The sequence below is a fragment of the Phyllobates terribilis genome, unplaced genomic scaffold (genome assembly GCF_046119375.1).
Source record: "Phyllobates terribilis strain yellow unplaced genomic scaffold, ASM4611937v1 Scaffold_2__4_contigs__length_985480577, whole genome shotgun sequence".
Lineage (NCBI taxonomy): Eukaryota > Metazoa > Chordata > Amphibia > Anura > Dendrobatidae > Phyllobates > Phyllobates terribilis.
The window spans coordinates 763,418,637-763,562,815 of NW_027362762.1; the positions used below are offsets into that span (position 1 = coordinate 763,418,637).

Here is a 144,179-nt window from a genome sequence, read left to right on the forward strand (position 1 = left end):
AATTCTAACAGTCTATTCAGTAGGACTATCAGCTGTGTATCCACCTGACTTCTGCACAACACAACTGATGGTCCCAACCCCATTTATAAGGCAAGAAATCCCAATTATTAAACCTGACAGGGCACACCTGTGAAGTGAAAACCATTTCCGGTGACTACCTCTTGAAGCTCATCAAGAGAATGCCAAGAGTGTGCAAAGCAGTCATCAAAGCAAAAGGTGGCTACTTTGAAGAGCCTAGAATATAAGACATATTTTCTGTTGTTTCACACTTTTTTGTTAAGTATATAATTCCACATGTGTTAATTCATAGTTTTGATGCCTTCAGTGTGAATGTACAATTTTCAAAGTCATGAAAATACAGAAAAATCTTTAAATGAGAAGGTGTGTCCAAACTTTTGGTCTGTACTGTATACAGTGGGGAAAAAATTTATTTAGTCTCCCACTTAAAAAGATGAGAGAGGCCTGTAATTGACATCATAGGTAGACCTCAACTATGAGAAACATAATGAGAAAACAAATCCTGAAAATCCCATTATCTGATTGGGAAAGAATTTTTTTTCAAATTTTGGTGGAAAATAAGTATTTGGTCAATTACAAACAAGCAAGATTTCTGCCTCTCACTGACCTGTAACTTCTTCTTTAAGAGGCTCCTCTGTCCTCCACTCATTACCTGTAGTACTGGCAACTGTTTGAACTTGTTCTCAGTATAAAAGAAAACTGTCTGCAACTTCAAACAGTCACACTTCAAACTCCATTATGGTGAAGACCAAAGAGCTGTCAAAGGACACCAGAAATAAAGTTGTAGCCCTGCAGCAGGCTGGGAAAACTGAATCTGCAATAGTCAAGCAGCTTGGTGTGAAGAAATCAAATGTAAGACATACAAGACCGCTGATAATCTACCTCGATCTGGGGCTCCACATAAGAACTCACCCTGTGGGGTCAAAATAATCTCAAGAATGGTGAGAAAAAATCACATAACTACATGAGGGGACCTAGTGAATGACCTGCAGAGAGCTGGGACCAACTTTACACAGGCTACCATCAGTAACATACTACACCGCCAGGGGCTCAGATCCTGCAGTGCCAGACGTGTACAACTACTTAAGCCTGTAGCGTCGGCGTCCCTGCCTCCTGCTAGGCAGGGACACTGTTCCCCTCACCTCTCCACTCCGTGCCCGGCGTCCTCCTCCCGCTCTGCTGGCAGCGCGCGCTGCTTCCCGGCCACTGTGCTTAGGGCGCGCGCGCGCTCCCCCTCTCTTAAAGGGGCCGCGCGCGCCGTCCTAAGGAGTCCCCGGCCAATGGCCGGAGGACCTCACCATATATAAGGCACCTCCTCCAAAATGGAGGTGCCCGAGCAATGTTGTTGCAAAGCCTTCACTCTGCTTCAGCCCTCAGGTCCCGTTACCAGTTACCTGCCAGTCACATGCCAGATTCCTGCCTGTTACCTGCCAGTCACCTGCCAGATTCCTGCTTGATACCAGCCTGATATCCGTTTACCTGCTTGCAAGCTTGCTGTCCGACGGTTTGCCTTCCGACACCTGTCAGTCTGTCTATGGACCAGCCTGCCCGCTCACCTGGGAGCGCTCATCTGCTACCTGCCTGCTAGCTAGTGTTGAGCCACCCCCGTAGTGTTCGAGTTCGGTTCGGTTCGTCGAACACCCGTGTGTTCGCCGAACTGTTCGTCGAACTGTTCGTCGAACACCTTCGAACACCGTTAAAACCAATGGCAGGCAAACAAAAACACATAGAAACACATAGAAAACACCTTCAAAGGTGTCCAAAAGCTGACAAACTGCTCAGAAGACATAACTAACACATGGAAAAGTGACAAGTACATATAGTCATGCGAAAATAAAAGGTGGAGGAGTAAAAGGAGGGGGAGACACAGATATAGGCATGTCATGCCCTTCTAAAATCCAAAAAGTGAGAAGCCGACACGGCCAGTCCGCTCCTGCCCGTGCCACCTCCGTGTCGCTGGGTTTGTGCCAGAGCCGCGGTGAACCCTGACGGCCAGCCCCCCTCTCCCAATACTGGTGCCTGTCCGCTGGTGGGTCGAGCGAGCCCCCCTGTGGTGGAGGCAGCTCTAAGCTTTTTAATTTAAATTGTCTCTCTAATTTGAATGAATACACTTTAAATCCATTTACAAGGATCTATTGGAGGGCAAGTCTCATGCCAGCAGCCGCGGTAATTCCAGCTCCAGTAGCGTCCACTAAAGCTGCTGCAGTTAAAAAGCTTTTATAAGGATCGAGCTCGGCTGTCCACCGCAAGGCATCCTACTGCCAGTCCCAGCCCCTATGCCTTAGGGTGCCTCCTGATGCTCTTCACTAAGTATCCCATGGTCCCGAAGCATTTCCTTTGAAAAAATTAAGTGTCTAAACTACAGGTGGTGTAGCTTGCTTAACAGCCGGGATAATCCGCTGACTAGCAGACACTGCTACTAGGCACAAAGTATTTCCTGGGCTAGATGCAGTTAAAAATTTGTAATTAGATACTCTCGTTGGATGCTGAGAAAGCATTCCATAGAGTCTCCTGGCACGCCATATATGATTCTCTTAAAGAGCTTGGGGTAGGGGTCTAGGGGACCCTTTTATAGCCAAAATCACGGCCCTGTATCGCAATACGTCACCTAGGCTGAAGATAAATGGAACTGTAGCACCCTGAGGGCTCGGTTGCTACAGACGTATTGCACCTCACCCAGAGGTGTGATATCTCACTCTCAGGTAAGGATGGAGTGTGGATCAGGACCCGACACCTGCATGCATTACACCACATTGCCGTGGGGCAGGGCGACCAATATGCCCCTGAGATGGGCACGACAGTCCCTGTCCATGGCTGGAGTGTTGGGAGGGAACACTGAGGAAGGGGAACCCTGTAGTGCAGGAGCAGGGAGGAAGCAGTTCCTGGGTGCATTGAGAAGGGAGTATAAAAGGTGGGCACCATCTTACTTCAGTGCAGAGAAGTCTGAGCAGAAGTGGCAGGGAGCAGGGGCTCTGCATGAGCTCTGCTCCGGAGGCGGGCCTAGTAACAGAGGCCCAGGCCTGCAAGAGGGAGAAGGAAGGAATAGGAGCGGAGAAGGCTCCAGGAACGAGGAATGAAGGGATCCCAGGGGTGCGGACGGGCGAGTCGCCACCGCACGCCCGAATCCACCTGCGTGGAGGGGTCAGGCCAAAGGGGGAGACCGGTCCCCGAACTAGTGGAGGCAGGAAACGACCCTCAGCTAGAAACCGGAGGCTCTGACATTTTATGTGGCGCAGCCCCTTGCTCCACCCGCTAGGAAGGCACCACATAGGGTCAGGGAAACTGGCGCCAAGTTTACCAAGAGGAGGCCCGAGGCAGCCGGACAGAAGTGTTGGTAAGAAAGGCCAGACAAAGGACACACAAAGGGGGTCCTGTGAAGCGCTCCAAAGTTATCTGGGAGTTGTCTGAGCCCCTCACCTGGTGAGCACAGTACGACGTGGGCAGCCGTTACCTGCAGACGTGGTCTGGATAATAAGAACTGTGAGTAAAGGCCCTGAACTGCATCACTGACTCCGTGTCGTTACTGCTGCTGCCCTGCACCATCACCCCCATCCTCCGCATACACTGCCCTGAGGCTATACTCCTCCCTTTGGGAGTTATGCTACGCTCTGCTGCACCCACAACACCAGCCTTAGCGGTCTGCCCTGTAGCGGCGGTTCACTCTGACCGCAATCCACGGGTGGCGTAGTCGGACATTTAAACATCAAAACCACATAAATAGTTCCGCCACTGGTTTGACCGCCCTGAGCCACGGAACCGGATCGCCGCCACGAAGACTACAACCACCAGCATCCACCAAAAAGGGTCCGGCTCCGGGTGTCCCAAGGCCCAGGGGGTGGGTCAGAACATTTTCATCACCTTTCACAATCACCAATGGGACAAGGCAGGGATGTCCTCTGTCCCCTCTCTTATACATCCTAGTGACGGAGCACCTGCTCTCATCAATTCGCCATAACCCCAATATTAGGTGAATTGAGGTGGGAGGCACCGAGTACAAGTGCTCTCTATTTGCTGATGATGTCCTAGTATATATCACTCAATCACATATATCCATCCCTGCTGTTATGGCTGAAATAGATCACTTTGTTACATGGTAAAATTTTAAAATCAATGCAGCGAAGTCTGAGGCCCTCGATGTCTCCCTCCCTAAATCCATATAGGATTCCATCCAGTCCAACTTTCCCTTTGCCTGGCCCTCACAGGGTATCAAATACTTAGGAATTCCTATTCATAGAGACCTCTCCCATCTATGTTATCTTAATTTTGGGCCCTTTATTGAACAATTCCATACAGACCACGGTTGGCAAGTTAGAACTGTAAGATTCACTACGTGAACCACTGGTGTTTTGTGGAAAAGCACATGTACACCGCGTTCCAAATTATTATGCAAAAAGTGTTTAGGAGTGATAAGGGAAGAATTTGTTTGTTTGTCAGTTAAACTCATTGATGGTGATGTGTGTCAGGGCTCTTTATATCACTGTAAGCAATTGCAGACACCTGTGCTAATTAGTTTGGCAGGTGTGTCCAATGAAAGGCAAGACTACTTAAGAAGGCTCTCTCACATTATTAAGCAGCCTACATTTTCTGCCAAAATGGGAAAGAAAAAGGATGTGTCGGCAGCTGAGAAGCAACAAATTGTGGAGTGTTTAGGTCAAGGCATGACTACAATCAACATTGTGCGATGATCAGGATGAAGTGTCTTAGCAATCAAGAAGTATGTAGCTGATTCACAGTACAAACGTGTGCGTGCTGATAAGGGCAAATTGAGGACTCTTTCCTACAGGCAATTACGTCAGGTTGAAAGAGCAGCGGCAAAAAAGCCTTGTCATAGCAGCAGACAAGTTTTTGAAGCTGCTTGTGCCTCCAACGTCCCCCGAACAACAAGATGCAGGGTCCTTCAGAGGTTTGCAGCTGTGCATATGCCATCCTGTCGACCTCCTCTATCCACTTCACACAAGCAGAAACGGCTCCAGTGGGCCAAACATTACATGAAGACTGATTTCAAAACTGTTTTGTTCACGGATGAGTGCCGTGCAGCGCTCGATGGTCCAGATGAATGGAGTGGAGGATGGCTGGTTGATGGACACCCCACGCAAACACGGCTACAGCGCCAACAAGGAGGAGGTGGAGTAATGTTTTGGGCTGGAATCATGGGGAGAGAGATTGTCGGCCCCTTTAGGATCCCTGAAGGCGCTAAAGATGAACTCCATAATGTATGTGGATTTTCTCAAACAGCACTTCCTGCCATGGTTCAAGAAGAAGAACCGTGTATTTCACAGCAAGATCATTTTTCTGCATGATAATGCACCATCTCATGCTGCACATAAAACATCTGCATCTCTGGCTGATATGGGCATAAAAGGGGACAAACTTATGGTGTGACCCCCATGCTCCCCTGACCTCTACCCCATTCAGAACCTTTGGAGCATCATTAAAAGGAGTGTCTATGATGGCGGGAGGCAGTTCACATCTAAGCAACAGCTCTGGGAGGGTATTCTGTCCTCATGCAAAACAATTGAAGCAGAAACCATCCAAAACCTGACAAATTCAATGGACGAGAGAGTTCAGAAGCTCCTTTCGAACAAGGGGTCCTATGTGAAAATGTAACATCACCTACAATAAAGTTTTGAGTTGAAAACTGTTTGATTTCAGTTTCTAACAACCTGCTAATGCTTATAATTTCAAAAATGACCATTTTTTTGGTCTTTATTAAAATGAAAAGGTTGATCGAAAAGTTTGGGGGATCTAAGAGTGTGGCAACCCAGTAGTCATGATTACTTCGAATTCTGACAATATGAGGGTCATGCTGCAGGTAGTGCAGCAAGAAGGCACTTATGTGTCTTGCGCATCTCGGAGCCCCAAAATTATTTTCCGGGCTAGATGCAGCTAAAAATTATTTTTAATTTTAAATCTGGTGAAGCTTATTATAGATGGCCTAATAGGATCAGTGCTGCACACTGCTACAAAGCCCAAATTATTTTCCAGTCAAGATACAGATAAACATGATTAGTAATTTGAAAGCTTAAAACGGTTGGTAGGGTGATTTTAACCAATCATCAAGCTTTTACTCTCCCCAGGATGACACAGGGGTAGAAAAGTCATTTCGGATCCATGATTTGTTCATCTTTATGAACGTGAGTCTGTCTACATTATCAGTGGAGAGCCGCGTGCGCTTATCTGTCAGCACACCACCAGCAGCGCTGAACACACGTTCAGACAGAACGCTGGCTGCGGGGCATGACAAGATCTCCAAGGCGTAAGTGGCTAGCTCCGGCCATTTATCCAGATTGGAAGCCCAAAAAGAGCAAGGGTCCAGTGACACAGTCGTGGCTTCAATGTTTACTTGGAGATACTCCTGTACCATCATCTCTAGGCGTTGACTATGTGTCAGACTTCTTGTCTCCTGTGGCCTTGCAAAGGATGGGCTAAAAAAGTGGTGAAATGATTCCGCAAAATTGATGTTACCAGCAGATACTGTGGTTCTGTTACGGTTTGAGTGCTGAACACTTGACGGTCCCACGGTTGGCAAGTTGGAACTGTGAGATTCACTACGTGCACCACTGGTATTTTGTGGAAAAGCACATGTAAGATTCTGCAACAGTCTCTGCTGATACTCCTGCATGCGTGCATCCCTTTCTATGGCAGGAATAATTTCTGCAAATTTACATTTGTACCGGGGATCTAACAGTGTGGCAACCCAGTAGTCAGGATTATTTCTAATTCTCACAATTCGAGGGTCATGTTGCAGGTAGTGCAGCAAGAAGGCACTCATGTGTGTTGCGCATCCAGGAGCACCAAGTCCCTGTTGTGTTGGTGGCGAGGTAACAATCATGCTTCCTTCCTCTGTCCTCTCCCCCCAACCTCGCACAACAGAAATGTGATCAAGGTCTCCCTCATCTGATGAGTCTTCCATCAGTTCGTCCTCCACTTCTTCCTGGGCTCCTGCACCTTCCTCACTAGTTTGGCTGCTACCATGCGCCCTGGTAAAATCATCTCCCCCACCCTCACATGCCTGCCGCCTTGGTGCTGCCGACCGTCTGGACCTTGCAGATGTTAGCCCTTCCGCATACAACTCCTCCTCCTCTACTTCCTCCACCTCCTCTTGTGCCACCACCTGACTCCGAATTCTGTTTAACATGTGCTCCAGCATGTAAATCACCGGAATAGTCATGCTGATAATGGCATCGTCAGCACTAAACATCTTCGTCGCCATTTCAAAACTGTGCAGAAGGGTGCATAGGTCCCTGATCTGAGACCACTCCTCCAGCGTGATTTGCCCCACCTCTGAATCTCATTGGCCCAGGCTATACGTCAGAACGTATTGCACCAGGGCTTGTCGGTGCTGCCACAGTCGCTGCAACATGTGCAGAGTTGAATTCCACCGGGTAGGCACATCGCATTTTAGCCGGTGAAGTGGCAGGCCCAACGACTTCTGAAGAGATGTAAGTCGCTGAGCTGCGGGATGCGAACGGCGGAAGTGAGCACACAGCGACCGTGCCCTCTGCAGAAGGCCATCTAGTCTGGGATAGTGGGCTAAAAATTGCTGGACAACCAGGTTCAACACGTGAGCCATACAAGGCACGTGTGTGACATTGCCCCGGCGAAGGGCCGCACCCAGGTTTGCAGCATTGTCGCACACGGCCTTCCCTGGTTTCAGGTCCAGTGGAGACAACCATTCATGAAATTGGTTCTCCAGAGCTGACCACAACTCCTCAGCTGTGTGACTCACATTTCCCAGACATTTCAATGTAAAAACCGCCTGATGACGTTGAGCCCTACTGCCAGCATAGTAAGGAGGTGTGCAGGATCCCTTCTGTGCAGTTAGAAAGCTTGTGGCATGACCAGACAGGCTTTGGGTGCAGGTGGAAGACCGAGAGGAGGTTGAGGAGGCAGAAGCAGTGGAGGAACTTTGACATAAAGAGGATTGACGCACAACTCGTGGGGACGGCAAGACTTGGACAGCAGCCCCTTGTCCTGCTGTCACCATAATTACCCAGTGCCCAGTCAGCGACATGTAACGCCCCTGTCCATGCCTACTCGTCCAAGTGTCTGTGGTGAAATGCACCCTGTCACACACAGAGTTTCTCAAAGAAGCGGTGATGTTGTGTGCGACATGCTGGTGGAGCGCAGGCACACCTTTCTTTGAGAAGTAGTGCCGACTGGGCATCTGGTACTGGGGCACTGCGACGGACATAAGGTCTCGAAAATCCTCTGTGTCCACCAGGCGGAAAGGCAGCATTTCTGTAGCCAAGAGCTTGCAGATGGTGAAATTCAACCTCTTAGCTTTCTCATGGCTAGGAGGAAATGGTCTTTTACTTGTCCACATCTGAGGGACCGAGGGCTGGCTATTGTGCTTAGACGGGGTTGATAAGGGTGTCCCCGGCAAACTGCCGGTCTGTGAGGAAGATGCAGGCGGACATGTTAGGTTGCCTTGATCCAAAGGTGGTGCTATCGATGTCGGACAGCGCTCAAGACCAGCTGGTGTTACCACCTCCAAAGAAAATGATGACCTGCCAATCACGCTGGCTGTTGCGGGTAAAGAGGTGGCAGGTCTGCGCCCCAAAACAGGTGTGACTGCTGTCCCCCCAGTCACAGAGGATGAAGAGGCCGCGGATGCACAAGATATGGCAGACGGTGGTTGGCCGGGCCGGCTAGGCCGCATTGTAGCACACTGAGCTTCCCACTGCAACTTATGCTTCATGTCCATGTGCCGGTTCATGCATGAAGTACTCAAACTATGTATTTTTTGGCCTCTACTTAGCTTTTCCTGACAAATGTTACAGATAACACGAGTTGGGTCATCTTTATCGATCTGAAAAAATTCCCAGGCTATGCAAGCCTTAGCACCCATGCGACCTGAAGAGCCACCACGACTTGTGGTGAGAGGCAGAGTTGTGTTTGAGGATGCAGTTGTTGACGTGCTTCCAGTACTACGTCTCTGTCCAGGAAGGCGCAACCTGACCTCGTCGTCACTAGCATCTTCCTCCACCTCCTCTGCTGACCTCATCTCTTGGCTGACTGTGGGTTGACAGTAAGTGGGATCTCCGACCTCATCATCATCACCCTGTGCGTTATCACACCCGTCGTCCTCAGAGCCAACCTGTTCCTGCCCTGACAAAAAACTAAAGTTGTCGCTCCAATCAGGTATTTGAGTCTTATCATCGTCTTCCTCATTGTCTCCACCAACAGGAGTTACAGTTTGGGAATGAGAGTCTACATTATGGTCAGAACCTTCTGCGTCTGGTCCTGGATCCGACTCATAAAGATTCTGGGCATCAGTGCAGATCATTTCCTCGTCTGGATTCACAGAAGCGCTGGAGTCGACCTCTGATTCCCAGGCTATAGTATGAGTAAACAGCTCTGCAGACTCAACCATCTGTTCTACCTCATACTCAGACGGGCAGCTGGAGATTTGGGAGCTGTGAGGAAGCAAGTGCGATTTGGGTGACACCTTTGAGGACTGGAGTATTTGTGATGTTGAAGTTGATGTGGAGGAGAGCCCACTTAAAGGAGCACTTGATATCCGTTGAAGCACCTGCTGTTTTTGTGCCTCATCTGGAATTTGTAGCGATTGGCGTGGCCGTAAGAAAGGGATCTTATCACATTGTCCGCTAAAAGAAGTAGACATTTTAGTTTGGCTGGAAGATGGTCTTTCTTCTGCACCTACCCCACGGACACAACCTTTTTTCCCCTTCCCAACACGCCTATTCCCCTTTCCACCAGCAGCAGGCCTTTTTCCACTCATTTTGGTGGTTAACTAATTCACAACTCTGGAGTTGTTTGCACAAAAAAACAATGGATGGTAACCGAGCAGAGCTGAGTGGCCAAACTGTGGTATTAGGCCAAAACTATTGGCTGGGTTAGATGCAGAAAAAAATTATTTTTAATTTGCAACCTGATGGAGGTCAGTATAGATGGACTAATACACCAAGTCCCACACACCGCTAGAAGCCCAAATATTTTTTCAGAGCTAGATGCAGAAATTTTTTTTATTCAATTTGCAACCTGATGGAGGTCAGTATACATGGACTAATAGACCAAGTCCCACACACTGCTAGAAGCCCAAATATTTTTTCAGAGCTAGATGCAGAAAAAAATTATTTTTAATTTGCAACCTGATGGAGGTCAGTATAGATGGACTAATAGACCAAGTCCCACACACCGCTAGAAGCCCAAATATTTTTTCAGAGCTAGATGCAGAAAAAAATTATATTCAATTTGCAACCTGCTGGAGGTCAGTATAGAAGGACTAATAGAACAAGTCCCACACACTGCTAGAAGCCCAAATATTTTTTCAGAGCTAAATGAAGAAAAAAATTATTTTTAATTTGCAACCTGATGGAGGTCAGTATAGATGGACTAATAGACCAAGTCCCACACACTGCTAGAAGCCCAAATATTTTTTCAGAGCTAGATGCAGAAAAAAATTATATTCAGTTTGCAACCTGATGGAGGTCAGTATAGATGGACTAATAGAATGATGCTATGCCCAAAAGATTTTACTTCACTAGGTGCAGTAAAAAAATTGGTATTCTATACACAGGTGGTATATCTTGCAACACAGATAGGCTACTCCACTGACTAACACACTCTGCAATAGGCCAAAAAGGATTAGCTTTGCTAGATTCAGCCAAATGCTGTGAAAAAAACTTGCACAGCACTGGCACAGACCTGCCTGGCAAAAACTGATAGGAACTGATGTAACCTAGTCCTGAAAAGGACTCCAATTACAATTAGTCTTTACTCCCACAATCTATCTATTTAAGAGCACAGACCTGCTTGATAAAAGTCGTAGGAAATGCTGTAACCTAGTCCTTAAAAGGACTGCAATCACAACTATTCCCTACTCCCAAGCTATCTGTATATTTGTGCGAAAATTGGCTTGAAATTAACAAGGTATAGCGCACACAGCAACAGCGGTGCCGTCTAACACGCAGCTGCAGCAGTGAGAAAATGGTGGCGACGGGGAAAATGGCTTGGTCTTATAGGGCAAGGACATGTGACATACACTGCCAATCACACATGCCCTTGCTTGTGTGAAAAAAAGCACTTCGCTCCGTGTGTGCGCTGCTGATAGGCTGACAGATTGCACCTCCCCACTGCAAATGCGGGAAAGAGAAAAAAAAATGGAGATCTTCATTGTTCCTGCAGAGATCCATCCCCTGCCCCTCCCCCCGCCCCGCTGTACACTCAAACTGCGTATTAACATTAATTTTTATCATTACTGAGAAAAAATCCAGTTATGATTTTGGTGCACGAACAGTTATCGAACATAACCTCGAACAGCCGAATTTTTCTCAAATTGTTCGTGTTCGCCGACCGGCTCGAACACCGCCCAAAACAGCTCGAATTTGAGATTGGCGAACAGTTCGAGTAGAACAACGCTCATCTCTACTGCTAGCCTACCTGGAGGCTCCGCCGTTACTTGCCGTGACCACCTGCCTGTCCAGAGACTCTTGCCTGCTCACCTGGGAGCGCTCATCTGCTACCTGTCTGCTAGCCTACCTGGAGGCTCTGCTGTCACTTGCCGTGACCACCTGCCTGTCCAGAGACTCTTGCCCGCTCACCTGGGAGCGCTCACCTGCTACCTGCCTGCTAGTCTACCTGGAGGCTCTGCTGTCACCTGCCGTGACCACCTGCCTGTCCAGAGACTCTTGCCTGCTCACCTGGGAGCGCTCACCTGCTACCTGTCTGCTAGCCTACCTGGAGGCTCTGCCGTCACTTGCCGTGACCACCTGCCCATTTAGAGACTCTTGCCCGCTCACCTGGGAGCGCTCACCTGCTACCTGCCTGCTAGCCTACTTGGAGGCTCTGCCGTCACTTGCTGTGACTACCTGCCTCTCCAAGGACTCTCGCCCGCTCACCTGGGAGCGCTCACCAGCCTCCTGCCTGCTGTCCTTCTACCCAGAGACTGTCCCTGTCACTTGACGTGAGTACCCGTCCTTCTAATCAGAGACTGTCCCTGTCACTTGCCGTGACTACCTGCCCTTCTACCCAGAGACTGTCCCTGTCACTTGCCGTGACTACCTGCCTTTCTACCCAGAGACTGTCCCTGTCACTTGCCGTGACTAACTGCCCATCTTCCCTGGGAGCCACCCGCTTCCTTACAAGGACCGCCCCCTTGTATAGTTGCTCAGAGGTTCCGCCTCCCAGACCCGTTACAGTTTGCTCGGGCCATGGAACCCGGTGGCACCCAAGCTCCCTCGCTCTCGGACCTATGTCATGAACTGTCCCGTCAGAGGTCCCAACAGGAGTCCATCCTGAGTCATCTGCGGAATGTCAACTCTCGCCTGGACACTCTGACTGCTCCACCAGCAACCACCGCTAGTGTCAAGACTCGCAGCCCGGCAGCGCCGCTGCCCACCAATACCATGGCTTCCTGCCCCGGACCCCGGCTTTCTGCACCTCCACGCTTCGGAGGCGACCCCGCTCAAGCTCGGGGCTTCATAAACCAGTGCACCCTGCACTTTGAACTCCTGTCCCACCAGTTTATCTCCGACCGGGCCAAAGTAGCCTTCATCATGTCCCATCTCACGGGGGAGGCACTGGCTTGGGAGAGAGGAGACCCCCTGGTGTCCAACCTGCCAGCCTTTCTCACGGCTTTCCGGAAAGTCTTCGACGAACCCGGACGGAAGACCTCATCCGCATCTTCTCTGCTACGCCTCCATCAAGGAAATCTCACCGTGGGCCAATATGCCATACGGTTCCGTACCCTTGCTTCGGAGCTGGCCTGGGATAACGACGCCCTGGTGTCTGTCTTTTGGGAGGGTCTGTCCGGCCGTATTAAAGATGAACTCACCGGTCGGGACATACCTACCACTCTCGACGACTTAATAACTCTTGCCACCCGGATTGACATCCGGTTCCAGGAACGCGCCAAAGAGGTCACCCATGAGAGGAGGTTTCCACGTCTAACCTCTACCTTTCAGAAACCTGTCACTTCTCCCGCTACTCCCCAGGCGCACTCACCCGAGCCTATGCAGGTCAACCAGACCAAGATGGTCAAAACCCGTCAAGAGCTACGCCGTGCCGAGGGGAGCTGCTTCTACTGTGGCAGTAAGGAGCACCGGATCCGTTCCTGCCCGGAGAGGTCGGGAAACGCCTGTGTCTAGGATCGCTCAGAGAGGTCGTCCTAGACAAGAGTAAACCCTCTCCATCTCTGTTGCTGTCGGTCTCTATCATCTGCTGGGAGAACCGTTATTTTAAACTAGCCCAACTTGACTCTGGAGCTGCCGGAAATTTCATTTCTCAGTCTCTGGTAGAGAAATACCGCATTCCCACCAAACCTCTAGCTGTACCCTTATCTGTCGCTGCCATGGATGGGGGCCTCTTATCACATCCCATCCAACTCATCACCGAATCCATAACCCTGCAGGTGGGAATGCTGCACTCTGAGAGCATCTTCTTTCATGCTCTGCCTGGACTCTCTCACGCTCTCTTACTAGGCCTACCTTGGCTTCAGAGACATGCACCCGTGCTTGATTGGCAGACCAGAGAAGTCTTTCGCTGGGGACAGGACTGCCATAAGATTTGTTTAGTTCCCGTACATCCTGTCCGTCCTTCACCTACTCCAGCCAATCTACCTGGTCTTCCGGCTCCTTATTGGTCGTATGCGGACGTCTTTAATAAAAAGGAGGCAGAGACATTACCCCCTCATAGACCAAACGACTGCCCAATCGACCTGATGCCCGGCGCTACTCCTCCCCGTGGGCGCATTTACCCTTTGTCCGCTGCTGAGACTCGATCCATGTCTGAATATATTGAGGAGAATCTGGCCCGGGGATTCATCCGGAAATCTACTTCCCCGGCGGGAGCAGGCTTCTTCTTCGTCAAAAAGAAGGATGGCTCACTCCGTCCCTGTATAGACTATAGAGGCCTTAACTTGATCACGGTGGAGAATAAATACCCCCTTCCACTCATTCTGGAATTATTTGACAGTCTGAGGGGGGCTAGAATCTTCACCAAGCTGGACCTCCGTGGGGCGTATAACCTGGACCGTATCCGTCAGGGGGATGAATGGAAGACGGCATTCAACACCCGGGACGGCCACTATGAATACCTGGTAATGCCCTTCGGTCTCTGTAATGCTCCCGCCGTCTTTCAAGAGTTGGTCAATGACATCTTCCGGGACCTTCTCTACCCCTGCGTAGTGGTGTACCTGGACAACATCTTGGTCTTCCCTCCGGATCTCCCCACACACCGGAGGGATGTTCGTCAGGCTCTGCTCAGGCTCAGGCAGAACCACCTCTACGCTAAATATGAGAAGTGCCTCTTTGAGCAGACCTCGCTTCTGTTTTTGGGCTACATAATTTCTCAGACCGGCCTACGAATGGATCCTGAGAAACTGTCTGCCATCGAGAAGTGGCCTCGACCAGAGGGGTTGAAGGCTATTCAGCGGTTCCTGGGCTTCGCCAACTACTACCACCTGTTCATACCACACTTCTCTTCCCTGACTGCCCCAATCTCTGCGCTCACCCGTAAGGGCACTAATCCCAGAGAATGGCCGCCCGAAGCTGAGGAAGCCTTTCTTTCCTTAAAACAGGCTTTCTCTTCTGCCCCGGTGCTGCATCGCCCGGACGGCAACAAGCAATTCTTCCTGGAAGTTGACGCCTCCTCCTCTGGAGCCGGAGTGGTACTTACCCAAAAATCGTCTTCCGGGAGAATGGTAACTTGCGGCTTCTTCTCCAAACTCTTCTCCTCTTCCAAGCACAACTATTCTATAGGAGACCGAGAGTTATTGGCCATTAAGCTGGCATTGGAGGAGTGGCGTTACCTGCTCGAGGGGGCTCTTCACCCGGTAATAATTTACACAGACCACTAGAACTTGGCTTACCTCCAGAGTGCCCAGAGACTTAACCCGCGCCAAGCCCGGTGGTCCTTGTTTTTTGCTCGCTTTTATTTTGTTCTTCATTTTCTCCCGGCTGACAAAAACATCAAAGCTGACGCCTTGTCCTGATCCTTCCTGGTGTCTGATCTCGAGGAGGAACCTAAACACATCATCGATCCCGCCAGAGTAATGCAGGTGGCCCCCGTGAGACTAAATCGTCTCCCTCCCGGTAAGATGTTCGAAACGGTACCTGATCGGGAGAAGATCCTACACTGGGGTCACTCGTCTAAGCTTGCTGGCCATGCCGGTCAGAAAAAGACCATCCAGCTTATCACCCGGCACTACTGGTGGCCTACCCTGCACAAGGACGTAATAGACTTTGTTTCTGCCTGTGTGTCCTGCACCCGCAACAAGGTTCCGAGACACCTGACAGCCGGTCGTCTCCTTCCTCTTCCAGTACCTGCTGCCCCCTGGCAGCATATAGCTATGGACTTCATAACAGATCTCCCTGTCTCTGCCGGTTGTACGGTCATTTGGGTGGTCGCTGACCGCTTTTCCAAAATGGCTCATTTCATTCCCCTGCCAGGCCACCCGAGCTGGCTAAAGACTTTATCCGCCACATCTTCCGTCTCCATGGCCTGCCCCTCCACATTGTGTCGGATCGTGGGGTTCAGTTCACCTCACGCTTCTGGAGAGCCACATGTAAGCTGCTAGACGTCACCCTGGACTTCTCCTCTGCATACCATCCACAGTCCAATGGTCAAGTGGAGCGGATCAATCAGATCCTGACCAGTTACCTCTGGCACTTCGTTAATGCCCACCATTCAGACTGGGTGGATCTCCTGCCATGGGCCGAATTCTCTTACAATAATCACGAGAGCGAATCTTCCTCCAAATCCCCGTTTTTTGTAGTCTTCGGTCAGCATCCTCGGATCCCATTTCCTGTCTCCACCTCGGTGGACAATCCGGCTGCGGAATCTCTCGTCAGCAAATTTTCCTCCATTTGGGAGAGTACCCGATCCGCACTCCTTCAGTCGTCCGAGCGGATGAAAAAACACGCTGACAAAAAACGCCTGGATCCTCCACAATTCCGTCCTGGAGATAAAGTCTGGCTCTCGTCCAAGTATGTCCGGCTCAAGATTCCTTCCTAAAAGTTAGGGCCTCGGTTCATCGGTCCACTAGAAGTTATCAAACAAATCAACCCAGTGGCCTATAAATTGAAGCTCCCGGCCAACTTGCGGATCCCTAACTCCTTCCATGTATCTCTCCTCAAACCCGTGGTACTTAACTCTTTTTCCAAGTCTACAGGTACGCCTCCTGCTCCGGTTTCCACTGAAAATGAGTTTGAGGTAGAGAACATTCTGGCCACCAAAAGGTTAAGAGGAAAAACCTTTTTTTTGGTAGATTGGAAGGGGTTTGGTCCTGAGGAGAGAACGTGGGAGCCCGGGAGAAAATCCATGCCCCTCTCATCCTTGATAAATTTCTGTCTGGCCTAAAAAAGGGGGGGCCTAAAGGGGGGGGTACTGTAGCGTCGGCGTCCCTGCCTCCTGCTAGGCAGGGACGCTGTTCCCCTCACCTCTCCACTCCGTGCCCGGCGTCCTCCTCCCGCTCTGCTGGCAGCGCGCGCTGCTTCCCGGCCACTGTGCTTAGGGCGCGCGCGCGCTCCCCCTCTCTTAAAGGGGCCGCGCGCGACGTCCTAAGGAGTCCCCGGCCAATGGCCGGAGGACCCCACCATATATAAGGCACCTCCTCCAAAATGGAGGTGCCCGAGCATTGTTGTTGCAAAGCCTTCACTCTGCTTCAGCCCTCAGGTCCCGTTACCAGTTACCTGCCAGTCACCTGCCAGATTCCTGCCTGTTACCTGCCAGTCACCTGCCAGATTCCTGCTTGATACCAGCCTGATATCCGTTTACCTGCTTGCAAGCCTGCGGTCCGACGGTCTGCCTTCCGACACCTGCTCATCTGCTACCTGCCTGCTAGCCTACCTGGAGGCTCCGCCGTCACTTGCCGTGACCACCTGCCTGTCCAGAGACTCTTGCCTGCTCACCTGGGAGCGCTCACCTGCTACCTGCCTGCTAGCCTACCTGGAGGCTCTGCCGTCACCTGCCGTGACCACCTGCCTGTCCAGAGACTCTTGCCTGCTCACCTGGGAGCGCTCACCTGCTACCTGTCTGCTAGCCTACCTGGAGGCTCTGCCGTCACTTGCCGTGACCACCTGCCCGTTCAGAGACTCTTGCCCGCTCACCTGGGAGTGCTCACCTGCTACCTGCCTGCTAGCCTACCTGGAGGCTCTGCCGTCACTTGCCGTGACCACCTGCCTGTCCAAGGACTCTCGCCCGCTCACCTGGGAGCGCTCACCAGCCTCCTGCCTGCTGTCCTTCTACCCAGAGACTGTCCCTGTCACTTGACGTGAGTACCCGTCCTTCTACTCAGAGACTGTCCCTGTCACTTGCCGTGACTGCCTGCCCTTCTACCCAGAGACTGTCCCTGTCACTTGCCGTGACTACCTGCCCGTCTTCCCTGGGAGCCACCCGCTTCCTTACAAGGACCGCCCCCTTGTATAGTTGCTCAGAGGTTCCGCCTCCCAGACCCGTTACAAAGCCATTACTTGTCGGGGCCCATCTGAAGTTTGCTAGAGAGAATTTGGATGATCCAGAAGAGCATTGGAAGAATGTCATATGGTCAGATGAAACCAAAGTAGAACTGTTTGGTAGAAATACAACTCCGTGTTTGGAGGAAAAAGAATTCTGAGTTGCATCGGAAGAACACCATACCTACTGTGAAGCATGGGGGTGGCAACATCATGCTTTAGGGCTGTTTCTCTACCAAGGAACCAGGATGACTGATCTGTGTGCATGAAAGAATAAATGGGGCCATGTATCATGAGATTTTGAGTGCAAACCTCCTTCCATCAGCAAGGGCAATGAAGATGAAACGTGGCTGGGTCTTTCAGCATGACAATGATCCCAAACATACCGCCAGGGCAATGAAAGAGTGGCTTCTTAAGAAGCATTTCAAGGTCCTGGAGTGGCCTAGCCAGTCTCCAGATATAAACACTATAGAAAACCTTTGGACGGAGTTGAAAGTCCTTGTTGCCCAGCGACAGCCCCACAACATTACTGCTCTAGAGGAGATCTGCATGGAGGAATAGGCCAACATACCAGCAACAGTGTGTGCTAACTAGAGATGAGCGGTGTTCGACTAGAACTGTTCGCCAATCTCAAATTCGAGCTGTTTTGGGCGGTGTTCGAGTTGTTCGACGAACCCGAACGATTTGCAAAAAATTCGGCTGTTCGAGGTTATGTTCGATAACTGTTCGTGCACCAAAAGCGTGTCCTGCATGTCTGGCGCTATTTAGAGCACCAATCATGCAGGGATTGTCTGCCACTCACTGTAATGCCACAGCCATGGTGGTTGTGGCATTACAGTGATTGCCCAAATCGATGGGAACAGTGCCAACAGTGAAACATGAAAAGCCGGCAATTCAGCAGCGGCATACACCGGTACCCGACAATTTAGAACCGAAAGAATAGAGCTTCACACATAGATTAGATAGATATAAACATGTCAGCCACATATATACGAAGTACAGTGAAAGTGCTGCTTACTGCACTTGTCATTTAGCGTAAAGGATTTATCAAAAAAAATAATAGTGTTTTCATGCACCGTCTCTTTAATAAAGCCGGCCGGCAATTCAGCAGCGGTACCCGACAATTTATAACAGACAGAATAGAGAGAAACATGTCAGTCACATATATATGAAGTACAGTGATAGTGTTGGTTACTGTACTTGTCATTTAGTATTAAAATAAAGGATTTATTATTAAAAAAATTGGCGTGGGGTTCCCCTTAATTTTAGGCTCTAGCGGAGGTTAAGCAGACGGCTGGGGCAGATGTTTGAAGCCTGGGAAGGGGGTAATACCCACGGAGCTTCCCAGGCTACTAATATCAGCCCCCAGCTGAATACATAGCCTTTACTAGCTATTAAAATGGGGGACCCCCCCAAAAAAAATGACGTGGGGTCCCCCCTAATTTAATAGCTAGCAAAGGCTAGGCAGACAGCTGGGGGCTGATATTAATAGCCCAGGAAGGGAGCCATGAATATTGGCCCCCTCCCAGGCTAGAAACACCAGCCGTCAGCCGCCCCAGAAATGGCGCATTCATAGGATGCGCCAATTCTGGCACTTAGCCTCGCTCTTCCACGCTGCCCTGGTGCGGTGGCAGGGGGTAATAGGGTTGGGGTTGATGTCAGCTTATAATGCCAGCTGACATCAAGCCCAGGTTAGTAATGGAGAGGCGTCTATAAGACACCCCCATTACTAACCCCATAGTCAAAGTTAAAAAAAACACAAACACCCAGAATAAAGTCCTTTAATTGAAATAAAGACACATTCCTTTATTGTTCTAAATTAAACCATACTTACCGTCACGCCCATTCCAGCTGAAGCCAACGATCTCCTGCAATAAAAGAAAAATAATAAAGCAACCTCATCCTTACCTTTCCATGGTTCCCACGACAGCTTCAGCTCTGCTACATCGAGATGACAGGCTGGACCGCAGCAGAACGCTGCCATCCAGCCTCTCATCCCGCAGACACTGAGAAGCGCAGGCTTGCTTGCGCTGCTCAGCGTCTCTCTGTGACGACATCCAGATGAGCCGAGTTCATGTCCAATGAACTCGGCTCACCTCATGCACGTCACTGACAGCGTGGGAAAATTCTCACGCTGAAGCGGTGAGTGCAGGAGAATTCTCCCACGCTGTCAGTGACGTGCATAAGGTGAGCTCATGTCCAATGAACTCAGCTCACCTCCTGCACGTCACTGACAGCGTGGGAGAATTCTCCTGCACTCAGCGCTTCAGCGTGAGAATTCTCCCACGCTGAAGCGCTGAGTGCAGGAGAATTTTCCCACGCTGTCAGTGACGTGCATAAGGTGAGCTCATGTCCAATGAACTCAGCTCACCTCCTGCACGTCACTGACAGCGTGGGAGAATTCTCCTGCACTCAGCGCTTCAGTGTGAGAATTCTCCCACGCTGAAGCGCTGAGTGCAGGAGAATTTTCCCACGCTGTCAGTGACGTGCATGAGGTGAGCCGAGTTCATTGGACAATAACTCGGCTCATCTGGATGCCCTCACAGAGAGACACTGTGGAGCGCAAGCAAGCCTGCGCTTCTCAGTGTCTGCGGGATGACAGGCTGGATGGCAGCGTTCTGCTGCGGTCCAGCCTGTCATCTCGATGTAGCAGAGCTGAAGCTGTCATGGGAACCATGGAAAGGTAAGGATGATGTTGCTTTATTATTTTTCTTTTATTTCAGGAGATCGTTGGCTTCAGCTGGAATGGGCGTGATGGTAAGTATGGTTTAATTTAGAACAGTAAAGAATTGTGTGTTTATTTCAATTAAAGGACTTTTTTCTGGGTGTTGTGTTTTTTTTAAATACTTTACTAGAAATTCATGGTGGTCATGTCTAATATTGGCGTGACCCCATGAATTTCGGGCTTAGGGCCAGCTGATAATGCCAAGCTGGCCCTAACCCCTTTATTACCCAGTGAGCCACCGCATCAGGGCCCTGGATGAGTTGGGTACAGCGCCACAAGATGGCGCTTCTATGAACGCGCCATTTTCCGGGGTGGCTGCGGACTGCAATTTGCAGCGGGGGTGGCCCAGAAAGCTTGGGCCTCCCTGCGCTGCGGATTACAGCCCCCAGCTGCCTAGTTGTACCTGGCTGGACACAAAAACAGGGCGAAGCCCCACGTCAATTTTCTTTAAATTATTTCATGAAATAATTAAGAAAAAAAGGGCTTCCCTATATTGTTGTGTCCGGCCAGGTACAAATAGGCAGCTGGTGGTTGGGGGCAGCCCGTTCCTGCCTGCTGTACCTGGCTGGACACAAATATAGTGCGAAGCCCCACGTCAATTTTTTTTAAATTATTTCATGAATTTCATGAAATAATTAAAAAAAATTGAAGTGGGGCTTCGCACTATATTTGTGTCCAGCCAGGTACAGCAGGCAGGAACGGGCTGCCCCCAACCACCAGCTGCCTATTTGTACCTGGCCGGACACAACAATATAGGGAAGGCCTTTTTTTCTTAATTATTTCATGAATTTCATGAAATAATTAAAAAAAAAGTACGTGGGGCTTCGCCCTATTTTTGTGTCCAGCCAGGTACAACTAGGCAGCTGGGGGCTGGAATCTGCAGCGCAGGGAGGCCCATGCTTTCTGGGCCCCCCCCGCTACAAATTGCAGTCCGCAGCCACCCCGGAAAATGGCGCGTTCATAGAAGCGCCATCTTCTGGCGCTGTACCCAACTCATCCAGGGCCCTGGTGCGGTGGCTCACTGGGTAATAAAGGGGTTAGGGCCAGCTTGGTATTATCAGCTGGCCCCAAGCCCAAAATTCATGGGGTCACGCCAGTATTAGACATGACCGCCATGAATTTCTAGTAAAGTATTTAAAAAAAACACAACGCCCAGAATAAAGTCCTTTAATTGAAATAAAGACACAATTCTTTATTGTTCTAAATTAAACCATACTTACCATCACACCCATTCCAGCTGAAGCCAACGATCTCCTGCAATAAAAGAAAAATAATAAACCAACCTCATCCTTACCTTTCCATGGTTCCCACGACAGCTTCAGCTCTGCTACATCGAGATGACTGGCTGGACCGCAGCAGAACGCTGCCATCCAGTCTGTCATCCCGCAGACACTGAGAAGCGCAGGCATGCTTGCGCTCCTCACTGTCTCGCTGTGACGGCATCCAGATGAGCCGAGGTCATGTCCAATGAACTCGGCTCACCTCATGCACGTCACTGACAGCGTGGGAAAATTCTCACGCTGAAGCGCTGAGTGCAGGAGAATTCTCCCACGCTGTCAGTGACGTGCAGGAGGTGAGCTGAGTTCATTGGACATGAGCTCACCTTATGCACGTCACTGACAGCGTGGGAGAATTCTCCTGCACTCACCGCTTCAGCGTGAGAATTTTCCCACGCTGTCAGTGACGTGCATGAGGTGAGCCGAGTTCATTGGACATGAACTCGGCTCATCTGGATGTCGTCACAGAGAGACGCTGAGCAGCGCAAGCAAGCCTGCGCTTCTCAGTGTCTGCGGGATGAGAGGCTGGATGGCAGCGTTCTGCTGCGGTCCAGCCTGTCATCTCGATGTAGCAGAGCTGAAGCTGTCGTGGGAACCATGGAAAGGTAAGGATGAGGTTGCTTTATTATTTTTCTTTTATTGCAGGAGATCGTTGGCTTCAGCCGGAATGGGCGTGATGGTAAGTATGGTTTAATTTAGAACAATAAAGGATTGTGTCTTTATTTCAATTAAAGGACTTTATTCTGGGTGTTTGTGTTTTTTTTAACTTTGACTATGGGGTTAGTAATGGGGGTGTCTTATAGACGCCTCTCCATTACTAACCTGGGCTTGATGTCAGCAGGCATTATAAGCTGACATCAACCCCAACCCTATTACCCCCTGCCACCGCACCAGGGCAGCGTGGAAGAGCGAGGCTAAGTGCCAGAATTGGCGCATCCTATGAATGCGCCATTTCTGGGGCGGCTGACGGCTGGTGTTTCTAGCCTGGGAGGGGGCCAATATTCATGGCTCCCTTCCTGGGCTATTAATATCAGCCCCCAGCTGTCTGCCTAGCCTTTGCTAGCTATTAAATTAGGGGGGACCCCACGTCATTTTTTTTGGGGGGTCCCCCATTTTAATAGCTAGTAAAGGCTATGTATTCAGCTGGGGGCTGATATTAGTAGCCTGGGAAGCTCCGTGGGTATTACCCCCTTCCCAGGCTTCAAACATCTGCCCCAGCCGTCTGCTTAACCTCCGCTAGAGCCTAAAATTAAGGGGAACCCCACGCCAATTTTTTTAATAATAAATCCTTTAGTTTAATACTAAATGACAAGTACAGTAACCAACACTATCACTGTACTTCACATATATGTGACTGACATGTTTCTATCTATCTAATCTATGTGAGATGCTCTATCTTTCTGTTCTAAATTGTCGGGTACCGCTGCTGAATTGCCGGCCGGCTTTTTTAAAGAGACAGTGCATGAAAACACTATTATTTTTTTAAATAAATCCTTTACACTAAATGACAAGTACAGTAAGCAACACTATCACTGTACTTATTATATATGTGACTGACATGTTTCTATCTATCTAATCTATGTGTGAAGCTCTATCTTTCTGTTCTAAATTGTCGGGTACAGATGCTGAATTGCCGGCCGGCTTTTTTAAAGAGACGGTGCATGAAAACACTAATATTTTTTTTAATAAATCCTTTACACTAAATGACAAGTGCAGTAACCAACACTGTCACTGTGCTTCTTATATGTGTGACTGACATGTTTCTATCTATCTAATCTATGTGTGATGCTCTATTCCTTCTTGTCTAAATTGTCGGGTACCGGTGTATGCCGCTGCTGAATTTGCCGGTCGGCTTTTTTAAAGAGAGTGTCTTCTGAGCAGTTTGTCAGCTTTTGGACACCTTTGCAGGTGTTTTCTATGTGTTTCTATGTGTTTTTGTTTGCCTGCCATTGGTTTTAACGGTGTTCGACGGTGTTCTAAGGTGTTCGACGAACAGTTCGACGAACAGTTCCTCGAACATCCCGGTGTTCGACGAACCGAACCGAACCCGAACACTACGGGGGTGACTCAACACTAGTGCTAACCTTGTGAAGACTTACAGAAAACGCTTGAGCTCTGTCATTGCCAACAAAGGATATATAACAAAGTATTGAGATGAACTTTTGTATTTGACCAAATACTTATTTTCCACCAAAATTTGAAAAAAAATTCTTTCCAAATCAGACAATGTGATTTTCAGGATTTGCTTTCTCATTTTGTCTCTCATAGTTGAGGTCTACCTATGATGTCAATTACAGGTCTCTCTCATCTTTTTAAGTCGGAGAACTTGCACAATTGGTGGCTGACTAACTACTTTTTTTCCCCACTGTACACTTTGGTTCGGTCACCACCACGTTCTGCAATAACAAAGAAAAAATCAGCTGCTACCACCAATCGATTATTACCGGCCGGTTGAACATTCTTTATTGGTAAGGTTGAGCCTCATGAAGCTTCAGGGGTTTTGTTTAAAGAGCAAGAGGAAATAAGTTATTAAATTTTGCATTTTCAATCCAACAATTAGGCAGTGCTTATATAAATATACATAAGATATTATAATGGAGGCAAAGCAAAACAGTAAATGCAGTCATATAAATATAAAAGGGATAAACAAAAGAAAGTTACTAGAACTGTTGTCATAATCATGGCACAGATTTTGCGAAGAGGAGCAGTCCATTTAGAAAATGGCATAGTCCTTACAGCATGATGTATCTACCAGCGCTGAATAATGGTTCTAGGTTAGAACCTGCTTTTACCAGGTACCATACTCTCCCACCTACAGTACCTCCCTTGGTGACCTCAGATGGGGGCCAGTAAATGAGATGTGGGCTCAGAAACTAAAAATTATGAGATTCTCACTCTTAAGGTTATCTGTCTCCTAGAGGTCCCAGGTGGGAGATATTAACCCTATATTTCCTATCACAATTTTAAATATGGCATATACAACTTTATCCATCTGGCCAATATTAATTCTGAATAATGTATAGGCCACCCTGCAATGAAAGTGAATGTTTTGCATTCGGCACTGAGCCAAAAAGCTGAAAATATGCATTCCATATCTATAGAACCTACACCTATCACAAAAAAATCCAATATTCATATCTTGTACATGGCTCTGTCACGTCTGAGCCATTACCCCTGACATGTCTGAGCCATTACCCCTATTTTGCTTTGATGTCAGGAAGTACCCAATTACACAGGAAAATAAAAATGTCACTACACACAGACCTGTTGTCTACAATTCATACTGACCACTTCACAGGAGTTGGCTGCATCACAGCTGGGTGCCGTAAAGCAAATAAGAGGAAGAGACTGTCAGCTCTTCTTTTCCATGGCCCTGATTTACAATTCATAGTGAAGCTATACTCCTATGGTTGATATGCGGGTAACAACTCTCTTGTGATAAAACTTGTTTGGAGGGCTCAATACCAGTACTAAAGTTGGCTACATTACAGATAATAGAGGAAATTTATCAATAGCATCTCAAAACTGCTAGATACATAGAGGTTCATGCTAATAATATGCCAGAGGTAGATTAGTTTTATTCCCCTGTTTGCTGTGATCACAGGTGTATGAGAGCCACAGAGTGGTGAAAGAAAAATGGATAGGAGTTCACTTCATGTAGGGTATCCTTGACTTACTGCTCTGAACTGAATCCAAGATCATCTACAGTTATCCCAAGTGTAATCAGTTATCCCAAGTCATAGCTTTATGATAGATTTCGCTCTAGGATGGACACTACAATTGCCACTCATGTGGATGGCGTAGAACACAGCATCCACATCAATCAAAGATGGAAGACAGCTTTTACTAGCAGTGAGGAGGAACTGATGCCGCACTAGCAGTGAGGAGGAACAGATGCCGCAAGGAGGACGCCCATTGGACCAGACCAGCTGCAATTAAATACAGCGTGAGACCAAATCAAATGGTATTTTTGAGGTGAAAAAGGGTAGTCAGGAGGCAATGTAATTATTTGTGAAATGCATAACAATAGCAGAAAAATATGATGGCATTTGTTGGGATACTAAAAATCTGGTGATAGGTTCCCTTTAAAATTTGATTTCTTTGGTCTGTTTAAAGTTCTTCAACCCTCGCTGAGCTAGCGATGACAGCAGTTTTGAGACATCAAGATTGCTGTCAGATTTAATTTATGGCTACACTTATACCTGCAGTTTTTCTTGAGTCAAAACCATAAGTGGATTTCTAAAGGAGGATAGGTATAGATTGAAACTTCTCTTTTGTGTATAACAAGGAATTTGTTTGACTTTGTATGCCACAAAACTGAGTTAAAAACTTCATGGGAGAATAAGGACAAAGATTCCTATCAAGAAATATTGGCCCAAAGCATGATACAAAATACTACACTAGTTTAACAAACCAAACACTATTTAAAACCATTAAAAATTTCATGTAAATAATTGAAACCCCTTTTTCCTCCTTTCCAACTCCCAAGAAAAAAAACATTGCCTTTACATATTTTAACTTTAGGTAAAAAATTTTGCAGAAAAGTGGATGGATGTGAGTAGCAAATTTACCAGAAATATAGGCATTAATGAGAAAATATCTTTAAGCAGTTATTGGAGCAATAGCAATTAATTAAAATAAGGACAATTACCATAAAACTGTTAAATACAGCATTTTCTGTTGCTTTTCAGCCATCATTTCTATAGTCATTACACAATCATAAAGATTAAATCATTCTTTTGGATATAATTAACATTTTTACTTTTCAGATGAATACACATCATTGAGTTTATTTTCTGACAAGTTCAGAAAATGATTCCAGTAATATTTGTCTCAAAAATATACTGCATGACATAAGAAAATAGTTAAAACACTCAAAATCTCATTAAAAAGGTCATGTAAAATGTAAGTGATCTGACTACAGAGCAGTTGCCTTTCACTTTTAATTTAATTGTATACCACACTGTTCTCGCTGTACTTATATTTTCAGCAATAGAGATACTTCTTCTGAGTTCCTCTCAGATAATTTATGGCTACAACCTACATTAAGGTTGAATGTGCAGGTAAACAAATAACCTGTAAAAGCCAAATAGCGCAAAATTTAAAATGATATAAGTGAAAAAAATTGTCCTCAAAGGAGGCCAACCCCTTTAAAAGGCCTTGGGTGATGATGTCAGAGAGGTATATAGACAACTGGTGAAACCACAGCAAAGGATAGCAACCATAGGGGACAGAATGGAGCCCAACCTTAAAGTCAAATGTGTAACAAACTACAGGAAGAAAATATAAAAGTTTAAAACTGCAATGTGTTGCTTTTTAACTTATAGAACTTGGCCACTACTGTTTTATTGATGGTGCATCCTTAAGTTAGGCCATCAATACTTGATTGGTGGGGATGTGACACCTAGCACTCTTGCTGATCAGCTGGTTCCAGAGCAAGAAGCATCTGGAAGTTGTTTGATGCTGCCAGCACACAGCAGCTCCATCATTTCTATATTGAACATGAGGTCGATCTCAAGTACCCGGTCATGGCCATTATAGGTTTTGAAGAATAGGCCATCAATAAAAAAATAGTGGCCAATGTGTTTAATAAGTTTGGGGCTAAGGGAGTCGGAAAGATAGGTCTTTCGTCTTCCTGTCTGATTTTATTTTTGTATGTGTGTGTTAATGTGTGTTAATATAAATAGTAGTAAAATTAAGAAACGTTCAGACTTTCAGGGTTCATAATCATTTATTTAACTATATTCCTGGAATGTTAACTCTGATAAAGCCAGGCTGATGAAGCATTTTTAATGCAACCAATATATGTTCATTCAAGTGAATTAACTTTTGTTTCCATATGGATATTATCTGTTAATGTCAATGATAGAAAATTGCAATGAAAACTTGGCAAGGGCCTTATGTATTTAATCTCAGTCAAATTATTTATTTTTTTACTGCAGAAGATCAAAGATAAAATATTGAGAAAATATGTCAAAATGAATCTTTGTAAAACTGGTGAGGTTTAAATAATTAGTAAAAGTAATTTTGTTTTTTATTTAATATCTAATTGAAAATGAAATCAAAAGCCAGTAAGTTTAAGTAAAATCAAATACAATATCATAACACAATCAAAAATAGCCTAATCTTGGGAGAAAAGTGAATAATTATATTTTATTTCAAACACTAAGGTTGTTATGATGATATTTCCTATTGACACTTAAAGTTATTAATATTACAGGTGCATCTCACTAAATTAGAATATCATTAAAATGTTAATTTAGTTCAGTTCTTCAATACAAAAAGTGAAACTCATATATTATATAGAGTCATTACAAAAAGAGTGATCTATTTCAAATGTTTATTTCTGTTAATGTTGATGATTATGGCTTACAGCTAATGAAAACACCAAAGTCATTATCTCAGTAAATAACAATACTTTATAACAGCAGCTTGAAAAATGTTTTTAAAATCCGAAATGTTGGCCTACTGAAATGTATGTTCAGTAAATGCACTCAATACTTGGTTGGGGCTCATTTTGCATCAATTACTGCATCAATTCAGCATGTCATGGAGGCGATCAGCCTGTGGCACTATAGACCAGAATGATAGAGGCGTAATGACTTGACACAGGCAAAAAAAGTCTTATACACAATAATGTCTTAACTTGCCCCATCTAGATCCTTAACTGGTACTGCCTGTCATGGGGGTTGGCACCCTGTCCCTCACTCTCCCTGTATAACCCTGATGAGGTGAGCTATATACAAGTAATGAGTGACTGCCTGGTTTAATACAATATTAATACTATGCTGATAAATATAGAAATAGATAGATACATCATGATAAAGAAACTTATCTCATAAATCTGAAAACTGCCTCAACGCTTTTCCCCATCCTGTTGGTTCATCAGGAGGCCAAATATACAGAGCTCCAGAGAGATGCCAGCATGGATAAGATGGCAGGCTATGCTAGATCGTCAGGTTGATGTACTTAAATACACCTGACAATCATTGCATAAAGTGTTCCATACGCCTACTTCACATAAAGTTCACCTTTACCGGCAAGAGTCTCTGGCCCCCAAGTTGGATCTGCGCATGTCCAACATTTCTAAGCACTAGAGGTTGTGTATTTGATAAAACCATATGCGCACGCGTCATTTCCAGTTCAACACTACCTAAAAACCAGGGCGGTGGAATGTCAAGACCACAACAGACTGGTGGAGGAGTTGCTGCATTTCATCCTTACTGATAACTATTTCCTCTTCGATGGCAAGTACTTCCACCTGCTCAGGGGCACGGCAATGGGGAGTCCTTTCGCGCCCACGTATGCCAATTTGCTCCTGGGCTGGTGGGAGGAAACAATCATCTTTGGAGAAGAGGAGAGGTAGTGGCATTTGCATATTGGCCTCTGGGCTAGATATATCGATGACATCTTGGTGTTCTGGTCTGGCTCAGAGGCTGAATTTAGGAAATTTATTGAGGTTATCAATATAAATGTGCTAGAACTTAGGTTTACACCCGAATGCCAGAGTAACAGCATTGCCTTCCTCGACGTAAAAATAAAGAAGGAGAAGGATGGCTCCATCAGTACATGTACAAATGAAAACCCATTGCAACAAATAGCTTCCTTGATTGGGATAGCCACCATCCCGAGGCTCTGAAGCGAGGTATCCTAAAAGGCCAATTCTTACGTGTGAGGAGTAATTGTACCAAAATGAGTGTTTTTTGGGAACAGGCCAACGAGCTGTACCACAGGTTTCGTGAGATGGGATATCCTTCCCAGGTCTTATATAAATCCTATTCAGAGGCTTTGGGCAGAGACAGATGGTCGCTTCGAGCTAACCCCAACAGCAACAAAAGATATGAGAAGGATAAGATGAGGATAGTGGGCACCTTAGATAATTCATCTGAGAGGGTGTCACATGTTCTGAAGAAGTATTGGGGGATTTTGTTGGCAGATCCAAATGTTAATAGCTAGGGTTGAGCGAGTATGTTCTGTCCGAGTATGCTCGGGCCAAACTCCGAGTATTTATAGCTGCTCAATGATAAGGTTAAATCACTCCCGTGTGCATGATTTGCAACTGTTTGACAGCTTTATTACATGGGAGGAATGTGTAAGAAATAGACAATTCTCGCATGTAATAAAACTGTCAAAAAGTTGCAAATCATGCACACGGGAGCGATTTAACCTTATCACTGAGCAGCTATAAATACTCGGAGCTCGGCCAGAGCATACTCGGCGAAAGGGTTAATTGAACATACTCGCTCAACACTATTAATAGCCTGATCCCCCCTGTCCCGAGTATCACATATAGAAGGGGCAAATCTATTGGTTACCATCTGGTGCACAGTCTCTACCAAAGACCTACTCAACCTGGAGCCTGGCTTGATAGGAAAACTTGTGGGTACTTTAGGTGTGGTAGTTGCAGTAGATGCGATTGGATGAAGGTATGCAAGACCTTCATCAGCTCAGCAACTGTAGACTCTTCTCACTTAGGGACTTTGGAAACTGCAGGTCATCGAGAGTTGAATATAAAGTCACATGAACATGTCTAATGGACTATGTGGGTAAAACCACAAGGGAGATAAGAGTTCATGTGGGTGAGCATTTAGGTGACAATAGGAATAAACGTGATACACCTATTGCACGTCTGTAATGCACACACCCGGGCTGAGTGGCGTGTGCGTGTATATGTAGTGATTCCACTGGACTGTGCCGGAGAGTGAATGCCTGGAGGGGCGTAACTAAGTATCCACCCAATCTGACCAGGGTCGCATAACGGCATACGACGCCAGTGCACCAAGGAGGAACCGAGCAGAGGGACAAGGTGCTACTCCAGGACAGACCCCGGACACGACTGTTGACCCACACAGGGGAATACAGGAACAGGCAGGTTAGGCTGGCACACAGACTGGTGGGTATAGGCTGGTATGCAGACTGGCGGATGCTGGTAAGCACGACTGGTATGCAGGCAGGGAGGTACTGGCAGGTACAACAGGTTGGAGCACCGAGTGGATAGGACCCAGCACAGACTGGGACTCAGGAACAGAACAGATGCGGTGGACAAACACAGCAGAGTGAGGCCGCCCAGAGCGGCGAGCAAGAGCAGAGCAAGATGAGACCGCCTGGAGCGGTGAGCGAGAGAAGAGCAGGACAAGGCCGCCTGGAGCGGTGAGCGAGAGAAGCAGGACGAGACTGCCGGAGCAGCGAGCAAAGGGTCAGAGCAGAGCGAGACTGCTGGAGCAGCGAGCAAAGGGTCAGAGCAGAGCGAGACTGCCGGAGCAGCGAGCAAAGGGTCAGAGCAGAGCGAGACTGCCGGAGCAGCGAGCAAAGGGTCAGAGCAGAGCGAGACTGCCAGAGCAGCGAGCAAAGGGTCAGAGCAGAGCGAGACTGCCGGAGCGGTGAGCAAGGCAGAGCAGAGGGGACAGGGCTCTGTTCACACGGAACAGACTGGAAGGGAGAAGCAGAACCAGGTACACACAAGATACTTGCAATGAAGTAGCTAGTGGACTCTAAACTCACAAACCGGAGTACAGGGACAACGAGTAGGAGTTAGGTACGGGATCAGATTCTGCAGGAAAAGGGAAAGTACGGACATAGAAAAAAACAGGTAACAGGCTAGGAGAGTATTCAGACAAGAACAGACACAGCAGCAAGATACAGGAGCGGTTCTAGGTATGCGGCCCCTATAAGGCGGAACGAACAGGCTAGGAGCGTGTTCAGACAGGAACAGGCAAGATACAGGAACGGGTCTAGGTATGCGGCCCCTAGAAGGTGGAAAGAACAGGCTAGGAGCGTGTTCACACTGGCCTGGAAATACAGCCTCCAGGATAGGCAGAAGACAACAGGCTAGAAGATAGTTCAGACAGGACACAGTTTAGACACGGGAACTGATACCACAAGGCAGGAAACATAGACAGGACCTGGCACATCAGTGACTAGAAGCCAATTGACAGAACACAATGCTCAGGCAAGGATTCCAGGAAAGAGCTGGGTTAAATACCAGGTGACAGACAGCAATAGGCTGAGGACGCACAAGTGGTGTGCCCGCAGCAGCTACAAGAAGCAGGAAGTGATCGGGCGCCGCCCTTAAGCAGAAGAAACAGAGGCAAGCAGACAGCATGGAGGAAAGCCAGAGTGATAGTCTCGACTGGAAATCAAGTGCGCGCTCTTGCACAGTGGGAGTTGGACCACTATGCAAGGATGCCGCCAGGTATGTTACAACGTCGCATGAATGAGGTACATGGAGGGCAACTCAGAGAAATATCATTCAATATGGTTGAATGTATAAGACCAAAACAAATGGAAGGAAAACTGAATAAGATAATCCTAAGGAAAGAAACTGAATGGATATTCAGATTACAATCAGTGTCACCAAAAGGGCTAAATGAGCAGCTCACCTATATGTGCTTTTTGTAAAGAAACTCCCCCCGTTACCTATTTTGGTACAAGTGCTCACATGACACAATAAAATGATTTTCCTGGTCCCACATCATCCTGAATGGTGCCCACCCCTTCCCTTGTTTACACTAGGGGTCTAAGGGTATGTGCGGACGTTCAGGATTTGAAGCAAAAATTTCCTGAGTGTTTCTGAATCTCCTTGGCAGGAAAAACGCTGGGTATCTTTGATGCGTTTTTGATGCATTTTTTATGTGGTTTTTAAAGCGTTTTTGTACATCAATGAAAGCTTTATGGAGCTAAATAAAGTTTTTTGGTGGGACATTGCATAACCCCCTAGTGACCAATAGATGTCTTTTTACTGACTTGAGATATAATTGACTAGCGTTCCCCGACAGGTGACAATCCTGTAGCTGTCAGCTGTACATTATAGCTGACAACTTGCTGCATCAGCCACGATTAGTGCTGGCACCGACCATGCACGTTTAACCCCTTAGATTCTGCTGTCAATAGTAACTACAGAATCTAAATAGTTAACAGCGTGTGGCGGCTCCCTCTATAACCTCATCGGCACTTTGAGATCTTGATTGTGTGGTCCTGATGTTTGCCATGGCAGTTCATGGCCAAATTCATGGCATTGCGAATGTTCCCAGGGTCAGGTGAGCATCAGCTGATCGCGGGCGTCACGACACTGCTCAGCTATTCGGTGATGTCAGCGCAGGTCCTGGAAGCACAGTATACTGTGGGGAGTGAACCCGGACAGGTGAGTATAGAGGTTTATTTTTAATTTTTTTATTCATTTTTTTACAGCGGGCACGCGGGCTGAGCAGAGAAGGCTACTGCGAGAGTGGCGGTCGGATGAGAGGAGATGTAGTCCTCCTCTCCCGACCCAGGTATCACCCGCAGTGCGTTTCTGGTGCGATTTTTCACCCATTGACTTTCATTGAAACGCACCATATCCGCAGGTATAGATATTATACCTGAGGGTTTGCTGCGTTTCAATGCAAGTCAATGGGTGCAAATTTGCATCGGAAATGCCCAAACAATGGTCATGCTGCGGTTTTTACTATAATGTGAATCCGGAATGGAGATTTCCGCATCATGTACACAGCACATTCGGATTCGCATTGCTATACCTGCAAGACCTATTAACAAGCACTTTCGCCGCATTTCCGCTGCGGGAGAACCACCACAAAAACGCATCAAAAACGCATCATGTGAACTTAACCGAACTCTGTGAGGATGCCGATCTGTTTGTACATATCAATTATTGTCACTAATTTCCTTATATAGCCTTAGGACTGTTTCATAATTCCCCTCACCGGCAATGTTTCTCCTAGAGCCTCTTCAGACTCCTCTTTTTTCATTTCCTAAAACAAGATTAATGCACATTCATTTATGTCTAATCTGTACATGAAGTATATCTAAATCATGAGATAATGTAGTGCATTGTTCACCATATGAGTACATATTGTCCAGCGACCAGCGCAAGCCACCAGTGCCAGGCCCGGCTTCCTGAAGGACCTTGCCTCCTGTGTAGTGTTGAGCCACCCCCGTAGTGTTCGAGTTCGGTTCGGTTCGTCGAACACCCGTGTGTTCGCCGAACTGTTCGTCGAACTGTTCGTCGAACACCTTCGAACACCGTTAAAACCAATGCCAGGCAAACAAAAACACATAGAAACACATAGAAAACACCTTCAAAGGTGTCCAAAAGCTGACAAACTGCTCAGAAGACACAACTAACACATGGAAAAGTGACAAGTACATATAGTCATGCGAAAAGAAAAGAGGTGGAGGAGTAAAAGGAGGGGGAGACACAGATATAGGCATGTCATGCCCTTCTAAAATCCAAAAAGTGAGAAGCCGACACGTTCAGTCCGCTCCTGCCCGTGCCACCTCCGTGTCGCCGGGTTTGTGCCAGAGCCGCGGTGAACCCTGACGGCCAGACCCCCTCTCCCAATACTGGTGCCTGTCCGCTGGTGGGTCGAGCGAGCCCCCCTGTGGTGGAGGCAGCTCTAAGCTTTTTAATTTAAATTGTCTCTCTAATTTGAATAAATACACTTTTAATCCATTTACAAGGATCTATTGGAGGACAAGTCTCATGCCAGCAGTCGCGTAATTCCAGCTCCAGTAGCATCCACTAAAGCTGCTGCAGTTGAAAAGCTTTTATAAGGATCGAGCTCGGCTGTCCACCGCAAGGCATCCTACTGCCAGTCCGAGCCCCTATGCCTTGGGGTGCCTCCTGATGCTCTTCACTGAGTATCCCGTGGTCCCGAAGCATTTCCTTTGAAAAAATGAAGTGTCCAAACTACAGGTGGTGTAGCTTGCTTAACAGCCGGGATAATCCGCTGACTAGCAGACCCTGCTACTAGGCACAAAGTATTTCCTGGGCTAGATGCAGTTAAAAATTTGTAATTAGATACTCTCGTTGGATGCTGAGAAAGCATTCCATAGAGTCTCCTGGCACGCCATATATGATTCTCTTAAAAAGCTTGGGGTAGGGGTCTAGGGGACCCTTTTATAGCCAAAATCACGGCCCTGTATCGCAATACGTCACCTAGGCTGAAGATAAATGGAACTGTAGCACCCTGAGGGCTCGATTGCTACAGAGGTATTGCACCTCACCCAGAGGTGTGATATCTCACTCTCAGGTAAGGATGGAGTGTGGATCAGGACCCGACACCTGCATGCATTACACCACATTGTCGTGGGGCAGGGCGACCAATATGCACCTGAGATGGGCACGACAGTCCCTGTCCCTGGCTGGAGGGAACACTGAGGAAGGGGAACCCTGTAGTGCAGGAGCAGGGAGGAAGCAGTTCCTGGGTGCATTGAGAAGGGAGTATAAAAGGTGGGCACCATCTTAGTTCAGTGCAGAGAAGTCTGAGCAGAAGTGGCAGGGAGCAGGGGCTCTGCATGAGCTCTGCTCCGGAGGCGGGCCTAGTAACAGAGGCCCAGGCCTGGAAGAGGGAGAAGGAAGGAAGAGGAGCGGAGAAGGCTCCAGGAACGAGGAACGAAGGGATCTCAGGGGTGCGGACGGGCGAGTCGCCACCGCACGCCCGAATCCACCTGCGTGGAGGGGTCAGGCCAAAGGGGTAGACCGGTCCCCGAAACTAGTGGAGGCAGGAAACGACCCTCAGCTAGAAGCAGGAGGCTGTGACATTTTTTGTGGCGCAGCCCCTCGCTACACCCGCTAGGAAGGCACCACATAGGGTCAGGGAAACTGGCGCCAAGTTTACCAAGAGGAGGCCCGAGGCAGCCGGACAGAAGTGTTGGTAAGAAAGGCCAGACAAAGGACAAACAAAGGGGGTCCTGAGAAGCACTCCAAAGTTATCTGGGAGTTGTCTGAGCCCCTCACCTGGTGAGCACAGTACGACGTGGGCAGCCGTTACCTGCAGACGTGGTCTGGATAATAAGAACTGTGAGTAAAGGCCCTGGACTGCATCACTGACTCCGTGTCATTACTGCTGCTGCCCTGCACCATCACCCCCATCCTCCGCATACACTGCCCTGAGGCTATACTCCTCCCGTGGGGACTTATGCTACGCTCTGCTGCACCCACAACACCAGCCTCAGCGGTCTGCCCTGGAGCGGCGGTTCACACTGACCGCAATCCACGGGTGGCATAGTCGGACATTTAAACATCAAAACCACATAAATAGTTCCGCCACTGGTTTGACCGCCCTGAGCCACGGAGACTACAACCACCAGCATCCACCAAAAAGGGTCCGGCTCCGGGTGTCCCAAGGCCCAGGGGGCACGTCAGAACATCAGAACATTTTCATCACCTTTCACAATCACCAATGGGACAAGGCAGGGATGTTCTCTGTCCCCTCTCTTATACATCCTAGTGACGGAGCACCTGCTCTCATCAATTCGCCATAACCCCAATATTAGGTGGATTGAGGTGGGAGGCACCGAGTACAAGTGCTCTCTATTTGCTGATGATGTCCTAGTATATATCACTCAATCACATATATCCATCCATGCTGTTATGGCTGAAATAGATCACTTTGTTACATGGTCAAATTTTAAAATCAATGCAGCGAAGTCTGAGGCCCTCGATGTCTCCCTCCCCAAATCCATATAGGATTCCATCCAGTCCAACTTTCCCTTTGCCTGGCCCTCACAGGGTATCAAATACTTAGGAATTCCTATTCATAGAGACCTCTCCCATCTATGTTATCTTAATTTTGGGCCCTTTATTGAACAACTCCATACAGACCACGGTTGGCAAGTTAGAACTGTAAGATTCACTACGTGAACCACTGGTGTTTTGTGGAAAAGCACATGTACACTGTGTTCCAAATTATTATGCAAAAAGTGTTTAGGAGTGATAAGGGAAGAATTTGTTTGTTTGTCAGTTAAACTCATTGATGGTGATGCGTGTCAGGGCTCTTTATATCACTGTAAGCAATTGCAGACTCCTGTGCTAATTAGTTTGGCAGGTGTGTCCAATGAAAGGCAAGACTACTTAAGAAGGCTGTCTCACATTATTAAGCAGCCTACATTTTCTGCCAAAATGGGAAAGAAAAAGGATGTGTCGGCTGCTGAGAAGCAACAAATTGTGGAGTGTTTAGGTCAAGGCATGACTACAATCAACATTGTGCGATGATCAGGATGAAGTGTCTTGGCAATCAAGAAGTATGTAGCTGATTCACAGTACACACGTGTGCGTGCTGATAAGGGCAAATTGAGGACTCTTTCCTACAGGCAATTACGTCAGGTTGAAAGAGCAGCGGCAAACAAGCCTTGTCATAGCAGCAGACAAGTTTTTGAAGCTGATAGTGCCTCTAACGTCCCCCCGAACAACAAGATGCAGGGTCCTTCAGAGGTTTGCAGCTGTGCATACGCCATCCTGTCGACCTCCTCTATCCACTTCACACAAGCAGAAACGGCTCCAGTGGGCCAAACATTACATGAAGACTGATTTCAAAACTGTTTTGTTCACGGATGAGTGCCGTGCAGCGCTCGATGGGCCAGATGGATGGAGTGGAGGATGGCTGGTTGATGGACACCCCACGCAAACACGGCTACAGCGCCAACAAGGAGGAGGTGGAGTAATGTTTTGGGCTGGAATCATGGGGAGAGAGATTGTCGGCCCCTTTAGGATCCCTGAAGGCGCTAAAGATGAACTCCATAATGTATGTGGATTTTCTCAAACAGCACTTCCTGCCATGGTTCAAGAAGAAGAACCGTGTATTTCACAGCAAGATCATTTTTCTGCATGATAATGCACCATCTCATGCTGCACATAAAACATCTGCATCTCTGGCTGATATGGGCATAAAAGGGGACAAACTTATGGTGTGACCCCCATGCTCCCCTGACCGCTACCCCATTCAGAACCTTTGGAGCATCATTAAAAGGAGTGTCTATGATGGCGGGAGGCAGTTCACATCTAAGCAACAGCTCTGGGAGGGTATTCTGTCCTCATGCAAAACAATTGAAGCAGAAACCATCCAAAACCTGACAAATTCAATGGACGAGAGAGTTCAGAAGCTCCTTTCGAACAAGGGGTCCTATGTGAAAATGTAACATCACCTAGAATAAAGTTTTGAGTTGAAAACTGTTTGATTTCAGTTTCTAACAACCTGCTAATGCTTATAATTTCAAAAATGACCATTTTTTTGGTCTTTATTAAAATGAAAAGGTTGATCGAAAAGTTTGGGGGATCTAAGAGTGTGGCAACCCAGTAGTCATGATTACTTCGACTTCTGACAATATGAGGGTCATGCTGCAGGTAGTGCAGCAAGAAGGCAATTATGTGTCTTGCGCATCTCGGAGCCCCAAAATTATTTTCCGGGCTAGATGCAGCTAAAAATTATTATTAATTTTAAATCTGGTGAAGCTTTAGTATAGATGGCCTAATAGGATCAGTGCTGCACACTGCTACAAAGCTCAAATTATTTTTCAGTCAAGATACAGATAAACATGATTAGTAATTTTAAATCTGGTGGAGCTTATTATAGATGGTCTAATAGAATCAGTGCTGCACACTGCTACAAAGCCCAAATTATTTTCCAGCCAAGATACAGATAAACATGATTAGTAATTTGAAAGCTTAAAACGGTTGGTAGGGTGATTTTAACCAATCATCAAGCTTTTACTCTCCCCAGGATGACACAGGGGTAGAAAAGTCGTTTCGGATCCATGATTTGTTCATCTTTATGAACGTGAGTCTGTCTACATTATCAGTGGAGAGCCGCGTGCGCTTATCTGTCAGCACACCAAAAGCAGCGCTGAACACACGTTCAGACAGAACGCTGGCTGCGGGGCATGACAAGATCTCCAAGGCGTAAGTGGCTAGCTCCGGCCATTTATCCAGATTGGAAGCCCAAAAAGAGCAAGGGTCCAGTGACACAGTCGAGGCTTCAATGTTTACTTGGAGATACTCCTGTACCATCGTCTCTAGGCGTTGACTATGTGTCAGACTTCTTGTCTCCTGTGGCCTTGCAAAGGATGGGCTAAAAAAGTGGTGAAATGATTCCGCAAAATTGATGTTACCAGCAGATACTGTGGTTCTGTTACGGTTTGAGTGCTGAACACTTGACGGTCCCACGGTTGGCAAGTTGGAACTGTGAGATTCACTACGTGCACCACTGGTATTTTGTGGAAAAGCACATGTAAGATTCTGCAACAGTCTCTGCTGATACTCCTGCATGCGTGCATCCCTTTCTATGGCAGGAATAATTTCTGCAAATTTACTTTTGTACCGGGGATCTAACAGTGTGGCAACCCAGTATTCAGGATTATTTCTAATTCTCACAATTCGAGGGTCATGTTGCAGGTAGTGCAGCAAGAAGGCACTCACGTGTGTTGCGCATCCAGAAGCACCAAGTCCCTGTTGTGTTGGTGGCGAGGTAACAATCATGCTTCCTTCCTCTGTCCTCTCCCCCCAACCTCGCACAACAGAAATGTGATCAAGGTCTCCCTCATCTGATGAGTCTTCCATCAGTTCGTCCTCCACTTCTTCCTGGGCTCCTGCACCTTCCTCACTAGTTTGGCTGCTACCATGCGCCCTGGTAAAACCATCTCCCCCACCCTCACATGCCTGCCGCCTTGGTGCTGCCGACCGTCTGGACCTTGCAGATGTTAGCCCTTCCGCATACAGCTCCTCCTCCTCTACTTCCTCCACCTCCTCTTGTGCCACCACCTGACTCCGAATTCTGTTTAACATGTGCTCCAGCATGTAAATCACCGGAATAGTCATGCTGATAATGGCATCGTCAGCACTAAACATCTTCGTCGCCATTTCAATACTGTGCAGAAGGGTGCATAGGTCCCTGATCTGAGACCACTCCTCCAGCGTGATTTGCCCCACCTCTGGATCTCGTTGGCCCAGGCTATATGTCAGAACGTATTGCACCAGGGCTTGTCGGTGCTGCCACAGTCGCTGCAACATGTGCAGAGTTGAATTCCACCGGGTAGGCACATCGCATTTTAGCCGGTGAAGTGGCAGGCCCAACGACTTCTGTAGAGATGTAAGTCGCTGAGCTGCGGGATGCGAACGGCGAAAGTGAGCACACAGCGACCGTGCCCTCTGCAGAAGGCCATCTAGTCTGGGATAGTGGGCTAAAATTTGCTGGACAACCAGGTTCAACACGTGAGCCATACAAGGCACGTGTGTGACATTGCCCCGGCGAAGGGCCGCACCCAGGTTTGCAGCATTGTCGCACACGGCCTTCCCTGGTGTCAGGTCCAGTGGAGACAACCATTCATGAAATTGGTTCTCCAGAGCTGACCACAACTCCTCAGCTGTGTGATTCACATTTCCCAGACATTTCAATGTAAAAACCGCCTGATGACGTTGAGCCCTACTGCCAGCATAGTAAGGAGGTGTGCAGGATCCCTTCTGCGCAGTTAGAAAGCTTGTGGCATGACCAGACAGGCTTTGGGTGCAGGTGGAAGACCGAGAGGAGGTTGAGGAGGCAGAAGCAGTGGAGGAACTTTGACATAAAGAGGATTGACGCACAACTCGTGGGGACGGCAAGACTTGGACAGCAGCCCCTTGTCCTGCTGTCACCATAGTTTCCCAGTGCCCAGTCAGCGACATGTAACGACCCTGTCCATGCCTACTCGTCCAAGTGTCTGTGGTGAAATGCACCCTGTCACACACAGAGTTTCTCAAAGAAGCGGTGATGTTGTGTGCGACATGCTGGTGGAGCGCAGGCACACCTTTCTTTGAGAAGTAGTGCCGACTGGGCATCTGGTACTGGGGCACTGCGACGGACATAAGGTCTCGAAAATCCTCTGTGTCCACCAGGCGGAAAGGCAGCATTTCTGTAGCCAAGAACTTGCAGATGGTGAAATTCAACCTCTTAGCTTTCTCATGGCTAGGAGGAAATGGTCTTTTACTTGTCCACATCTGAGGGACCGAGGGCTGGCTATTGTGCTTAGACGGGGTTGATAAGGGTGTCCCCGGCAAACTGCCGGTCTGTGAGGAAGATGCAGGCGGACATGTTAGGTTGCCTTGATCCAAAGGTGGTGCTATCGATGTCGGACAGCGCTCAACACCAGCTGGTGTTACCACCTCCAAAGAAAATGATGACCTGCCAATCACGCTGGCTGTTGCGGGTAAAGAGGTGGCAGGTCTGCGCCCCAAAACAGGTGTGACTGCTGTCCCCCCAGTCACAGAGGATGAAGAGGCCGCGGATGCACAAGATATGGCAGACGGTGGTTGGCCCGGCCGGCTAGGCCGCATTGTAGCACACTGAGCTTCCCACTGCAACTTATGCTTCATGTCCATGTGCCGGTTCATGCATGAAGTACTCAAACTATGTATTTTTTGGCCTCTACTTAGCTTTTGCTGACAAATGTTACAGATAACACGAGTTGGGTCATCTTTATCGATCTGAAAAAATGCCCAGGCTATGCAAGGCTTAGCACCCATGCGACCTGAAGAGCCACCACGACTTGTGGTGAGAGGCAGAGTTGTGTTTGAGGATGCAGTTGTTGACATGCTTCCAGTACTACGTCTCTGTCCAGGAAGGCGCAACCTGACCTCGTCGTCACTAGCATCTTCCTCCACCTCCTCTGCTGACCTCATCTCTTGGCTGACTGTGGGTTGACAGCAAGTGGGATCTCCAACCTCATCATCAACACCCTGTGCGTTATCACACCCGTCGTCCTCAGAGCCAACCTGTTCCTGCCCTGACAAAAAACTAAAGTTGTCGCTCCAATCAGGTATTTGAGTCTTATCATCGTCTTCCTCATTGTCTCCACCAACAGGAGTTACAGTTTGGGAATGAGGGTCTACATTATGGTCAGAACCTTCTGCGTCTGGTCCTGGATCCGACTCATAAAGATTCTGGGCATCAGTGCAGATCATTTCCTCGTCTGGATTCACAGAAGCGCTGGAGTCGACCTCTGATTCCCAGTCTATAGTATGAGTAAAAAGCTCTGCAGACTCAACCATCTGTTCTACCTTATACTCAGACGGGCAGCTGGAGATTTGGGAGCTGTGAGGAAGCAAGTGCGATTGGGTTGACACCTTTGAGGACTGGAGTATTTGTGATGTTGAAGTTGATGTGGAGGAGAGCCCACTTAAAGGAGCACTTGATATCCATTGAAGCACCTGCTGTTTTTGTGCCTCATCTGGAATTTGTAGCGATTGGCGTGGCCGTAAGAAAGGGATCTTATCACATTGTCCGCTAAAAGAAGTAGACATTTTAGTTTGGCTGAAGATGGTCTTTCTTCTGCAGATGTTACTGTTGCTTTAACACCTACCCCACGGACACAACCTTTTTTCCCCTTCCCAACACGCCTATTCCCCTTTCCACCAGCAGCAGGCCTTTTTCCACTCATTTTGGTGGTTAACTAATTAACAACTCTGGAGTTGTTTGCACAAAAAAACAATGGATGGGAACCGAGCAGAGCTGAGTGGCCAAACTGTGGTATTAGGCCAAAACTATTGGCTGGGTTAGATGCAGAAAAAAATTATATTCAATTTGCAACCTGATGGAGGTCAGTATAGATGGACTAATAGAGAAAGTCCCACACACTGCTAGAAGGCCAAATATTTTTTGAGAGCTAGATGCAGATAAAAATTATTTTTAATTTGCAACCTGATGGAGGTCAGTATAGATGGACTAATAGAGAAAGTCCCACACACTGCTAGAAGGCCAAATATTTTTTCAGAGCTAGATGCAGATAAAAATTATTTCTAATTTGCAACCTGATGGAGGTCAGTATAGATGGACTAATAGAGAAAGTCCCACACACTGCTAGAAGGCCAAATATTTTTTCAGAGGTAGATGCAGAAAAAAATATATTCAGTTTGCAACCTGATGGAGGTCTGTATAGATGGATTAATAGAACAAGTCCCACACACAGCTAGAAGCCCAATATTTTTTCAGAGGTAGATGCAGAAAAAAATATTTTCAGTTTGCAACCTGATGGAGGTCAGTATAGATGGACTAATACAACAAGTCCCACACACAGCTAGAAGCCCAATATTTTTCCAGAGGTAGTTGCAGAAAAAAATATATTCAGTTTGCAACCTGATGGAGGTCAGTATAGATGGACTGATACAACAAGTCCCACACACAGCTAGAAGCCCAATTTTTTTTCAGAGGTAGATGCAGAAAAAAATATATTCAGTTTGCAACCTGATGGAGGTCTGTATAGATGGGTTAATAGAACAAGTCCCACACACAGCTAGAAGCCCAATATTTTTTCAGAGGTAGATGCAGAAAAAAATATATTCAGTTTGCAACCTGATGGAGGTCAGTATAGATGGACTAATACAACAAGTCCCACACACAGCTAGAAGCCCAATATTTTTTCAGAGGTAGATGCAGAAAAAAATATATTCAGTTTGCAACCTGATGGAGGTCTGTATAGATGGACTAATACAACAAGTCCCACACACAGCTAGAAGCCCAATATTTTTTCAGAGGTAGATGCAGAAAAAAATATATTCAGTTTGCAACCTGATGGAGGTCTGTATAGATGGATTAATAGAACAAGTCCCACACACAGCTAGAAGCCCAATATTTTTTCAGAGGTAGATGAAGAAAAAAATATATGCAGTTTGCAACCTGATGGAGGTCAGTATAGATGGACTAATACAACAAGTCCCACACACAGCTAGAAGCCCAATATTTTTTCAGAGCTAGATGCAGAAAAAAATTATATTCAATTTGCAACCTGATGGAGGTCAGTATAGATGGACTAATAGAATGATGCTATGCCCAAAAGATTTTACTTCACTAGGTGCAGTAAAAAAATTGGTATTCTATACACAGGTGGTATATCTTGCAACACAGATAGGCTACTCCACTGACTAACACACTCTGCAATAGGCCAAAAAGGATTAGCTTTGCTAGATTCAGCCAAATGCTGTGAAAAAAACTTGCACAGCACTGGCACAGACCTGCCTGGCAAAAACTGATAGGAACTGATGTAACCTAGTCCTGAAAAGGACTCCAATTACAATTAGTCTTTACTCCCACAATCTATCTATTTAAGAGCACAGACCTGCCTGATAAAAGTCGTAGGAAATGCTGTAACCTAGTCCTTAAAAGGACTGCAATCACAACTATTCCCTACTCCCAAGCTATCTGTAGATTTGTGCGAAAATTGGCTTGAAATTAACTAGAGATGAGCGTTGTTCTACTCGAACTGTTCGCCAATCTCAAATTCGAGCTGTTTTGGGCGGTGTTCCAGCCGTTCGGCGAACACGAACAATTTGAGAAAAATTCGGCTGTTCGAGGTTATGTTCGATAACTGTTCGTGCACCAAAATCATAACTGGATTTTCTCTGTAATGATGAAAATTAATGTTAATACGCAGTTTGAGTGTACAGCGGGGTGGGGGGAGGGGCAGGGGATGGATCTCTGTAGGAACAATGAAGATCTCCATTTTTTTTTCTCTTTCCCGCATTTACAGTGGGGAGGTGCAATCTGTCAGCCTATCAGCAGCGCACACACGGAGCGAAGTTCTTTTTTTCACACAAGCAAGGGCATGTGTCATTGGCAGTGTATGTCACATGTCCTTGCCCTATAAGACCAAGCCATTTTCCCCGTCGCCACCATTTTCTCACTGCTGCAGCTGCGTGTTAGACGGCACCGCTGTTGCTGTGTGAGCTATACCTTGTTAATTTCAAGCCAATTTTCGCACAAATATACAGATAGCTTGGGAGTAGGGAATAGTTGTGATTGCAGTCCTTTTAAGGACTAGGTTACAGCATTTCCTACGACTTTTATCAGGCAGGTCTGTGCTCTTAAATAGATAGGTTGTGGGAGTAAAGACTAATTGTAATTGGAGTCCTTTTCAGGACTAGCTTACATCAGTTCCTATCAGTTTTTGCCAGGCAGGTCTGTGCCAGTGCTGTGCAAGTTTTTTTCACAGCATTTGGCTGAATCTAGCAAAGCTAATCCTTTTTGGCCTATTGCAGAGTGTGTTAGTCAGTGGAGTAGCCTATCTGTGTTGCAAGATATACCACCTGTGTATAGAATACCAATTTTTTTACTGCACCTAGTGAAGTAAAATCTTTTGGGCATAGCATCATTCTATTAGTCCATCTATACTGACCTCCATCAGGTTGCAAACTGAATCTAATTTTTTTTTGCATCTAGCTCTGAAAAAATATTTGGCCTTCTAGCAGTGTGTCGGACTTTCTCTATTAGTCCATCTATACTGACCTCCATCAGGTTGCAAATTCAAAATAATTTTTATCTGCATCTACAGTACCTCTGAAAAAATATTTGGGCTTCTAGCTGTGTGTGGGACTTGTTGTATTAGTCCATCTATACTGACCTCCATCAGGTTGCAAACTGAATATATTTTTTTCTGCATCTACCTCTGAAAAAATATTGGGCTTCTATCTGTGTGTGGGTCTTGTTCTATTAATCCATCTATACAGACCTCCATCAGGTTGCAAACTGAATATAATTTTTTTCTGCATCTAGCTCTGAAAAAATATTTGGCCTTCTAGCAGTGTGTCGGACTTTCTCTATTAGTCCATCTATACTGACCTTCATCAGGTTGCAAAATCAAAATAATTTTTATCTGCATCTACAGTACCTCTGAAAAAATATTTGGGCTTCTAGCTGTGTGTGGGACTTGTTGTATTAGTCCATCTATACTGACCTCCATCAGGTTGCAAACTGAATATATTTTTTTCTGCATCTACCTCTGAAAAAATATTGGGCTTCTAGCTGTGTGTGGGACTTGTTGTATTAGTCCATCTATACTGACCTCCATCAGGTTGCAAACTGAAAATATTTTTTTCTGCATCTACCTCTGAAAAAATATTGGGCTTCTAGCTGTGTGTGGGACTTGTTGTATTAGTCCATCTATACGGACCTCCATCAGGTTGCAAACGGAATATAATTTTTTTCTGCATCTAGCTCTGAAAAAATATTTGGCCTTCTAGTAGTGTGTCGGACTTTCTCTATTAGTCCATCTATACTGACCTCCATCAGGTTGCAAATTCAAAATAATTTTTATCTGCATCTACAGTACCTCTGAAAAAATATTTGGGCTTCTAGCTGTGTGTGGGACTTGTTGTATTAGTCCATCTATACTGACCTCCATCAGGTTGCAAACTGAATATATTTTTTTCTGCATCTACCTCTGAAAAAATATTGGGCTTCTAGCTGTGTGTGGGTCTTGTTCTATTAATCCATCTATACAGACCTCCATCAGGTTGCAAACTGAATATAATTTTTTTCTGCATCTAGCTCTGAAAAAATATTTGGCCTTCTAGCAGTGTGTCGGACTTTCTCTATTAGTCCATCTATACTGACCTCCATCAGGTTGCAAATTCAAAATAATTTTTATCTGCATCTACAGTACCTCTGAAAAAATATTTGGGCTTCTAGCTGTGTGTGGGACTTGTTGTATTAGTCCATCTATACTGACCTCCATCAGGTTGCAAACTGAATATATTTTTTTCTGCATCTACCTCTGAAAAAATATTGGGCTTCTAGCTGTGTGTGGGACTTGTTGTATTAGTCCATCTATACTGACCTCCATCAGGTTGCAAACTGAATATATTTTTTTCTGCATCTTCCTCTGAAAAAATATTGGGCTTCTAGCTGTGTGTGGGACTTGTTGTATTAGTCCATCTATACTGACCTCCATCAGGTTGCAAACTGAATATATTTTTTTCTGCATCTACCTCTGAAAAAATATTGGGCTTCTAGCTGTGTGTGGGACTTGTTGTATTAGTCCATCCATACTGACCTCCATCAGGTTGCAAATTGAATATAATTTTTTTCTGCATCTAACCCAGCCAATAGTTTTGGCCTAATACCACAGTTTGGCCACTCAGCTCTGCTCGGTTACCATCCATTGTTTTTTTGTGCAAACAACTCCAGAGTTGTGAATTAGTTAACCACCAAAATGAGTGGAAAAAGGCCTGCTGCTGGTGGAAAGGGGAATAGGCATGTTGGGAAGGGGAAAAAAGGTTGTGTCCGTGGGGTAGGTGTTAAAGCAACAGTAACATCTGCAGAAGAAAGACCATCTTCCAGCCAAACTGAAATGTCTACTTCTTTTAGCGGACAATGTGATAAGATCCCTTTCTTACGGCCACGCCAATCGCTACAAATTCCAGATGAGGCACAAAAACAGCAGGTGCTTCAACGGATATCAAGTGCTCCTTTAAGTGGGCTCTCCTCCACATCAACTTCAACATCACAAATACTCCAGTCCTCAAAGGTGTCACCCAAATCGCACTTGCTTCCTCACAGCTCCCAAATCTCCAGCTGCCCGTCTGAGTATGAGGTAGAACAGATGGTTGAGTCTGCAGAGCTGTTTACTCATACTATAGCCTGGGAATCAGAGGTCGACTCCAGCGCTTCTGTGAATCCAGACGAGGAAATGATCTGCACTGATGCCCAGAATCTTTATGAGTCGGATCCAGGACCAGACGCAGAAGGTTCTGACCATAATGTAGACCCTCATTCCCAAACTGTAACTCCTGTTGGTGGAGACAATGAGGAAGACGATGATAAGACTCAAATACCTGATTGGAGCGACAACTTTAGTTTTTTGTCAGGGCAGGAACAGGTTGGCTCTGAGGACGACGGGTGTGATAACACACAGGGTGATGATGATGAGGTTGGAGATCCCACTTACTGTCAACCCACAGTCAGCCAAGAGATGAGGTCAGCAGAGGAGGTGGAGGAAGATGCTAGTGACGACGAGGTCAGGTTGCGCCTTCCTGGACAGAGACGTAGTACTGGAAGCACGTCAACAACTGGATCCTCAAACACAACTCTGCCTCTCACCACAAGTCGTGGTGGCTCTTCAGGTCGCATGGGTGCTAAGCCTTGCATAGCCTGGGAATCTTTTCAGATCGATAAAGATGACCCAACTCGTGTTATCTGTAACATTTGTCAGCAAAAGCTAAGTAGAGGCCAAAAAATACATAGTTTGAGTATTTCATGCATGAACCGGCACATGGACATGAAGCATAAGTTGCAGTGGGAAGCTCAGTGTGCTACAATGTGGCCTAGCCGGCCGGGCCAACCGCCGTCTGCCATATCTTGTGCATCCGCGGCCTCTTCATCCTCTGTGACTGGGGGGACAGCAGTCACACCTGTTTTGGGGCGCAGACCTGCCACCTCTTTACCCGCAACAGCCAGCGTGATTGGCAGGTCATCATTTTCTTTGGAGGTGGTAACACCAGCTGGTGTTGAGCGCTGTCCGACATCGATAGCACCACCTTTGGATCAAGGCAACCTAACATGTCCGCCTGCATCTTCCTCACAGACCGGCAGTTTGCCGGGGACACCCTTATCAACCCCGTCTAAGCACAATAGCCAGCCCTCGGTCCCTCAGATGTGGACAAGTAAAAGACCATTTCCTCCTAGCCATGAGAAAGCTAAGAGGTTGAATTTCACCATCTGCAAGCTCTTGGCTACAGAAATGCTGCCTTTCCGCCTGGTGGACACAGAGGATTTTCGAGACCTTATGTCCGTCGCAGTGCCCCAGTACCAGATGCCCAGTCGGCACTACTTCTCAAAGAAAGGTGTGCCTGCGCTCCACCAGCATGTCGCACACAACATCACCGCTTCTTTGAGAAACTCTGTGTGTGACAGGGTGCATTTCACCACAGACACTTGGACGAGTAGGCATGGACAGGGGCGATACATGTCGCTGACTGGGCACTGGGTAACTATGGTGACAGCAGGACAAGGGGCTGCTGTCCAAGTCTTGCCGTCCCCACGAGTTGTGCGTCAATCCTCTTTATGTCAAAGTTCCTCCACTGCTTCTGCCTCCTCAACCTCCTCTCGGTCTTCCACCTGCACCCAAAGCCTGTCTGGTCATGCCACAAGCTTTCTAACTGCGCAGAAGGGATCCTGCACACCTCCTTACTATGCTGGCAGTAGGGCTCAACGTCATCAGGCGGTTTTTACTTTGAAATGTCTGGGAAATGTGAGTCACACAGCTGAGGAGTTGTGGTCAGCTCTGGAGAACCAATTTCATGAATGGTTGTCTCCACTGGACCTGAAATCAGGGAAGGCCGTGTGCGACAATGCTGCAAACCTGGGTGCGGCCCTTCGCCGGGGCAATGTCACACACGTGCCTTGTATGGCTCACTTGTTGAACCTGGTTGTCCAGCAATTTTTAGCCCACTATCCCAGACTAGATGGCCTTCTGCAGAGGGCACGGTCGCTGTGTGCTCACTTCCGCCGTTCGCATCCCGCAGCTCAGCGACTTACATCTCTACAGAAGTCGTTGGGCCTGCCACTTCACCGGCTAAAATGCGATGTGCCTACCCGGTGGAATTCAACTCTGCACATGTTGCAGCGACTGTGGCAGCACCGACAAGCCCTGGTGCAATACGTTCTGACGTATAGCCTGGGCCAACGAGATTCAGAGGTGGGGCAAATCACGCTGGAGGAGTGGTCTCAGATCCGGGACCTATGCACCCTTCTGCACAGTTTTGAAATGGCGACGAAGATGTTTAGTGCTGACGATGCCATTATCAGCATGACTATTCCGGTGATTTACATGCTGGAGCACATGTTAAACAGAATTCGGAGTCAGGTGGTGGCACAAGAGGAGGTGGAGGAAGTAGAGGAGGAGGAGTTGTATGCGGAAGGGCTAACATCTGCAAGGTCCAGACGGTCGGCAGCACCAAGGCGGCAGGCATGTGAGGGTGGGGGAGATGGTTTTACCAGGGCGCATGGTAGCAGCCAAACTAGTGAGGAAGGTGCAGGAGCCCAGGAAGAAGTGGAGGACGAACTGATGGAAGACTCATCAGATGAGGGAGACCTTGATCACATTTCTGTTGTGCGAGGTTGGGGGGAGAGGACAGAGGAAGGAAGCGTGATTGTTACCTCGCCACCAACACAACAGGGACTTGGTGCTCCTGGATGCGCAACCACATGAGTGCCTTCTTGCTGCACTACCTGCAACATGACCCTCGAATTGTGAGAATTAGAAATAATCCTGACTACTGGGTTGCCACACTGTTAGATCCCCGGTACAAAAGTAAATTTGCAGAAATTATTCCTGCCATAGAAAGGGATGCACGCATGCAGGAGTATCAGCAGAGACTGTTGCAGAATCTTACATGTGCTTTTCCACAAAATACCAGTGATGCACGTAGTGAATCTCACAGTTCCAACTTGCCAACCGTGGGACCGTCAAGTGTTCAGCACTCAAACCGTAACAGAACCACAGTATCTGCTGGTAACATCAATTTTGCGGGATCATTTCACCACTTTTTTAGCCCATCCTTTGCAAGGCCACAGGAGACAAGAAGTCTGACACATAGTCAACGCCTAGAGACGATGGTACAGGAGTATCTCCAAGTAAATATTGAAGCCACGACTGTGTCACTGGACCCTTGCTCTTTTTGGGCTTCCAATCTGGATAATTGGCCAGAGCTAGCCACTTACGCCTTGGAGATCTTGTCATGCCCCGCAGCCAGCGTTCTGTCTGAACGTGTGTTCAGCGCTGCTGGTGGTGTGCTGACAGATAAGCGCACGCGGCTCTCCACTGATAATGTAGACAGACTCACGTTCATAAAGATGAACAAATCATGGATCCGAAACGACTTTTCTACCCCTGTGTCATCCTGGGGAGAGTAAAAGCTTGATGATTGGTTAAAATCACCCTACCAACCGTTTTAAGCTTTCAAATTACTAATCATGTTTATCTGTATCTTGACTGGAAAATAATTTGGGCTTTGTAGCAGTGTGCAGCACTGATCCTATTAGGCCATCTATAATAAGCTCCACCAGATTTAAAATTAAAAATAATTTTTAGCTGCATCTAGCCCGGAAAATAATTTTGGGGCTCCGAGATGCGCAAGACACATAAGTGCCTTCTTGCTGCACTACCTGCAACATGACCCTCATATTGTCAGAATTCGAAGTAATCATGACTACTGGGTTGCCACACTCTTAGATCCCCCAAACTTTTCGATCAACCTTTTCATTTTAATAAAGACCAAAAAAATGGTCATTTTTGAAATTATAAGCATTAGCAGGTTGTTAGAAACTGAAATCAAACAGTTTTCAACTCAAAACTTTATTCTAGGTGATGTTACATTTTCACATAGGACCCCTTGTTCGAAAGGAGCTTCTGAACTCTCTCGTCCATTGAATTTGTCAGGTTTTGGATGGTTTCTGCTTCAATTGTTTTGCATGAGGACAGAATACCCTCCCAGAGCTGTTGCTTAGATGTGAACTGCCTCCCGCCATCATAGACACTCCTTTTAATGATGCTCCAAAGGTTCTGAATGAGGTAGAGGTCAGGGGAGCATGGGGGTCACACCATAAGTTTGTCCCCTTTTATGCCCATATCAGCCAGAGATGCAGATGTTTTATGTGCAGCATGAGATGGTGCATTATCATGCAGAAAAATGATCTTGCTGTGAAATACACGGTTCTTCTTCTTGAACCATGGCAGGAAGTGCTGTTTGAGAAAATCCACATACATTATGGAGTTCATCTTTAGCGCCTTCAGGGATCCTAAAGGGGCCGACAATCTCTCTCCCCATGATTCCAGCCCAAAACATTACTCCACCTCCTCCATGTTGGCGCTGTAGCCGTGTTTGCGTGGGGTGTCCATCAACCAGCCATCCTCCACTCCATCCATCTGGACCATCGAGCGCTGCACGGCACTCATCCGTGAACAAAACAGTTTTGAAATCAGTCTTCATGTAATGTTTGGCCCACTGGAGCCGTTTCTGCTTGTGTGAAGTGGATAGAGGAGGTCGACAGGATGGCGTATGCACAGCTGCAAACCTCTGAAGGACCCTGCATCTTGTTGTTCGGGGGACGTTGGAGGCACCAGCAGCTTCAAAAACTTGTCTGCTGCTATGACAAGGCTTTCTTGCCGCTGCTCTTTTAACCTGACGTAATTGCCTGTAGGAAAGAGTCCTCAATTTTCCCTTATCAGCACGCACACGTGTGTACTGTGAATCAGCTACATACTTCTTGATTGCCAAGACACTTCATCCTGATCATCGCACAATGTTGATTGTAGTCATGCCTTGACCTAAACACTCCACAATTTGTTGCTTCTCAGCAGCCGACACATCCTTTTTCTTTCCCATTTTGGCAGAAAATGTAGGCTGCTTAATAATGTGAGAGAGACTTCTTAAGTAGTCTTGCCTTTCATTGGACACACCTGACAAACTAATTAGCACAGGTGTCTGCAATTGCTTACCGTGATATAAAGAGCCCTGACACACATCACCATCAATGAGTTTAACTGACAAACAAACAAATTCTTCCCTTATCACTCCTAAACACTTTTTGCATAATAATTTGGAACGCAGTGTACATGTGCTTTTCCACAAAACACCAGTGGTTCACGTAGTGAATCTTACAGTTCTAACTTGCCAACCGTGGTCTGTATGGAATTGTTCAATAAAGGGCCCAAAATTAAGATAACATAGATGGGAGAGGTCTCTATGAATAGGAATTCCTAAGTATTTGATACCCTGTGAGGGCCAGGCAAAGGGAAAGTTGGACTGGATGGAATCCTATATGGATTTGGGGAGGGAGACATCGAAGGCCTCAGACTTCGCTGCATTGATTTTAAAATTTTACCATGTAACAAAGTGATCTATTTCAGCCATAACAGCAGGGATGGATATATGTGATTGAGTGATATATACTAGGACATCATCAGCAAATAGAGAGCACTTGTACTCGGTGCCTCCCACCTCAATCCACCTAATATTGGGGTTATGGCGAATTGATGAGAGCAGGTGCTCCGTCACTAGGATGTATAAGAGAGGGGACAGAGGACATCCCTGCCTTGTCCCATTGGTGACTGTGAAAGGTGATGAAAATGTTCTGACGCACCCCCTGGGCCTTGGGACACCCGGAGCCGGACCCTTTTTGGTGGATGCTGGTGGTTGTAGTCTTCGTGACGGCGACCCGGTTCCGTGGCTCAGGGCGGTCAAACCAGTGGCGGAACTATTTATGTGGTTTTGATGTTTAAATGTCCGACTACGCCACACGTGGATTGTGGTCAGAGTGAACCGCCGCTACAGGGCAGACCGCTGAGGCTGGTGTTGTGGGTGCAGCAGAGCGTAGCATAACTCCCCACGGAGGAGTATAGCCTCAGGGCAGTGTATGCGGAGGATGGGGGTGATGGTGCAGGGCAGCAGCTGTAACGAGACGGAGTCAGTGATGCAGTCCAGGGCCTTTACTCACAGTTCTTATTATCCAGACCACGTCTGCAGGTAACGGCTGCCCATGTCGTACTGTGCTCACCAGGTGAGGGGCTCAGACAACTCCCAGATAACTTTGGAGCACTTCACAGGACCCCCTTTGTGTGTCCTTTGTCTGGCCTTTCTTACCAACACTTCTGTCCGGCTGCCTCGGGCCTCCTCTTGGTAAACTTGGCGCCAGTTTCCCTGACCCTATGTGGTGCCTTCCTAGCGGGTGTAGCGAGGGGCTGCGCCACATAAAATTTCAGAGCCTCCGGTTTCTAGCTGAGGGTCGTTTCCTGCCTCCATTAGTTCGGGGACCGGTCTGCCCCTTTGGCCTGACCCCTCCACGCAGGTGGATTCGGGCGTGCTGTGGCGACTCGCCCGTCCGCACCCCTGGGATCCCTTCATTCCTCGTTCCTGGAGCCTTCTCCGCTCCTCTTCCTTCCTTCTCCCTCTTCCAGGCCTGGGCCTCTGTTACTAGGCCCGCCTCCGGAGCAGAGCTCATGCAGAGCCCCTGCTCCCTGCCACTTCTGCTCAGACTTCTCTGCACTGAACTAAGATGGTGCCCACCTTTTACACTCCCTTCTCAATGCACCCAGGAACTGTTTCCTCCCTGCTCCTGCACTACAGGGTTCCCCTTCCTCAGTGTTCCCTCCCCCCACTCCAGCCAGGGACAGGGACTGTCGTGCCCATCTCAGGGGCATATTGGTCGCCCTGCCCCACGGCAATGTGGTGTAATGCATGCAGGTGTCGGGTCCTGATCCACACTCCATCCTTACCTGAGAGTGAGATATCACACCTCTGGGTGAGGTGCAATACGTCTGTAGCAACCGAGCCCTCAGGGTGCTACAGTTCCATTTATCTTCAGCCTAGGTGACGTATTGCGATACAGGGCCGTGATTTTGGCTATAAAAGGGTCCCCTAGACCCCTACCCCAAGCTTTTTAAGAGAATCATATATGGCGTGCCAGGAGACTCTATGGAATGCTTTCTCAGCATCCAACGAGAGTATCTAATTACAAATTTTTAACTGCATCTAGCCCAGGAAATACTTTGTGCCTAGTAGCAGTGTCTGCTAGTCAGTGGATTATCCCGGCTGTTAAGCAAGCTACACCACCTGTAGTTTAGACACTTAATTTTTTCAAAGGAAATGCTTCGGGACCATGGGATACTTAGTGAAGAGCATCAGGAGGCACCCCAAGGCATAGGGGCTGGGACTGGCAGTAGGATGCCTTGCGGTGGACAGCCGAGCTCGATCCTTATAAAAACCTTTTAACTGCAGCAGCTTTAGTGGACGCTACTGGAGCTGGAATTACCGCGGCTGCTGGCATGAGACTTGCCCTCCAATAGATCCTTGTAAATGGATTTAAAGTGTATTCATTCAAATTAGAGAGACAATTTAAATTAAAAAGCTTAGAGCTGCCTCCACCACAGGGGGGCTCGCTCGACCCACCAGCGGACAGGCACCAGTATTGGGAGAGGGGGGCTGGCCGTCAGGGTTCACCGCGGCTCTGGCACAAACCCGGCGACACGGAGGTGGCACGGGCAGGAGCGGACTGGCCGTGTTGGCTTCTCACTTTTTGGATTTTAGAAGGGCATGACATGCCTATATCTGTGTCTCCCCCTCCTTTTACTCCTCCACCTCTTTTATTTTCGCATGACTATATGTACTTGTCACTTTTCCATGTGTTAGTTATGTCTTCTGAGCAGTTTGTCAGCTTTTGGACACCTTTGAAGGTGTTTTCTATGTGTTTCTATGTGTTTTTGTTTGCCTGCCATTGGTTTTAACGGTGTTCGAAGGTGTTCGACGAACAGTTCGACGAACAGTTCGGCGAACACACGGGTGTTCGACGAACCGAACCGAACTCGAACACTACGGGGGTGGCTCAACACTAAAATTAACAAGGTATAGCGCACACAGCAACAGCGGTGCCGTCTAACACGCAGCTGCAGCAGTGAGAAAATGGTGGCGACGGGGAAAATGGCTTGGTCTTATAGGGCAAGGACATGTGACATACACTGCCAATGACACATGCCCTTGCTTGTGTGAAAAAAAGCACTTCGCTCCGTGTGTGCGCTGCTGATAGGCTGACAGATTGCACCTCCCCACTGTAAATGCGGGAAAAAGAAAAAAAAATTGGAGATCTTCATTGTTCCTGCAGAGATCCATCCCCTGCCCCTCCCGCCACCCCGCTGTACACTCAAACTGCGTATTAACATTAATTTTCATCATTACTGAGAAAAAATCCAGTTATGATTTTGGTGCACGAACAGTTATCGAACATAACCTCGAACAGCCGAATTTTTCTCAAATTGTTCGTGTTCGCCTAACGGCTCGAACACCGCCCAAAACAGCTCGAATTTGAGATTGGCGAACAGTTCGAGTAGAACAACGCTCATCTCTACTCCTGTGCCCCAGCTACACGGCCCATCCAGTTAAGATACCTATTCAGACTATAAGATGGACCCCCATCTTATCAAAAAAAAAAAATCTCCTATTCTCCACCCCAAAATTTGGGGTGCGTCTTATGGTCTGGCGCATCTTATAGTCAGAAAAATACGGTATGTATTTTTATATATGAAACTCTATTGCTGGTGCGCCTTATTGTATTATAAGATATGGGCGCAATGTATGTCATATAAGGATACATTAGTACTATAACAACCAGATGTACGCATCGGCAAAGGCGCGATTATTTTCTCCACATGCGCTCCACTGTGAGATGCACACATCACTTTCAGTTCGGAAGTTATGCATTGCCGCATGCGCAAAGCGCCCATCCTTCCATATGCGGTCAATTGTGGAATGCATGCACCGGGGGTTCTGGAAATGACGAGTGCGCATATGGTTTTATCAAACACACAACCTCTAATGAATAGAAAGGTTGACTCTTGCCGATAAAGTTGAACTTTATGGGAAGTAGGCGTATGGGACACTTTATGCAATGATTGTCAGGTGTATTTAAGTACATCCACCTGACGATCTAGCATAGCCTGCCATCTTATCCATGCTGATATCTTTCTGTATCCATGCTGACATCTCTCTGGAGCTCTGCATATTTGGCCTCCTGATGAACCAACAGGATGGGGAAAAACGTTGAGGCAGTTTTCAGATTTATGACATGTTTCTTTATCATGATGTACCTATCTATTTCTATATTTATCACTCATTACTTGTATATAGCTCACCTCATCAGGGCTATACAGGGAGAGTGAGGGACAGCCGCTGATGAACGGGGTCACCAAATTTGTTTATAGGGTGCCAACCCCCATGACAGGCAGTACCAGTTTAGGATCTAGACAGGGCAAGTTAAGACATTATTGTGTATAGGACTTTTTTGCCTGTGTCAAGTCATTACTCCGCTAACATTCTGGTCTATAGTTTGTCCTTTACGGATATTGGTTTGCTTGTGTGACTTTGGTATGGTCACAACTTTTAAACTCTTTATCACATGGGTTTTTAGAGGATTTCTCTGTTTTCACATTGTGTCTTGGTTACCTCTACTTTGGATAAACAATTTTGGTACTTTGGACTACTAATGTACCATTTTCTTGTGAGTCAAGGCCATGACACAATAACGATGTAGCAGAAGACACTTGGAACTAGCTATAGAACTATATATCTATAGATTTAAAATCAACCTAATTGACCTTATTGATAGCTAGTCTATATGTCCAATGATAAATAAAAAGTTAAAGGAATTAGCAACTTTAATTTTTAACACAACTTATCCATTTAAGGGTTATGAAATGGGACTCTACATAATTGCTTAGGTCTGCACACAATAGTTTATTTACCAAAATTTGGCCAGAAAGTATACAACTTATTTAATTGCTATTGAGAGTTGAGCCTTAGCTTTGCAATCAGTCTGGCACCAACTAAGTCTAAGAGATATTGCCCTTGTTCACAAAAGTTCTAAGCAAAAAAGTCTGGTCTCAATTTCCCAGATACTGAAGTCATAGTCTGGAGAGTAGTCACTTTTTATGACAGTAAGTAGAGATGTGTGGATCTGGTCAAATTCGAATTTTCCCGCTAGTGCAGATTTTTCAGGAAATTCAATTCATAGCAACTTTATTTTTCGAGAATTAAATGTCACTTGGTCTATCCTGTCCACAGATTGTAATAAACATAATATGTAAAAAATAAATAATATTCATACTCATATTACAGCTCATCTCATATTCTTATTATCACCATGGCTGCTGAAAACCATTGGCTTCTTCATGCGAGGCTAGCCCTTCCGACTCTGTTGAGGTGAGGTCCAAAACCATTTTGCATATGCTTGCATAAGGTCATGGCACATGTTGTGACCTTAAACACCCATGCAGAGAACCGTCGTGGAGAGCAGAAAGTAATGCTTTAGCTTGAAGACGCCCAGGATGTCAACACTTTCAGCAGTGATAAGAAGATGCGATGAGGCCCAGTCGGGGAATGGTGAGTGGTAAGGTCAGTCTATGTACTTTTTTACAATTTTTAATCTTTTGATGGCTCTTGATAGCTTTGATGATCTTTTTTGGCATCTTTGAGTATTTTTTCCTCTCTTGTATGCCATAGAAACTTGATTCCATATCTATGTGTGCACTTTCAAAATGCGATGCAACAGACTGATGAGCTGACATATTTAGGTTGCCAATGAAGGGAAACATTTTGCTTCCTTTTTGCAAACCTAAATCTAGAGGTAATAATCCCCTTAACAGATATGACAAAAGAAATTGAGATACAGATAAAAGTAATTCCTCAAGTCCATTAAATAGTTGCTACTATTGGACAGATGATGTGATGGTGCCATTAAAATGTTGTAATGTATTATAGATGTATAAAGCCAAATTTAAAGTAATGTAATTACTTTACATGCTGTTATTGCCATCAGATTTAAGACACTAGACATGTCCTGTTCTTTGGATTAATAATGTTTAAGGGTGGCTATTAAATATATATTTTTTGGCTTATTCTTCTGTCATGTTGTTTCCTTGTTTCTTCTTATTTTATTTGTAGTGGATGCTGTGGGCAGTTATCTAATTGTTCCAATCCCTACCAAAAAGAAACCAGTACATTTGCCATTGAAAAAATTAATATCACACTCCGATGAGCTGAAAGCCTCATGATTTTATGTCTTCTTTCCACTTTTGTATGGTTAGACATACTAGATGTTTTTTCTCTCTCCTTACAAGTGTGTATAGTATGGGTATTGGGGTCAAGAAGACCATATGTAGCCATTTCAATTTTTATTTATTTGCTGTGTAATTAGTTACTCCATTTTAAGGAAACTTTCTTGTGTTTTCTGTTGAGATTAAAAAAATCAGTATGTGAACAGTGTTCTTTGATAAATTCTGTAAATTAGAACTAATTGCCTCAATATCTTTCAACTTATGTTTTAGTATGACATTAGGGGTCAGGCTATGAACACATTTGGAGGCAATTTCTTTTTACTGAAATACACTTGTTTGGTTTCGTGAAACCATGTGAGGCCAATCACAGACCTCACATCAGAAAGGAATGTAAGAAGATCCAAAGATCGATGTGGAGGAGCAGGGAGCTGCAGTGACTTTAAGGCAAACAACTATATGATGCTTATTTCTGCCCTGATTTAAAAAAAAAGACAGCAGACCAGCAACTTTCTGACAGCAATTTTGTTGGTTTCCTGAGAATTCAGTCTATTCCAGGGAATATGAATTTTTTAGTCAAAGTTTGTTGCAAGTTTGATTCATTGTGAATCAATTCGCTTACCAATAAATATTGTAATTTTCAGGTGAAATATATTTACAACAAAATGATTTGAAACAATGTGTTCAGAATTTTCATAAGCAGTCAAGTTTGGGCATTCAAGTAGACATTAAGGAATGTTGAACACATGGAATTAAGTTACTTATAATAAATTAAAAGAGTGTTTAAAAAATGTATTTCATGAGTTTGTAAAAGTAATTAAATCTTTACATTTTGAGCAAAAAGTTTTATTATTAGTGTTGAGCAAGCATGCTCGACACTGCTCGGTACTCGCCCGAGCATCAAGCTACTCGGGATGTTCGGAGTGCACCGAGCATTTCCTGGCTACTCGGGCGGGAGCTCGGGTCTCCGCCCTGCATGTTTGGTGCTCTTTACAGAGCCAATGAACATGCAGGGATTGCCAGCCAGTCACTGTAATGCCGCAGCCATGTTGTTTGTGGGCATTTAAGTGATTGGCTGGCCGCACAGCGTCAAGTCGAGTATTTAAAACCGGGCGCCGCCATCTTGGACACAGTCGCTCCGGATGAGACAGTGTAGGGACAGCGCTGCTGAGCTAGGGAGAGATTTATCCTGTGAAATAGTTAGTTAAGGCTGCCAGATCAAACAAACAGTCCTTCTCAGGACTAATATCCATCCCAGATATCAGGCAGGCAGGCTTTATATGAGATGCAGTGGTTATACCAGCAAACGCTGCATTACAGTCCTGTGTGCTCCTGTTTCTTAAATTGCTGGACTTAGCTCCAGGTCTCGGGGGCCAGGAAAAATCCTTTTTTTTCATCTAAATCCTCTTTTTTTTTCCTCCTTCACAATGTACAAATACCCGTCTTATTAACTTATTGGTGTCCACCCCCCAAAAAAAAATTGTGTCTCTGATTTTTCAGACACAAATATATCTGTTGAAAAGGTCTGGTATAGGCCACAGAAACAGAAGTGTGGTTTTGCAGTTCCACGAGTCAAATCTCTGTATTATCCAGTTTTGGGCCTTTTGTATCTAAAAAAACACAGTTTGAGTTTGTCGCTCACTGTTCAACCGCAAATATATATATATTTAAAAAAGTCTGGTATATACCAGTAAATTATAACTGTGGTTTTGCTATTCCACGGTAAAAAATCTCTATTATCCTGCTTTTCACATTTTTTGCCTTAAAAAATTCCAGTAGTGTCTCCTGACTGTTCTGACACAAAAATATATCTGTTGAAAATAGTCTGTTGTAGGCCCGACAAATCCAAGTGTGGTTTTGCAGTTCCACGGGTCAAATCTCTGTAGCATCCAGTTTTGGGCCTTTTGTATCTAAAAAAAACTGTTTTAGTGTGTCACTCACTGTTCAGCCGCAAATATATATATTTCAAATTTTATGGTATACCCCAGTAAACAATAACTGTTGTTTTGCCATTACACGGTAAAAAAATCTCTATTATTCAGGTTTTGGTATTTTTTCCGTAAAGAAAAACAGTAATAGTTTCTCCCTGATTGTTCTGATTGTTTAAAAGAGTCGGGTGTAGGCCAGAGAAATAGAACTGTGGTTTTCCTCTTCCACGGTTCTAATCTACTTTTTATTACCCTTTTTCCATTGATAGTGCGAGTGTAAGCTATTTTGCTTCCCTTACAATGGGCAAGGCGCGTGGCAAGGGACGTGGAAGTGGACGTTCTGGTGATGGTGCATGCAGAGGACGGGGCTGTGGCCAAGGCGAAAATGTGCCACAACCAACAGCCACATCTTCTCGCGCCCACTTCTTGACCGAATTACTAGGGAAGCATAGAACAACACCAGTATTGCGAACTGATCAGTGTGAACAGGTTATTAATTGGATAGCAGATAATACTTCCAGTTACCTGAGCACCACCACCTCCAGTCTGTCTTCCACCCAGTCAACTCTTTGTAGCCGTGAGTCTCGAATGCATACTCCTCCTCACCCTGATGCTCCTTCCTGCCACCATGCCGAGTGTCGTCAGACAGCAAGTGATCCCACACTTGGACACTCTGAAGACCTGTTCACTGGTTCATTTCCATATTTGGGCCCCTCGCCTGATACGCTTGAAGTGGTGGAAGAGGAGATCCCATGTTGCGATACCCAAATATTTCATCAGCCACGGCCACAGGAAGTCGACGCTGGCAATTTGTCCCAAGAGGTGGACGATGATGAGACACAATAGCCAGGAAGCGAGGAGGAGGATCGTGGTGCGCAAGTGGAAGAGGAGGAGGTGGTGGATGATCTAGTAACTGACCCAATGTGGCAGGAGGACATGCAGAGTGAGGCCAGCAGCACACAGGGGGAGGGAGGCAGATTATGCCAACAGGCAGGAAGAAGCAGTGTGGTAGCTGCAGACAGAAGACGGGCAACAGTTCCCCGTAACACGATCACGAGGGACGTTGCCAGTACAAGCAGTAGGTTATCCAGAGTCTGGAATTTTTTTAAAGACTCTGCTGATAACCCCAAAAAGGCCATTTGTACCACCTGCCACGCCAGCATCAGAAGGGGTGACAAAACTACCAGCCTGACCACCACCAGCATGATCAGGCACATGGCAGCAAAGCACCCGAATTTGTGGGGCAAACCCCAGGGTCCACGACCAGTGTCAGCGGGTGTCATCACTGCTTCTTCCGCTGTTGTGTGTGCAATAGAACCCCCTATTGTGAGTGAAAGGCAATCCCCTGTCCATACTGCATGTAAAGATGCCCCCTCCTCTCAGTCTTCACTTGTTATGGCAGTTTCTCAAGAAACCGCATCAACGTCCATGTTCACGTCCCACCACAGCGTTCAATTGTCCATATCCCAGACCTTTGAATGAAAGCGCAAATTCGCAGCTAATGCCCCACAGGCCACAGTCCTAAATTCACACATTTCACAACTGCTTGCATTGGAAATGCTGCCTTTTAGGCTGGTGGAAACGGAATCCTTCTGCAACCTTATGGCGGTGGCCGTCCCTCAGTACTCGGTCCCCAGCCGACACTATTTTGACCGGTGTGCCATCCCCTCACTAAACAAGCACGTGTCCCAAAACATCTGCCGTGCCCTCAACAACGGAGTTACTGGGAGAGTCCACCTGACAACGGACACGTGGACAAGTGCTTGTGGCCAGAGACGGTACATCTCCCTGACGGCATACTGGGTAAACATAGTGGAAGCCGGGACCCAGTTGGATCTTGGGACGGAACACATCCTCCCCACACCAAGGATTGTGGGCCCTATGTCAGTCAGAGTTGCCCCCACAACTTCTGCGCATCATCCTCCTCCTCCTCATGTTCAGCGTCCATCTCAGATATCACCACATCAGTTACAAACTGGAAGCACTGCAGTACTGCCTCAGCCAAGTGGCAACAGGCTGTACTGAAACTCATAAGCTTAGGTGATAAATTCACACTGCTTGTGAGTTGTAGACAGCTGTGAAAGAGCAGGCAGATCTGTGGGTGGCTGAGACCGCTGAACCTACATCCAGGCATGGTCATGTGTGACAATGGCCGTAACCCGGTGGCGGCTCTGAGGCGAGGCGAGATCACACATGTACCTTGCCTGGCTCATGTGCTTAACCTCGTGGTTCAGCAGTTTCTTAAATCGTACCCCGAGTTGCCAGATCTGCTCGTGAAAGTACGCCGCCTGTCAGCTCATTTTCGCAAGTTGGCTTCAGCTTCCGCCGCCCTTGCAGTGTTGCAGCAGCGTTTGCAGCTTCCGGCACACCGACTGGTGTGTGATGTCCCCACACGTTGGAACTCTGCCCTCCACATGTTGCTAAGGATTTGTGAGCAGAAGAGAGCAGTTGTGGAGTACCAGCTGCAACAAGGCAGTCGATATTCAGGTCACACTCCACACATAAGACCTCAAGAGTGGACCTGGATGTCTGACATATGTACCATCCTGACAAACTTTTTGGAGGCCACCAAGATGGTGAGTGGCGATGATGCCATCATTAGTGTCAGCATCCCACTTGTCTGACTTTTGCAACGCTTTCTGCAGAGAATTAAAGAGGAGGCATTGAAGTCAGAGTATGATAAGATGGAGCAAGAAGCCGTAGCGGGTGATTACACACAGCCCAGCTTCATCTCATCCCAACGTGCATTGGGGGACAATGAGGGAGAGGAGGAGGAGGAGGAGGAAGAGCAGAAGCTGGTATCATGAGCTGTAGATGGTAGTTCCTGTACAACTGTCATACCATTGGTTCAGCGTGGGTGGCCTGAGGACAGGAGGGAGGAGGAGGAGGAAGAGGAGAGCATGGTTAGTCGTCATCTTGGTGAGGAAATCTTACCCATTACCAGTCTGGCACGCATGGCTGACTTAATGTTACGCTGCCTTAACCGTGACCCTCGCATTGTCAAAATGTTGGGTGACAGTCATTACTGGTTGGTGACACTTGTAGACCCCCGTTACAAGTAGAACTTTCAAACTCTTATTCCTGAGGTGGAGAGGTCTACAAAAATAGGGCAGTACCAGAAGGCCCTTGCTGCAGAACTGTTAAAAAAATTCCCATCTGAACACGCTAGCGGCAGAGGTCACAGTTCGTTGCCCAACCAAGGCATACATGTGAGAGAGACGCAACTCCAATCCAGCAGAGGCAGGGGAACACTGTCAACGTTCTGGGATAGTTTTCTCAGACCATCCCTTCGGACAGACCCTGAGGCACGGGGTACTCTCACAAGGAGTGGAAAGTTGCAAAAGATGGTGAGGGAGTACCTTGCCAACCGTACCAGCGTACTCCGTGACTCCTCTGTACCTTTTAATTATTGGGTATCCAAGCTGGACACTAAGAACGAACTCGCTCTGTATGTCTTGGAGGTCCTGGCCTGCCCTGACGCTAGCGTATTATCTGAGCGTGTTTTTAGTGCCGCTGGGGGAATTATAACTGATGAGCGCACTCACCTGTCAACTGGCAATGCTGACAAGCTGACCCTTATCAAAATGAACAAGGGCTGGATGGGCCAAACTTCTCATCACCACCAAATGACAGCAGAGTAACATAAAGTCAAATCCACTGTGTTACTTCGGGAGGTGTATTGACATGCACCGCTTCACACCCAGACATGGGTATGCGCTTCCTCATTTTGGCTGTTTTATGTTCTTCTCCTTATCCTCAGCCTCCACCACCACTATACCGCCAGGGTGACCGTGGTCCGTGTTGCCATTATTGAAAGTTCCTCCATCCTGGTTTTTGTCAGCTTTTGCTTGGAAGGCATAAGCAAAGACTGTGGGAGACCCACTCACCAATAATGCCAATAATGGGAATAATATTTTTAAGATGCTGTACTGTATGGCTCTTCCAAGGGGCATTAAAACCGTCTTGTTATACCATTCTGACCTTCACGTCTCTTCTGAGGGGCATTAAAAGTGTCTTGTTATACCACTCTGACCTCCACGTCTCTTGTAAGGGGCATTAAAACCGTCTTGTTATACCACTCTGACCTCCACGTCTCTTCTGAGGGGCATTAAAAGCGTCTTGTAATACCGCTCTGACCTCCACGTCTCTTCCAAGTGGCATTAAACCGTCTTGTTAAACCACTCTCTCTGACCTGCACGTCTCTTCTGAGGGGCATTAAAAGCGTCTTGTTATACCACTCTGACCTCCACATCTCTTGTAAGGGGCATTAAAACCATCTTGTTATACCACTCTGACCTCCACGTCTATTCTGAGGGGCATTAAAAGTGTCTTGTTATACCACTCTGACCTCCACGTCTCTTCCAAGGCGCATTAAAACCGTCTTGTTATACCATTCTGACCTCCACATCTCTTCTGAGGGGCATTAAAAGCGTCTTGTTATAACACTCTGACCTCCACTTCTCTTGAAAGGGGCATTAAAACCGTCTTGTTATACCACTCTGACCTCCACGTCTCTTCTGAGGGGCATTAAAAGCGTCTTCTTATACCACTCTGACCTCCACGTCTATTCTGAGGGGCATTAAAAGAGTCATCTTATACCACTCTGACCTCCACGTCTCTTGTAAGGGGCATTAAAAGCGTCTTGTTATACCACTTTGACCTCCACGTCTCTTTCAAGGGGCATTAAAACCATCTTATTATACCAATCTGACCTCCACGTCTCTTCTGAGGGGCATTAAAACCGTTTTGTTATACCACTCTGACCTCCACATCTCTTGTAAGGGGCATTAAAACCGTCTTGTTATACCACTCTGACCTCCACGTCTCTTCTGAGGGGCATTAAAACCATCTTGTTATACCACTCTGACCTCCACGTCTCTTCTGAGGGGCATTAAAAGTGTCTTGTTATACCACTCTGACCTCCACGTCTCTTGCAAGGGGCATTAAAACCATCTTGATATACTACTCTTACGTCCACATCTCTTCTGAGGTGCAATAAAATCATCTGGTTATACCACTCTGACCGCTACCTCTCTTCTGAGGGGCATTAAAAGCGTCTTAAGCTACTGGGACCTCCACGACTCTTTGAACGGGCATTGCATTTCCTCATAATTTTTGGAAGCTTTTGCTTGGAAGGCTTAAGCAAATACTATGGGAGACCCACTCCACAATAATGGGACTAATGTTTGTAATATGCTGTACTGCATGGCTCTTGTAAGGGGCAATGCAAGTTGCTCCATCCTAATTTTTGGAAGCTTTTGCTTGGAAGGCATAAGCAAACACTATGGGAGACACACTCCCCAATAATGGGACTAATGTTTGTAATATGCTGTACTGCATGGCTCTTATAAGAGGAATTGCAAGTTGCTCCATTATAATTTTTGGAAGCTTTTGCTTGGAAGGCATAAGCAAATACTATGAGAGACCCACTCCCCAATAATGGGACTAATGTTTGTAATATGCTGTACTGCATGGCTCTTGTAAGAGGCATTTCAAGTTGCTCCATCCTAATTTTTGGAGCTTTTGCTTGGAAGGCATAAGCAAATACTATGGGAAACCCACTCCTCAATAATGGGAATAATGTTTTTAAGATGCTGTACTGTATGGCTCTTGTAAGGGGCATTAAAACCATCTTGTTAAGCTACTGTGACCTCCACGTCTCTTCCATGGGGCATTGATTTTGTCTTTTCATTCCTCTGCGACCTCCACCCCTCGTCCAAGGGGCATTAAAACTGTCTTGTTAAGCTACTATTACCTCCACGTCTCTTCCAAGGGGCATTGATATTGTCTTTTTATTCCACTGCGACCTCCTCCACTCTTCCAAGGGGCATTAAAACCGTCTTGTTAAACCACTCTGAACTCCACAGCTCTTCCAAGGGGCATTAAAACCATCTTGTTAAGCTACTGTGACCTCCATGTCTCCTCAAAGGGGCATTGAAAGCGTCTTCTTAAACCACTCTGAACTCCACAGCTCTTCCAAGGGGTATTGAAATGTTCTTTTTAATTACCTCTAATCACCACGACTCTTCCAACGGGCATTGCAGTTCCTCCTAATTTTAGTCAGCTTTTGCTTTTCAATGCAAAGGTGAAAGCTAAGGGAGACACACTCCCCAATAATAGGTAGAAGGTTTTTAGTACGCTGTAATCCACGTCTGTTTCAAGGGGTATTGCAGTTCCTCATAATTTTTGGAAAGCCTTCCATTCACTGCTTAGGCCAACAGTGTACAGGAGACCCAGTTGCTATAAATGGAAAAAAAGGTTTAGTTAAGGTCCTCTGACCCCCATGTCATTTCCAAGGGGCATTGGAGTGCCTTAAAATTTTTGGTAGGCATTGCACTCACTGTCTGCCCTATAACTGTGTAGCCGAACCACTCCTTTTGTTACAGAAACATATCCTACAAGACATATGTGGTTGACTGGCCTGATATTGATGTGAATGGTCCCTGTTCCTCCTGCTCTCCTTTGCCACTACCTCATCCATCATTTATCACCGGAAGCTTTGTTTTAACAGGAGTCATAGAACTTGGATAGCAGCGGGAAAACATCCAGCAATCCTCGGAGGAGGTAGGATATGCACCAAAACGCTGACCACCTCAGACCTAGCCGCTACTACATCCATACTCAAGCATTCCTTGAAAGAAAGCAGATGCTAACTTCTATCATCCTCATCATGCTCCTCACCTTGGCACTCTCAACTCCCCTGATGGAGAAGCCAGGGCCACCGGAGGAGTCTGGTTCTCTGGTGGGCTCGTCCAATGCTGCCCTAAAGCAGGCCGGGATAAGAAAAGTGTGTGGGGGGAAGTTGACAGGAGAAATAGGGGCGGCTAGGGACCACTTATGGACACCCGGCTGCCCCAGGCGGCTGGGGACCGTGTGTGGACACCCGGCCGCGGGGCGGCTGGGGACTGAGTATGGACACCCGGGCGCCCCCTGGCGGCTGGGGACCGAGTGCGGACACCCAGCCGCCACGCGGCTGGGGACTGAGTATGGATTCCAGGCTGCCAACGCAGCCATGATGTTGTGGCCAGATTCCGCTTCCACATACCTAAAAGGCCCAATTTCAAGTGCAAGCAAGCAGTATGGTATTGCAGCCTGGGGGTGGCAGGCTGCATACTTGCGCTTGCATTGCAAAGAATGGGAGAGGTACAATTGAACACTGCCCTGGGACAAGGACTTGAACGGGGATTGTTGCAATTCTGCAATGAAAGGTGCAGGGTCGGAGGCATCTTCGCATGTACCATGAACAGGGGTTTGGCATGCACACACTATAGCGGAATAGGCAGTCCTTCCCACTAAATGCACTGGGGAGGGCACAGGTAATGTTTTGGTATGCGCGCTTAATCTTATGTATAAGGCACACTGGGACAAATAGGGGCGGCTGGGGACTTATTATGGATACCTCGCTGCCGAAGCAGCCATGAGGTAGTGGCCAGCATTGGCCTTCTCCAAACTAAAAGGCCCCATTTCAAGTGCAAGCGAGCAGTATGGCATTGCAGCCTGGGGGTGGGTGGGAGGCAGGCTGCACACTTAATCTTTGTAGCGCTGGCGTCCCTGCCCTCTGCTAGGCAGGGACGCTGCTCCCCTCACCGCTCTGCTCCGTGCCCGGCGTCCTCTCCCCGCTCTGCTGTCAGCGCGCGCTCCTTCCCGGCGTCCTCCTCCCGCTCTGCTCTCAGCGCGCGCTCCTTCCCGGCCCCTGTGCTTAGGGCGCGCGCGCGCGCGCTCCCCTCCTCTTAAAGGGACCGCGCGCGTCGTCCTAAGGAGTCCCCGGCCAATGGCCGGAGGACTTCATCATATATAAGGCACCTCCTCCAAAATGGAGGTGCCCGAGCAATGTTGTTTGCACCTGTGTCTCACCTGTGCTTCAGCCCTCAGGTCCCGTTGCCAGTTACCTGCCAGTTACCTGCCAGTTTCCTGCCAGTTTCCTGCTAGTTACCTGCCAGTTACCTGCCTGATTCCTGCCTGAATACTTGTTACCTGTCTGCCAGTCTGAGGTCCGACGGTCTGCCTTACTACTCCTGTCAGTCTGTCTAAAGGACCAGCCTGCCCGCTCACCTGGGAGCGCATATCAGCTACCTGCCTGCTTGCCTGAGGTCCGACGGTCTGCCTTACTACTCCGGTCAGTCTGTCTATGGACCAGCTTGCCCGCTCACCTGGGAGCGCTTCTCCGTTATCTGCCTGCTTGCCAGCCCGGAGGCTCCGTTGTCACGTGCTGTGACCACCAGCTATCTCAGAGACTCTTGCCCGCTCACCTGGGAGCGCATCTCCGTTACCTGCCTGCTTGCCAGCCCGGAGGTCCCGTTGTCACGTGCGGTGACCACCAGCTATTCCAGAGACTCTTGCCCGCTCACCTGGGAGCGCTTCTCCGTTACCTACCTGCCTGCCAGCCCGGAGGTTCCGCCGTCACGTGCCGTGACCACCTGCTATTCCAGAGACTCTCGCTTGCTCACCTGGGAGCACACATCTACCATCTGCCTGCTAGCCTACCCGGAGGCTCTGCCATCACAGGTCGTACCTACCCCTTACCCAGAGACTGCCCTGATCACTTGCCGTAACTCCCTGTCCGTTCACCCAGAGACTGCCACCCGCTCCCTTACAAGGGCCGCCCCCTTGTATAGTAGCTCAGAGGTTCCGCCTCCCGGACCCGTTACAGTTTGCTCGGGCCATGGAACCCGGTGGCACCCAAGCTCCCTCGCTCTCGGACCTCTGTCTTGAACTGTCCCGTCAGAGGTCCCAACAGGAGGCCATCCTGGGTCACCTGCGGAATGTTAATACTCGCCTGAACACTCTGTCTGATCCACCAACAACCTCCGCCAGTGCCATATCTTGCAATCCGGCAGCTCCGCTGCCCACTAATACTATGGTATCCTACCCCGGACCCCGGCTTTCTGCACCTCCTCGCTTCGGAGGCGACCCCGTCCAGGCTCGGGGCTTCTTAAATCAGTGCACCCTGCATTTTGAACTTTTGTCCTACCAGTTTAACTCCGACCGGGCCAAAATTGCCTTCATCATGTCCCATCTCACCGGGGAGGCCCTGGCCTGGCTGAATCCTCTATGGGAGAGAGGAGACCCCCTGGTGTCCAACTTGCCTGCTTTTCTCACGGCTTTCCGGAAAGTCTTCGACGAACCCGGACGGAAGACCTCATCTGCATCATCGTTGCTACGCCTCCGTCAGGGGAGTCTCACCGTGGGCCAATATGCCATACGGTTCCGTACCCTTGCCTCGGAGCTGGCCTGGGATAACGATGCTCTGGTTTCCGTCTTCTGGGAGGGTCTGTCCGGCCGTATTAAAGATGAACTTGCCGGTCGGGACATTCCTACCACTCTCGATGACTTAATAACTCTTGCCACCCGGATTGACCTACGGTTCCAGGAGCGTGCCAAAGAGGTCACCCGTGAGAGAAGGATTCCACGTTTAGCTCCTACTTTCCAGAAACCCGTCATTCCCTCCATCTCTCCCCAGGTACACTCTCCTGAGCCTATGCAGGTCGACCAGACCAAGATGGTCAAAACCCGTCAGGACTCACGCCGTGCCGAGGGGAGCTGCTTCTACTGTGGCAGTAAGGAGCACCGGATCCGTGCCTGCCCGGAGAGGTCGGGAAACGCCTGTGTCTAGGTTCGCTCAGAGAGGTCCACCTAGACAAGAATAAATCCTCTCCATCCCTGCTGTTGTCTGTTTCGATCATCTACGGGGAGAACCGTTATTTCGAACTAGCCCAACTTGACTCTGGAGCAGCCGGGAACCTTATTTCACAGTCCCTGGTTGAGAAATACCGCATCCCTACCAAACCTCTGGCTGTACCCTTGTCTGTCGCTGCCGTGGATGGGGGCCTCTTACCTCGCCCCATTCAACTCATCACCGAATCCATTACCCTGCAGGTGGGAATGCTGCATTCTGAAAGTATCTCCTTTCATGTTCTGCCTGGACTCTCTCACGCCCTCTTGCTAGGTCTGCCCTGGCTCCAGAGACATGCACCCGTGCTAGACTGGCAAACCGGAGAGGTCCTTCGCTGGGGACAAGACTGTCATAAAACCTGCCTGGTTCCCGTCCATCCCGTCCGTCCCTCTCCTACCCCAGCTAATCTACCTGGACTTCCGATTCCTTATTGGTCTTATGCAGATGTCTTTAATAAAAAGGAGGCAGAGACATTACCACCACATAGACCATACGACTGTCCCATCGATCTGCTACCCGGTACTACTCCTCCCCGTGGGCGTATCTATCCTTTATCCGCTGCTGAGACCCGGTCAATGTCCGAATATATTGAGGAGAATCTGGCCAGAGGATTCATCCGGAAATCTACCTCCCCGGCGGGAGCAGGCTTCTTTTTCGTCAAAAAGAAGGACGGCTCTCTCCGTCCCTGTATAGACTATAGAGGCCTAAACCTGATCACGGTGAAGAATAAGTACCCCCTTCCGCTCATTCCAGAATTATTTGATCGTCTGAGGGGGGCTAGGATCTTCACCAAACTGGACCTTCGTGGGGCGTACAACCTGGTTCGTATTCGTCAGGGGGATGAATGGAAGACGGCATTCAACACCCGGGACGGCCACTATGAATACCTGGTACTGCCCTTTGGTCTCTGTAACGCTCCTGCCGTCTTTCAAGAGTTGGTCAATGACATCTTCCGGGACCTTCTCTACTCCTGCGTAGTGGTGTACCTGGACGACATCTTGGTCTTCTCTCCGGATCTCCAGACTCACCGGAGGGACGTTCGTCAGGTCCTGCTCAGGCTAAGGCAGAACCATCTCTACGCTAAATTTGAGAAGTGCCTCTTTGAGCAGACCTCGCTTCCGTTTCTGGGCTACATTATCTCTCAGACCGGCCTACAAATGGATCCTGAGAAACTGTCTGCCATCGAGAAATGGCCCCGACCGGAGGGGTTGAAGGCCATTCAGCGATTCCTGGGCTTCGCCAACTACTACCGCCTCTTCATACCACACTTCTCTTCCCGGACGGCCCCAATTTCTGCGCTCACCCGTAAAGGTACTAATCCCAAAGAGTGGCCACCCGAAGCAGAGGAGGCCTTTCTTTCCCTTAAACAGGCCTTCTCTTCCGCCCCGGTGCTGCATCGCCCAGATGGCAACAAGCAGTTCTTCCTGGAAGTTGACGCCTCCTCCTCTGGAGCCGGAGCGGTACTTACTCAAAAATCATCTTCCGGGAGGATGGTAACTTGTGGCTTCTTCTCTAAACTCTTCTCTCCTCTGAGCGCAACTATTCCATAGGAGACCGTGAGTTATTGGCCATCAAACTGGCATTGGAGGAGTGGCGTTACCTGCTCGAGGGGGCTCTTCACCCGGTAATAATTTACACTGACCACAAGAACTTGGCTTACCTCCAGCATGCCCAGAGACTTAACCCGCGCCAAGCCCGGTGGTCCTTGTTTTTTGCTCGTTTTGATTTTGTCCTTCATTTTCGCCCGGCTGACAAAAACGTCAAGGCGGACGCCTTGTCTCGATCCTTTCTGGTGTCTGATCTCGAGGAAGATCCGAAACACATCATCGATCCCGCCAGAGTAATGCAGGTGGCTCCCGTGAGTCTAAATCGTCTTCCTCCTGGTAAGACGTTCGTACCAGTACCTGATCGGGAGAAGATCCTACACTGGGGTCATTCGTCTAAACTAGCTGGCCACGCCGGTCAGAAAAAGACCCTCCAGCTTATTACCCGGCACTACTGGTGGCCTAACCTGCACAAGGATGTAATAGACTTTGTTTCTGCCTGTGTGTCCTGCGCCCGCAACAAAGTTCCGAGACACCTGCCGGCCGGCCGCCTCCTACCTCTGCCAGTACCTGCTGCCCCCTGGCAGCATATAGCGATGGACTTCATTACTGATCTGCCCGTCTCTGCCGGTTGTACGGTCATTTGGGTGGTCGCTGACCGCTTCTCCAAGATGGCTCACTTCATTCCACTGCCAGGTCTTCCGTCTGCACCCGAGCTGGCTAAAGACTTTATCCGCCACATCTTCCGTCTTCATGGCCTGCCCCGTCACATCGTCTCGGATCGTGGGGTACAGTTCACTTCCCGTTTCTGGAGAGCCACTTGTAAATTGCTGGACGTCACCCTAGACTTCTCCTCCGCTTACCACCCACAGTCTAATGGTCAAGTGGAGCGGATCAATCAGAACCTGACCAGTTACCTTCGGCACTTCGTTAATGCCCACCATTCTGACTGGGTGGATCTCCTGCCATGGGCCGAATTCTCGTACAACAATCACGAGAGCGAGTCTTCCTCCAAATCCCCGTTTTTTGTAGTCTACGGTCAGCATCCTCGGATCCCGTTTCCCGTCTCCACCTCGGCGGACAATCCGGCTGCGGAATCTCTTGTTAACAAATTTTCCTCCATATGGGAGAGTACCCGGTCCGCACTCCTTCTGTCATCCGAGCGTATGAAAAGACACGCTGACAAAAAACGTCTGGACCCTCCTCAATTCCGCCCTGGGGATAAAGTCTGGCTCTCGTCCAAATATGTCCGGCTCAAGATCCCTTCCTATAAGTTAGGGCCTCGGTTCATCGGCCCACTGGAGGTCATCAGTCAGATCAACCCGGTGGCCTATAAATTGAAACTCCCGGCCAACTTACGGATCCCTAACTCCTTCCATGTGTCTCTCCTCAAACCTGTGGTGCTTAACTCTTTTTCCAAGTCTACAGGTACGCCTCCTGCTCCGGTTTCTGCTGAGGACGAGTTTGAGGTAGAGAACATTCTTGCCACCAAAAGGGTAAGAGGAAAGACCTTTTTTCTGGTAGATTGGAAGGGGTTTGGTCCTGAGGAGAGAACGTGGGAGCCCCGGGAGAACATCCATGCCCCTCTCATCCTAGCTAAATTTCTGTCTGGCCTAAAAAAGGGGGGGCCTAAAGGGGGGGGTACTGTAGCGCTGGCGTCCCTGCCCTCTGCTAGGCAGGGACGCTGCTCCCCTCACCGCTCTGCTCCGTGCCCGGCGTCCTCTCCCCGCTCTGCTGTCAGCGCGCGCTCCTTCCCGGCGTCCTCCTCCCGCTCTGCTCTCAGCGCGCGCTCCTTCCCGGCCCCTGTGCTTAGGGCGCGCGCGCGCGCGCTCCCCTCCTCTTAAAGGGGCCGCGCGCGTCGTCCTAAGGAGTCCCCGGCCAATGGCCGGAGGACTTCATCATATATAAGGCACCTCCTCCAAAATGGAGGTGCCCGAGCAATGTTGTTTGCACCTGTGTCTCACCTGTGCTTCAGCCCTCAGGTCCCATTGCCAGTTACCTGCCAGTTACCTGCCAGTTTCCTGCCAGTTTCCTGCTAGTTACCTGCCAGTTACCTGCCTGATTCCTGCCTGAATACTTGTTACCTGTCTGCCAGTCTGAGGTCCGACGGTCTGCCTTACTACTCCTGTCAGTCTGTCTAAAGGACCAGCCTGCCCGCTCACCTGGGAGCGCATATCAGCTACCTGCCTGCTTGCCTGAGGTCCGACGGTCTGCCTTACTACTCCGGTCAGTCTGTCTATGGACCAGCTTGCCCGCTCACCTGGGAGCGCTTCTCCGTTATCTGCCTGCTTGCCAGCCCGGAGGCTCCGTTGTCACGTGCTGTGACCACCAGCTATCTCAGAGACTCTTGCCCGCTCACCTGGGAGCGCATCTCCGTTACCTGCCTGCTTGCCAGCCCGGAGGTCCCGTTGTCACGTGCGGTGACCACCAGCTATTCCAGAGACTCTTGCCCGCTCACCTGGGAGCGCTTCTCCGTTACCTACCTGCCTGCCAGCCCGGAGGTTCCGCCGTCACGTGCCGTGACCACCTGCTATTCCAGAGACTCTCGCTTGCTCACCTGGGAGCACACATCTACCATCTGCCTGCTAGCCTACCCGGAGGCTCTGCCATCACAGGTCGTACCTACCCCTTACCCAGAGACTGCCCTGATCACTTGCCGTAACTCCCTGTCCGTTCACCCAGAGACTGCCACCCGCTCCCTTACAAGGGCCGCCCCCTTGTATAGTAGCTCAGAGGTTCCGCCTCCCGGACCCGTTACAATCTTGCATTCCAAGAAAACAAAGCAGATGCTAACTTGTATCATCATCATCATGGTCCTCACCTTGGCACTCTCAACTCCCCTGATGGAGAAGCCAGGGTCCACCGGAGTAATCTGGTTCTCTGGTGGGCTCGTCCAATGCTGCCATAAAGCAGGCCGGGCTAAGAAAAGTGTGTGGGGGGATGTTCCAAGGAGAAATAGGGGCAGCTGGGGACAATTTATGGACACCCGGCTGCCCCCAGGCGGCTGGGGACAGTGTGTGGACACCCGGCTGCCCCCTGGTGGCTGGGGACCGAATGTGGACACCCGGCCACCGGGCGGCTGGGGACTGAGTATGGATTCCAGGCCGCCAATGCAGCCATGATGTGGTGGCCAGATTCCGCCTCCACATGCCTAAAAGGCCCAATTTCAAGTGCAAGCAAGCAAGCAGTATGGTATTGCAGCCTGGGGTGGGTGGGTGGCAGGCTGCACACTTAGGCTTGCATTCCAAGAAAACATAGCATATGCTAACTTGTATCATCATCATCTTGGTCCTCACCTTGGCACTCTCAACTCCCCTGATGGAGAAGCCAGGGTCCACCGGAGTAATCTGGTTCTCTGGTGGGCTCGTCCAAATGCTATAAAGCAGGCCGGGCTAAGAAAAGTGTGTGGGGGGATGTTCCAAGGAGAAATAGGGGCGGCTGGGGACAATTTATGGACACCCGTCTGCCCCCAGGCGGCTGGGGACCGTGTGTGGACACCCGGCTGCCCCCTGGTGGCTGGGGACCGAGTGTGGACACCCGGCCACCGGGCGACTGGGGACTGAGTATGGATTTCAGGCCGCCAATGCAGCCATGATGTGGTGGCCAGATTCCGCCTCCACATGCCTAAATGGCCCAATTTCAAGTGCAAGCAAGCAAGCAGTATGGTATTGCAGCCTGGGGGTGGGTGGGTGGGTGGCAGGCTGCACACTTAAGTTTGCATTCCAAGAAAACATAGCATATGCTAACTTGTATCATCATCATCATGGTCCTCACCATTGCACTCTCAACTCCCCTGATGGAGAAACCAGGGCCTACCGGAGTAGTCTGTTTCTCTGGTGGGCTCGTCCAATGCTGACCTAAAGCAGGCCGGGCTAAGAAAAGTGTGTGGGGGGATGTTCCAAGGAGAAATAGGGGTGGCTGGGGACCGTTTATGGACACCCGGCTGAGGGGCGGCTGGCGACCGAGTATGGACACCGGGCCACCCCCTGGTGGCTGGGGACCGAGTGTGGACACCCGGCCGCCACGCGGCTGGGGACTGAGAATGGATTCCAGGACGCCAATGCAGCCATGACGTGGTGGCCAGATTCCGCCTCCACATGCCTAAAAGGCCCAATTTCAAGTGCAAACAAGCAAGCAGTATGGTATTGCAGCCTGGGGGCGGGTGGCTGGCAGGCTGCATACTTACACTTGCATTCCAAGAAAACAAAGCAGATGCTAACTTGTATCATCAGCATCATGGTCCTCACCTTGGCACTCTCAGCTCCCCTGATGGAGAAGCCAGAGCCCACCGGAGTAGTTTGGTACTATGGTGTGCTCGTCCAATGCTGCCCTAAAGCAGGCCGGTCTAAGAAAAGTGTGTGGGGGGATGCTCCAAGGAGTAATAGGCGTGGCTGGGGACCGTTTATGGACACATGGCTGCCCCCAGGCGGCTTGGGACCGAGTATGGACACCCGGCCGCCCCCTGACGGCTGGGGACCGAGTGTGGACAACCGGCCGCCCTGCAGCTGGGGACTGAGTATGGATTCCAGTCCACCAACGCAGCCATGACATGGTGGCCAGATTCCGCCTCCACATGCCTAAAAGGCCCAATTTCAAGTGCAAGCAAGCAGTATGGTATTGCAGCCTGGGGGTGGGTGGGTGGTTGGCTGCATATTTACGCTTGCATTGCAAGGAATGGGGATGGTACAATTGAACACTGCCCTGGGACAAGAACTTGCACGGGGATAGTTGCAAGTCTGCATCTTCTGATGCCGCAAGGATGACTTCTGATGGGCACACTTTTAGGCAGTGACCTGGGTGTCAGAGATGCTTCCAGAGGTAAACCCCATGCTGTTCCCATGTCTTTTCAGCACTGTATGCATGTGTCACACAGCACATGGCCAGATAAGGTTGTAAAAGGTTAAAATGACATTTCCCGGTGAATGCATTTGTCACGGTTGAAAGCAATACAAAAGTGCAAAAACGCATAAAAAATGCTACTTGTGAACATAGCCCAAGGTGTGGAGGACTATTTTTGTTTTGGTTATTTATTTTACCTTATACACAAGTCTTTACCCTGGAAAGGAACTTCCTTAACATATTTCACAGGAAAGCAGTTCCAGTTTAGTTTTTGAACGTTTTATTGTGAGCCCTTAAAAGTGGCTTAATACCTCTGACCACGTTGTTGACAGCAGTGACTTGGGGGTCAGAAATGCTTCCTGGGGTGATCCCCATGCTGTCCCCATGTCATTTGAACACTGTCACCATCATTTTGGGCACTTGTTAGGCTTTTAAAAGACTGCCGGGGGTGCCGTCGCAAAAATGCTCCGGTCTCCCGTAGACTAATATTGGGCTCGTTGCTTGGGTCGAGCACCCGAGCATCACGGCGAGCTTGGCCCGAGCTTCGAGCACCCGAGCATTTTAGTGCTCACTCAACACTATTTATTATTCAATATAAAGTAATGTATACTATTACAACTTTTGTTTTTAACCTTCAACCTTAAAAAATGTGAAACTATGAAACTAAAGTGAGTCTGTCAGTAAGATCAACCTCTCAAACTGCATATATGGGCATGCAGTTTTTTTAAAGCTCAAGAAATTAGCATTGTAATTCATATACAAATGAAGCATTAAGTTCTCTAAATTTGACAGAGCACTCACACTCCTGAGGTTGTTTCTGAACCTAGCACCCAGCTGCTTTAGCCTGATTGATAGCTGACTGCCTGTGGGAAGTCATGTGCAAGGCAAGGAAATCAGACATTGAGTCAGACATTGAGCAATCAATCATACTAAAGAGAACATGATTTTTTACTGCTTACTAATAGAAAGATAAAATATTTTCTCCTGAATTTGTTAGTACATTCTTCTTCACAGAGAACACAACGGTCTCCTGTTCTCTAAATGGCAGTTGATGGAGGGGAAAGTGACCATACCCGTTATTCAGCCTCTAATTGAAAACTAACTTTATATATTTTTTTCATACTTTTAAAGTTATTTTGTCACATTTTTTACTTTTTTTATTAGTCCCTTAAACCTGTTTTCTCTTGATTGCCTATACCATACACTACAATAATATATTATTATTGAGACCTAAAAGATTTCCAACTTTTTATACTGGATAGGATAGCATTATAACACTAATACACTATTCTTCCATCCTAAATCCTAATTTAACATATGCAACTTACATTCAACTGATGGCATAGCAGTGAGAATAATATCAGAAAAACTCATCTTCAATTCTTCATACAAATAAAAAAAGAAAAACAAAACAAAAAAAAAAGTGAAATCTTAATATTGTCTTGCAATTTATTTTAAAGATCACATCAGAATATCTTCTATGTAACATTTTATGCTCCTGTTTTCATGACAAAGCGCACAGGAATCTTGGTCATGACTAGTGATGAGCAAGCACTAAAATGCTCGGGTGCTCGTTGATCAGGTCGAGCAAATCATAATGCTCAGGTGCTGGAATAGAGCAACGATCCCAAGTCAATGGGAAACTCCAGTATTTTTCCATTGGCCCCCCCTTGCGGCCTGGAGGGGGTCTATAAATTGGCCAAATCGATGGAAACAGTGCTCAAATGGTATGGGAACAGCATGAGGAAGACCCCTGGATGCATCTCTGACTCCTAAGTCACCGCTGTGAACAATGGTGCTGACTGGTTTACCCACAAGTCGTCCAGAGCCGAGAGATCTAGTGCCCGCTCAGGTCTGGAGACCTTGCATGGTGTATCTTGGGGGACTGTTAAGGTACAAGGGGTGTCCAGTCCCCATATCTTCAGGACAGTCAGCAATGTCTTCTTCTTCTTCACCAGATCTGCTAGTCGCTGACTCGCTGTGCGCTGAAGTCTCCGAAGGATGAGAAACGGAGGCAATGTCCCCACACAGTCTCGACGATTGTACCATTGATCTGGCTTCAGGTACCGTCCCGCCTCACAGACATGTCATCTCTGAAACCAGTTTTAGGATGGTCCCAAAGCATGGACTCTCCATCTTTAATAAATCTGGCCTTGCGTCAATCAAGGCGGTGGATACCCCTAAGTCTCTGCACCCCTCCAACCAGGTTGAGGAACTCCAGTTGACTCCTGAATCCTCTGGGGTGCTAACTGATAACAAATGGAGAGAGACTTTCCTACAACCTGCACCTGATACCTCGCCCGCTTCATCCAGTGAGCTTGACCAAGTGGACCCCGAAGCAGTGGTTAACCCCGAGTCTCTGCACCCCTCCAACCAGACGGAGGACCTCCAGTTTTCTCCTGAACCCTCCGGGGTGCTACCTGATAACAAATGAACAGAGACTTTCTTACACCCTGTACCTGGTACTTCACCCACTTCATCCGTTGCTGAGGATGGCTTGATGGGAGGAAGCATCCTAGTCACCAATAAGATGAGACCAGTTTTGTTTCCTCTTGTGGACAGAAGAGGTAATCCTCTTGAAGAGAAGGATTGGCCTCCCAATTCTCTGCGGAACACACTTGCAGGCTTGAAGAAGTGGGGGCGTAAGGGGTGGGGGTACTGTAACACACCTGGTGGCGGGCTTGCATGGTGCACCATCTCACTATGCAAGATCGCAAACTTGATCTTCAGTCCAGTCTGCTAGCCTGGCTACTATTCATGCTGTCTGTTTGTCTCGTTTCTGACTGCTTAGGGCGGTGGCCCAGTTACTTCATGTTTCTTGTAGCTGCTGTGGGCACACCCCTAATGCGTCCTCAGCCTATTGCTGTCTGGCTGTCTGTCACTGGATATTTAAACCAGCTCCACCTGGAAGCTGGTGCCTGAGCAACTCTATCATTCAGTGTGCTCCCTGACTCTGAATGTGCCAGGTCCTGTTCTGTTCTTGCCTGTCTGCCAACCTGGGGGCTGTATTCTCAGGCCTGTCTGAACTATCTCCTAGCCTGTTGTCTGTCCGCCTTCCTGGAGGCTGTATTTCAAGGCCAGTGTGAACACGCTCCTAGCCTGTTCGTCTCGCCTTCTGGGGGCCGCATACCCAGACTCGCTCCTGTATCTCGCTGCAGTGTCAGTTCCTGTCTGAACACTCAGTTCCTGTCTGAACTCTCTCCTAGTCTGTTACCTGTTTTTCTCTATGTCCGTACCTTCCCTTTTTCTGCAGAGTCTGAACCTGCACCTAACTCCTTGTTGTTGTCGCTGTACTTCCGTTTGTGAGTTTAGAGTCCACTCGCTACTTCATTGCAAGTATCTTGTGTGTATCTGGTTCTGCCTTTCCCTTCCAGTCTGTTCCGTGTGAACAGAGCACTGTCCCCTCTACTCTGCCTTGCTCACCGCTCCGGCGGTTTATCTCTGCTCTGCCTTGCTCACCGCTCTGGTGGTTTATCTCTGCTCTGCTTTGCTCACCGCTCCGGCGGTTCCTGCCCACTCAGCCTTGCTCACCGCTCCGGCGGTTTCTGCCCGCTCTGCCTTGTTCACCGCTCCGGCGGTTTATCTCTGCTCTGCCTTGCTCACCGCTCCGGCGGTTCCTGCCCACTCTGCCTTGCTCACCGCTCTGGCGGTTTCTGCCCACTCTGCCTTGCTCACCGCTCCGGCGGTTCCTGCCCACTCTGCCTTGCTCACCGCTCTGGCGGTTTCTGCCCACTCTGCCTTGCTCACCGCTCCGGCGGTTTCTCTCTGCTCTGCCTTGCTCACCGCTCTGGCGGTTCCTGCCTGCTCTGCCTTGCTCTCCGCTCTGGCGGTTCTTGCCTGCTCTGCCTTGCTCACCGCTCCAGCGGTTCTTGCCTGCTCTGCCTTGCTCACCGCTCTGGCGGTTCTTGCCTGCTATGCCTTGCTCATCGCTCCGGCGGTTCCTGCCTGCTCAGCCTTGCTCACCGCTCCAGCGGTTCCTGCCTGCTCTGCCTTGCTCATCGCTCCGGCGGTTCTTGCCTGCTCTACCTTGCTCACCGCTCCGGCGGTTCTTGCCTGCTCTGCCTTGCTCACCGCTCCGGCAGTTCTTGCCTGCTCTGCCTTGCTCACCTCTCCGGCGGTTCTTGCCTGCTCTGCCTTGCTCATCGCTCCGGTGGTTCCTGCCTGCTCTGTCTTGCTCACCGCTCCAGAGGTTCCTCTATGCTCCTCCTTGCCCACCGCTGCGGCGGTTCCTCTCTGCTCTGCTTGTCTACCGCACTTGCGGTTCTGTTCCTGAATCCCAATCTGTACTGGACCCTATCCAGCCTGTGCTCCAACCTACTAGTACCTCTCTGTCTGCTTGCCAGCCGTACTTGTCAGTATCCTCCTGCCTGCATACCAGCCGTGCCTGCCAGTATCCTCCTGTCTGCACTCCAGCCGTGCCTGCCAATACCCACCTGTCTGTGTGCCAGCCTAACCTGCCTGTTCCTGTATTCCCCGGTGTGGGTCAACAGCCGTGTCCGGGGTCTGGCCTGGAGTAGCACCTGGTCCCTCTGCTCGGTTCCTCCCTGGTGCACGGCGTCGTTAGCCATCGTGCGACCTTGGTCGGATCGGGTAGATACTTAGTTACGCCCCTCCAGGCACTCTCCGGTTCATGGCACAGTGGAATCACGAAATCACACACACGCCAGTCAGCCTGGGTGTGTGCATAACAGCGTATATCCATGTCTGGATGTGAAGAGGTCCATGGGATTAGACCTCCTAAAAAAAAACACTGGATTTGACTTTATGTTCTTCTGCTTTCATCTGGTGGCATTGAGAAGTCTGGCCCAATCCAGCCCTTGTTCATTTTGATAAGAGTCAGCCTGTCAGCATTTTCAGTTGACAGGCGGATGCGCCTATCAGTTATAATACTCCCGGCGGCACTAAAAACCTGCCATGACAAAACGCTAGCAGCAGGTCAGGCCAGGACCTCCAAGGCATAGAGAGCCAGTTCATGACACGTGTCCAGCTTGGATACCCAATATTTATAAGGCACAGAGGAATCACCGAGGACTTTGGTACAGTCAGCAAGGTACTCCTTCAGCATCTTCCAAAACTTTTCTTTACTTGTCAGAGTACCCCTCGCATCAAGGCCTGTGCACTGGGAGGGTCTGAGAAAACTGTCCCACACCTTTGACAGTGCTCCCTTGCCTCTGCTCCATATTATTTGTGTCTCCCTCGCCTGTACTACTTGGTTGTACAACGAACTGTGACCTCGGCCGCTAGCTTTTTCAGATGGTAATTTTTTTTAATAACTACTCAACAAAGGGCCTTCTAGTACTGCAACATTTTATTAGATCTCTCCATCATGGGAAGGGGAGATAAAAAAGGCATCTTGTAGTGTGGGTCTAGAAGAGTGATCAACCAGTAATTACTGTCATCCAAAATGCGTACAACACGAGGGTCACAGGAAAGGCAGCAGAACATAAAATCAGCCATGTGAGCCAGACTGCCAACAGCCAAGACTTCCCTGTCCTGACCAAGAGGATGACTGTCCATGCTCTCCTCCTTCTCATCTTCCTCTTGGTCCTCCTTGTCGTTCTCCCTTTCCTCAGATAATCCACGCTGAACAGACGATATGAATGTTGTGTGGGTAGAACCGTCTGTAGCGCAGGAAACCATCTCCTGTTCCTCCTCTTCCTCCTCATTATCACCCAATCCGTGTTGAGATGAGATGAGGCTGGGCTGTGTGGCATCACGTTTTAGTAGACAGAGAAACAGGATGGTGACGCTAATTATAGTTTCATCACCGCTCACCATCTTGGTGGAGTCCTCAAAGTTTTGGAGGACAGTACAGATGTTTGACATCAATGCTCACTCATCAGCTCTTATGTGCGGAGGCTTACCTGAATACCGACGGGGGTGTTGAAGCTGGTACTCAACAACTGCCCTCTGCTAATCATTCCCAATATATGAAAGATTGAGATCCAATGCATGGTGACATCGCACACCAGTCGGTGAGCTGGAAGCTGCAAACACTGCTGAAGCACAGTGAGGGCGGCGGAAACTGTAGCTGACTTTCTTAAATGGGCACATATGGCATACTTTCACAAACAGCTCAGGCAGATCTGGGTAGGTTTTGAGAAACCACTGAACCACTAGGTTGAGCACAGTGGCAGGCATGGTATGTGTGCGAGGTTGCCAAGCTTCAGAGCCACCACTAGGTACCGGCCATTGTCACACACAACCATGCCTGGCTGTAGGTTCAGCGGTGACTGCCACAGATCTGCCTGCTCTGTTTTCAGCTTTCAGCTTCTGACTGGAGGAGGAGGTGCAGGAGCTGTAGAATGTGAGGTGAATCCTCAGCATCGGAAGGACGTGTTCCATCCCAGGGTCTGACTGGGTCCCGGCTTCCACTATATTAACCCAGTGAGCCGTCAGTGAGATGTACTGTCCCTGGCCACAAGCACTTGTCCTTGTGTCCGTTGTTAAGTTGTCCTTCCTATTAGCTGTGTTGTTGAGGGCACAGGTAATGTTCTGGGACAGGTGCTTGTGTAAGGCGGGGACTGCACACAGAGAGAAATACTGGTGGCTTGGTACCAAGTACTGAGAGACGGCCGCTGCCATGAAATTGTGGAAAGATTCCGTCTCCAAGATCCTAAAATGCAACATTTCAAGTGCAAGCATTCGATAAATGTTGCAGTTTAGTGCTGTGGCCTGTGGGTGGTTGGCTGGGTAATTGTGCTTGTGTTCAAAGGACTGGGGTAGGAACAACTGAACACTGCGCTGGGACAAGGACGTGGATGTGGTTGCTGATGGTGTTGGTTGCGAGTGTGCAAAGACAGGTGCAGGGCTGGAAGCATCTTTGCCTATGACATGGACAGGGGATGGGCGTGCACGCACAACAGCGAAACAGGCAGTGGTATCACCCGCAGACACTGTTTCTTGACTCTGGCGTTCAGCCCAGCTAGTCGGGTGCTTTGCTGTCATGTGCCTGAGCATGCTGCTGGTGGTCAGGCTAGTAGTGTTGCTACCCCTGCCGATGCTGGCATGGTAGATGTTGCAAAAGACCTTTTTGGAGTTAACTGAACAGTCTTTAAAATGGAGCCAGACTCTGGTAGACCTAACAGTTTGATTGGCAACTTCCCTTGTGTTGGTATACCGGGGAAGAGTTGCCCGCCTTGTGTCTTCGGCCACCACACTGCTTGCTCCTGCCTGTTGTGGTGCTATGCCTCCCTCCCTCTCTTTGCTGCTGTCCCCGCTATGCAGGTCACCTTGCTAGGATGGGTCGGTGACTTCATCGTCCACCACCTCATCTTCCACTTTCTCACCATGGCCCTCCTCCTGACTTGCTGGCAATTGTGTCTCATCATCATCCACCTCTTGAAACAGTAATTGAACTTTCTCACCGTCGCCTTTGTGCAACCGTGGCTGCTCAAATATTTGGGCATTGCTACATGCGATCTCCTCTTTTCCCGCTTGAAGCGGGCCGGGCGAGAAGCAAGAATTTATAAATGGGAAAGTGAACAGCTCTTCGGAGTGTCCAAGTATGAGATCAGTTGTCTCCCGGCACTTGGCATGGTGGAAGGAAAGAGGGTCAGGGTGAGGAATATGTGGTCCAGACTCACAGTTTCTGAGACTGGACCATGTGGAAGATAGGGTGGTGGTGGTGGTGACAAAATGGCGGGAATCATTATCTGCTATACAACCAACAACCTTTTCATACTTCTCTGGCTTCAATTGTGGTATTCTGCGGCCCCCTACAAAGTGGGACAGGAAGGTAGGGTGACATGATGTGGCTGCTTGTTGTGCTCCTTCAACAGGCACAATTTCAGCTTGCCCACGGCCTCAGCTTCTGCATGCACCATCACCATCACGTTCACTTCCCCATCCCTTGCCACACGCCTTGCCCATTTTAAATAGAGTGTAATATTTGGCACACTCCAAAAAATTTCATGATTATTACGGCAGTAATATTGAATCACGTCTGATGACCACGATTTTAGGCAGTGGCGTTAGAGATATGGTATTGGTCAGAGATTAAGTGTGAATAGGTTGAACTACACACAACTGGCAGACTTTAACTGGAGTTTAATATTTGGCATGCTGCAAAAAATGTCACGATTATTACTGTAGTAATATCAGATCACGTCTGATGATGGGCAAGTTTCTCTGCTTCCACAATACAGCAATGCAAATAAAATCAAAAATCTGCCTGGATGGTATAGTATATTGATTTTTAAGCAAATAATCAGGATTAAGAGCAAAAAAAAAATTAGACCGGATATCTAGGGCTATGGATATCTGTAACAGCAGCAGACAGAGCATGCAATGGACCGCATTGTGCTCTATACATTCTCCAAAAACTCTGCCTGCCTAACTCCTGCTATCACCAGGAATACTATATACAGCTGGATTAGTCCTTAGAAGGACTGACAGTTCAGAAGTGTATATATTGCTGTGGAATACCTAATACCTCACTAATAAACCGCCAATTCTCTCCCTAGTTCAGCCGCACCTCTCCCTACTCTGCCTGTCTGAAGGGTAGACTGTGACTAGCATAGGGTCATCGGGTCTAATATGGACCCGATGACGCTATGCGGCCAGCCAATCACTGTAATGCCACAACCAACATGGCTGCGGTACTACAGTGAGTGGCAGGCAATCCCCGCATGTTTATTTGCTGTCTAAACAGTGCCACACATGTGGGGCGGGGACTTGAGCTCCCGCCCGAGCATCCCGGAAGTACTTGCCGAGCATCTCAAACAGTGAGATGCTCGGGCGAGTACCGAGCAGTAGCAAGCACGCTTGCTCATCACTAGTCATAACTAGTGTTGAGTGAATTTGTTTGGCATTTCAAATTCGGGTTCATGTTCGGGGTTACAGCTTGTTTGCGCCAAAACATATCTGTGTGACAGCGTGGCAAATCAAGGATGTTCGTAGGTGGAGCCGTTTTTTTGGCACGAACAAGCCAGAACCCCGAACACGAACCCGAATTTGAAAAGCCGAACAAATTCGCTTGACACTAGTCATGACCTCCTTGGAAACAGATTTGTCTTGAATTGGAAATGGGTGGAGCATATTTTTTTTGCAGATACGTCTGCAGAACTCCATTTTGCACTAAGGTAGTGGAGAGAGGTATCCATCTGAAAGGCTCCCGATTAAGCCAATGTACTGATTTAGCAAGAGGAGATTACAGGAGAAGCTAAAAATGCAAAGTGGAGTATTGTGGTACAGTACAGAGAATCCTCAAGAATTCATCACAATCAGTGAAATAAGTTCTTGTAATGGCCTGATACTAGAACAAAAGTGGCAGAGTTTACACAGCAAAAATGCACATGGTGTACAGAGAGGTTTGTTGCAGAAATAGGTAGGATAGATATACTCCTAGAACAATATTGAAGAAGACCATTAAGAATATTTTCTTCTGTGTTCTGGACATTCCCTCAGAGCATTATTCATAGAGACAACGAATGCTAGCCAGAGCAATCTTTGCTGCATCCACCACTATTAATAATCTAGAAACTATTACTACTCACGATTCAAGCTGGAGTACTAAATTACCTTTAAGTAATGAGTTATTTGCATGACCTTACCAAAGTGATACTCGAGTTGAAATCTAAAATTACTGCTATGTATTGCCCCAAAATCTTATCTGCAATTGCCGTAATGATAGAATAATCCACAAATGTCTTCTGGCAGGCATCTACTGCAGGAGGCCTGTTTTGCTCAGGTTCTGCTGATCTTAGATAGTGAATAACTTACTGTATAGGTTCCTATGCGGGGCATTAAAACTGCAGAACGCAGTAGTAACTTTGAATAAAGACTGATTGTACAGGTCTGCCATATACCACCCATCCTCTAATGAGTGGGCCTTCATAAGTTGGATTTCATAAGTGAGATTTTCAGGCTAGAGTTGTGCAAAAGCTACATTTTCAACTTTCACAAGTAGTATCACTTTTGTTCCATTTGTTAACCATGTAGTCATAAATATGTCATCAATTTGTCAGTATTTTTATAAAAGTAATAGAATATCAAATTTAAATTTGAAAACCTAAATATAAAATACCAAATGAAGAAATTTTTGTTTGCGGGATTTTCATCCATTTTTCCTTTGAAAATTCTTCAAGTTCTGCTATTCTGAGGTCTAGTCACACATTTTCAATGATGTTCAGATCAGGGGACTACAGTGAGTACGGAAGTATTCAGACCCCTTTAAATTTTTCCCTCTTTGTTTCATTGCAACTATTTGGTAAATTCAGAAATGTAGAAATTTTTGCAAATTTATTAAAAAAGAAAAACTGATCTATCACATGGTCATAAGTATTCAGACCCTTTGCTCAGTATTGAGTAGAAGCACCCTTTTTGAGCTAGTACAGCCATGAGTCTTCTTGGGAATGATGCAACAAGTTTCTCACACCTGGTTTTGGGGATCCTCTGCCATTCTTCCTTGCAGATCCTCTCCAGTTCCATCAGGTTGGATGGTGAATGTTGGTGAACAGCCATTTTCAGGTCTCGCCAGAGATGCTCAATTAGATTTAGGTCAGGGCTCTGGCTAGGCCCGTCAAGAACAGTCACAGAGTTGTTCTGAAGCCACTCCTTTGTTATTTTTGCTGTGTGCTTAGAGTTATTGTCTTGTGGGAAGGTGAAGCTTAGACCAAGTCTGAGGTCCAGAGCACACTGAAAGTGGATTTCATCCAGGATATCTCTGTACTTGGCTGCATTCATGTTTCCTTCAATTGCAACCAGTCGTCCTGTCCCTGCAGCTGATAAACACCCCCATAGCATGATGCTGCCACCACCATGTTTCACTGTTGGGATTGTATTTGGCAGGTGATGAGCAGTGCCTGGTTTTCTCCACACATACTGCTTAGAATTATCACCAAAAATTCAATCTTCGTCTCATCAGACCAGAGAAACTTATTTCTCATAGTCTGGGAGTCCTTCATGTGTTTTGAGCAAACTCTATGTGGGCTTTCATATGTCTTGCATTGAGGAGAGGCTTCTGTCAGGCCACTCTGCCATAAAGGCCTGACTGGTTTAGGGCTGCAGTGATAGTTGACTTTGTGGAACTTTCTCCCATCTCCCTACTGCATCTCTGGAGCTCAGCCACAGGGATCTTGGGGTTCTTCTTTGGGGTTCTTGGGGTTCTTCTTTACCTCTCTCACCAAGGCTCTAGGAAGTCTGGTGGTCCCAAATTTCTTCCATTTAACACTAGGACTACTGGACTCGTGACCCCGCCTAGAACTACTGAAAGGAGTCATTTTGACTCCTTGCTTGTTTTCGTTTATTTTTAGAGTTTCATTTGTGGTTATTTATTAATAATTATATTTTTTGTAATGTATTATTATTGTGAGATCCAACAGTAATGCTTTTGATTGTTTTTTTTCTGCTTTTCTTATTTTTCTACAGAAAATAACAATAATTATAATAGACGTTTTTCAAACATTTTTTTTTATTCAAGTGCACACATATAAACAACAACTGAAGAACAAAAAGCAGAGAAAATGTAGGTGGAGGAGCATAAAAATGAAAATATGGCGCAGAATTCACCTTCTAAACATTTGGTGTTTCGCATTTTAGGCATTGCCTTTGATTTATGGCAGTACATTGCCCACACAAAGACTTACCACAAGTCTTACAATTGCCGACAGATCTATTTTTCTTGCACTTTTCTTTGATCTGGCAAAATTTTGTTTGAACCATCACTTCTGAGCATGTAGAAACTTGGGACGTGGAACCCTTTTCCCTATCTGTGACATAAGGACCACTCAACTCTCTCACAAGCGTTTGCAAAAATGCCTTGCGTGACATTTTTTGGTGGGCAATCTCCTTGAATATTATCCATGCATTTATACCCGCAAAGTCTAAGGCATTTTCAAATGCATGAACAGGCCTTCTCCTTGTGCATGTTCGTGTGGTATATTTTCGTGCCATCTGATCCACTACATCTACTCCATATTTTGTTTCATTGTAAAACTTTACCGTTTCTGGAGTTTTTTTAGCGGAATCAGACGCAACAACAACATCTGGATGGACGGAACTCAAAATGACAACATTTTTGTTGGGCTTTCCTTGATATACTGTAAGTGTAAAATTGTCTTCATTTCTAAACACTTTAGTGTTGTACAATTCCTCTTTCATGGATTTTATTTCTTTAGGCACTTCTCGCCTTATCTTGTTCAGTGTTCCCACGATGGTTGTTCCTTTGCTTTTTAGCTGTTTAGCTAATTTTACTGAAGTAAAATAATTATCGGTTGTAACATTGCGACCTTTTTTCAAAAACGGGTCCAATAACTTCATTACCACATGGTCATCTAAACGGTCCTCAGCACGGCGTGTGTCATCTTTGCCTAGATAAGGGAAGCCATTTGCCAGATATTTGCTCTCCTTATCAACAGCTAGCCAATATTTGTGGCCATATTTATCTGGTTTGGAGGGCATGTACTGCGTGAATGGACACCTAGTTTTGCTTGGGAAAAGTTGCTCATCCACCGTTATGTATGGGCCAGGTTTGTAACACGCAATACAATTTTCAATAAACCTGTCCCACACAGTAGAAAATAGAGCAAACTTGTCCGTTTGCAGTCTCTCCGATCGAGTAGATTTCTCATCAAATCTGAGAAACCTCATAATTTCAACAAAGCGGTCCCTAGACATTGTCGCTTTGCAAAATGGTATTCCCCAGTCATTACACCAAATACTGCTAATCGAGTGACGGTTCGTGCCAGATATTCCACGAGCATAGAATATCGCAATGAATGCATCTAGCTCCTCATCAGATAGAGTAAACTGTAAATTATTGTTCCTGCATGCTTCTGCAAGCGTACAGTTCTTTATATGTGTCAATATATATGAATCAAAAAATAAACGCCATGCGCTCAAAGGACTATCGATAATGATATTTCTTCTGGCGTATCCTGTAGGGCCAGGTGCTTCTCGAAGAATATTTTGGCTGTCACGCCTACCAGGCAAGTGTTCTCCAATTTCAACAGGTTTCCATTGAATACCATCCGCTGAAACTAGTATTCCTTCAGATTCGCCTTCTCTGGTGTTTGTTGTTACATTACCTTCGCCGCCATCGTTATCTGTTGTTCTTTCATTTCTGGGACGTTTTGCTGATTTTTTCTGTCCACGACCAGGAGGATGGTCACGAGGCAACATAACTGCATGAGCCCGATCCCCAGTTGATGTGCTTGGAATATCTGGAAAAAAGTTGATGAATATTTAGAATTTTTGTTTTGTATGGGTCCGTGCACACTGGCTGGATTAGCGGCGGAATATCCGACCGGATATTCTCACCACAATCCGGCCCGTACCTGCCCGCTCAGGTACAGAGCGGAGTTTCATACCTGAAGCTCCAGCCCGGGGTTCGGAGCGGAGCTTCAGGCATGAGCGGGCAGGTACGGCCTGTATTGCGGCAAGAATATCCAGATGGCTATTCAGACAGAATTCTGCTAGTGTGCACAGGCCCTAACTCAGTGTGTGGAAGAACAAATAAATACACATAACTACTTACCTTCTGGATTTGTTCCTTCTGAGTCTTCAGATTCACTTGATATGTTCTGAGGAATGAAATCTTCATCACTGTCAGAATCAAATACATGTTCCTGCAATTCGGATTCCGATTCATCCTCCGGTATGGATTGCAAAGTAGCCAGAATATCCTGAGGCTTTATCAAACGTCTTCTCTCCATATTCCTCACAAATCCCATAATTCTATATAGTTCCCTGCTGAAAAATAGAAATGAAATGAAAACTAAAAGAAATAATAACTGTTCTGCCACCTTCAAAAGTAGGTGGGCTGAATCAGTTGACAGACAGGTAAACTATTTCATAACAATTCATACCTGTATGAGTCTTCAGAGCTCGTATGTCTGCGTCTGTTCTCTTTGTCTCTTCAGCTGAACTGAAAGTAAAGTTACTATCCAGAATACTGTCTCCTGCTAGGACCTTAGAAAAACACCACCCTTCATTAGCATAAGATAAGAGCCTAGAGTAAACAAGCTATTTTGTTCAGCATTACAGAGTAATACAAGCAGGTAAAACACAAGGAAAATGTGAAAAGTTGACATGTAAATTGAACTACATCTATATGAACATCAGGGTAAATAAGACAGAGTGAAAAAATTATGCACAAAACTTTATAGCAACATTTAGTGACAAAAGGACCTCAAAATATAGTAGGGAGTCAAAATGACTCCCTTCAGTAGTTCTTGGTAAATTTTGAAAAAAACGCGCAAATTTTTCACCAAAATTATTTATTCTCACAAAATCTTTTTTCATATCATATTTGAGGAAAAGTCACCGAGTTTCAAGCCGGAATTCTGAAAAATGTAGTGAAAGAAGAGAAATAAAAAACGAAAGGAGTCAAAATGGATGAACACAGAACTTAAACACATGCTAAAAAGAAAGAAAGAAATGTTTATTAAATGGAAAGAGGGAGGCATATCTAAAGAAGATTATAATGCAGTCTGCAGATCCTGTAGGGCACGTATCAGGTTAGCTAAAGCTGACAATGAATTAAGGCTTGCAAGAGATGTCAAAAGAAATAAAAAAGGATTTTGGGGGTATTTCAAAAGTAAAAGAAAAGTCAAAGATGCTATAGGATTTTTACAGGATGAAAATGGAGAAATGGTAAGAGAGGATGTTGAGAAGGCCGAACTTTTTAATTCCTATTTTGCATCTGTTTTCTCTCAGAAAGAAAATGTAACATCAACTGATCTTCACTGTCCTTTTAAAGGAATAGAGGAATCCAAGTTATCTGTAAACAGAAAGATTGTGAGGGAATATTTAGCTAACATAAACGAGTTCAAGTCTCCAGGTCCAGATGAATTACACCCCAGAGTACTGAAGGAGATCGTAGAAGAAATTTTAGAACCACTCTCCATAATCTTTGAAAATTCTTGGAGAACAGGAGAAGTCCCAGAAGACTGGAGAAGAGCAAATGTTGTTCCTATCTTCAAAAAGGGGAAGAAGGTGGACCTAGGGAACTATAGGCCGGTGAGTCTGACTTCTATACCAGGAAAGATCTTTGAACAAATTATTAAACAACATGTATGTAAGTACATGGATAAGAATGAAGTGATTAACCAGAGTCAGCATGGGTTTGTAACTAACAAGTCAAGTCAGACTAACTTAATTTCCTTCTATGACAGAATCACTGACTGGGTGGATCAGGGAAATGCTGTAGATATAGTATATCTTGACTTCAGCAAAGCATTTGACAAAGTATCTCACACCATCCTTATTGAAAAAATGACCAAGTATGCAATGGACCAGGCAACTGTTAGGTGGATTCATAACTGGCTTAGTGATCGGACTCAAAGGGTGGTTGTAAATGGCTTCACATCCAGCTGGATGAATGTCTCAAGTGGGGTACCACAGGGCTCCGTCCTGGGACCTGTATTGTTCAACATCTTTATCAATGATTTAGATGAAGGAATTGAGGGTAAACTGATTAAATTTGCTGATGACACAAAGCTAGGAGGGATAGCTAATACTAGAGAAGAGAGAGAGAGGATTCAAAAAGACCTAAATAAACTGGAGCAGTGGGCAGCAACCAACAGAATGGTTTTTAACAGGGAAAAATGCAAAGTACTACATCTGGGCAATAAAAATGAAAAAAGCATATACAGAATGGGAGGAATAGAGCTAAGCAACAGTACATGTGAAAAAGACTTAGGTATACTAATAGATCATAGACTGAACATGAGTCATCAGTGTGATGCAGCAGCAAAAAAGGCAAATACAATTCTGGGATGTATTAACAGAAGCATACAGTCTAGATCACGTGAAGTCATTATCGGTCTTTACTCCTCTTTGGTCAGACCTCATCTGGAATACTGTGTACAGTTTTGGGCACCACATTTTAAAAAAGACATAGACAAACTGGAGCAAGTTCAGAGAAGAGCGACCAGAATGGTGACTGGTCTGCAAACCATGTCCTATGAGGAACGGTTGCAGGATTTGGGAATGTTTACCTTGCAAAAAAGAAGACTGAGAGGAGACTTAATAGCTGTCTACAAATATGTCAAGGGCTGTCACATTGTAGAAGGATCATCTTTATTCTCATTTGCACAAGGAAAGACTAGAAGCAATGGGATGAAACTAAATGGGAGGAGACACAGATTAGATATTAGAAAAAACTTTTTGACAGTTAGGGTGATTAATGAGTGGAACAGGCTGCCACGAGAAGTGGTGAGTTCCCCTTCAATGGACGTCTTCAAACAGAGGCTGGACAGACATCTGTCTGAGATGATCTAGTGAATCCTGCTTTGAGCAGGGGGTTGGACCAGATGACCCAGGAGGTCCCTTCCAACTCTACCATTCTATGATTCTATGATTCTATGATTCTATGATTCTATGAAAATGACTCCATCAGTAGTTCTAGTGTTAAGGATTATGGAGGCCACTGTGCTCTTAGGAACCTTGAGTAATGCAGAAATTCTTTTGTAACCTTGGCCAGATCTGTGCCTTGCCACAGTTATGTCTCTGAGCTCCTTGGGCAGTTACTTTGAGCTCATGATTCTTATTTGGTCTGACATGCACTGTGAGCTGTGAGGTTTTATATAGACAGGTGTGTGCCTTTCCCAATCAAGTCCTATCAGTTTAGTTAAACACAGCTGGACTCCAATGAAGAAGTAGAACCATCTCAAGGAGGATCACAAGGAAATGGACAGCATGTGACTTAAATATGAGTGTCTGAGCAAAGGGTCTGAATACTTATGAACCATGTGATATTTCAGTTTTTCTTTTTTAATGAATTTGCAAACATTTCTACATTTCTGTTTTTTTTTAAATCCAAATGGAGTGCAGAGTGTACTTTAATGAGAAAAAAATGAACTTTTTAGAATTTACTAAATGGCTGCAATGAAACAAAGAGTGAAAAATTTAAAGGGGTCTGAATACTTCCCATACCCACTGTATGAGGGCCATTGTAAAACCTTCAGCTTTCACCTTTTGAGGTAGTCGTTAGTGGATTTTGACGTGCGTTTACGATCATTATCCATGTGGAGAAGCCACCCTCTTTTCAGCTTTAGCTTTTTTTACAGATGGCGTTATGTTTGCATCAAGAATTTGTTGAAATTCCATTGAATCCATTCTTCTCTCTACTCGTGAAATGTTCTCCGTGCCATTGGCTGCAACACAACTCCATAGCATGATTGATTCACCCCATGTTTAATGGTTGGCAAGATGTTCTTTTTCTGTAATTCTGTGTCTTTTTTTTTCCACACATACCTTTGATTATTGTGGCCAAAGAGTTCTATTTTGACCTCATCGGTCCACAGGTCTTGATTCCAAAATGCATCAGGCTTGTTTAGATGTTCTTTTGCATACTTCTGATGCTGAATTTTTATGGTCAGGATGGATGCAGGAGAGGTTTTCTTCTGATGACTCTTCCATGAAGGCCATATTTGTGCAGGTGTCTCTGAAAAGTAGAACAATGTACCACAACTCCAGAGTCAGCTAAATTTTTCTGAATATCTTTTGAAGTCAAGCAGGAGTTCTGATTTACTTCTCTAGCAATTGTATGAGTAGCTCTCACTGAAATTTTGCTTGGTCTTCCAGAACTTATCTTGACCTCCACTGTTCCTGTTAACTGACATTTCTTAATTACATTTCAAACTGAGGAAAAGGCACCTTGAAAACGTGTTATCTTCTTACAGCCTTCTCCTGCTTTGTGGGCCTCCACTGTTTTCATTTTCAGAGTGCTAGGTTGCTGCTTAGAAGAACCCATGACTGCCTTTTTTTGTCAAAAGGTTAGAGGAGGCTGGGTTTTTAAAAAGCTGGGAAATTTGCATCACCTAGCCTTTCCTAACAATGAAAATGAATAATCCATATCCATAACAGGTTAATGAAGGTCTGAAACCTTGGTGAAAGTTATCTGAGCACACAAATCTCCAAGGGTGCTGAAACTTTTGCATCAACCCATTTTCCTTTTTGTAATTTTTAAAATAAAAAAATTACACTGTATTATTTTTTTGCCTAAAATGCTAAGGAAATTTGTCATCTTTAACTTTAGGCCTTTTAGAGATCATTTTACCCTCAACTTGCTTAAGTATTAACAATAACAGTAATTTTGACCAGGGGTGTCCAAACTTTTGCGTGCCACGGTATTATGGTTCTAGTTTATTTTAACTATAGAATGATAGAATCTTGTATCATACATACACAGAGAATTGTCATTCTGCCCTGAAATATGCTTAAATAAAAATAGATAAAAGGTTACACATAAGATGCTGGCTATGGTTCAAGTTGTCTTGCAAGTCTCTGTTCTAACCAGAAGGCTAGACTTAGATGTTTATTTTAAATCAGATGTCACTATTATTTCTTGAGATGTGATGAAACATAAGACACTGTAAGCCAAAGGCAACATTCTGCATGAGTTAGGTTGTGATGAATATTTATAGCTATGGAATCATACATCATGGTTGAAGTAGAAAAAAACCCTAATATACCTGTTCCAGAAAAATATTGTTGCATAGTGCAAAAGTTATTGAACCTTAAATAATGCAATTAATCAACAATATGAGTCTAATTTTGGTTGACAGAGCTAAAAGAAATCAAGGACCAAAGGAAGCATGATGCATTTTAAGCTATAAAAGTCAAATCCACAAGCAAATTTTAAAATGAGTCTTAAATGTTAACTTGAAATCTATTAGTTTTGCTCTCTTTGTTGTTCTGGTTTGGGGGTACAGAGTCTGAAGGTACAGAATTTTTAGTCCGCATATAGCAATTTCTTATAACAAAAATTTTCTGCTTGAAGTGAAGAAGTCAATAATTAGAAAAAAATGACAGGTGCATGCTAAAGCCATCTTGATGTGGATTGCCAAAGCATGGGCATATATGTATATGTATAGACTGATCTGAATGCTGCAATGTCACTTGTTTTATTACTAATAAGTATTATAATGTCTGTGTTCTGATTTCATAACTAGCAAGTATTTTTCTTATTTCTAGGTTTGTTCTATTTATTTGACTTTGTTGCATATTTATACACACTGTATATACAATGTTGTAATATGTCTACAACCTCCTTCGCACTCTCTTCTGCTTCAGGACTTTGTACAATAAAATTAAAGTTTTTCAGATATACTTTTTTCTGTAGCGTATTTAATTTACTATATGGATCGGGAAGCATACTATATCTCTACACACCACAATAATTAGAATAAATGAATCAGACTGTAATGTTGAGCTGTCCTTTGAGAATAGTGACATGATAATTTACTACAAATAATATATATTAATATATTTATCAGATATAATCAGCTAATTAATTCACATATATGCGATGTGAATTGTGTAGGACACATTCAGTTTAATGGAAGCTTCTTCAATATAGTACTTTAAAGATACACTTGCAGAAACAACAAGAATACATTGAAACAATATAGTCACACTATGATAAAAAGGAAAAGGAGAAATTGTAAATCATAGTGATATGTATCACCATTTTCAGGTATATGTCAGTAAATGGCATTTAAATTATGATTTAGATGTTTTGTGGTAATCTCACAGCTTTGAAAAAGTCGTTCCCTATTTTATAATTTAAAGACGTTGTGACCTACTTTTACATTGATGTCCTATCCTTAGGCACCCCCGTCGATCAGCAGTTAACGGTGGCAGCGGTGGCCGCAAGTACTCACTTGACAAGCCTCTCCGTCTTCTGGCAGTGGCCAGTGCTTGGTACTGCACATCCACCTCCTATTCAAATAAATTGGAGGCGGATGTGTAGTACCAAGCCCCGGCCACTACAAGAAGACAGAGCAGCTCAGCAAGTGAGTACTTCCATCTGGCGGCCGCCGCTGTCAATGATTACAGCTGATCGGTGGGGATGCCAAGTGTCCTCTGCCTTCTTTACTGCATTCTACACCTGTCTGCTGGCATCAATATATGATGGGGGCATCACATGATTACTGCAGCCAATCAGTGACCATGGTTGATTGGCAGTGGTTCAATAACATCCCTTCCAGCTGTTGATGCCAACAGACTGGTGGTGGATAAAGTAACAAATGTGGAGCAGCCGTGCCAGTTAAGGAGGTGAGTAAATGCTTGTTTTCAAAACCACTCCGGGCCCATTAACAAACTTGTAAATAAGGGAACAGTTCCTTCAAAATTGTGAACCCAATAAGTTGAATCTTAGGTTAACTGATTTCCGCATTAGAATTTGAATAAATGTTCTGCGTAGGTGTTTGCAAGTGCCAAGTGGACTGAGCCCTTCCCATATGTGGTAGCTGTTAATGATGCCCCATACTTGGCATCTGTGTCTAACAGCTGGAGCCAGAGATAAGCTCTGCCTGTGGCTCTATAAACTTTAGATGTCGCTAACAATTTCTGACATTGGCATTTAAGTGGAGTGGTTTCCGGTTTGTGCACGATCCAGCTTCCATCTGCCCTTCCGTGAAATGACCATGGGGAAATTATGAGATATCAGCTGGAGGTCTACTGAAGGCCCACATGTCTGCCATCTTGGTACTCCTGTGAAGCTTAGCCACAGGCTGAGCTCAATTGGAGACCATGAATTTTCCTATATACTGCAATACTGTAGTATTATAGTATAAAGTACAAGTGATGAAAATGTTACAGGATAAAGTCTCCTAAGTGTAAACAACGTACAGAGAAAAAAAAAAACATTGTTAAAAAAAGGAATCAAAAGTCATATATACCCCAAATTTGTATCAATAAAAATTGTCATTTTTAAAAGACAAGACCTCTCTCAGATCTATCAACAGAAAAATTCAGATTTTTTTTCATCATATAAATAGAAAGAAAAAAATTGATGTAAGTTTGGTATTGCCGTAATGACACTGAACTGGACAATCATGTTTTCGGCATGATGAATGCTTTAATTTCCCCTCCTTCCCAAAATAAAACAAAAGATTTGTATTTTTTTCACCATTTCATCCCACTAGAATTTTTTTCCCATTTTTCAATACATTGTACGACGTTATAAATGCTATAATTCAAAATGACAACTTATCCTAATTAAGACAAGGTCTCATACAGCTATCATTTTAAATATGTTCAAAGGTCATTGAGGGACCTGAATGTGAGACCATTCTGCAAGTCGTTTAATGGGGAATAACATATAAAAAATAATAATAAGTACCCTTTAACAAAAGTTATCTTTTGCTATCGTTTACATTTTTTTTTAAAGTATTCCTTTTAAGTATGTAAAAGAGTATGGTGATTTCTCCAACTCAAATCAAAGATGACATGAATTTCAAAAAGCGTTTTGAAATTATAAGTGAAGTATTCTAATTATAATGGTGAATATTCTACTGGAGTAGTACATTCTTTCAATTCTATTTAATTAGGTCCAATGAGAATTCAAGAATTTTTATAAGAGGACTCATTGTATTTTGTAAACTTAGACAGTGTTTTCTTCCCTCTACATGGCATCGAGCTAATGAAATTTATTTTCTGTATGAAGCATCGAGATATAAAAATTAAACTGATAGTACAACAAAAATAGTTTCTCGCGGTATGTGGCTAAAATTTAAGGTAGCGTTTACATTCCTTATAAGAGTGGCAATGATGGACTAAAATATACAGCTAAAGTTACACATCCCTTTCCTGTCTTTATTGTAAGGATTCCATTCCAAATATGCCAAGGAATATCCATTTTTTACCTCTTATTGCACATAATGGTATGTTGCAGAAATATACCATCACTAATCATTACATGCGGATGCCAGCTGTGCCTGCTATATTGTACAGGAAGCCCACTTTGATGGCCAGAATAAAAATTAATGGCAATTATAGCCATTTAATGCTATTTAACTGGTGAAAAAAAACAATCAAGAATTATATGCACTCCAAAATTGCACCAATAGGAAATATAACTAGCTCTTCAAAAAACATGCCTTTATACAATAGTGTAATGAAAAAATTTAAATGTTGTATTTGAATTCAATAGCACAAACAAATTATTTTTAAAAATTATGCATTTTATTCTGCAAAAATTGAAAAGCATTAAAAGTACGGTAAATCAATTTTGCTTAGTTATAATCAAAGCAACATCACAAACTTAACAAATGATGAAGTATGACTGTGTCTGTAGCATCGGCATCTCTGCCCCTTGCTAGGCAGAGACGCCATCCCTCTCACCTTCCCGCTCCTGGCGCGGCGTCCTCCAGCGCTTCTCTCCCCGCTGCTGCCGACGCGCGCTCCTTCCCCGGCACTGTGTTTAGGGCGCGCGCGCTCCCCTCTCTTAAAGGGACCACGCGCGCCGTCCTAAGGAGTCCCTGGCCAATTGCCGGAGGACCTCCCATATTTAAGGCACCTCCTCCAAAATGGAGGTGCCCGAGCAAAGTTGTTGCACAGTTTCTTATCTCTGCTTCAGCCCTCAGGTCCCGCTGCTAGCCTGACTCCTCGTCCTGCCTGCCAGCCTGTTATCTGCCCATTATCTGCCGAGCCTGCCAGCCCGCTCACCTGGCAGCACCCGCCTGTTACTTGCTGTGTCCATCAGCCCGCTCACCTGGGAGCGCCCACCTGTTACCTGCTTGTTACCAGTCTTCTCTGTCTGCCTGCTCACCTGGGAGCACCCGCCTGTTTCCTGCCAGCCTGCCTGGAGACTCTGCCGTCACTTGCTGTGACCACCTGCCTGGTAAACCTAGAGACTACTACCCGCTCTGCTGTCACATACCGTGACCACCTGTCAGCTAACCAGAGACTTCTGCCTGCTTGCCGTGTCCATCAGTTATACCGGTCAGTCCCAGCTATCTGACTCACAGTAGCCACCTTCTCTCTTACAAGGTCGTTCCCAGAGTAGCACCTGTTCCTTCTGCCCGGATCCTCCCTGGTCACGGAGTCGTTAGCCGCCGTCCGACCAGGGTCCGTTCAGGTTGATACTTAGTCATGCCCCTCTGGGTCCCTCCTTGCACCTCGGCACAGAGGTTCCACCACCCGAACCCGTAACAGTTTGCTCGGGCCATGGAACCCGGTGGCACCCAAGCTCCCTCGCTCTCTGACCTATTCCATGAAGTCTCTCTTCAGAGATCCCAACAGGAATCCATCCTGAACCACCTGCGTAATGTCAACTCCCGCCTGGACACACTGACTGCCCCACCAGGACCTGCCTCCAGTTGCATGACTCACGCCTCGGCAGCGCCGCTGCCCATCAATACCATGGCACCCGGTCCTGGTCTCCGGCTCTCTCGTTTTGGTGGAGACCCCGCCTTGGCTCGAGGCTTCATTAACCAGTGCACCCTGCACTTTGAACTCTTGGCACATCATTTTACCCCCGACCGGGCCAAAGTGGCCTTCATCATGTCCCATCTCACTGGGGAAGCACTGGCTTGGCTTAATCCCCTGTGGGAAAGAGGGGATCCCCTGGTATTCAACTTGTCAGCTTTCCTCACTGCTTTCCAGATAGTCTTCTATGAACCGGGACGAAAGACCTCTTCAGCCTCCTCTCTGCTACGTCTCCGCCAAAGGAGTCTCACCGTGGGCCAATATGCCATACGGTTCCGTACCCTTGCTTCTGAGCTTGCCTGGGATAACGAGGCTCTGGTGTCCGTCTTCTGGGAGGGCCTTTCTGGTTGGATTAAAGATGAACTTGCCGGTTCGGACATTCCAACCACCCTGGATGACTTGGTGACACTAGCTACCCGGATTGACATACAGTTCCAGGAACGTACCAAAGAGACCACCCGTGAGAGGAGGTTTCCCCGCCTTGCTCCTACTTTCCAGAGACCTGTCACTTCATCTGTCACTCCCCGGGCGCACTCACCCGAGCCCATGCAGATCGACCAGACCAAGATGATCAAATCTCGCCAAGAGTCACGCTGAGCCGAGGGGAGCTGTTTCTATTGTGACAGTAAGGTGCACCTGATTCGTTCCTGCCCGGAGAGACGAGGAAACTTCGGTGTCTAGAACCGCTCGGAGAGGTCGTCCTAGACAAAAGTAAGCCCTCTCCATCCCTGGCTCTGTCTGTCTCTATCTCCTGGGGAGAGATCCGTCACTTTGTACTTGCTCAGCTAGATTCTGGAGCTGCTGGAAATCTCATTTCCCAGACCCTAGTAGAGAAAAACTGCATTCCCACCAAACCTCTGGCTGAACCTTTGTCTGTCGCCACCGTGGATGGAAGACTCCTACCGGTGACCATCCTGCTCGTCACGGAACCCATAGCCCTGCAGGTGGGAATGCTGCACTCTGACAGGATCTTCTTCCATGTGCTACCCGGACTCTCTCACTCCCTATTGCTAGGCCTACCTTGGCTCCAGACGCATGAACCCGTGTTGAACTGGCAATCCGGTGAAGTACTCCGGTGGGGCCCGGACTGCCATAGGACCTGCCTGGTTCCGGTTCGCCCGATTCATCCACTACCCACTCCAGCTAATTTTTTACCTGGTCTTCCGGCTCCTTACTGGCCCTATGCAGGCGTCTTCGGTAAAAAGGAGGCAGAGACATTACCACCTCATAGGCCATATGATTGCCCGATCGACTTGGTACCTGGCGCCACTCCACCCCGGGGGCATATTTATCCGTTGTCTGCAGCCGAGACCCGGGTCATGTCAGAGTACATAGAGGAGAATCTGGCTAGAGGGTTCATCTGGAAGTCTACCTCCCCGGCTGGAGCCGGATTCTTCTTTGTCCAAAAAAAAGATGGCTCGCTACGCCCCTGTATTGACTATAGAGGACTCAATCAGATCACCGTAAAAAATAAATACCCCCTGCCACTCATCTCCGAGTTGTTTGATCGCCTTAAAGGCGCCAGAATCTTTTCCAAGCTGGATCTACGTGGAACGTATAACCTGATCCGTATCCGTCAAGGAGTCGAGTGGAAAACGGCATTTAATACCCGGGACGGACACTATGAGTACCGTGTGATGCCCTTCGGCCTCTGCAATGCTCCCGCCGTCTTCCAAGAACTGGTCAACGACATCTTCCGTGACCTTCTTTACTCCTGCGTGGTGGTATACCTGGACGATATCTTGGTCTTCTCTCTGGACCTTCCCACACACCGGAGGGATGTTCATCAGGTCCTGCTTAGGCTCAGGCAGAACCACCTCTACGCAAAATACGAGAAGTGCCTCTTCGAGGAGACCTCTCTTCCATTCCTGGGCTATGTTATCTCCCAGACAGGCCTATGAATGGATCCTGAGAAGCTCTCTGCTGTCCTTAAGTGGCCCCGTCCGGAGGGGTTGAAGGCGATACAGCGATTCCTGGGCTTCACCAATTACTATCGTCTCTTCATTCCACACTTCTCGTCCTGGACTGCTCCCATATCTGCGCTCACCCGCAAGGGGGCAAATCCCAAGGTATGGTCGCTCGAGGCCGAGGAGGCCTTCCTCTCCTTAAAGCAAGCCTTCTCCTCTGCCCCTGTTCTGCACAGTCCAGACTGCAATAAACAATTCTACCTGGAGGTTAATGCCTCCTCTTCTGGAGCCGGAGCAGTACTTACCCAAAAATCTTCTTCCGGCAGAATGGTAACCTGCGGCTTCTTCTCCAAAATCTTCTCCTCTTCTGAGCGCAACTACTCCATAGGAGACCAAGAATTGCTAGCCATCAAATTGGCGCTGAGGAGTGGCGCTACCTGCTTGAAGGGGCTCTATACCCGGTGATCATTTACACAGATCACAAAAATCTGGCATATCTCCAAAATGCCCAGAGACTTAATCCGCGTCAGGCCCGGTGGTCTTTGTTTTTTGCTCGCTTCGACTTCATCCTGCATTTCCGCCCGGCGGACAAGAATGTCAAAGGTGATGCCTTGTACCGATCCTTCCTGTCCTCCGATCAAGAGGAGGAGCCTATGCACATCATCGACCCCTCCAAGGAGATGAATGTGGCCCCCTTGAATTTGACTCGCCTTCCACCCCGCAAGACGTTTGTAGCGGTTCCAGACCGTGAGAAGGTTCTTCGCTGGGGTCATTCTTCTAAACTAGCTGGCCATGCTGGCCAAAAGAAGACCTTCCTGCTCATTACCGGCATTACTGGTGGCCTACCCTGCGTAAGGATGTGGTAGACTTCGTCTCTACCTGTTCATCCTGTGCCCGCAACAAAGTTCCCAGACACTTACCAGCCGGTCATCTTCTGCTGCTTCCCGTACCTGTTGCCCCATGGCAACATATCCCCATGGACTTCATTACCGATCTTCCTGTTTCTGCCGGGTGTACAGTCATTTGGGTGGTTGCGGACCGCTTTTCTAAAATGGCCCACTTCATTCCCCTGCCTGGTCTCCCGTCTGCATCTGAGCTGGCTAAAGACTTTATCCGCCATATCTTCCATCTCCATGGCCTCCCCGTCCACATCGTGTCGGATCGATGGGTTCAGTTAACCCCATGCTTCTGGAGAGCCACATGTAAACTGCTGGATGTTACCCTGGATTTCTCCTCCGCTTACCATCCTCAGTCCAATGGTCAAGTGGAGTGGATCAATCAGATCCTTACCAGTTACCTCCGGCACTTCGTTAATGACCACCATTCTGATTGGGTGGACCTCCTACCATGGGCCAAATTCTCATATAATAACCACGAGAGCAAATCCTCTTCGAAGTCTCCGTTCTTCATAGTCTATGGCCAACATCCCCGGATTCCGTTTCCCGTCTCCGCTTCTGTGGACAGCCCTGCCACAGAGTCTCTTGTCAGCGAATTTTCCACCATTTGGGAGAGTACTAAATCCGCACTTCTTCAGTCCTCCGAGCGGATGAAGAGATAAGCTGATAAGAGGCGACTGGATCCGCCTCAATTCCGTCCGGGAGACAAGGTTTGGCTCTCCTCCAAACATGTGCGGCTCAAGAAACCCTCCTACAAGTTGGGTCCTCGTTTCATCGGCTCTTTCGAAATCCTCAAGCAAATTAATCCAGTGGCCTACAAGTTAAATCTCCCGGCCACCTTACGGATTCCCAACTCCTTCCACGTATCTCTCCTCAAACCCGTTGTCTTTAACTCTTTTTCCAACAATCTAGGTACTCCCCCTGCTCCGGTTTCCGCTGAGGACGTCTTTGAGGTAGAGAGTATTCTGGCCACCAAGAGGGTAAGAGGAAAGACCTTTTTTCTGGTAGATTGGAAGGGGTTTGGTCCTGAGGAGAGAACTTGGGAACCCAGGGAGAATATCAACGCCCCACTTCTCCTTGAAAAATTTCTTTCAGGCCAAAAAAGAGGTGGCCTAAAGTGGGGGGTACTGTAGCAGCGGCATCTCTGCCCCTTGCTAGGCAGAAACGCCGTCCCTCTCACCTTCCCGCTCCTGGCGTGGCGTCCTCCAGCGCTTCTCTCCCCGCTGCTGCCGGCGCGCGCTCCTTCCCCAGCACTGTGCTTAGGGCGCACGCGCGCGCGCTCCCCTCTCTTAAAGGAACCACGCGCGCCGTCCTAAGGAGTCCCCGGCCAATTGCCGGAGGACCTCCCATATTAAGGCACCTCCTCCAAAATGGAGGTGCCCGAGCAAAGTTGTTGCACAGTTTCTTATCTCTGCTTCAGCCCTCAGGTCCCGCTGCTAGCCTGACTCCTCGTCCTGCCTGCCAGCCTGTTATCTGCCCATTACCTGCTGAGCCTGCCAGCCCGCTCACCTGGGAGCATCCGCCTGTTACTTGCTGTGTCCGTAAGCCCTCTCACCTGGGAGCGCCTACCTGTTACCTGCTTGTTACCAGTCTTCTCTGTCTGCCGTCTCACATGGGAGCACCCGCCTGTTTCCTGCCAGCCTGCCTGGAGACTCTGCCATCACTTGCTTTGACCACCTGCCTGGTAAACCTAGAGACTACTACCCGTTCTGCTGTCACGTACCGTGACCACCTGTCAGCTAACCAGAGACTTCTGCCTGCTTGCCGTGTCCATCCGTTATACCGGTCAGTCCCAGCTATCTGACTCGTGGGAGCCACATGCTCTCTTCCAAGGTAGTCCCAAGAGTAGCAACATGGTCCCTCTGCCCTGATCCTCCCTGGTCACAGAGTCGTTAGCCGCCGTCCGACCAGGCTCGGTTCGGGTTGATACTTAGTCACGCCCCTCTGGGTCCCTCCTGGCACCTCGGCACAGAGGTTCCACCACCCGGACCCGTAACAGTGTCTTAGCTAAACATGAATGGAGCTTTTGAAATTCGCTTTCACCATCTTCACAGAATTTCCCCTAAAGATTCAATTGTCAGTACTAGAAAGCTTGTAATTGCTCAGAAAATACATGTGAGGCAGAGGAGAGAAAGAAAACCCCACTGACCATAATTACTTTCACTCTATAGGAGAGAGAGAGAGAAAGAGGGAGAAAGGAGGACCCCGCTGATCATAAGAGCTAACACTCACCAGGAGCAAGAGGACCCTACTATTAGTGTTGAGCGAACATGCTCCACACTGCTCGGTACTCGCCTGAGCATACGCTACTCGGGATGTTCGGCGAGCACCGAGCATTTCCGGGTTACTCGGGCGGGAGCTCGGGTCTCCGCCCTGCATGTTTGGCGCTCTTTACAGAGCCAATGAACATGCAGGGATTGCCAGCCAGTCACTGTAATGCCACAGCCATGTTGCTTGTGGGCATTAGAGTGATTGGCTGGCCGCACAGCGTCACCTCGAGTATTTAAAACCAGGCGCCGCCATCTTGGACACAGTCGCTCCGGATCAGACAGTGTAGGGACAGCGCTGCTGATTTAGGGAGAGATATATCCTGCAAAATAGCTAGTGTAGGGTCTGTAAAGGCTGCCAGATCAAACAAACAGTCCTTCTCAGGACTAATATCCATCCCAGGTATATCAGGCAGGCAGGCTTTATAGGATACGCAGTGGTTATACCAGCAAACTCTGCATTACAGTCCTGTGTGCTGCTCCTGTTGCTGAAATTGCTGGACTTAGCTCCAGGTCCTGGGGGCCAGGAAAAATCTTTTTTTTTTTATCTAAATCCTCTTTTTTTTTTCCTCCTTCACAATGTACAAATACCCATCTTATTACCCTTTCGGTGTCCCCCCCCCCCAAAAAAAAAAAAGTGTGCCTCTGATTTTTCAGACACAAATATATCTGTTGAAAATAGTCTGGTGTAGGCCAGAGAAATAGAAGTGTGGTTTTGCAGTTCTATGGCCCATTTGTATCGAAAAAAAACAGTTTGAGTGTGTCGCTCACTGTTCAGCCGCAAATATATATATTTTTAAAAAAGTCTGGTATACACCAGTAAATTATTACTGTGGTTTTGATGTTCCACGGTAAAACATCTCTATTATCCTGTTTTTGGCATTTTTTGCTGTATAAAAATAATAATAGTGTCTCCCTGATTTTTCAGACACAAATATATCTGTTGAAAATAGTCTGGTGTAGGCCAGAGAGACAGCTTTTGCTGTTCCACGGTAAAAAATCTCTATTATCCTGCTTTTTGCATTTTTTACTGTAAAAAAAAAAAATAATAGTGTCTCCCTGATTTTTCAGACACAAATATATCTGTTGAAAATAGTCTGGTGTAGGCCCGAGAAATACAAGTGTGGTTTTGCAGTTCTACGGTACAAACATCTGTATTATCCACTTTTGGGCCATTTGTATCTAAAAAAAAACAGTTTAAGTGTGTCGCTCACTGTTCAGCCGCAAATATATATATATTTTAAAAAGCCTTGTATACACCAGTAAATTATAACTGTGGTTTTTCTGTTCCACAGTAAAAAATCTCTATTATCCTGCTTTTGGCATTTTTTGCCGTAAAAAATAGTGTCTCCTGATTGTTCAGACACAAATATATCTGTTGAAAATAGTCTGGTGTAGGCCCGAGAAATACAAGTGTGGTTTTGCAGTTCCACAGTTCAAACCTCTGCATTATCCACTTTTGGGCCATTTGTATCTAAAAAAAACAGTTTGAGTGTGTCGCTCACTGCTCAGCCGCAAATATATATATATTCAAAAAAGTCTGGTATACACCAGTAAATTATAACTGTGGTTTTGCTGTTCCACGGTAAAACATCTCTATTATCCTGCTTTTGGCATTTTTTTCCGTAAAAAATAAATTGTGTCTCCTGATTGTTCAGACACAAATATATCTGTTGAAAATAGCCTGGTGTAGGCCCGAGAAATACAAGTGTGGTTTTATAGTTCCACGGTTCAAACCTCTGCATTATCCACTTTTGGGCCATTTGTATCTAAAAAAAAACAGTTTGAGTGTGTCGCTCACTGTTCAGCCGCAAATATATATATATTCAAAAAAGTCTGGTATACACCAGTAAATTATAACTGTGGTTTTGCTGTTCCACGGTAAAACATCTCTATTATCCTGCTTTTGGCATTTTTTGCCGTAAAAAATAAATAGTTTCTCCTGATTGTTCAGACACAAATATATCTGTTGAAAATAGTCTGGTGTAGGCCCGAGAAATACAAGTGTGGCTTTGCAGTTTCACGGTTCAAACCTCTGTATTATCCACTTTTGGGCCATTTGTATCTAAAAAAAAAACAGTTTGAGTGTGTCGCTCACTGTTCAGCCGCAAATATATATATATTCAAAAAAGTCTGGTATACACCAGTAAATTATAACTGTGGTTTTGCTGTTCCACGGTAAAACATCTCTATTATCCTGCTTTTGGCATTTTTTGCCGTAAAAAATAAATAGTTTCTCCTGATTGTTCAGACACAAATATATCTGTTGAAAATAGTCTGGTGTAGGCCCGAGAAATACAAGTGTGGCTTTGCAGTTTCACGGTTCAAACCTCTGTACTATCCACTTTTGGGCCATTTGTATCTAAAAAAAACAGTTTGAGTGTGTCGCTCACTGTTCAGCTGCAAATATCTCTATTTAAAAAAGTGTGGTATAACCCAGTAAACAATAACTGTGGTTTTGCCATCCCACGGTAAAAAATCTCTATTATTCAGGTTTTGGTAGTTTTTTCCGTAAAGAAAAACAGTAGTGTCTCCTGACTGTTGTGACACAAAAATATATCTGTTGAAAATAGTCTTGTGTAGGCCCGACATCCCAGTGTGGTTTCGCAGTTCCACGGGTCAAATCGCTGTACTATCCAGTTTTGGGCCTTTGGTATCTAAAAAAAAAGCAGTTTGAGTGTGTCGCTCACTGTTCAGCCGCAAATATCTCTATTTAAAAAAGTGTGGTATACCCCAGTAAACAATAACTGTGGTTTTGCCATCCCACGGTAAAAAATCTCTATTACTCAGGTTTTGGTAGTTTTTTCCGTAAAGAAAAACAGTAGTGTCTCCTGACTGTTGTGACACAAAAATATATCTGTTGAAAATAGTCTTGTGTAGGCCTGACATCCCAGTGTGGTTTCGCAGTTCCACGGGTTAAATCGCTGTACTATCCAGTTTTGGGCCTTTGGTATCTAAAAAAAAGCAGTTTGAGTGTGTCGCTCACTGTTCAGCCGCAAATATCTCTATTTAAAAAAGTGTGGTATACCCCAGTAAAGAATAACTGTGGTTTTCCTCTTCCACGGTTCTAATCTACTCTTTATTACCCTTTTTCCATTGATAGTGCAAGTGCAAGCTATTTTACTTCATTTACAATGGGCAAGGCGCGTGGAAGTGGAAGTTGGAAGTGGAAGTTCTGGTGGTGGTTCGTGCAGAGGACGGGGCCGTGGCCAAGGTGAAAATGTGCCACAACCAACAGCCACATCTTCTCACTCCCACTTCTTGACCGAATTACTAGGGAAGCACAGAACAACACCAGTATTGAGAACTGATCAGTGTGAACAGGTTATTAATTGGATAGCAGACAATACTTCCAGTTACCTGGGCACCACCACCTCCGGTCTGTCTTCCACACGGTCAACTCTTAGTAGCCGTGAGTCTCGACCGCATACTCCTCCTCACCCTGATGCTCCTTCCTCCCACCATGCCGAGTGTCGTCATACAGCAAGTGATCCCACACTTGGACACTCTGAAGAGCTGTTCACTGGTCCATTTCCATATTTGGGCCCCTCGCCTGATACGCTTGAAGTGGTGGAAGAGGAGATCCTATGTTGCGATGCCCAAATATTTGAACAGCCACGGCAACAGGAAGTCGACGTTGGCAATCTGTCACAAGAGGTGGACGATGACGAGACACAATTGCCAGGAAGTGAGGAGGAGGATCGTGGTGCGCAAGTGGAAGAGGAGGAGGTGGTGGATGATCTAGTAACTGACCCAACGTGGAAGGAGGACATGCAGAGTGAGGCCAGCAGCACACAGGGGGAGGGAGGCAGAGTACCCCAACAGGCAGGATGAAGCAGTGTGGTGGCCGCAGACAGAAGGCAGGCAACCGTTCCCAGTAACACCAACACGAGGGATGTTGCCAGCACAAGCGGTAGGTCTTCCAGAGTCTGGAATTTTTTTAAAGACTCTGCTGATAACCCCAAAAAGGCAATATGTTCCACCTGCCATGCCAGCATCAGCAGGCGTGACAAAACTACCAGCCAGACCACCACCAGCATGATCAGGCACATGGCAGCAAAGCACCCGACTTTGTGGGGCGAAACCCAGGGTCCACGACCAGTGTCAGCGGGTGTCACCACTGCTTCTTCCACTGTTGTGCGTGCAATAGAACCCCCTGTTGTGTGTGCAAGGCAATCCCCTGTCCATACTGCATGTAAAGATGCCCCCTCCTCTCAGTCTTCACTTGTTATGGCAGTTTCACAAGAAACAGCATCAACGTCCACGTCCAAGTCCCACCGCAGCGTTCAATTGTCCATATCCCAGACCTTTGAACGAAAGCGGAAATTTGTAGCTAACGCCCCACAGGCCACAGTCATAAATTCGCACATTTCATGACTGGTTGCATTGGAAATGCTGCCTTTTAGGCTTGTGGAGACGGAATCCTTCTGCAATCTTATGGCGGTGGCCGTCCCTCGGTACTAGGTCCCCAGCCGACACTATTTTGCCCGGTGTGCCATCCCCACACTACCCAAGCACGTGTCCCAAAGCATCTGCCGTGCCCTCAACAACGCATTTACTGGGAGAGTCCACCTGACAACGGACACGTGGACAAGTGCTTGTGGCCAGGGACGGTACATCTCTCTGACGGAACACTGGATAAACATAGTGGAAGCCGGGACCCAGTCGGACCTTGGGACGGAACACATCCTCCCCACACCGAGGATTGCGGGCCCTATGTCAGTCAGAGTTGCCCCCACAGTGTACAGCTCCTGCGCATCCTCCTCCTCCTCCTCCCCCTCAAGTTCAGCCTCCATCTCAGATATCACCACATCAGTTACAAGCTGGAAGCATTGCAGTACTGCCTCCGCCAAGCGGCAACAGGCTGTGCTGAAACTCATAAGCTTAGGTGATAAACCTCACATTGCTTGTGAGTTGTGGACAGCTGTGAAAGAGCAGGCAGATCTGTGGCTGAGACCGCTGAACCTACATCCCTGCATGGTCGTGTGTGACAATGGCCGTAACCTGGTGGCGGCTCTGAGGCGAGGTGAGATCACACACGTACCATGCCTGGCTCATGTGCTTAACCTCGTGGTTCAGCGGTTTCTTAAATCATACCCCGAGTTGCCAGATCTGCTCGTGAAAGTACGCCGCCTGTCAGCTCATTTTCGCAAGTCGGCTACAGCTTCTGCCGCCCTTGCTGTGTTGCAGCAGCGTTTGCAGCTTCCGGCACACCGACTGGTGTGTGATGTCCCCACACGTTGGAACTCTACCCTCCACATGTTGCAAAGGATTTGTGAGCAGAAGAGAGCAGCTGTGGAGTACCAGCTGCAACAAGGCCGTCGATATTCAGGTCAGACTCCACACATAAGACCTCAGGAGTGGACCTGGATGTCTGACATATGTACCATCCTGACAAACTTTGAGGAGGCCACCAAGATGGTGAGTGGTGATGACACCATCATTAGTGTCAACATCCCACTTGTCTGTCTTTTGCAACGCTCTCTGCAGAGAATTAAAGAGGAGGCATTGCAGCCAGAGTATGATGAGATGGATCAAGAAGCCGTAGCGGGCGATTACACACAGCCCAGCCTCATCTCATCCCAACGTGCATTGGGGGACAATGAGGGAGAGGAGGAGGAGGAGGAGAAGGAGGAAGAACAGGAGCTGCTATCATGCATTGTAGATGGTAGTACCTGTACAAGTGTCATACCGTCGGTTCAGCGTGGGTGGCCTGAGGACAGGGGGGAGGAGGAAGAGGAGGAGGAGGAGGAGAGCATGGTCAGTCGTCATCTTGGTGAGGACACGGAAATCTTGCCCGTTACCAGTCTGGCACGCATGGCTGACTTTATGTTAAGCTGCCTTAACCGTGACCCTCGCGTTGTCAAAATGTTGGGTGACAGTCATTACTGGTTGGTGACACTTGTAGACCCCCGCTACAAGGAGAACTTTCACTCTCTTATTCCTGAGGTGGAGAGGTCTACCAAAATGGGGCAATACCAGAAGGCCCTTGCTGCAGAATTCTTAAAAAAATTCCCATCTGAACACGCTAGCGGCAGAGGTCACAGTTCATTGCCCAACCAAGGCGTACAGGCGAGAGAGACGCAACTCCAATCCAGCAGAGGCAGGAGAACACTGTCAACGTTCTGGGACAGTTTTCTGACACCCGCCCAGCTTACAGGCCCTGAGACGCGGGGTACTCTCACAAGGAGTGGAAAGTTTCAAAAGATGGTGAGGGAGTACCTTGCCGATCGTACCAGCGTCCTCCGTGATTCCTCTGTGCCTTTTAATTATTGGGTGTCCAAGCTGGACACTTGGAATGAACTCGCTCTGTACGCCTTGGAGGTCCTGGCCTGCCCTGCTGCTAGCGTGTTATCGGAGCGTGTTTTTAGTGCCGCTGGGGGAATTATAACTGATAATCGCACTCGCCTGTCAACTGACAATGCTGACAAGCTGACCCTTATCAAAATGAACAAGGGCTGGATTGGGCCAGACTTCTCATCACCACCAAATGACAGCAGAGTAACATAATGTCAAATCCACTGTGTTATTTCGGGAGGTGTATTCACATGCACCGCTTCACACCCACACATGGGTATACTCTTCCTCGTTTCGGCTGTGTAATCTTCTTCTCCTTATCCTCAGCCTCCATCACCACTATACCACCAGGGTGCCAGCATTGCAAGTTCCTCCTTCCTAATTTTTGGCAGCTTTTGCTGGGAAAGCATAAGCAAATACCATGGGACACCCACTCCCCAATAATGGGACTTATGTTTGTAATATGCTGTACTGCATGGCTCTTGTAAGGGGTATTGCAAGTTGCTCCGTTCTAATTTTTGGCAGCTTTTGCTTGCAAAGCATAAGCAAATACTATGGGAGATCCACTCCCCAATAATGGGACTTATGTTTGTAATATGCTGTACTGCATGGCTCTTGTAAGGGGCATTGCAAGTTGCTCCGTCCTAATTTTTGGCAGCTTTTGCTTGCAAGGCATAAGCAAATACTATGGGACACCCACTTCCCAATAATGGGACTTATGTTTGTAATATGCTGTACTGCATGTGACGCGCCCCCTGGGCCGTGTGTACACGTGTGTGGGATACCCGGTGCCGGGTCTCTGGGGTCTGTAGTCTCCGTGGCGGGGACCCGGACCCGTGGCTCAGGCTGGTCAAACCAGTGGCAGTCTTTCTTAGGTTTTGAGGTTAATTGTCCGACTGCGCCACCTGTGGATTGCGGTCAGGGAGTACCACCGCTGCGAGGCAGACCGCTGAGGCTGGTGTTGTGTGCACAGCATAGAATGGGATAACTCCCCTCAGGAGGAGTATAGCCTAAGGGCAGTGAGTGTGGATGATGGGGGTGATGGTGCACGAGCGCAGCAGGAATGACTCAGAGTCTTTGAAGTGCAGTTCAGGTTCTTTACTGATGATTATAAGGTAGACCCTCCCGGGAGTACTGGCTAGCATAAGAGGCCTGGTCAGTCTGTGAGCAAGCAGGAGTTCCCCTGGCCAGGTGGAGTTGTAGGCCTCCCCGTCTGTCTGCACTCTGGCTACCTTGCTGTAAGCGGGTAGAAGTAGCCCACGTCCCTGAGTGTACCGTGTAGTGCTCACCCGTATAGCTGGTGACTTGGGGCCTTCTGTTAGCCTACGCTCCACGACAGCGATGCTGGTCCCTTGCTTGTGACTGAGCCTCTGGGCTTCTATGGCCAGAGGACCTGAAATCCCCTGCCGGCTGGTTTCTGCTGCTGGATATATAAGTCCTCACAGCTTTGGACTCCTGTGTACGGTTCCTATTGTCTTCTGCCAGGGCGAGCTCTGCTCAGCTTCCAGCCCCTGTTCTTTAGCTCCTAGCTCCTACAGAGCTCCTTGCTGTTACTTTTCCTTGCTCTCACTCTGACTCTGACTGTTCTCTGACTCACTCAACCCCGCCCCAGATCCAGTTGATAAGGGCAGAATTCTCCCCTCCCAGGACTGGGGCAGGAGGATGTTGCATGTTTAAGGGATCCTGACCAGGAAACCTCCCACTTGCTCTCCGACGTAATCTCTCTATTACTGTGGTGACCAGACCCCTGGGGTGCCACACATGGCTCTTATAAGGGGCATTGCAGTTCCTCATAATTTTTGGAAAGCCTTCCATTCACTGCTTAGGCCAACAGTGCACGGGAGACCCAGTTGCTATAAATCGAAAAAAAGGTTTAGTTAACGCCCTCTGACCTCCATGTCATTTCCAAGGGGCTTTGGAGTGGCTCGAAATTTTTGGTAGGCATTGCACTCACTGTATGCCCTATAACTGTGTAGCCGAACCGCTCCTTTTGTTACAGAAACATATCCTACAAGACATATCTGGTTGACTGGCCTGATATTGATGTGAATGGTCCCTGTTCCTCCTGCTCTTTCTCCTTTGCCACCACCTCATCCATCATTTATCACCTGAAGCTTTGTTTTAACGGGAGTCATAGAACTGGGAAAGTAGCAGGAAAACATCCAGCAATCCTCGGAAGAGGTAGGATATGCGCCAAAACGCTGACCACCTCAGGCCTAGCCGCTACTACATACATGCGCTTGCATTCCAAGAAAACAAAGCAGATGCTAACTTCTATCATCATCATCATGCTCCTCACCTAGGCACTCTCAACTCCCCTGATGGAGAAGCCAGGGCCCACCGGAGGAGTCTGGTTTTCTGGTGGGCTGGTCCAATGCAGCCCTAAAGCAGGCCAGGCTAAGAAAAGTGTGGGGGAAGGTGACAGGAGAAATCAGGGTGGCTGGGGACCGAGTATGAACACCTGGCCGCCACCTGGCGGATGGGGACCGAGCGTGGACACCCGGCCGCCGGGCGGCTGGGGACAGAGTATGGATACCTCGCTGCCGAAGCGGCCATGAGGTAGTGACCAGCTTCGGCCTCCTCCAAACTAAAAGGCCCCATTTCAAGTGAAAGCTAGCAGTATGGTATTTCAGCATGTGGGTGGGTGGGTGGTTGGCTGCATATTTTCGCTTGCATTGCAAGGAATGGGGGAGGTACAATTGAACACTGCCCTGGGACAAGGACTTGCACGGGGATAGTTGCAAGTCTGCATCTTCTGATGCGGCAAGGATCACTTCTGATGGGCACACTTTTAGACAGTGACCTGGGGGTCAGAGATGCTTCCAGGGGTCTTCCCCATGCTGATCCCTTGTCTTTTCAGCACTGTATGCATGTGTCACACAGCACATGGCCAGATAAGGTTGTAAAATGTTAAAATGACATTTCCCGGTGAACGCATTTGTCACGGTTGAAAGCAATACAAAGTGCAAAAACGCATGAAAAATGCTTCTTGTGAACATAGCCCAAGGTGTGGAGGAGTATTTTTGTTTTTGGTTAATTATTTTACCTTATACACAAGTTTTTACCCTGGAAAGGAAATTCCTTAACATATTTCACAGGAAAACCGTTTCAGTTTCGTTTTTTAACGTTTTATTGTGAGCCCACAAAAGTGGCTTAATACCTCTGACCACGTTGTTGACAGCAGTGACCTGGGGGTCAGAAATGCTTCCAGGGGCGATCCCCATGCTGCCACCATGTCTTTTGAGCTCTGTCACTATCGTTTTGGGCACTTTTTAGGCTTTCTACAGACTGCCGGGGGTGCTGCCGCAAAAATGCTCGGGTCTCTCATAGACTAACATTGGGCTCGTTGCTCGGGTCGAGCACGCGAGTATCACGGTAAGCTCGGCCCGAGCTTCGAGCACCCGAGAATTTTAGTGATCGCTCAACACTATCAGTCGTCATCTTGGTGAGGACACGGAAGTCTTGCCCGTTACCAGTCTGGCACCCATGGCTGACTTTATGTTAAGCTGCCTAACCGTGACCCTCGCATTGTCAAAATTTTGGGTCACAGTCATTACTGGTTGATGACACTTTTAGACCCCCTCTACAAGGAGAACTTTCACTCTCTTATTCCTGAGTTGGAGAGGTCTGCAAAAATGGGGCAGTACTAGAAGGCCCTTGCTGCAGAACTATTAAAAAAATTCCCATCTGAACACGGTAGCGGCAGAGGTCACAGTTCGCTGCCCAACTAAGGCATACAGGCGAGAGAGACGCAACTCCAATCCAGCAGAGGCAGGGGAACACTGTCAATATTCTAGGACAGTTTTCTGAGACCTGCCCAGCTTACAGGCCCTGAGGCGCAGGGTACTCTCAAAAGGAGTGGAAAGTTTCAAAAGATGGTGAGGGAGTACCAGCGTCCTCCGTGATTCCTCTGTGCCTTTTAATTATTGGGTATCCAAGCTGGACACTTGGAATGAACTCACTCTGTATGCCTTGGAGGTCCTGGCCTGCCCTGCTGCTAGCGTGTTATCGGAGCGTGTTTTTAGTGCCGCTGGGGGAATTATAACTGATAAGCACACTCGCCTGTCAACTGACAATGCTGACAAGCTGACCCTTATCAAAATGAACAAGGGCTGGATTGGGCCAGACTTCTCATCACCACCAAATGACAGCAGAGTAACATAAAGTCAAATCCACTATGTTATTTCGGGAGGTGTATTCCCATGCTTCGCTTCACACCCACACATGGGTATACGCTTCCTCATTTCGGCTGTTTTTTGCTCTTCTCCTTATCCTCAGCCTCCACGACCACTATACCACCAGGATGACCGTGGTCCATGTTGCCAGCATTGCATGTTCCTCTGTCCTAATTTTTGGCAGCTTTTGTTTGGAAGGCATAGGCAAAGACTATGGGAGACCCACTCCCCAATAATGGGAATAATGTTTTTAATATGCTGTACTGCATGGCTCTTGTAAGGGACATTGCAAGTTCCCCCTTCCTAATTTTTGGCAGCTTTTGCTTGGAAGGCATAGGCAAAGACTATGGGAGACCCACTCCCCAATAATGGGAATAATGTTTTTAATATGCTGTACTGCATGGCTCTTGTAAGGGGCATTAAAATCGTCTTGTTAAGCTACTGTGACCTCCACGTCTCTTCCAAGGGTCGTTAATATTGTCTTTTTATTAGACTGCGACCTCCACCACTCTTCCAAGGGGCATTAAAAGCGTCTTGTTAAGCTACTGTGACCTCCACGTCTCTTCCACAGGGCGTTGATATTGTTTTTTTATTCCACTGTAACCTCCACCACTCTTCCAAGGGGCATTGATATTGTCTTTTTATTCCACTGCGACCTCCACCACTCTTCCAAGGGGCATTAAAACCGTCTTGTTAAGCTACTGTGACCTCCACGTCTCTTCCACGGGGCATTGATATTGTCTTTTTATTCCACTGTAACCTCCACCACTCTTCCAAGGGGCATTAAAACTGTCTTGTTAAACCACTCTGAACTCCACGTCTCTTCCAAGGGGCATTAAAACCACCTTGTTAAGCTACTGTGACCTCCACATCTCTTCCAAGGGGCATTAAAACTGTCTTGTTAAACCACTCTGAACTCCACGTCTTTTCTAAGGGGCGTTAAAACCATCTTGTTAAACCACTCTGAACTCCAGAGCTCTTCCAAGGGGCATTGACATGTTGTTTTTAATTACCTCTAACCTCCACGACTCTTGCAACGGGCATTGCATTTCCTCCTAATTTTTGTCAGCTTTTGCTTTTCAATGCATAGGCGAACACTAAGGGAGACCCACTCCCCAATAATGGGTAGATGGTTTTTAATACGCTTTAATCCACGTCTGTTTCAAGGGTCATTGCAGTGCCTAATAATTTTTGGAAAGCCTTCCATTCCCTGCTTAGGCCAACAGTGTACAGGAGACCCAGTTGCTATAAATGGAAAAAACGGTTTAGTTAAGGCCCTCTGACCTCCATGTCACTTCCACGGGGCATTGGAGTGCCTCGAAATTTTTGGTAGGCATTGCATTCACTGTATGCCTTATAACTGTGTAGCTGAACCGCTCCTTTTGGTACAGAAACATATCCTACAAGACATGTGTGGTTGGCTGGCCTGATATTGATGTGAATGGTCCCTGTTCCTCCTGCTCTTTCTCCTTTGCCACCACCTCATCCATCATTCATCACCTGAAGCTTTGTTTTAACGGGAGTCGTAGAACTGGGATAGTAGCAGGAAAACATCCAGCAATCCTCGAAGGAGGTAGAATATGCGCCAAAACGCTGACCACCTCAGGCCTAGCTGCTACTACATACATGCGCTTGCATTCCAAGGAACAGAAAGCTAAGGAGGTGGATGGCCTCATGATCATGAATAATTTACTCATTGTGTAGGAGGCCGACCACTGCTGCTGTCTACCTTCTGAACTTTGTGTTGAAGCCTGATTGACCCAGGACCCGCAATCCTCTATGTCTGGAGGACGTGTTGCATCCCAGTGTCCAACTGTGTCCCGGCTTCCACAATATTAACCCAGTGTGAAGGCGTCAGTGAGATGGACCATTCCTGGCCACATTCACTTGTCCACGTGTTTGTGGTTAGGCTGTCCTTACCACTAAATGCACTGGGGAGGGCACAGGTAATGTTTTGGTATGCGCGCTTGTGTATAAGGCGCACCGGGACAAATAGGGGCGGCTGGGGACCGTTTATGGACACCGGGCCACCCCCACGTGGCTGGGGACTGTGTGTGGGCACCCGGCCGCGGTGCGGCTGGGGACCAAGCATGGACACCCGGCTGCCGGACGGCTGGGGACTGAGTATGAATACCAGGCTACCGACCCAGCCATGACGTGGTGGCCAGATTCCACCTCCACATGTCTAAAAGGCCCAATTTCAAGTGCAAGCAAGCTAGCAGTATGGTATTGCAGCCTGGGGGTGGGTGGGTGGCAGGCTGCATACTTGCGCTTGTATTGCAAGTTATGGGGGAGATACAATTGAACACTGCCCTGGGACAAGGACTTGCACGGGGATAGTTGCAAGTCTGCATCTTCTGATGCGGCAAGGATCACTTCTGATGGGCACACTTTTAGGCAGTGCACTGTATGCATGTGTCACACAGCACATGGCCAGATAAGGTTGTAAAATGCTAAAATGACATTTCCCGGTGAATGCATTTCTCACGGTTGAAAGCAATACAAATGTGCAAAAACGCATAAAAAATGCTACTTGTGAACATAGCCCAAGGTGTGGAGGAGTATCTTTGTTTTTGGTTATTTATTTTACCTTATACACAAGTCTTTACCCTAGAAAGGATGTTCCTTAACCCCTTTCCGACCTGGTCAGTAATAGTACGCACCAGGCCGGGAAGGCCGGTTCAACGGGGGCTCCGGCGTTAAGCCCGCACTGAAGCGAGCACATGTCAGCTGATTATTGGAATCGCAATCCACCTGCGGCTGTTAACATGTTAAATCTCTGACAGTGGCATTTAACTCGCGCTTCCGGGAATCCTAAGCCCCGCCCATCAGTGACCCCGTCACGTGATCGCGGGTCACCAATGGGTGGGCATGACAACTCAGGGTCTGCAGCAGACGCCTCTGGTTGTCATGTCTCAATTGCTATGAGCGCCACCTAGTGGTCAGAGCTCATAGCAAGTGAGCATTTCTCCTGCATACAAGCGATCTGCTCATCGCTTGTATGCAGTAGAAGCAATCAGACAACTGCTGCTTCTAGTCTCCTCTGGAGACTATAGAAGCAAGCAGAAAGTGTAAAACAAAAGTTTTTAAAAAAATAAAAAAAATAAAAAATATATAAAAGTTTGTCACCCCCCTTTCGCCCCATTCAAAATAAAATATATATATATAAAAAAAAAAACCACATACACATATTTGGTATCGCCGCGTTCAGAATCGCCCGATCTATCAATATAAAAGAAGAATTAATACAATCAGTAAACGGCGTAACGAGAAAAAAATTTTAAACACCAGAATTAAGTTTTTTTGGTCGCTACAACTTTGCAATAAAATGCAATAACGGGCGATCAAAACATCGGATCTACCCCAAAATGGTATAAATAAAAACGTCAGCCCAGCATGCAAAAAATAAGCCCTCACCTGGCCCCAGATCCTGAAAAAAGGAGAAGCTAAGGGTCTCGGAAAATGGCGTCATTTTTTTTTGCTTTTCTAGCAAGCTTTGGATTTTTTTTTCACCACTTAAATAAAAAAGAACCTACACATGTTTGGTGTCTATGAACTCGTAACCACCTGGAAAATAATGATGGCAGGTCAGTTTTAGCAATCTGTGAACGTGGTAAAAAAAGGACCCAAAAAACAACTATGGAATTGCATTTTTTTTGCAGTTTCACTGCACTTGGAATTTTTTTCCCATTTTCCAGCACCCGGTATGGTAAAACCACTGATGGTGTTTAAAAGTACAACTCGTCCCACAAAAAATAAGCCCTCACATGGCCATATTGAACTAAAATTAAAAAAGTTCTGGCTCTAGGAAGAAGGGGAGCAAAAAAGGAAAACACAAAAACAGAAAGACCCATGGTCGTTAAGGGGTTAACATAATTCACAGGAAAGCACTTTCACTTTCGTTTTTGAACGTTTTATTGTGAGCCTGTAAAAGTGGCTTAATACCTCTGACCACGTTGTTGACAACAGTGACCTGGGGGTCAGAAATGCTTCCAGGGGCGATCCCCATGTTGTCCCCATGTCATTTGAGCACTGTCACTATCGTTTTGGGCACTTTTTAGGCTTTCTACAGACTGCCGGGGGAGCCGCCGCAAAAATGTTCGGGTCTCCCATAGACTAACATTGGGCTCGTTGCTCGGGTCGAGCACCCGAGTATCACAGTGAGCTCGGCCCGAGCTTCGAGCACCCGAGCATTTTAGTGCTCGCTCAACACTACCTACTATCCATAAGAGCTTAGACACTACAGAAGAGAGACTTACAAGTGACTCTGGAGATACAAACTGTGCTCCACTGGGAACCGCTGATGTGTGTTGGCCCAGGTAAAGTCCACCACTGTACAAGCTATGATAATCTTGTTGGCCATGCAAAAAGACATTAGCCTGAACTCTGGGAAATGATGCCTAGTAGTTTTTTTTTTTTTACGAACCGTGAATCTCAAAGCATTTAGCTTCTTCTGAAAACACAAATTTCACAAAATTCGATCCTTCGCAAATCTGTCCACTCATCTCATGTATTAGTAAATGATATATTGATAAAGTCCATCCAACTGATAGTAATCATCCATGTTATTAAAGAAACAGAACGAAAGGATGGCTGATGTGTTGAAAAAATACATAGAGGAAAAAAAATAATAAAATACAGGAAACAAAAAGCTGGTGTAAATTATACATTATCTAAATGAGTTAAAGTCAGCAGAAGGATGCCACAAAGATCTGTGTTAGGCAGAATTTGTTTTAATCTCTTTTAATTTCTTTATTAAAGGGAACCTGTCTCTCATTTGATGCTGTCTAAAGCATGGGTCAGAGGCTGGCTGCACGGTTGTAGCCAGGTGTATTTTTCTCTGAAATTCTCTGATGTTTTGGGGAAAACATAGGTTAAAAAAGCTGGTCAAAGACTAGAGATGTGACCAGTCCAGTGACCCTTTTGTCTGGACGTTTCCCTATCCCGATCCAGGTGATTGACAGGTTTTTCTCATTTGTGTACTTAGGGATAGAACTATCAATTATATATTATGATGCAGAGTGATGCAGAGTGGTGCAGAGTGGCTGCAGTCATGCAGTTAGTATCTGATTCATGCTGTCCATGGTTTGACTAACACAAGTTAATTCACGGGTTCCTTTTACCTTCTGGATAAGACTAAAAGTAAAGTGTCAGCTATTGGTACTGAATGATGCAAAACTTTGCAGCATTATAAAAACTAAATTTATTGTAGGACAGAAATACCTAGATAAGTTTTAGGCAGGTACGCAGGAGAAGGGCTTTCCCGCTGCGTCCAGCCAGGCCCTTTCCTGCTGGTCAGTAATTGTCAGCATTTAGGTTCCGTTCTAGGGGTTTCTGCGTTTCTACTCATGTGCCGCTAAGCCACCCCCCTTGCGGTCATGTGCTGCTAAGCCTCGCCTCCTGTGGTCATGTGCCGCTAAGCCATGTCCTTGCGGTCATGTGTCGCTAAGCCACGCCCTCTGCTGTCTGGTACAGCATGGTTGGTTGTCCTGGGGGGCTGGGGCTGCCTAGTCTATCTCTTTCTAACCTGGGGTGAGTTCTCTGGCAGTAAATGCAGTGTGTGTGAGCCATTGTCAAGGGTTCCTGATGTGTGCTCCCTAGTTATCCTAGCCATCAATTAGGGCTAGGGGAATGATGTGAGCAGCACGTTCTACCGTGTCGGTTCACCGTTTGGTGTCCACGCCACGGAGGCATCCTCGCTACCGATGCAGCATTCCAGGTCTCCACCATTGTATGTGTGGTCACACTGCCGCATTTACACCCATGTGTTGGGTGCTGCAGAGATCCTCCTCCTCTTTAGTAACTTAGGTTCCAGGCCTTTCCTGGCCCACAGCTATCTGCAGCTCTACACGCCGCCATCTAGTGCTCGGGCGTTTCAAGCTGCCAAATCCTTCCTACTTTGCACAGCGGTGTCTTGCTGTACAGAAGTTTATTAGTTTTGTTTCTGGAGTGTAGCTAACTCTCAGTATTGTACCTTGTTTAGTTACTACTTGTGTGTGCACTTAACACACTATTTTATTTCTTTCTCTGTGCTTAGCTGAACATTCCTCTGGGACTCAGCCGCAGCAGCTCCTTTACAGTCCGGTGGACCCCGACGTGTCCTTTGAGTTTTATTTTATTTCATTAAAGGACACACCAGCTTAACAATAGTCTAGGCCAGGGTCTGGCTGAGTATGTCAGCTACTGCACAGAGTCAGAACGGCTCATCCTCGATGCAACGCTATATCCAGCAGCTGGAGTCTCGGTTGCAACGAGTAGAACAATGTGCGCCAACTCTGGACATTCCAACTCTGACCGCTCAGGCTGTGGGACAAACGGTAGCCGCCCTAATACCCTCCCCTGTCCCAACTCCTCGCCTAGCGCTTCCAAGTAAGTTTTCTGGGAGCGCTCGGCCCTGTTGGGGTTTTCTCAATCAATGTGCGGTGCACTTCGAGTTACAACCGCAGGTGTACCCCACTGATAGGTCTAGAGTGGGATTTATATTTTCCTTGCTCTTCCAGCGGGCGCTGGAGTGGGCTACTCCACTCTGGGAATGGTCGAATCCAGTTGTGCAGACTGTAGCTGGTTTCACAACAGCCCTCAAACAGGTCTTTTTGGGTCCTGAGGTCACCAATGACACTGCAATGCATCTTCTTGCTATTAGTCAGGCTACATCGTCTGTAAGCGACTATGCGGTGCGTTTCTGCACCCTAGCAGCTGAGTTGGATTGGCCACACAAAGCTCTGATTCCCATTTCCTGGAGAGGTCTGGCCTCCCATGTAAAAGATGCGTTGGCTACCCGAGAGGTGCCAGTAAAGATTGAGGCATTGATTAATCTCGCTACCAGAATTGACCTTCTGACCTTGCCGAGAGACGACTGGAGGTGACTGCTGAGAAGCTACGGAGCGTTCTGCTCCAACCTTCTCAGTGCCTCTGAGTTAGGGTTTTGGCAATTTCGACACCTCTGTGCCCATGGAGGTGTCACGCAGGGAGGGTCTTTGTCTTCTCAAACAGTCAATAAAATCGGGTCTATTGTCCCACACCCCTCAAGGGTCTGAGCGATGCGCCAGTCGCTCCCCGCATGATAAACGGGGAGTTCTAGTGTCTGTTGGAGGCGAGTCGCTAGAGAATGAATTTGTTTCCTCCAAAATTCTGTTGCCTTCCTCAGTCATTCTTGATCAGAAGACTGTGGAGATAAGAGCCTGTGTGGACTTGGGAGCAGAGGCAAATTTTATGCCTGCGTCTTTCGCTCAGAGTCACTCAGTCCCATTAATTTTACTTCCTAATCCTGTTAAGATCCGGGTAGTTAATTGGTTTGTTCTGCCTAAGGAGGTTACCCATCGTACTGAGGCTATACAGCTCCAGATAGGAGATAGCCATTGTGAATCTATTTCTTTCCTGGTGATGGAGGAGGGGGTGGATTCGGTACTTTTGGGTCTGCCCTGGCTCCAGAGGCATTCCCCCCATCTGGACTGGTCAACTGGTCAGGTTATCCAGTGGAGCTCTTCTTGCCAGAGGAATTGTATTCATCTGGTGCTTCCAGTTTCTCATTCTGAGTTACCTCCGGAGCTGTCGGCGTTACCCGTCCAATACGCGGAGTATGCAGATGTTTTCTCCAAAAAGGCTGCAGAGACTCTACCACCTCACCAGGCGTATGATTGCGCCATAAACTTACTACCGGGGTCTGAACCCCCAAGAGGCAGGGTGTATCCTTTGTCGGTTCCTGAGACAAAAGCAATGTCAGAATACATTGCAGATAATCTGGCTAGGGGATTTATCTGTAAATCTACATCCCCAGCAGGGGCTGGATTACTTTTTGTCACTAAGAAGGATGGGACTTTGCCTCCTTGCATTGACTATCGTGGTCTAAATGCGTTGACAGTAAAGAATAAATATCCTTTGCCTCTGATTACCGAGCTGTTTGATCGGTTTTGGGGTGCGACAATTTTCTCTAAATTGGATCTCCGCGGGGCATATAATCTTTTGCGAATCCGTGAAGGTGATGAGTGGAAAACGGCTTTTAATACCAGGGATGGTCATTATGAGTACCTCGTCATGCCTTTCGGATTATGCAATGCTCCCGGAGTTTTTCAGGACTACATGAATGATGTCTTCAGGGATTTACTTCTTACGGCTTTTGTCGTGTATCTTGATGACATCTTGATTTTTTCTTCGGACCTTGAGCAGCATCGTCAGACGGTGAAAACTGTATTGCACCGTCTGCGATTGAATCGCTTATATGCGAAGCTTGAGAAGTTTCTTTTCGAGCAAGAGTCCTTAACCTTCCTGGGTTATATTGTTTCTGGGTCCGGTCTTACTATGGATCCCAAGAAACTCAAGGCTGTTTTGAAGTGGCCGGAGCCTTGTTCTCTGAAAGCTGTTCAGTGTTTTTTGGGGTTCATAAATTATTACAGGCACTTTATTCTGCACTTTTCCACACTTGCTTCGTCTATCACCACCCTCACTCTAAAAGAGGCAAACCCTAAGGATTGGACTCCTGAGGCAGAGGAGTCTTTCGCTAAATTGAAACTCTGCTTCACTAAAGCTCCTATCTTGCACCGTCCTGACAATTTCAAACCGTTCTTTTTGGAGATAGATGCGTCTTCTGTCGGTGCAGGAGCTGTGCTGTACCAGAAGAATGCTAAAGGTAGAAAAAGAGTCTCTTTCTTTTTCTCTAAATCCTTTTTCTCGGCTGAGTGAAATTATTCGATTGGTGATATGGAACTGCTCGCGATGAAACCCTCCTTTGAGGAATGAAGGCACCTACTGGAGGGTGCAATCCATCCTTTTCATGTGTACACTGACCACAAAACTCTTTTGTACCTTCAGACGGCACAGAGCTTAAATCCCAGACAGGCAAGGTGGTCCTTGTTCTTCTCTCGACTTCACTTCTATGTCCATTTTGTGCCTGGAGAGAGGAATCCACGGGCAGATGCTCTGTCTCGCTCTTTTGACCCCCTGGGTGAAGAGTCGGTATCGCGACTTATTGTCCCATCCGAGAGTTTACTCTCTCTGAACCCCGGTCACCTTGCAAGGACTTCCACCTGGACCTTTGTGCCAGAGTCTCGTAGGCAAGAGGTTCTCCATTGGGGTCAATCCTCCAAGATTGGAGGGCACTTTGGGGACAAACGGACCAAAGAGTTAATTTCTCGGTCCTATTGGTGGCCCAAGATGTCTACTGATATCTCCTATTTTGTCGCCGCCTGCGTTCCTTGCGCGTGAAATAAGACGTCTAGGGAACGGCCGGTGGGGCTTCTTATGCCTCTTCCCGTGGCTGATAGGCCGTGGGAGATGATTGCGATGGATTTCATTACGGATTTGCCGCTTTCACAGGGTAACAGGCTGATTTGGGTGGTTACGGACTACTTCTCTAAGACGTCCCACCTGATTCCTCTGCCCGGTCTTCCATCTTCCCGAGAGCTTGCTCAATTGTTTGTTGCCCATATCTTCTGCTTGCATGGTATGCCTGATCGGATTGTGTCTGACCGGGGTCCTCAGTTTGCCTCAAGATTTTGGCGAGACTTTTGCCGCCTCTTACAAATCGAGTTGTGCTTTTCCTCCTCGTATCATCCCCAAACTAACGGTTTGGTTGAGAGGACTAATCAGACATTGGCAACTTATTTGCGACATTTTGTGTCTGCCCGCCATGTTTCTTGGGCATCGTTTCTACCCTGGGTGGAGTTTGCCTTAAACAACTCGGTGGCAGATTCTACGGGGCAGACGCCATTCTTGATGAATTTCGGACAACATCCTTGTGTTCCGATGCCTGTACCTGGTACTAATCCTCTTCCCGCTGTGGAGGATTGGGCAACTAATGCCAGGGATATCTGGGATCAGACTCAGGAGTCTTTGCATGCTTCTAAGGAGCGTATGAGGGTCACGGCCGATAGGCATCGGCGTTGTGCTCCAAGTTATGCTCCTGGTGACTTGGTGTGGCTTTCAGCATGCAATATTCGCCTCCGGGTGGTTTCGACTAAATTTACTCCTCGGTATTTGGGGCCATTTAAAATCTTGGCTTATCGGCAGAAATTGCCGGCCGCTTGGCGAATTTGTAACACCTTCCAAGTTTCTTTACTCAAGCCAGTTGCTCTAAATGAATTCTCTGGTTCCTTTCCGGCTGAATCAGAATCTGCACAGGAAGACTTTGAGGTAAATGAAATCATTGCTTCTAATATGGTTAGGGGCAAGAAGTTTTATTTGGTGGATTGGCGGGATTATGATCCGGAGGATAGGACTTGAGAGCCGGTAGACAATATCAATGCTCCGGATCTTATTGCCGCTTTTGAGCGTATCCATAATTCTGGGGGGGGAGCCCTAGAGAAGGGGGTAATGTTAGGCTGGTACGCAGGAGAAGGGCTTTCTCGCGGCATCCGGCCAGGCCCTTTCCTGCTGGTCAGTAATTGTCAGCATTTAGGTTACGTTCTAGGGATTCTAAGTGTGGTTTCTGCGTTTCTGCTCATGTGTCACTAAGCCACGCCCCTTGCGGTCATGTGCCGCTAAGCCACTTCCCCTGCTGTCTGGTACAGTGTGGTTGGTTGTCCTGGGGGGCTGGGGCTGTCTCTAGTGAATTTAAGGGCTCCGTGGGCTCCGCCCTGGTGCCAAGTCTATCTCTTTCTAATCCTGGGGTGAGGTCTCTGGCAGTAAATGCAATGTGTGTGAGTCATTGTCAAGGGTTCCTGCTGTGTGCTCCCTAGTCATCCTAGGCATTGATTAGGGCTAGGGGAATGCTGTGAGCAGCACGCTCTACCGTGTCGGTTCACCCGTTGGTGTCCACGCCACCGAGGCGTCCTCGCTACTGATCCAGCATTCCAGGTCTCGGCCATTGTATGTGTTGTCACACTGCCGCTTTTACACCCATGCTTTGGGTGCTGCAGAGATCCTCCTCCTCTTTAGGAACTTAGGTTCCAGGCCTTTCCTGGCCTGCAGCTTTCTGCAGCTCTATACGCCGCCATCTAGTGCTGCCAAATCCTTCCTGCTCTGCACAGCGGTGTCTTGCAGTGCAGAAGTTTATGCTAGTCTGTGCTTAGCTGAGCAAATAAAACTTTAGGCTGTATAAAAAAAGAGATACAACCTGTGATCCCAATGTAATATTAACCTTCTATAAATCCCGAATAAGGCCATATGCTGATTGAGATTCAATTTTGGATTTTACATTTTGAAAATGGATATTAAAATAATAAGAATATATAATGTATAATAGATTAGAGTAATGCTACAATTGCATAAAAATAGTGAGCTTGTTTATCTTAGAAAAAAAGCCATCTCAGAGATCATCTAATTTATGTGTGGTCAATACATAGAACTGGCACATGATTTATGGGCATTCAATTTATATGGAGAAAAGGCAATTTAGACATCTGAATATGGAGAGATGTTTTGAAGTTTGAGTAATTAGACTATGGAATGCCATATTGCAAAAAGCAGCATTGACAGAAGCTATATCAGCATCTATGAAGGCTGGTTCTTATTTATTGATAAATGATATTGTAGAATATAAAGAATACAAGATACACAATTGTATAATTGAACGAGGCAAGAAAGATTGAAATTAATAGCCCTCTTTAATAAAGTTGTAATAGTAAACGTTGCAACAAGTGGAGGGGGCCCCAATGCTGTTGAAATTCTCTCCATCCCTTGCAAATCTTTATATGTGTTGGTGGGAGGAACTTTTCATCTTCTTCCACAGGAATCCATTCAGACAATGCATCCGTTGGTATTAGCGCCACATTGATTTGATCAATTTGTTTATAGTATGTGATCATTGTGTAGCACCCATAGATACACTTCCTCAGGTGAGCATAAAAAATTTTTTATTCTCTCAAAGTTTTTTAGTCACTACTTACTATGCTTAGGTAGTGCTTTGTTTCCCTTTCTCCACCACATCTTTCTACCCAGGAACAATGCCCATGTAGTGTGTGAGGCATGATGACACACATCCTGTTTCATTTATGAAGGACTCTGAAAGTCACAAAGCCTATTTTTACAAGGCCATAAGGTGGCCCTTACTATTGTTAAAGGGCCAGCAGTCGGCCTTCACTATTGTTAAAGGGCCATCAGCCGGCTATGCTTTGTTGTTCCCATAATTAAAGAGTGGGTCTCCTATACTGTTATTGTGTATGCAGTGACTGCAAGGTCTGCCCAAATTTTGGACCCACCCAAATACCCCTTTGAAGAGACATAGAGGAGGGCCTCAGTAAAAAAAATGTTCCCATTATAAAGGAGTGGGTCTCTCTACTGTTATTGTGTATGCAGTGACTGCAAAGGGCTGCCAAAAATTTGGACACAACTAAATACCCCTTTAAAGAGACATAGAGGAGGGCCTCAGTAAAAAAATGTTCTCATAATAAAGAAGTGGGTCTCCCATGCTGTTATTGCGTATGCAGTGAATGCAAGGCCTGCCAAAAATTTGGACACACCACAATATCCCTTTGAAGAGGCATAGAGGAGGGCCTCAGTAGAAAAAATGTTCCCATTATAAAGGAGTGGGTCTCCTATACTGTTATTGTATATGCAGTTACTGCAAGGGTTGCCAAAAATTTGGATGCCTACAAATACCCCTTTGAAGAGACATAGAGGAGGGCCTCAGTAAAATAAATGTTCCCATCATAAAGAAGTGGGTCTCCTATACTGTTATTGCGTATGCAGTGACTGCAGGGGCTGCCAAAAATTTGGACGCACCCCAATACCTCTTTTAAGAGAAATAGAGGAGGGCCTTAATTAAAAAAGTTCCCATTATAATAGAGTTGGTCTACTATATTGTTATTGCGTATGCAGTGACTGCTAGAGTTGCCAAAAATTTGGATACATATCAATACCCCTTTAAAGAGACATATAGGAGGGCCTCAGAAAAAAAATCCCATTATAAAGCAGAGGGTCTCCTATACTGTTATTGTGTATGCAGTGACTGCAAGGGCTGCCAAAAATTTGGACGTACCTCAATACTCCTTTGAAGAGACATAGAGGAGGGCATCAGCAAAAAAATGTTCCCATTATAAAGGAGTTGGTCTCCTATACTGTTATTGCGTATGCAGTGACTGCAAGTGTTGACAAAAATTTGGTCGCACCCCAATACCCCTTTGAAGAGAAATACAGGAGGGCCTCAGTCAAAAAAATGTTCCCATTATAAAGGAGTTGGTCTCCTATACTGTTATTGCCTATGCAGTGACTGCAAGGATTGCCAAAAATTTGGACGCATACCAATACCCCTTTAAAGAGACATATAGGAGGTCCTCAGTAAAAAAAAAAATCCCATTATAAAGCAGAGGGTCTCCTATACTGTAATTGTGTATGCAGTGACTGCAAGGGCTGCTAAAAATTTGGATGCACCCCAATACCCCTTTGAAGAGACATAGAGGAGGGCCTCGTAAAAAAAATGTTCCCATTATAAAGGAGTGGGTCTCCTATACTGTTATTGTGCATGCAGTGACTGCAAGGGCTGCCAAAAATTTGGACGCACCCCAATACCACTTTGAAGAAACGTAGAGGAGGTCCTCATTAAAAATATTGATACCATTGGTAAAGAGTAATGCCAATGCAGTGACTGCAAGGCCCTTCTTGTAATGTCTTTGAAAAGACATAGAGGAGTGCCTCAGTAAAACAAATGTTCCCATTATAAAGGAGTGGGTCTCCTATAGTGGTAATGCCAATGCAGTGACTGCAAGGGCTGACTAAATTTGGGAAAAACCCCAATACCAATTTAAAGTCACATAGAGGTGGGCCTCAGTAAAGACATGTTCTTAGAAAGGAGCGGTCCTACTATATAGTTATAGGGTATGCAGTGAGTACAATGGCTGCTAAAATTTGGGAAAAACCTCAATAACATTTTAAAGACACAGAGGTGAGCCTCAGTAATGACATATTCCCATTAGAAAAGAGTGGGTCTCCCATACTGATCTTGAGTATGCAGTGACTGCAACAGCTGCCAAAAGTTTGGAGGCACTCCAATTCCCCTTGCAAGAGATGTAGAGGAGGGCCTCCTTAATTTTTTTTTTCCTATTATTAGGAAGTAAGTCTCCCATACTGTTTGCCTATACAGTGAATGCAACGGGGGCCAAAATTTTGGAGGCACTCCAATGACCTTTGAAAGAGACATAGAGGAGGGCCTCTTTAACAAAAATGCTCCCATTATTAGGAAGTGGGTCTCTCATACTGTTTGCCTATGCAGTGAATGCTATGGCTGCCAAAAATTTGGAGGCACTCCAATTCCCCTTGCAAGAGATGGAGATATGGTGATATGGTAGATATGGTAGTGATATGGTAGTGGAGGATGAGGAGAAGGAGGAGGACAAGAGTAAATAGACAAAATCAGGAAGCATATACACATGTCTGGGTGTGAAGACAGAGGTGCATGGGAATAGAGTTAGACCTTAAAAAAAACACACTATTTGAGTTTATGTCACCCGGCTATCATTCGCTTGTGTTGAGAAGTCTGGCCCAATCGAGCCCTTATCATTTTTATAACAGTCAGTCTGTCAGCATTTTCAGTTGACAGGTGGATGCGCCTATCAGTTATAATTCTACCAGGGGCACTAAAAACCCGCTCTGATAAAACGCTAGCGGCAGGGCAGGCCAGGACCTCCAAGGCATAGAGAGCCAGCTCATGCCACGTGTCCAGCTTTGATACCAGAATTCCCTTGTTGTGGAACTATTAAAAAAATTCCCTTCTGAAAACGCTGGCGGCAGAGGTCACAGTTCGTTGTACAACCAAGGAGTATAGGCAAGAGAGACACAACTTCAATACAGCAGAGGCAGGGGAACACTGTCAAAGTTTTGGGAGAATTTTCTCAGGCCCTCCCATTGCAGAGGCCCTGAGGCGTCGGGTACTCTCACAAGGAGTGCAAAGCTTGAGAAGATGCTGAGGGAGTACCTTGCCGACCGTACCAACGTCCTCCGTGAATCCTCTGTGCGTTATAATTATTGGGTATCCAAGGTGGATATGTGGAATGAACTGGCTCTCTACTCCTTGGAGGTCCTAGCCTGCCCTACAGCCAGCGTTTTATCAGAGCGGGTTTTTTATGCACTTGTGGAATTATAATTGATAAGTAGTGATGAGCGAGCATGCTCGCTACTGCTCGGTGCTCGCCCGAGCATTTCTCTGCTCGAGATGCTCGGCGCTCGTCGAGTATTTCCAGGTTGCTCAGGCATCTTTGGCGCTCTTTATAGAGCCAATGAACATGCAAGGATTGCCTGCCATACACTGTAAAGCCATAGCCATGTTGGTTGTGGGCATTACGGTGATTGGCCGCCCGCCCAGTGTCATCAGGTCTATATCAGACCTGGAGCCACCATGCTCGTCACAGTCACTCTGGATCAGACAGAGTAGGGAGAGCTGCTGCTGCGTCAGGGAGAGAATTGTTCGTGTATTAGGTAGTGTAGGGAGAAAAACTGTACATTACACATATGCATCTTAACAAACAGTCCTTCTGAGGACTAATTAATCCATCTGCAGAGATATCAGGCAGGCAGGGTATATAGGCAGGAAGTGTATATAGCATACTGCAGTGCATATAGCACAAGAGGCTCCATTCCAATTCTGCCTTCTGCTGCTGTTAGATATTTCTATGCAAAGGCCCAGGTCTCAGGGGCCAGGAATACTTTTCTTTGGATCTTAATCCTCATTATTTGCTTAAAAAGTAATCCAGAGAACACCATTTTTCTGCGCCATTTGTTGTTTTGGGAGAGGTGCTGCTGTGTCAGGGACAGATTTGCTTGTGTATTAGGTAGTGTAGGGAGAAAAACCATACATTACACATATCCATCTTAACAAACAGTCCTTCTGAGGACTAATCCATCTGCAGAGATATCAGGCAGGCAGGGTGTATAGGCAGGAAGTGTATATAGCAGACTGCAGTGCATATAGTGTTATAACTCTCCTGTTAGTTTTTTTCTATCTTGCTGGTCACATGACCTTTTTTGCCTATTTAATCCTACTCCGCCCTCCTGGCCTTGCTGGACTTCATTGTAATTTCTACTCTTAAGTTAGCCTGGTGCTTAGTTACCTTTCTCAGTCAGTTTAGCTAGGTCTTCGGACCTCTATGTTCTATGTTGTGTGTTTGTCTTTTACTGCTACAATTTCTGCTAGGAGGTGTCCATCTTTCTCCCTGTCCCTAGTTCTTGTAGGGATCCCTCCCTCACATCTATAGGTCTTCGTACAGACTAGCTGAGGACTTTAGTGGGTCTGATCGCAGGATCAGGTTCCCCGTTACATCGTAGGGATCTAGCTTAGTTCTATTGTAGGGAGAGATCTCCTTTCTTTCCTTAGTGCTTGTAGCAGATCATAACAGTAAGTCCAGCCCAAAAATATCTCTAAGGAAAGACTTCCAGTTTCCATCATGGTGTCGGTTCAGGATTTGGCTCAACGCCTACAGGGACTCTCTCTGGAGGTGGTCGAGCTCCAACAACACGTGAGTAGCTGTTCTGGAGCACATTTTGTGGAGCCAAAGGTACGTTTGCCTGATTTATTTTTTGGTGATCAAAAAGAATTTTTTTCCTTTAAAAATGCTTGTTTGTTGTATTTTCGTTTGAGACCCAGATCCTCTGGTGATGAATCACAGCGCATAGGGTTCATAATGTCACTTTTGCGCAAAGAACCTCAGGGATGGGCCTTTTCTCTCCAACCTAGTGATCCATGCTTTAGATCAGTGGATAGTTTTTTTTCTGCTTTGGGTTTGTTGTATGATGATCCTGATCGTGTCTCATCAGCTGAGACTGAATTGAGACGTTTGAGGCAGGGATCAGGTAATGTGGAAAAATATTGTTCTCACTTCCGTCGGTGGTCTGCCCAGGTGGGGTGGAACGATTCAGCTTTGAAAAGTTTGTTACTTGCGGGGCTAGGTGAAAGGGTTAAGGATTTGCTGATTGCTTATCCCACACCTGGAAACTTGCAGGAGGCAATACAATTAGCTATACGGGTGGACAGGAGACTGCGTGCAAGGGTTAATGAGAGTAAATCCTCTGCCATTTCAGCTCCGAGTCTTGAGAGGGTCTGTACTGACATTGGAGAGCCGATGGAGATTGGGGCGATGTCACCCCGCTCTCAGGAAAAAGACCGCAGATCTTCTGAAGGTTTGTGATTTTATTGCGGGAAATCTGACCATTTTATTAAGAACTGTGTGCTTCGTATGAACAAAGAAAAAAAAAAAGTCAGTTACGCCTGTATTGCCTGTTTAAATACTAAGGGGGTATTTCTTTCTGCTACTACTGCTGCTCAGGAAGAATTAATTGAATTTCGGATATTTGTGGATTGTGGTTCTACTCTGAATGTGATTGATGGGGGATTCTTGGAAAAGCTTAAATTAAAACCCAAACCTTTGTCATCCCCTATTGCTGTGGTTTCTGTCGATGGCTCCCCCTTGAAGAGTGTTACTCACACGGCCTGTGAATTTCCCCTCACTATTAATGGTATTCACCAAGAAAATTTGGATTTAGTGGTATTAAATAATTTGCCTTCTCCAGTAATTTTGGGGTTACCCTGGTTAAAATTGCACAATCCTGTACTGGATTGGTCTACCAATGAAATTAAGTCCTGGAGCCCTAAGTGTTATGACAAGTGTTGTAACGGACGTATTGCTGCGGTGGAAAAAGGGGAATTACCTGTACCTATTCAGGATTTTTGGAGAGTTTTTTCTGAGGAGGAGTCACAAATTTTGCCTCCCCATAGAGACTATGATTGTACCATTGAATTTGTCCCTGGAGCGACTCTTCCTAAAAGTCGTTTATTTAATCTTACTATTCCTGAGAGAAAGGCTTTGGAGGAATACATACAGACAAGCTTGGCCGCCGGTCAAATTAGGCCTTCCAAGTCTCCTGTGGCTGTTGGATTTTTTTTTTGCTAAAAAAAAGGACGGCGGTTTACGTCCTTGTCTGGATTTTCGTGTGATTAATAAAATTACTGTACGCAATCCTTACCCACTGCCATTGATTCCTGATTTGTTTAACCAGTTAGTGGGGGCCAAGTAGTTCTCTAAAATTGATCTCCGGGGGGCATACAATTTGTTGCGCATGAAGGAGGGTGATGAATGGACGACTGCTTTTAACACTCCTGTGGGTCATTTTGAGAACCTGGTTAAGCCTTTTGGTCTTACCAATGCTCCAGCATTTTTTCAGAATCTTATTAATGACATCCTTACACCTTTGATCGGCAAAAATGTGGTTGTATATTTGGATGACATTTTGATTTATTCACCAGATCTGGAGTCTCATTGGCGGAGCGTACGTGAGGTATTACAGTTATTAATTGACAATTCACTTTTTGCTAAGCTGGAGAAATGTGAGTTCGCTGTACAGAGAATTAGTTTTTTGGACTATATTATCTCCAGCGAGGGCTTTGAGATGGACCCTGTAAAGGTTCAGGCGGTTCAGGAAAGGCCTAGGCCTATTGGTTTGTAATCGATACAGAGGTTTTTAGGTTTCGCCAATTATTACAGAAAATTCATTAAAAAATGTTCTATTATTGTCAAACCACTGACCGATCTCAACAGGAAAGGTGCTAATGCGGTTCAGTGGACTACTGAGGCCATTGAGGCGTTTGTGTTTCTAAAGGAGAGGTTCAGCTCTGCCCCCATCCTTATGCAGCCTGATGGGACTAAGCCGTTTTTGGTTGAGGTTGATGCTTCTTCGGTGGGGGTCGGTGCGGTGTTGTCTCAGAAAAACAAGGATGGAGTAAAAAATTTTCTGAGACTGAACTTAATTACGATATTGGTAATCGGGAATTGCTGGCTATTAAACTCGCATTTGAACACTGGCGTCATCTCTTGGAAGGTGCTGAATTTCCCATTCAGGTTTTCACTGATCATAAAAATCTGATCTATCTTGATGCTGCCAAGCGCTTGAATGCCCGTCAGGCTAGGTGGGCACTTTTTTTCTCGCGGTTTAATTTTTCCGTTACTTACATCCCAGGCACCAAGAATGTTAAAGCTGATGCTTTGTCTCGCAGCTTTTCTCCCATGGTTGGTGCTGAGGAGGAGGGGAGCATTTTACAAGAAGGTGTTGTGATTGCTGCATTGCACTCCATTTTGGAAGATGAGATTCTTAAAGCACAGGAGAATGTCCCATCTAACACTCCCCATGGGAGGTTGTTTGTGCCTAGGACCTTTAGGAGAGATTTGTTTGTTGAGTGTCATGAGTCTCGGTTGGCAGGTCATCCAGGAATTTCTGAGACCAAGAGACTTGTGGGTCGCAGTTTTTGGTGGCCTGGATGGCAGAAGGAAGTCATTAAGTGGGTGCGTCAATGTACGGTGTGTGCTAGATCTAAGTCTTTGCATGCTCCTGCAGCGGGGTTGCTTTGCCCTCTGGGTGGTCGTGGACCGTTTTAGCAGGATGTGTCACTTGGTTCCTTTCATCAAACTGCCCTGCGCTAAGATAATCGCTAAGGCCTTTGTCAAGGAAATTGTCAGACTACATGGCGTTCCTACTGACATTGTTTCGGAAAGGGGACCTCAGTTCGTGGCTCGTTTTTGGCGTGCTTTTTGTGACAGGTTGGGAGTTCATTTGTCGTTTTCATCCGGATATCATCCTGAGTCTAATGGCCAGACAGAAAGGAAGAATCAGGATGTTGAGCAGTTCTTGCGTTGTTTTGTGGCAGACAATCAAGAGGGGTCGTCTGAGTTTCTGCCACTTGCTGAGTTTGCTCTTAACAACCATACATCCTCTTCTGCTGGTTGTTCGCCTTTTTTTTGTTGTTCTGGGAGACATCCGTCTTTTGGGTCATTCTCCAAATTGGTATCGGCTGTGCCTGAGGAGGAGAGTTTTTCCGGTGATTTGGAGAGAGTTTGGACGTATGTGCGTGGTAATCTTCAGGAGGCTAACAAAAAATCTAAGAGGTACTTTGATAGGAAACAGCAAGAGGTTTTTATTTGCTATTGGTGACATGGTTTGGTTGTCCTCTAAGAATCTGCGGTTGAGGATTCCTTCTAAAAAATTGGGTCCCAAGTTTGTAGGGCCCTTTAAGGTGCTTCAGGTAGTTAACCAATCTGCTGTTAGGTTGGAGGTTCCTACCTCCTGGAAGATTAATCCGGTGTTTCATGTTTCTCTGTTGAAAAGAGCTTATGTGTCGGATGGAGACACCTCTGCCACTGTTCCTCCGGTGGTGGAGGACGGGGAATACGAAATTTCCCGCATCCTAAATTCTAGACGGTATAGAGGGAGTTTGCAGTATCTCGTCTCTTGGAAGGGTTTCGGACCCGAGGATAACTCATGGGTGAGGGCGGATGATTTTTCTGCTTCCAGACTTGTCAGAGCGTTTCACAAGATGTTTCCTGATAAGCCTGGCCCTAGGGGATCCGGAGGATCCTCATAGAAGAGGGGGTACTGTTAGAACTCTCCTGTTAGGTTTTTTCTATCTTGCTGGTCACATGACCTTTTTTGCCTATTTAATCCTGCTCCGCCCTCCTTGCCTTGCTGGACTTCATTGTAATTTCTACTCTTAAGTTAGCCTGGTGCTTAGTTACCTTTCTCAGTCAGTTTAGCTAGGTCTTCGGACTTCTATGTTCTATGTTGTGTGTTTGTCTTTTACTGCTACAATTTCTGCTAGGAGGTGTCCATCTTTCTCAGAGTCCCTAGTTCTTGTAGGGATCCCTCGCTCACATCTATAGGTCTTCGTACAGACTAGCTGAGGAATTTAGCGGGTCTGATCGCAGGATCAGGTTCCCCGTTACATCGTAGGGATCTAGCTTAGTTCTATTGTAGGGACAGATCTCCTTTCTTTCCTTAGTGCTTGTAGCAGATCATAACATATAGCACAAGAGGCTCCATTGCAATTCTGCCTTCTACTGCTTTTAGATATTTCTATACAAAGGCCCAGGTCTCAGGGGCCAGGAATACTTTTCTTTGGATCTTAATCCTCATTATTTGCTTAAAAAGCAATCCAGAGAACACCATTTTTTTTGCACCATTTGCTTGTTGGCACTGCAGAATACAGCCAGGTCTTTTCCATATTAGAGCGCTAGAAATCCAGCTATTTAAAACTGTGTTTTCTCCGTCAAACGGATCATATATACGTTGTCAGAAAATACTGCCATTTCTGGCCTCCATTAAAAATTTCCTTTATTGTGTCATTGAAGCAATTCACCGCAGTTTGCTGTTCAAACTACTTACCTACAGGCAAGGTATTTAAAACTCTGTTTTCTCCGTCAAACGGATCACATATACGTTGTCTGAAAATACTGCCATTTCTGGCCTACATTAAAAATTTCCTTTAGTGTGTCATTAAAGCAATTCACCGCAGTTTGCTGTTCAAACTACTTACCTACAGGTCAGGAATTTAAAACTCTGTTTTCTCTATCACACGGACCAGATATAAGTTCGCTCCAAACTCAGACATTTGTAGTGAGCGTGGAAGATACTGTCCTCCATTTAAAATGGGCAAGTCACATGGCAAGGGACAGGGAACTGGATGTGATGGTAATGGTGCATGCAGAGGCCAACAACAAGGCCGTGGGAAAGCCGAAATTGTGCCACAACAAACACCCACATGTTCTCGCCTGACCTTCCTGTCCCAATTTCTAGGAGACAGCAGCACACCACTATTGAACACAGAGCAGTGTGAAAAGGTTGTTGGTTGGATAGCGGATAATGCTTCCAGTCACTTAGCCACCACCACCACCACCCTGTCTTCCACACAGTCAATTCTCAGTAGCCGTGAGTCTGGACCACATATTCCTCACCCTGATCCTCCATCCTCCCACCATGACGAGTGCCCAGAGACAACTGATACCACGAAGGCGACGGTTGGAAAGTGTCACAAGAGGTGGACGATGATGAGACACAATTGCCAGAAAGTCAGGAGGAGGACCAGGGTGCGGAAGTGGAAGACAAGGTGGTGGATGATATAGTAACTGACCCAACCTGGCAGGGGGACATGCAGAGCGAGGACAGCAGCACACAGGGGGAGGGAGGCGGAGCACCCCAACAGGCAGGAAGAAGCAGTGTGGTGGCCGCAGACAGAAGGCAGGCAACCGTTCCCCGTAACACCAACACGATGGACGTTGCCAGTACAACTGTTAGGTCTTCCCGAGTCTGGTTTATTTTTTTAAAGACTCTGCCGATAACCCCAAAAAGGCCATTTGCACCACCTGCCAGGCCAGCATCAGCAGGAGTGGCAAAACGACGAGCTTGACCACCACCAGCATGATCAGGCACATGGCAGCAAAGCACCTGACTTTGTGGGCCGTACCCCAGGGTCCAGGATCAGTGTCTGCGGGTGGCACCATTGCTTCTTCCACTGTTGTGCATGCAAGCCAATCCCCTGTCCATGGTGCATGCGAAGACCCCTCCTGCACTGCAGCTGTCGTTGCACACTCTCAAGTAGCAGCATCAGGAAGCACATCAATGTCCTTGTCCCAGTGCAGCGTTCAGTTGTCTATACCCCAGTCTTTGGAACGCAAGCACTTAGTGCATGGGCATTACAAGTATAGGAGGTCCGTTCCTTTCTAATGGGAACATTTTTTTATGAGGCCCTCCTCCACGTCTCTTCCAAGGGGCATTGAAGTGCCTCCAAATTTTTGGCAGCCCTTGCATGCACTGCATAGGCCAACACTATGGGAGACTCTCTCCTTTCTAATTGGAATTTGTCAATACTGTGGCCCTGCTCCGTGTGTCTTTAAATTCTAAGTGGGGTTTTTCCTAAAATTGGTCAGCCGTTGTACTCACTGCATACCCTATAAATGTATAGCAGACCCTCTCCTTTCTAATGGGAAAATGTCGTACCTTGCTACTGTGGCCCTGCTCCATGTGTCTTTAACCCCTTTCCGACTAAAGGCGTACTAATATGTATCTGTGCCCTGGGACTTATGGACCTGATACGTATTAGTACGCCCTGGCGATTTCGCCCGCACAAAGGCTGTGCAGGCGCAATCGCCGCCGGGTGTCAGCTGATTGTCCTAGCTGACACCCGGTACTATGTGCAGGGAGCGGTCATGCACCGCTCCCAGCACATTAACCCCCGCGATGCTGCGATCGAAGTCGATCGCAGCATTGCAGTGGCAAGGGGAGGTGATCGCCGATACTCACCTCCTCTTCCGGCCTCCAGCGATGTCTGACGTGGCTTCCAGGATGTTGCCATGGTGACCCGATGTCGTCATGACAACATCCGGGTCACCAGACAGCAGGAAGATATTTTGAACATGCGCAGTGCATCTCCAAACAATCTTCTCCCTGTCCAGTGCTGACAGCCTGCATGGCACAGGGATGGTGCTGCATTCCTGTGCCATGCAGGCGATCAGAGAAAAAAAAGTGAAAGTCCCAGAGTGGGACAAAGTAAAAAAGTATAAAAACTATCAGAAAGTGAAAAAAAAAAAAAAAAAAAAAAAATTGAAAAAATATGTAAAAAAAAATAAAAAAAATAATCCACCAAAAATAAAAATATAATGTACCAATCAATAAATATTATTATAAAAAAAAAAAAAAAAAAAACAATAAAAGTACACATATTTGGTATCGCTGCATCCGGAACAACCTGACCTATAAAACTGTCCCACTAGTTAACCCCTTCAGTGAACACGGTAAAAAAAAAAAAAAAAAAACGTTTGTGTTTCTAAAGGAGAGGTTCAGCTCTGCCCCCATCCTTATGCAGCCTGATGGGACTAAGCCGTTTTTGGTTGAGGTTGATGCTTCTTCGGTGGGGGTCGGTGCGGTGTTGTCTCAGAAAAACAAGGATGGAGTACATCCCTGTGCTTTTTTTTCAAAAAAATTTTCTGAGACTGAACTTAATTACGATATTGGTAATCGGGAATTGCTGGCTATTAAACTCGCATTTGAACACTGGCGTCATCTCTTGGAAGGTGCTGAATTTCCCATTCAGGTTTTCACTGATCATAAAAATCTGATCTATCTTGATGCTGCCAAGCGCTTGAATGCCCGTCAGGCTAGGTGGGCACTTTTTTTCTCGCGGTTTAATTTTTCCGTTACTTACATAGTACATAGTACATAGTACATAGTTAGTAAAGCCGAATAAAGACTTGCGTCCATCAAGTTCGACCTGTTAGTTCTGTAATTGCTAAGGTTGATCCAGAGGAGGGCAAAAACCCCAAATGATTTGGCCAATCTTCACCTGAGGAAAAATTCCCTCCCGACTCTGAAACCAGCAGTCAGAATAAATCCCTGTATCAACCTACTATTTTATTTTATTTTTAAGTATATGCTGAAATCTGCCTGGTATCTAGAAATGCATCCAGTCCCCGCTTGAACTGGTGTAGTGAATCCGACATTACCGTCTCCTCACTCAGTGAATTCCATATTCTCACTGCTCTTACCGTAAAGAACCCCTTCCTATGCTGGTGCTGAAACCTTTTCTCTTCCAGTCTTAGTGAATGCCCTCTTGTTACCGTATTATCCCTCCTTTTGAACAAATCCCGGCCAAGGTCTCTATACTGTCCCCTAACATATTTGTACACATTTATTATGTCCCCCCTCAACCTTCTCTTTTCCAGGCTGAATAGTCCTAGTTTTGCCAACCTCTCTGGGTATTGCAGTCCCTCCATTCCCTTTATTAATTTTTTTGCCCTCCTTTGTACCTTTTCATGCTCATTTATATCCTTTCTATATATTGGGGCCCATAACTGAGCACAGTATTCCAAGTGTGGTCTGACCAGTGCTTTGTACAGTGGAAGAACAATGTTCTCCTCCTTTGCAGCTATACCTCTTCTGATACATCCCATTACCCTGTTTGCCCTTACAGCAGCGGCCTGACTTTGGGCACTCCAATTTAGTTTGCTATCAATCAAGATGCCCAAGTCCTTCTCCATCTCTGAATTCCCCAATGATTTCCCATTCAGTGAGTACTGGTGACTTCCATTTTTCCTTCCCATATGTATGACCTTACATTTCTCCTCGTTAAACCTCATTTGCCATTTAATGCTCCACCTACCCAGCTTATCCAAATCCCTCTGTAGGTCTGCACTGTCCTCTTTTGTATTAATTGTTTTACATAACTTTGTGTCATCTGCAAATATTGATATTTTACTATTTATCCCGTTGACTATGTCGTTAATAAAGATATTAAATAACATTGGGCCTAGTACAGACCCCTGTGGTACCCCACTAGTGACGCTTACCCAATCTGAGTATATTCCATTTATAACCACCCTCTGCCTTCTATCCTTTAGCCAGTTAGCTACCCACTTGCAGACATTTTCCCCCAGCCCCATCATTCTCATTTTGTATACCAACCTATTATGTGGCACGCTATCGAACGCTTTTGAGAAGTCGAGATACACGACATCCACTGGTTCCCCCTGATCTACTCGAGAGCTAACCTCCTCGTAGAAGTCAATCAGGTTTGTTTGGCAGGAGCGATTCCTCATGAATCCATGTTGGTTCGGGGTTAATAGATTATTAGCATCAAGATGCTCCATGATTGCCTCATTAATAAAGCCTTCAAAAATTTTGCCCACAACGGACGTCAGACTCACCGGCCGATAGTTTCCGGCGTCACTTTTCGCTCCCTTTTTGAATATTGGCACTACATTCGCCTGTCGCCAATCAAGTGGCACAGACCCAGTCTCAACAGAGTCCTTAAATATAAGATATAACGGTCTGTCTATCACATTACTTAGTTCCCTTAGTACCCGTGGGTGTATGCCATCAGGTCCTGGTGATTTGTTTATTTTAATGTTACTGAGGCGTTTCTGTACCCCAGCTTGGGTTAGATTTGTCATACTTAGTGGAGGATTAAGTTTGTCACTTCTCATTTCGCCTGTTAGTTCTTTTTCCTTTGTGAAAGTTGGCGAAAAAAATTTATTTAATAGATTAGCTTTATCCTCATCTTTCTCTATGATTTTGCCTTCATCACTTTTTATCGGTCCAATATTATCCGATTTAATCCTTTTACTATTTATATACGTAAAGAACAGTTTGGGATTTGATCTACTTTCCCTAGCAATACGTCTCTCTGTTTCCTCCTTTGCTATTTTTATTTGTTTTTTGCAGGTTCTCGTTTTTTCCTTGTAACACATTAGTGCCTCCTTGCTGTTTTCCTGTTTTAATCTCTTGAATGCCTCTTTTTTGCTATTTAACGCCCCTTTTACGTTCTTATTCAACCATATTGGTTTCCTCTTATTTCTGGCCCTTTTATTCCCATACGGTATATACCTCTCGCACTGAGTATTCAGAATTCTTTTGAAGGTTTCCCATTTACTATTCGTATTCCTTTGATTAAGAACTTTGTCCCAGTCTATAAGTTGAAGGTTTTCTTTCAGCTGATCAAACTTCGCCCTCCTAAAGTTTAATGTTTTAGTTGTTCCCTTATTGATAACCCTACTGAAGGGCATTTTGAAATTGATAATATTATGATCGCTATTACCTAGGTGCCCCCCTATCTGTACCTCAGTTATTCTATCAGGCCTATTAGTCAATATTAAGTCCAACACGGCCTTCCCTCTCGTTGGTTCCTGCACTAGTTGGGAGAGATAATTATCCTTGATATTTGTCAAGAACCTTTTTCCTTTCTGCGATCTACAGGTTTCTGTTTCCCAGTCAATATCCGGGTAGTTGAAGTCCCCCATTACAATCACCTCATTATGTTTTGCTACTTTGTCTATTTGTCCTAATAGCAGTTTCTCATTCTCCTCTGTTATATTGGGTGGCTTATAGCAGACCCCCAGTAATATTTTATTATTATTTTTTGCCCCCTCTATCTCTACCCCCATGGACTCGACCCCCTCTTCTCCCTCTCCTATATCTTCCCTTAGTCTGGGCTTTAGACGTGACCTTACATATAAGCAGACTCCTCCGCCCTTCCCCTGTTTCTGGTCACTTCTAAATAAACTATAATCTAATAAATTTACCGCCCAGTCGTAGCTATCGTCTAGCCAAGTCTCTGTTATACCTACGATGTCATTCCTCTCCTCCGATATAAGCGCCTGCAGCTCATCCGCCTTATTGGTCAGGCTTCTTTCGTTGGTCAGCATGCAAGATAAAACTTTGGGGTTATTTAGCATCCTATTCTTCTGTAACGATCTAACTGTACTATCCCCACCCCCCTCTCCACCCTCATTATATTCACTTCTCCCCTTCCCCCTTGCTTGCCTCACATCCCACCTATTTCCTTGGTTTCCCCCCCCGTCTCTAGTTTAAAAACTCCTCCAACCTATTAGCCATCTTCTTCCCCAGCACCGCTGCACCCTCCCCATTGAGGTGCAGCCCGTCCCTACGGTAGAGCCTGTAGCCGACAGCGAAGTCGGCCCAGTTCTCCATGAACCCAAACCCTTCTGCCTTGCACTAACTCTTTAGCCACTTATTCACCTCCCTAACCTCCCGTTGGCGCTCCTGAGTGGCTCGCGGGATTGGTAGTATTTCTGAGAAAACTACCTTGGAGGTCCTTGCCCTAAGCTTCCTACTTAGATCCCTGAAATCATTTTTAAGGACCCTCCATCTACCACTCACTTTGTCATTGGTGCCAATGTGGACCATGACCGCTGGGTCTTCGCCAGCCCCACCCAGTAACCTGTCAACCCGATCCGCGATGTGCCGGACTCGAGCGCCAGGGAGGCAGCACACCGTTCGGCGATCCCGGTCTTTGTGACAGATTGCCCTGTCTGTCCCCCTAATAATAGAGTCACCCACTACCAGGACCTGTCTAGCCTGCCCTACACTTCCCCCCTCCCCCTCATTACTGGAGCATACACTCCCTCGGCGGTCAGAGGATCTGTCGTGCTCCAATAATGCCGGTTCTGAACCAGCCTTCCTATACTTCTTCCCTCTATCCCTTCTAACTGTTACCCAGCTCCCTGCCTGTTCAGCCTGCGCTTCCCCACTAAGCTCCACCCCCAGTGTTGACCCATTGAGTGTCTGCTCGGTGAGCAGCAAACTCCGTTCCATGTTGTCGATGCTCCTCAGTACCGCTATCTGAGCACTTAGATCCAGGATTTGGGCTTCCAAGTGCACAATATGCTCACATCTCTCGCAGCAGTATGGATCCCTGAGCGGTAGCTCAGGGAATGCATACATAGCGCAAGATGTACACTGCACGGCTCCGGCCAACATGGACGTCATTCTAAATATGGGGATACAGTCAGTATATATGTACAAGTACAAAACACAATTATTTATATATAGGTGTATGGACGGGGATCAATTAGGGATGTGCAAGTGTATCGATTAGATATCGGCGCGGGATCAGTTAAGTATGGACGGGGGATCAATTAAGTATCAATTAAGTATGGACGGGGAATCAGCTGAGTGGGTCAGGTGGATTAATTAAGTATGGACGGTGTGTCAATTAACTATGGACTGGGATCAATAAGTATGAACTGGGGAAATAATTAATTGTGGACTAGGGAATCAATCAATTAATTATGGACAGGGGGTTTAATTAAATAGGATGGGGGGTAAAGCAAATAAATAGGTATGGACGGTGGGTCAATTAACTAAGGACTGGGGATCAATAAGTATCAATAATATCAATAAATATGGACTGGGGAAATAATTAATTGTGGTCTGGGGAATCAATCAATTAATTATGGACAGGGGTTAATTAAATATGGTGGGGGATAAGGCAAATAGATAGGGACTGGGGATGAGTAAAAGTGGACAAGGGGAATCTATTAAATAAGACAAGGGGGATCACTCAATTATGGGCTGGGGGGGTCAATCATTTAAATGTGGTCAGGGGGATCACTTTAATATGGACGGGGGGTGGTCGGGGATCAATTAAATGAGGACGGGGGGGTCAATTTAATGTGGTCAGAGGGATCAGTTAAATATGGACGGGGGTGTTCAGGGGAGTCAATTTAAATATGGACGGGGGTGATCAATTAAATATGGACGGGGGGGTAATCAATTAAATATGGACTAGGGAATACAATACAATTACAATACAGATACAAATACAATACAGTACAGTACACACTTGGGTTCAGTAGGGCCGCTTATCGCGGCCTTCTGCCCCTCACTCACCTCCTCTAGGGACGCTGCATGCTATCACAGCGCGCTTGTCCCTCCGGTCGCCTCTTACGGGTCCTCCTGATCACCTCCTGGTCACCACCACCTGGCACCAAGAATGTTAAAGCTGATGCTTTGTCTCGCAGCTTTTCTCCCATGGTTGGTGCTGAGGAGGAGGGGAGCATTTTACAAGAAGGTGTTGTGATTGCTGCATTGCACTCCTTTTTGGAAGATGAGATTCTTAAAGCACAGGAGAATGTCCCATCTAACACTCCCCATGGGAGGTTGTTTGTGCCTAGGACCTTTAGGAGAGATTTGTTTGTTGAGTGTCATGAGTCTCGGTTGGCAGGTCATCCAGGAATTTCTGAGACCAAGAGACTTGTGGGTCGCAGTTTTTGGTGGCCTGGATGGCAGAAGGAAGTCATTAAGTGGGTGCGTCAATGTACGGTGTGTGCTAGATCTAAGTCTTTGCATGCTCCTGCAGCGGGGTTGCTTTGCCCTCTGGGTGGTCGTGGACCGTTTTAGCAGGATGTGTCACTTGGTTCCTTTCATCAAACTGCCCTGCGCTAAGACAATCGCTAACGCCTTTGTCAAGGAAATTGTCAGACTACATGGCGTTCCTACTGACATTGTTTCGGAAAGGGGACCTCAGTTCGTGGCTCGTTTTTGGCGTGCTTTTTGTGACAGGTTGGGAGTTCATTTGTCGTTTTCATCCGGATATCATCCTGAGTCTAATGGCCAGACAGAAAGGAAGAATCAGGATGTTGAGCAGTTCTTGCGTTGTTTTGTGGCAGACAATCAAGAGGGGTCGTCTGAGTTTCTGCCACTTGCTGAGCTTGCTCTTAACAACCATACATCCTCTTCTGCTGGTTGTTCGCCTTTTTTTTGTTGTTCTGGGAGACATCCGTCTTTTGGGTCATTCTCCAAATTGGTATCGGCTGTGCCTGAGGAGGAGAGTTTTTCCGGTGATTTGGAGAGAGTTTGGACGTATGTGCGTGGTAATCTTCAGGAGGCTAACAAAAAATCTAAGAGGTACTTTGATAGGAAACAGCAAAAGGTTTTTATTTGCTATTGGTGACATGGTT

General features: G+C 46.8%; 1 protein-coding gene across 1 annotated transcript; it reads right to left on the reverse strand.

Moving 5' to 3' along the window:
* Positions 1–33,109: 33,109 nt before the first annotated feature.
* On the reverse strand, positions 33,110–89,211 carry LOC141247733 (uncharacterized). Its single transcript, XM_073669256.1, has 3 exons — positions 89,016–89,211; positions 87,872–88,701; positions 33,110–33,184 (listed from the first exon to the last, which is right to left on the reverse strand). Exons 1-3 carry the CDS (start codon positions 89,209–89,211, stop codon positions 33,110–33,112), a joined length of 1,101 nt encoding a protein of 366 aa, XP_073525357.1.
* Positions 89,212–144,179: the final 54,968 nt, after the last annotated feature.

Excerpts from the sequence above, each read along its gene's own strand:
- LOC141247733 (XM_073669256.1), bottom strand. The coding sequence starts at position 89,211 with ATGGGATTTGTGAGGAATATGGAGAGAAGACGTTTGATAAAGCCTCAG. Across the intron at positions 88,702-89,015 it reads AGAAGGAACAAATCCAGAAG|ATATTCCAAGCACATCAACT; the intron begins GTAAGTAGTTAT and ends ACTTTTTTCCAG. Across the intron at positions 33,185-87,871 it reads ATAAGGAGAGCAAATATCTG|GAAATGAAAAAAGAGGAGTC; the intron begins GCAAATGGCTTC and ends ATCTTGTTTTAG.